Here is a 142779-nt window from a genome sequence, read left to right as displayed (position 1 = left end):
ATTTATTTCTTATGGTGGATTCATGAACACTGACCTTAACTGAGACAAGTGAGGCCTGCAGTTCTTTGGATGTTGTTGTGGGGTGTCTGAATGGCTGAAGAAGAACAAAAGGAAGACTTTGGAGTGGCCTAGTCAAAGTCCTGACCTGAATCCTATTGAGATGCTGTGGCATGACCTTAATAAGGCAGTTCATGCTCGAAATGTGGCTGCATTACAACAATTCTGCAAAGATGAGTGGGCCAAAATTCCTCCACAGCGCTGTAAAAGACTCTTTGCAAGTTATCGCAAACGCTTGATTGCAGTTGTTGCTGCTAAGGGTGGCCCAACCAGTTATTAGGTTTAGGGGGCAATCACTTTTTCACACAGGGCCATGTAGGTTTGGATTTTGTTTTCCTTAATAATAACAACCTTCTTTTAAAAACTGCATTTTGTGTTTACTTGTGTTATCTTTGACTAATATTTAAATTAGTTTGATGATCTGAAACATTTAAGTGTGACAAACATGCAAAAAAATATGAAATCAGGAAGGGGGCAAACACTTTTTCACACCACTGTATGTCCGGATTGCCCCCCCGATACCGATCCTTATATTTGGCTTGGGATATATCCAATAGAGAGGTGGATAGATACTTTATTTATCCCTGGAGGGAATTTGCATGTCACAGCAGCAGTACACGAACAAACCACTCAGTACAAAGAATAGTGCAAAACAAATGTCAAACACAAGTAACATCAAAGTAAAAAAGCATGCCCTTTTTAAGCATGTGCATGCCTACAAGTGTGCAAATTGCAGTACGGTGTGCAAAATGAATGTAATTATAAGTTAAAAGTTACAAAGATGTGTATTGCACTGTGCCAGAAGTTATGGAAAATGTAATTGTAAGTCCAGTTAGCGAGTCCAGTAAAACCTCAGCAGCCTCCCAGTTCACTGATGTCCACTCTGAGACAGAGCAGGGCTGAGTTGAACAGTTTGATGGCCACCGGCAGGAATGATCTCCTGTGCCGCTCGATGGAACACCTTGGGGGTTTAAGTCTTTGGCTGAAGACGCTCCTCTTCTCAACCAGAATGTCGTGGAGGGGGTGGGAGACGACGTTCAGACTGCTAACCAACTTGGACAGTATCCTCTTCTCCGTCACCGCCTCCAGAGAGTCCAGCTCAACTCTTCCTCCAATCACTGATAGCGTCTCTCACCCTCATGCTCTGGCCTCAGCACATGGCAGCATAGAAGATAGCACTGGTCCCAATGAAACAAATTACACAGCACTCCCGATATGCCCTCTGACTCCTCACCAGGGCCATCTTATTAGCCAGAGCTCTCATATCCCCAATGACTAGAGCAGTGGCCGTTCAGGGGGCGTACCCTTGGAAGTGCGGCTTGCAGCGTTGTCAAGAACCGCGGTATGGCTGCTCATCCGATCGACTTGACACTCGACACCGCACTCCCTTGGGTCTTCAGCAGTATACCCGCCAAGCATGAAGTCAATCGGATGAACGGTTCTTGAGATATGCAAAGGACCGTCATACACACACACATACATACATACAAACAGACAGACAGAGATTCCTTCCTTTATAGTTAGATGATGCTACTACAGCACTACCTATTGGCCAAATGGCCTCATATTTGTTATGGTCACTCAGACATCATATCTATACATGTCCACCAAATGCAGTTGCAATAGCATAAAACGTTCAGGAGATAAGACATTTTTTGTAATATATCCCGCCCACCGCATTTAAGCAAACTTTGAGGGCCAGCTATAGCACACCTGTATATGGAATATCAAAAATCCAAATAAGTAACTTTTTCCGGCTTGGTCCAGAATGTACCAAATTTGGAATCAGGCCAAAACATAAAGGTCATTGTTTTAGCGCCACCATCTAGCTAAATTGCACCAAATTCGACTGCACTCCATTAGGTCCTCAGGGATACACCCACCAAGTGTGAAGTCAATCACATGAACGGTTTGTCGAGAAAACACAGACAGACAGACAGACAGAGATTCCTTCCTTTTATAGTTAGATGATGGAAGGGAGGTACGGCGATATCTCCTACTCAAATGTTCACATTTAGTCCTTTATCACTATAAGAACTGTAACCTGTTTTTCCCATTACTTGAACTTTTAAGAACTTGTGAGGCTTTGATACTAGGTGGTTCTTGCATTTCCACTGTATTTCACAAACTGGGCCATTTAATGGCACTGTCCACCACTTTGATGCAGACTAAAATATTTCAACAATTATTAGATTGATTGATTGCCATGAAATTTTGTACAGACATCCCCTGACTTTTCATCTAGTGCCACCATCAGGACAAAATTCCAGCTGGTCCAGTACTTTGGTTTATGACCAAATACCTGCAGAACTAATGACATTTCCATCAGCCTCAGCTGTACTTTATGTTTACTGCAAAACATTATACATAACGTATACATAACATCAACTCATACTCAGCTTTATTTACAGTGGAAAGTATTCAGACCCCTTTAAATTTTATTTCTTTGTTTCATTGCAGCCATTTGTTAAAATCAAAAAGTTCATTTTATTTCTCATTAATGTGCATTCAGCACCCCATCTTGACAGAAAAAAAACAGAAATGTAGACATTTATGCAAATTTATTAAAAAAGAAAAACTGAAATATCACATGGTCATAAGTATTCAGACCCTGTATACCCACTGTATATAGTTTATGGGCATTAGAACAGGAGGCAATTTCACCAGTACTTTCATAGGACACATAAGGAACATTTAAAAGAAAAGCGGTGGAGAACCTTAGTGATCTGGCATGGAACATAAAATGAGAGAGAGTCTCTGATGTAGCAAGCTCATTTAAAGCTTTATAAAAAAGTAAAAGAACTTTAAAATCAATTCTAAAAGATACAGGTAGCCAGTGCAGTGTCTTAAATACTGGTGCGATGTGATCCATTGTCTTTGTTTTGAAGTTATAGACTCCAGTAAAAAGTGAATTACAGTAATCTGAACTAGCTGTAAAAAGATTTTCTTATAGACTTTGATGAAAAAGAATGTTTAATGACCTTGTTAAAATGAGAAAGTAAATCAGGATCTAAAATCACTCCCAGGTTTGTGATGTTAGATTTAACCTGTTTGTTTAGGCCACCAAGCACTGAGTGCAGTTTTTCCTGTGCTGCTTTTGGTCCTATTAATAGAATCTCAGTTTTTTTCCTCATTTAGCTTTAAAAAGTTTTTACCCATCCAAACAATGTCAGAGAGACTGGCAATGAGAGCATGCAGTGCATTGGGGTCATTTGGAGAGACCAAGATGTACAATTGTGTCACCAGCATAAAAATGATAATTGACATGGCAATGGTTAATAATGTTCCCAAGTGGGAGCATATATAATGAAAACAAAACTGGGCCGAGAATGCTTCCTTGAGGAATGCCATAATCAATACTTTGAGTCTCTGATACATGAGCTCCCAGGCTGACAAAAAACTATCAGTTAAATATGACTGAAACTAAGCTAAAACACTGTCTAAAACTCTGTCAATTAACATTTTGTGGTCGATGGAGTCGAATGCTGCACTGAGGTCTAAGACAACAAGGACAGCGACATCATTTGCATCCACAATAGTTCTCAGGTCATTTACAGTTTTCAGTAGTGCTGTCTCTGTGCTGTGGATCGCTCGATGACCAGATTGGAGTTTTTCTAAAATGCCGTTGTTGTTTTAGAAGAATAATTTTCTCAAAAGGTTTGCCAAGGAAAGGTAGATTAGAAATAGGTCTATAATTGCTTAGCTCTGAGTGATCTAGGTTGGATTTCTAGAGGAGAGGTTGTACCATTGATGTCTTGAAAGCTGTGGGGAAGATGCCTAAATTAAGAGAGGAGTTTATTATACTTGTTTCTTGGGAGAGGCTATGGGAGCAGGATTTAAACAGCTTTGTTGGGATGGGGTCTAGGACACACAGGGAAGACGTCATACTGCTAATTACTTCACTGATGGAGTCTTCTGACATCATATCAAAGTATGACATCATAGAAGGGGGACCACGAGCAGGGAGATCCCAGGTGTGTCTCTTTACAATGCCAGCTCTAATAGAGACTATTTTTTCTTTAATAAATGAAGCAAATTCTTTGCATCGAAGAGTTGATGAGTTGTTTTAAAGACTGAGAGCAGGCGATGGATTTAGAAGACTGTCAATTGTGGGGAAAAAGCACCCTGTGATTATTTTGGTTTTCTGAGATATTTGAGAAATGGGCTTTTCTTTCTTTCCTGACTCCATTATTGTAAATTATAACTTTAAAAATATCTATGTGAACATGTAGTTTGCGTTTCCTCCACGGTCTCTCTGCTTTTTGACAATTTCTCTTCAGCTGACCAATTTTAGCAGTTTGCCACGGTGATTTGCGAATGAATTGCCTTGTTTTTGTTTGTGCAGGAGCAACTGTATCTAATGAGAATCTTAGTTTATCATTAAAATTGTCCACAAGGTCATCAACTGAGCCAGTGGTGGATGGAGGAAAGGTGTTCACCAGATTTGAAAATTTGTCAATAACTTCATTGTTAATGTTACACCATGCAGCATATCTCAACATCAACGGATGCAGCCAGGATGATTTTACAGTCAGTTGAACCTCTCTGCATATTTTCGTAAACTGGTAACAATCATCAGACTGCTCACCTTCACTTAAAATTATGGATCCAAAGTGGATCCAAAGGCAGACTTTAGTCTTGTGGTTACATATTTGAACAAGATAGTAGATTTCTGACTAAATCTAATATTTAAGCAATGTCCAATTCAAGTAAAGAAATAAAGCCCGAGTTAAAAAGATTGAGGCTAGGTGGAAATACCTGTACTAATAGCTCAGTATAATGTCCATTTCCACAGCACTAATCCTATCACTACGACAGAGCCATGTCATACTCATCACTCTGCTTAGAACACTTTCTCTTTTCAGCAGATATACTGTTCCCATTCATTAATTAATACTGACCACTTCTACTTTGTCTGTCATTCATTTATGTATTAAATTTGTATTCATTGTTCAGTGTTAGGGTTAATGAAACCAACACTTCCTGCCAATGTTTCAAATTAAAAGCCAAGCAGGGAAAAGGAATCCCTTTGAGTTGCTAGAGGGTTTTTCATGTAAAACATTAGCAGTAAGTGTTGGCTATTGTTGACATTATCTTAACACGGAACCAAAAAAAAAAATAGTAGAACCGACTGGAATTGATTAGTGAGTGAGAACAGTATTTCAGTCAAAAATAAACTGAGTGCAGCAGAGTGATGAGTATGTTTTGATGTTATGATGAGGTAAGATAACAGGTAAACAGAGAGGAAGTGTTAAGCAGATCAGAAAAGAGGGAGACATCTTAAAATATGAAAAAAATATACTTACTAGAAACAAGTAGTATTAGGACTTACAGCATGTATCTTATAGAAGCCTTGTTTCAAATAAAGAAATGGTTATCTCAGCAGTTGGAAGTAAATGAAGGCCCTGGCCACTATTTAAGAGTTTATGGAAACTCCACAGCCTAAAGTTTAAGTAAATTGTTGATAGACCTTACGGTATACTCTTTATGTGTCTGTCTTGTTCCCACAGGGTTAAATATTGCCTATCTGAACCCAGCGGCAGTTGGAGCCCATAAGAGCTCCAGCTTAGCAGACCGGCAGAGAGAGTACCTGTTGGACATGATCCCACCTCGATCCATATCGCAGTCCATCACCGGACAGAAATGAGCACCACCCAGCCCTCCTGCCCCTCTGAGGCCACCCCCATCCTGCCCTCCTACCCCATACTGAAGCACTCCCAGATCAACCAACATCCCCACCCCACCCTCCCATCGCATGCAGTGCCTGTCCGTGTGCCTACCTTAAACCAACCCATGAAAACCCACCAAGTCGGACAAAGACACTAAACTGTCAGTGCATCTCAAATGTTCTTATTATAGTAAAAATCTTCTTCGTCAGCGTTGTTTAACAATTATAATTCCCATTATTATCGCTGTTGGTAGCAATATTATTATACCTGCAACTACCATTTTTGCTTCAGTTACTATTAGTCATTATGCTTTTTTCTTTTATAAATGTTTTTTGTTCATTTTTTGTTTCTCTGCTGTCTCTCCTTTTACTTAGGGGAGTGACAGTGAATCATTGTTGGGCCACTTTAGGCCACAATCACATAAGATTTTTTTCTCCACTCAATTAAAAAGCTTAATGTGACTATTGCTAGTAACAGAAGATCAACAGGGTGCATTCTGGTTGCTATGCAACATAAAGTTTAACAATTTTGAAGCTTTGTAAAAAGTGTTAGCTCGCTAACTTGAAGTAACAAAGTGGAAAATACTGATAGGAACAAAGACAGAATATTAAGTTAGTAACTGCTCTGCTTGCGCTTGAAAAGAGGATGAAGAACCATTCTGAAAATGGAGAACGTGTGGGAAGGCATGAAATTGAGAGCAGAGCACCCACACTTGTATCATCTCGTCAAAAGGGCCAGTTTCAAGAGCTGTTTTCACACTGATACGCAGCTAAAGTTCCGACATGTTCAACATGGAGTTCAGGACAGAGACCCCCAAATCTTGAGGAGACCCCCTGATACCATCAGAGCTCATTAACTGGAAATGACTGACAAAAGATGCAAATGTGTACAAAAGAGAATCCTATATGACAAGAGTTTGGAAAACCTTTTCCTTTGCTAGTGGGCTCCCACCATTCCCTATCAAAAGGTCATCATCAGTTTCTTCATTTCAGATGTCAGCCCTCCCCGGTTACAGATTTTAACAGTTACCAGACGGATGTACGTGGGACATACTGTAGTTGTACTAATCAGGACTGACAGATGCAGCAACGTCCCGACTGCACCTTCAGCGGACCACCAGTCGCTGCAGACTCTAGCGAGGAGGGAGCTGATAAGCCGGAGGATGTCATCTACAAACTCACCTAGTATTCACGGGGGGGGGGGGTGATGGTCTCCACTCAGAAAGAAACAAGTTGATTTTCCCTCCTGCTTCCATCCCATCTCATTACCTCCCACTTACCCCTTAATGTCGTCTCTCCCCCCCATTACGTTTGGTTATCCAGTATGCACAGACTGAACCGTTTACCCAGCAGCTCCTCTTGGAATCACATGTTCTTTGAGAAAGTGAAAAGAACATGAAGGTGAAAGCACATTTTGTGCATCCAAACTGCATTTAAAAATATAGAAATCTGTGTTCCTTTCCTTATTATATTTGGGTTTTTCGTTGTTTTGATTGTTGCCCCCCCCTTTTTTTTTTTTGGTTTGTTTATTTGTTTGTTTTTTTGCGGCGTCTCCTAATGAAATGGTGGCGTACCTGAGAGGTATTAGCCCCCGGGGACGATAATCAACATAGCTTAAAAACAGAAACTATTAAAATATCTGTATGGATTATGTAGATACCTAGCTTCAGAGGAAAAAAGGATGTGGATTATATCTTTTATGGGAGAGACATGGATCAATCATCGTGTGCATGCTCTGCACACAAGATGCCTCACTCCAGAGGAGCACTTTGCATATTTCCAATTGGAAAAACATTTTTTTTAAAGAGGAAAAGAATGTTACAATTGAGAGTGGCTAAGGTCTGGATGCTAGCCGATGGCCGACCAGAGAGTCAGGGGAGATGTCCTGAGTATTGTGGATTGCATCAAGGTGTGTTTTAATGAATGATGAATGGTTTAATCATAATTTACTTTGCCAGTGTTGATCTCTGTAAATGTTGGACCTCAAGTGTCAGTTTCCAAATCCCTGGTGCCCAGTGTGCAGGTGTGAGACCCAGCCTGTATATAAGCTGCTGCTGGCCTGAATAGATGTACCAGCATTAGTACAGGGTCCCATTGACTCACTGTCTGGAAAACCCAGCAATAAGTTATTCTCCTTTTCAATGCAGTGTCACCAAAGCAATCCCACTTCATATTCCTAAAGGTCTGAAATAGAGGTCTTTGGACCCAATCCAAGACAAATCCATCATCAGAGCTGATAGGGAATCTGCTTGGATCTACTCTGGTACTGCCATACTGACAGACAGTATATAAAATACTTAACTTCACTGTGTCAGACCCACCCTGACCAAAACAAATGAAGGCTTAGTGTTTCCTGTGATAGATGATCTAGTTCTGTTGAAGACATTCTTATAAAGAGTTCGGTCTAGACCTGCTCTATAGGAAAAGTGCAATGAGATAACTTCTGTTATGAATTGGCACTATATAACTAAAATTGAATTGAATTGAAGGCAGCAGAAACTGACACTGTGCACACATCAGCAGGAATAATGGAAAGAAGAGACAGGCAGTTTAGACACAGAAATGCACCTTAACTACAATCTAAAGAATTTCATTGGAATGGGTTTTAATGAGTGTACTTTCACACAACCCTAACAAGAAGGAAATGTTCAGGTCAAGTCTAAGTCTGTCATTTTTGGCTGTAAATCACCCACATTAGCATAACCCTAATGTAAAGTGTACTAACAGCACTTCACTGGTTTCCTCAGGAGTCGTGGGCTCCCAGTTTGCAGTAGCTCAGGCATTTCAAGCAGTGTTCAGTAAATGTGCAGTATTATTCATGGAACATGGTGAGTCCTCACAGGACACAGAGGCTGTGAAGTCATTTTGGGTTTGAGATGGGAGAACCAGGCGGTTCACACAGGGCTCTGAGGTGACCATCCAACACATTTCAGTCCGATTAGTCAAATAATTGACAAAGAGGCGAAAGCCTCAGTTTACCAAGAAGTCTCAAATTATCAATTGCCACTACTTAACCTATGAAGTCTTCTGTCTGATTTGGAAATGTGCAAAATACCATGCAAAGACTGTTTTAGTGACTTATTTTAGGGCGCCTATGGAAGGTTCAATCCATGTCACACAGGTGCACATAAACTGTTCATAGAGAACATCCACATTGTAATGCTGTGAAACAACATGGCATAGGTTCATCATTGACATGAGACCGACATTGTTGCAGAGGGTTACAAGTGGCCTAACACGCCTTCTGGCAGCCATGTTGGATTCCTTCAGTTCCTGGGCAACAGCTGATGTGTGTCTGACAAAATGTTTATCTCTCAGTTTCTGTGCAGTTAATGTGTGTGAATGGAACAGTCACTGATTACTTTTGTGTTTGGATAATCTAACCATATGTCTGGTTACATTACACTCAACTCATTCTAGACTCACACTCAATTTTTAATCCTCTGTACAACTTTGTGCAGACACTCAGCGTTCCAACATTTCACTTTGTCAGGTACTTTGGTTTATGACCAAATACCTGCAAAACTAGTGACATTCTCATTAGCTTCAGCTGTACTTTGTGTTTAGTGATAATTGGAAAATGTTAGCATTCTAACATGCTAAACTCAGATGGTGAACATGGTAAACAGTATACCTGCTACTTACCTTGTTAACATTGTCATTGTGAGCATGTTAGCATCCTGGCATTGGCATTTAGCTCAATGCACTGCTATGCGAAAGTAAAGCCACACAGCTAGCGTGGCGGTAGACTATTCTTGTTAAAGCTTTTTCTGCTGAGTGGCAAGCGATGCAAAAATGTAGGATGAAGCTAAAGAGCAAGAGAACCTAAGGTGGCAGTTAAAACCCCTTTTTTAAAAATATACATTTTTAACATTTTAAACAACAAATAAGTTTTAGCTTCTTGCTAAGAATAAAATGGGAAAATAAACTAAAGCACTTCATATCTAAGAGTGTGTGTGTCTGGAACGGGTCAGTCTTGCCAACGCCTTTGATTGAAACATAACTACTGTCTGTACAGTAGTAGAAGCTAGCAGTAGTAGTGTTCCTTTTTTTATGAATTAGCCCACCAGCTAGTTAGCTAACAAAGCCACACTTCTGGGTTCACCTCTGTTCCACTCATGGAGGGCTTCTGTCTTCATTGCTGTCTGAAAAGCTAAAGTGTGATACTGGGGTTTTATGTCCATGTTCTAAACTAAATTTTATCAGCTCTTCCAATTACTAGTAAAATCTAAACACTCTACGCTTTAACTGGGAAATTGTGAATGAAGTGCTCAGTTTTTTCTAGCTAATGCAGTAGCAGAATGTGTTGTGGGGATGTGGGGAAAATCACATTGTCTGGCCAAGGCTAGTGGAGCACAGGCTTGCTTAAAAAGGGCAAGGACTTCAGTTCTCTCATGATCACCTGTTCTCAAGCCAAGACAATAGTATCACAGTAATATATAGTTTGCAAGAAATATCTGCCTTTTCAAACTGCTCACTTTTGCTATAATGTTATTAAATTGATCGTAAGCCACACTCCGACAGTCTTTTCAGGTGTCTCTGGTTCTGTAGCCTCGACTACATTTCATAGCTAACTAGTTCTCCAATGGATGTCCTTGATGGAGCTCCACACGGTTGAGAGGTTTTGTGGTGTAAATGCACAGCCTCTGCACATCTCCACATCGTCATGTGTATTCATTTATGTGAATCTGTGTCACCGTTACACTTACCCTCTGCATCGCTACAGTTCCACTGTCCATATATGCACAGTGGTTGGTGGTGTCTTTTCCAGCCCGACTGTCAGATGGATGTGTTCTGGTTCATCACGTTATGATGCAAGGAAAGTCTGTTTGAGGAATCCAGACCTGCCCGTCACTGCAGCAGAATGATCTGATGATAAAACAACCCAGTGAAATGGAAGACTTAGGCCAAGACTATTAAACTACCTAGGATTTCGATTCAGAGATGTAAACTGAAGTTTACACTTGGAAAACATCATTTTTGTTTATTATATAAAAAAAGTGATTTTCCCGTTGGTGGAACAGTTGAAATTGGATGCAGAAATATATTTTCATGTGTTTTTAATGTCTGGGGTAAATTTTTACTGCCACTCACTCACAATTTGATTTTAGCAATGTTTTTGTCATGCATCTCCTTTTGCCAAGCTGAAGCTTGAAGAAAAAAGCTCCTGTCTCTTGCTCTTTTGCAGATGCATCCACACACCTTTGTGTTTGGACTGCAGATTCTTTTCCAATTTCAATTTTTAGATTTCAAAAGTCATTCTTTTTCTGAGGTCTCAATTGAGTTCTGTTTTCTTTCTATTGCAGTTTAAAAAAAAAAAAAAGAAACAAATGTATTGACTATGAAATAAATGACACGATATTTGCTAGGTTTGAAGTAATAATGACTTATTGTACATAAGCATTTTTCCTCCCTTGTACTGAAAAAAGAAATTAAATGGTTGTATATTGTGTAGAAAAGCAAACAAAAAGCCATGAATATTGTGAAGCTTGTCATTTCGTTTTGTGATCACTGTGTATTATTGTGTAACAAATGTGCAAAATGTTTGGGATTTCCCCGCTTCTTGAAGCGGTCTCCCTGAATGCATTTGCTTTGGTTGTGGACTAGTTAGAGTTTGCAGGAAAGTGCTCATTGGTTCAGACAGACGGGGTCTGCAGTCTGGTACACATTACACATCTGATCATTTCTTTTCTTTTCCTCTTGGGGCATTGGAACTTGAAATAACTTTGTCTCTTACATAATAGTTTCCTGAACTTGCTCTAGATAAAAGCACTTTGAATGTTTCACTGTGTGTGTGTTGGATTAGATGGACAGAATTGAGGGACCCTCCTGAACTAATGGTTTGATCCAGAGTCAGACTGATGTATCGGTTTGCTGATACTGCAGACTGGCATTGAAAGATGACATTTAAAAAGTCAGCAGTAACAAATCTTTCCAAAATCCATGGTTTCCAGTGTCCCTGTTGCTCTGAAGAATCCACAAACCACACTGGAAACAGTTCTCATACGGACTATTTCTTAGATAGAAAAAAGTTCCAGCTGTTCACAGTGACTAAGGTTAACAGGGACATTGATTTTGAAAAGAGATGTTGCTCATTTTTCAAGTACATTATCCATATGCCTATGAACTAGTAGGGGTAAGTAAGACAATGTCCTCTAGAAGGTATTTCTGGAGGACAAGTGTGGCACTAAATATTCCATCCATGCATAATCTCTTTCATCAGTGGTTAGGCGGTGGTCTGACCTTATACAATGTTTTTTTGTTAAATGGCCACCGCTGCTGCTTGACCTGAGAAGAGCTGACCCTGAATCAGTGATCACTTTTCCTGCCAACACCAGCATACAACATGTATGGTCCTCTACTGTTTGGTTTTATCTTCTATTAGTTGTTGTTGCTAATGCAGGGAAACATTTAATTGCAAAATCAGTTTTATCAATTTTCAATTTACCTGTAGAAGAGTTTCTTTTTGCATAATGTTGACAATGTTGAAATAAACAGGAAGCAGAAACAGATGATGAAATCGACCTGAGGCTAATTAAAGTCCGTTTTGTTTTGCTTACATCAATCCTGACCTTTTGCACATACTTGATATTTAACGGTCTTCAAAAAAGTAAAAGAAAATAATGCTGTTTGAATACTGCCAGTTGATTGACAATTATGCATTGATTGAAAAAATAAGCTAATTTTGGAGGAAATAACTTTGTAATATTTATCTCTTGCAAGCTATGTTTAATAAAGGTTGAAACAATTTGCTTCCAAGTGTGACTTCATTAACCTTTTTGTGATAGGACAGGAAGACAGACTGTTCTGTCAGGAACACTGGACAGTGTTTCAGACTGTTGTGCGTCTCATTACACTGTCAAGTATTCTCAATCAGCTATTTATCTTGTAATGTCACTTATTTAACTCTTCACCCAAATTTTCTAAACAAATCTACCTTTCAGTCTGCTTAACTCAGCTGTCATTGACATGAATGGGTGGACTAAATATTAGAAACGCCTCTCAGTGCAGCACAAACTACAGCCTCCAAAATGGCTATTAAGTTGGATCACCCCTCTAAAATGGTTTGAACACAAACTGAACGCTAGAACCTTCATGAAGGGAGACTGTAATGCTGGCCATTTGGATTGGACTGCATTAGTTTGAGATAAGTGAACCAAAAATGCTGACAACTGAGTCACTACATACATTTTCCTGTAAATAATGCAGATTTTATGTGGTATGGCTTTATTTCATTTTAACTTTTGGTGGAGCTGCACTAGTCTAGCGGTTTCCCCCTAAAAGTGCATAAACCTGAAATGATTCTCATCCTTATTAAAGGGACACTCCACTGCAGTCTCAGCCTGTGAAAGCAGTTGTAGAATGTCTTCTGTGGCTTTGGAGGAGTTTTGTCAATCCTGTTTATATCAGATTGGGCTTGAGACCTTGAAAAAAAATAGAAAAGCTGAGTTACAAACTGGGGGTTGTGTTTGAAAGAACTGGGCATTGAGGAGGCAGTGGGTTCTAATGAAGGATGCTATTTGTTGCATTGTGGGAAATGTAGGATCTAGTGTTTTTGGAGCTCGACCCATACTAAAAGTCAGTATATCTTCACCTCTGCTGCACAGATATAGAACATTCTTTTTGTCTCTTGTGAGTCCCCCAACTTTATGAAAGTACAAGTGAGTACACTCCCAAGCTGTAAGTAGTTTCTAGACAGACTCGGGTTCCACATTTATTTTCAGTGTGCTGAAAAAGGTGAACCATCCAGGACCATCCAAAAGCAACCACTAGGTGGCAGGATTAAGCAACAAAGCGTCTTGTGGTTTCCTCTCACTGAGTTTCCATCTGGGTTTGACTCACAGCTTTCTGAAGGTGTGAAGGAACATAACATGAGACACTGAAACCTCCAGTGGAACCAGGTTTAACCAAACTGATTAAGATTTGGTGCAGGGCAACCAGTTTTCTTTTTTCTATTTTTACATAGACCAAGCGAAAGGGTTAAAAGCCCCCTACCCCCCTGATCTGGAAATGACTGCTATAAATAGCACAATTGTGACCTCTTGTTTTAATATATTAGATCTTATATGTTTGTTATTTTCAATTTGTCAATTGGATTACAACACTATATACTGGATATATGTATTGTATATTGTGAATTCTGCTTTACATATTTCCGTGATCTCATTTTTTGACTTTTCAGATGCACCACTTGTATTTTGAGTACAGTCTGATCATAAATACAACGCAGTGTGCACTAAATAGCCAGCTTTATTTATACACCCTTATGGCCATAGGTTTGAATGAATGAGCTTCAAGTGCATGTGCTTTTGGGTAAGGTATAGGCAAACTATAGGCAACCAACTGGGGCCCTGCACACACAGTTTTTGGAGCCAGCTTGGTGGTGTTTCCAAAGCTGCATCCAACTGGACACAGAATCTAGTTCAGCATCTGTCCCCAGCATGTCAACCCCACATACTGCAGAGAAAAGCAGACACACTACAATAAACAGACCATAGACCCTACCATTGTTTTGTCATTATTGTTGAAGTAGAGAATGTTAATTATGAAAAATGACAAACATTGATTTTTGTTACAATGTTTCATAGTCTTTCCTCTTTTGGAGAGTTAGAAACGAAAACCTTTAAAGAGAATCAGCATCAGTAAATAGCTTTATATATCTGGAAAAGTTTGTTCATAGTAAATGTAGTTTTAAGACAAAAACAGACAGATAGATGAGGGTAGCAAAGTGTTTCTGTCTTAGATGTAAAATGGATTCTGTTAAAGTGTCCAAAAACTATTGACTTTGTTTTCATCTGAGTTGAGTTTCACAGTTCATGACCTTGGAAACAGCAGCTGACAAAACAATTTCAACTCAAGGTCCACTCACTCAGCTTTTGACTGTGTCACACATGTTCATCAGCAGATTGAGTTTGCTGAGTTGCCATGGGATTTTACATGTTAAAACTTTCAATGATTCTGAGCACCTCATCTGAGTGGTATCTGATTCCTCTTTAATCAGATACCACTCAGATGAGGTGCTTATCGTTCAGGTGTTTGCTCCCATGATTTTTCAAGTTCATCCATCCCTCCATTATCTATACATCTATAGCAACTCATGCTGCTCATGGTTATGGAGCCTCTCAGCACTCACTGGGTGAGAGCCAGGGTACAACTTTACAGGTCACCAGTTTATCATAGGGCTGAGGGCTGACACATATGGACCGACAACCATTCACGCCCTCAAGTGAGTCTCCAATTCACCTAACCTGCAGGTCTTAGGGAGGAAACCCACACAGACTCAAAGAGACTCCACACAGAAAGGCCCAGCCGACCAGTAGGTTCCAACCTTCTTGCTTTGAGGCGAACAGAACTAAACCCTGCACTACTGTGCTGCAATTTGAATTTAGTAAATGTCATTGCTGCCTCAGCAACCCTCAAGTCTCTCATAGAAATCGGTTTGACAGCTGTCCTATGCTACATGTCTGGTTCTTCCAATTGAAACTGTACAGTACACATCCAAGGTAATTTATTTATCATTTTACAACACAAGGTTGTACAACGAAATGAGTTTGTAGTCCCTTCATGCTACACACATAGAACATAACAGATAATTAAATTCATATTAGAATAGGGTAACAAATAAAATAAAACAATATATACAGTTATTTATATACATAGCCTACACATATTGCACCCAGGAAATAATTCTGCAGCGCATTTTTTGAATTTGCGTCTGATGGAATGTAAACAGCAGATAGAGACAGTGATGATAATATGATTTCCATCTTCACATAAAAAGCTCAGCATTTGTGAGACAGTCCGCATGTCGAGTGCTTGATCCGGGATGTTGATGGAGCAGGTCTCTGTAAAGATGTGGGCACAACAGTCTCTGATTCCCGTTGCTTGGCCAGTCTGAGTCCCATTTCGTCCGGACCGGACATTAGCCAGGAGCAGTAGTAACCAAGCTGGGCCAGCATGGCTCCTCTCCTGGCTGTCTTCCCTCTCCTCCTCGGTGATCACAGCAGCCCCTGTGGTGTCTGCCTGGTCCGGTTGATCTGGCTCAAGGTCCGCTGCTCTTTAATCCAAACCCTGGCTTCCTTTTTTGATGACAACGATGATCTATTATTGTCACAGGTAATACGTGTTTCAGCAATAAAGCCGAAAAATGACACACAGAAAATAACATGAAAAACAATAATGCAGCTAGTGGAGTTTGAAGGACAGCCGCAATATTTGCACACGCAGCCGTTGCCATAGTCAAAATCTCCTGATCCAGTCGATTTGAACAATTTTGGCTTAGCCCTTTAAATCAACTCCGGTCAGACATCATTCAAAGATGTTTCAGCAATAAAGCTGAAAAACAAAACAGATTAAAATAAAAATGCAGCGAAGTTTGAAGGAGCTACCGGCCACTGCATCTACATGCGTAGCCGTTGCCATAGCATATATTGTTTATCATATTAATCTGAAGTTGATACAACAGAGAAAGTTATTTTCTGGTTTTACATCTGCCAAAAAAACAATTTTAAAATTCTAGATTTCCTGATTATCTGAATGCAATCACTTTGGATAAATAATCTACTGAACATTGAGTGTTGTTCAGTCTCGTTCAGTCTCATCCATTTACAGTCTTTTACAGTAATGGCAATACCAGGCCTGGTATATAATATACTTGTGATCTGCTTTTTTGTTTGACTGTACTTTCCCAGTGGTCTTCTGTTTTTTACAGACCTCTTGAAATTATAATGTTTGTACTGTCTGTTGCTCCTCAAATCACAAAAAAAACAAAGTGGCTCCTGTTTATTGGATCTAAAGTCTCAAATTGTGATAATGCAGAGTTATTTTTGAATATGTGTGACACAGGAAAGGTTCTTCAAAGTTTTACAGAATGGTTGTGTATGGGAAAGAAGTCTTTCTGGGCCACAGTGTGTCATGTCATGTAACCAGTAATTACAACTGTGACCACTGTGTCAGATCAGCTCCCAGCCCAGAGCTGATCCTCTATGGAGGCCTTTACTGAACATACAAAGATGGTCTCATCTGATTCTGAGTACTATTTGTGATTTTCAAAATGTCAGACTGTTCCCTTAACAATTCATTTCTGTGTCATTTCATTACCCCTGCATATTTAGAAAAGACTATTGGACTATTCCAAACAATGTACAGTGTACAGATCTAGATAGTGTCAGACATGCACGCAGTTTAAATTATATTTCCAGGTGGAATACATAGTGCCCATTAAACAGGTTGACATTAAAATAAAGTTCTGTCTTATTATCCTGCTTGTTTTGCACTTTGATATAATGGCTCTTAATGTATTTCTTTCCTCATGTTGAGCTGCATGTGATATTTATTAGTACTGTGTTTCCAGTTAAACATGTTGATAAAGTCTTCAGGCTCTGAACACTTTGTAGACATGCAGAAACACAAACAGCTGCACCTCTGTCTCTCTGTGTGTGCAGGAGGAAAACACATTTCACAATACAAAGGCTGTCATGTGACCTGTGAAGTGTGGATGTAAACAGCATGTGTGAGAACGGCAGTGTTACTATGGTACAATATGTGACAGTGGGTGGGGCCTGTACTCTGTGGAACACTGTTGAACGTGTGGAACGTGAAGTCCTTTGATTGTTTACCCAAAGGGTCTGCCTCAAGGACAACCACACAGCAGCTGTAAGACATCACACATTTAGAAAGGTGCATGCAAAACAAAATGGAAATAAAATTACATTTATGCTGCAGATGACGACAGACTGCAGGAGATTCATCTGCTGAAAAGCTTTAGACTCAAACATGAGATTGTTTGAAGCAGTAGTTGTTGTTGCATGATATAACTCCAGTGTGACCTTTCAAAAGCCTTTCAAGGAACACAACTTCCCTGAAATAAAATTTCACAACAGCATTGTGTAAATGAGGCTGCAGCCGTCACTACTGACCCCACAGCCAATAACCACACACTAAACATCTTGGACTGAACCTGTGTGTACTCTGTAATAGTTCTATTTCATACGTGCTTTGCCCTTTTACCCCATCAGAGCTCTGCCTCTGCACCCTGAGACAGATATTTGCACCCTCTGCCCAATCAGGTGGTAACATACATGCCCTATAAAACAGCAGCGCACCTATCGCCTCCCTTTTTCACTCAGCCACCTTGAGTACAGACACAGCACTCAGTGAAACCTTCGTCACTCTCCAGTTTCGCTGAGATTTCCCTCTAAGCAAGTCCTGTTGAAGTTCCTCATTACCCATTTCAGCCTTCTCCATCCCTCTGCTTTGCATGGCACTGGGGAGGGAGGTAGCAGTGGCTATGTAGCCGTGGTGCCAGTACCACAAGGAAGATGACCAACTCATCTGTTTCAACAACATATCGCACACTTCTGCTAACTGCTAAGCTAGTGCTGCTCAGGCTGTGTCACTAGCTACACTAGCTGCCTAGCTCTAGCTACACCATGACTTGCTAGCATTGCTAATCTGGTTTAGCACTAGCTAGCAAGCTTCCCTCAATGGCTCACTTGACTCATCTGGTTTTTCTCCACAAGCTATGCCAATCTCCCATTTCTTTCTGCTCATGCATGCAATCTCTCCACTGACAGCGCAACAGAAAGTGTTTGTGCCCTCATCTTTCCAGCATTTTACATACTTCACTCTCCAGCTCCACTGGGACAGTGGCATTGGAGAAGGAAATGAGGAAAGGAGCCATCTCTAGGTTCCTCATATGGAGGCACAGGGGACTTTATTCCACTGATTTTCTGGTTCACAAGAAGTCAGGAGACATGCAGTGAATAGTGGATCTGCCCATGCTTTTGGACTGCTACATATATCATATCTCAGGGATATGAGGTCTGGGTGTATGTCTCAATCATCATTATCACCATCACAAAATGGCTTTTCGCATGGGGTAATATCTGTTGATGCATCAAACATGCAACTGGATGATTGCCATAGTTGTGACATATCTCCACATTTCCATACTGCTTGCCACAGAAAAGGCTAAGTTTTTTTCAAAGAGATTTCCAGCACTGTTGCCTCCTTTTTTGGCTATTCTCTGGCCCATGCATGTTTTACCAAGTGTGTGGAAACTGCGCCAAACCCTCTCAGAGATAGAGGTGAGATTTCTAAACTATGTAGACGATGTTTCTGGTGATTCGATGTCACGTGTCTGGGTCTCACTGCCATCATCACTGAGAGGGTTTTCTAGCCAAGCCAGTGAATTCTGTCTTGTGCTCTGCCTAGAATAATGCATGATGATGTTTGTCAGAGGAATGCATAGCGGCTCTACTGCACCAGCTACAGTGAGAGGAGACAGAGACAGACACGACAGAGATGGCCACCCCAATTTTGTCCAATGTTTCAGTATGCTTTCTTGACTGACTGGGGCAGGACGCTCTGTCTGCTCAGCATAGGGGAAGTGCCCAGTAGTCTCATCACTTCAACCTTGAGTCACTACAGTACAGAAAGTTCTGCTCCATTTCCACCTCAGTTAAATTTATTTATAATTTATTTATACAGTGCCATTTCATAACAGAAGTTATCTCATTGCACTTTTTCTATAGAGCAGGTCTAGACCGTACTGTTTATAATATTATTTACCCAACAAATCCCACCATGAGCAAGTACAGTAACAGTGGCAAGGAAAAACTTGCTTTAGGAGGCAGAAACCTCGGGCAGAACCAAACTCAGGGGGGGGCTGCTGGTTGGGTTGAGAGAGGGGGGAGGCGGAAGAGAGAGAGGGGGGGAGGGGAAGCATAATGCAAATTCCACCTAGAATTTTAAAATAATGATAATTAGTGGTAATATTAATATTAATACAATTTTAAAAATAATAATAATGGGAATGATAGTGATACAAATAATAATGATAATAATAGTAATAAGACAAATAATAACAATTGTAGTAGCAGTTGTCGAACATTAACACAGGGGCAGCAGGTGGCCCACAATCACAGATCCAGACTCTGCAGCTCCGGAGGCAGAAATGCCTGCTGAAAGCGACAGAAGGAGAGAGGAGAGAGACGAGAAAGTACAAAACTACAGCAGAGAAAAGGTGTTGAATTAGTAACGTGGGATAAAAATGCATACAGATGGAGAGGGAGAGGAGGAGAGAGGAAAGAGGTGCATCATGGGAAGTCTCCTGGCAGTCTAGGCCTATAGCAGCATAACTAAGGGATGGTTCAGGGCTCATCCAAGCCAGCCCTAACTATAAGCTTTATCAAAGAGGAAAGTCTTAAGCCTACTCTTAAATGTGGAAATGATGTCTGCCTCCCAAACCCAAATTGAGATCTGATTCCACGGGAGAGAAGCTTGATAACTGAAGGCTCTGGCTCCCATTCTACTTCTGGAGACTCTAGGAACTACAAGTAACCCTGCATTCTGGGAGCGCAGTGTTCTAATGGGGTAATAAGGTATTATGAGCTCTTTAAGATACGATGGTGCCTGACCATTAAGACCTTTGTAGGTGAGGAGAAGGATTTTAAATTCTATTCTGGATTTCACAGGGAGCCAGTGCAGAGAAGCTAATATTGGAGAAATATGATCTCTTTTCCTAGTTCAGTACATGTGCCGCAGCATTCTGGATTAAGGTGTTAAGGTATTTATTTGGGCAGCTTGATAATAAGGAATTGCAATAGTCCAACCTAGAAGTAACAAATGCATGGACTAGTGTTTTGGCATCATTTTGTGACAGGATGTGCCTGATTTTTGCAATATTACGTAGGTGAAAGAAGGCAGTCCTTGAAGTTTGTTTTATGTGGTAGTTAAAGGATAATTACTGATCAAAGATAACTCAGTGGTTCCTTACAGTGGTGCTTGAGGCCAGGGCAATGCCATGTAGCGCAACTATGTCTTTTGATGTGTTTAGGCTAAGTACAATAACTTCGGTTTTGCATCAGAAAATTGCAGGTCATCCAGGTCTTGAAGTTTAGCTAACTGATTAGTTTCATCTGGCTTGACTGATAGATATAATTGGGTATCATCATAACAATGAAAGTTTATGAAGTGTTTCCTAATAATATTGCCTAAAGGAAGCACATATAAGGTGAATAACATCGGTCCAAGCACTGAACCTTGTGGAACTCCGTGACTAACTTTGGCGCACACAAAGGACTCACCGTTAAAATGTTCAAACTGAAATCGATCTGATAGATAGGATTTAAACCAGCATAGTTCCTTTAATGCCAATTAAATGTTCCAGTTTCTGTAATAGAATGTGATGGTTAATGGTGTTGAATACAACACTAAGATCTAACAAGACAAGACAGAGACAAGCCCATTGTCTGATGCAAATAAAAGGTCATTTGTAATTTTCACCAGTGCTGTCTCTGTGCTTTGATGCACTCTAAATCCTGACTGAAAATCCTCAAATAAACTATTGTTATTTAGAAAGTCACACAACTGCTTTCTCAAGGATCTTAGAGAGAAAGGGAAGGTTAGATATAGGTCTATAGTTGGCTAAAACCCATGGATCAAGAGTGGGCTTTTTAAGAAAAGGTTTAATTACAGTTATTTTAAACAACTGTGGGACATAGCCTGTTAATAAAGACAAATTGATCATATCTAGTAAAGAAGTGCTAAGGGTAAAAGTTCTTTAAGCAGCCTAGTTGAAATGGGGGTCTAAGAGACAGGTTGATGGCTTAGATGAATTAATCATTGAAGTTAGTTGAAGAAGGTTGACAGGAGAAAAGCAGTCTAAATCAAGTTAGAATCAAGTGTCATTCGCAGTGAGCCTGCAGCACTATCAACAAGATGGTCAATCTGGGATTGGCTGAAATTAGCAAAGGAGTCCTCTGTTATATTGAGACATAGCATTGAATATAATGCATGATGATAGAATCGCTTCCTTAAATTTAGCTACAGCACTATCAGATAGGCATCTAGAGTAGGAGCTTTTGCCTAATGGCATGTGGTCCAGTAATAGGAGTTCAAAATTATTAAATAATGGTCTGATAAAGAAGGATTCTGTGGAAAGACTATTAAATGTTCGATTTGTTGGATGGGTGTGAAAGGCTTTCAAATGAGTTATAATTTAGTTTACGTTTAGGGTTGATTAACATGCTTGAGTCAAAGATGGCTCCACCTCCTCGACTGGTGCCTCGAGGAATGTGAGTATTAATATGACTGGGCGGAGTGGATTCATTTAGGCTAACATATTCTTCATGACCCAGCCAGGTTTCAGTAAGACAAAATAAGTCAATATGATATTCTGTTATTAATTCATTCACTAGTACAGCTTTAGATGACATCTGATGTTTAAGAGTCCACATGTAATTTCTCCTATTTTGTTGTGCTATTTCAAAGTTTTGTTTAGGTTTTTATTTATAACTCCTCTTCTGTTAACTTTAGATTTTATTAATTTAAGTGGTCGGGGCCATTGTCTTTGCATATGTACACACTGACTCAACATTAACTTTAGTGACCTCCAATTGGCGTAATCGGGAGTCGTTACCGCCAACGTGAATAACAATCTTACTGTATTTACACTTATCCTTAGCCAGCAGTTTTAAATAGAATTCAGTGTCGCCCGCTCTGGCCCCAGGAATACATTTGACTATGGTCGCTGGTGTCACTAACTTCATGTTTCTCAAAATGGAGCTACCAATAATGAGAGTTGGTTTCTCAGCGGGTGTGTTGCTGAGTTGGGAGAAATTGTTAGAAACGTGAACAGGAACTTGAACCGTGGGTTTCTGCTTAGGGCTATGCTTCCTTCGGACAGGCACCCAGCCTCCCGGGAGACGGCTAACAGGAGCTACCTCTGATTGGTCTGCACCAGCTACTGGGGGCTGGCTAACTACAGCAGCTAGTTGAGTTCCCACAGTGCGGAACCGTGTTTCCAATTCACTAAGCCTCACATCCAACCGACAAGTATGCTTTGTTGAAATATAGGTGATAGGTTTGGGAATGTGGGGTTTGAACAGTTTATCTACCAGTATTCTTTCATTTGAAAAGGAGCTGACAGACTTTTTTAATTATGATTAAATTATTTCATTGTTCAAGACCAAGCCCTGCCCTCTGTGATGCTGTGGTATGTAGCTTACATTGCTCCTATAGTTTGCTGACACATGTAAGTCATACTAATGTACTTTTTGTATAAATTGTTCTTTTTGATGGTAGCAGTAATTTTTGAAATGGGACCTGCTGGTACAGCCTGTTGTGTTCTTAGCTAAGGGATTGTGAATGTAATGACTGCCTATAAATGAAGCAGAACTTTGTTAATGTCACACTTTGCTGTATTGTTGGATACATGATGCGTGGCACAATGTCAGTTTGTTTGTTTTTGCTATGTAGTGGCATTGTGCAAATAACTTCTGAAAATCTGATGTGATGTAGTCGCATGTTCAATGCTGCAGATGTTCAGTGAGTAGGCCATTGCAGTCGCCACAGCTCCAGGTTTGACATTGCTTTTATGCAACAGTTGTGCTATAATGTTATTGGGGAAAATAAATAATTCTGGCTACGCTATTGCCAGTATGGCCCCTTAGTCTGCTCCACATGTTCCTGCCTCGGATGCTGATGATGCAATTGCTCCTCAGAATCAAGACAGAGCGCCTGCCAGTCAGAGTGGTGGCATCAGAGGGCCCTGGCGTCAGGTGGTACCAAGGCCTGATCCAAGACCTGCCCATGGCACTGATTCAAGCAGGGGTTTCTCTGTCATCTTGCCCAGTCCTGGAACACCGCCTCATGGTTTGGCAGCTGAGAGGGAGAAGCTGAGCAGCTTAGGTCTCCCAACTGCAATGGTTCCACTGAAATGCAAATAGCATAGGGCATATGGGACGCTTTGGGTGTGTGTTTCACAGGTCACTTGCAAGGGTTAGGGTTATCGACCCATGTCCTTGCCTCCTGCAGGATGTGTTGCATCTCTGCAGGTCTGCTTGGCAAGAGTTGAGCCTTAGGGGTGTTTGTGGCAGTGATAACAGCTAGCTCTGGCGGCTTCACAACTAGGAGACATCCACTTGTGATCTTGATTGTGTGGTGCGATTTGCACAGGTTATGAGGCAATGGGTTGCACTCCCTGGGTGGGACCAGGAGCTTTGCCTCATCAACAGACCTCTACAGGGGTGTGTCGTTGGAATTACAGCCATTACTATGCACTTCTAGAGGCATTCACCTGCCTTTATCAGCAGACAGCCTATAAAATAGGTGCTCTTACATAAATGAAATGCTAATCTTTGCTAATAAACAGTGGAGGGGTTGGTTGGAGGGAGGAGCAGGGAGGTTGAGGTCAGGTGGAGGTCCTCCTGTCCTCATGGTGAAACTTGTTTTGCAGTTGTTTTGTTGAAGGTGCAGCCAGACATTCCACACTCCCTCAGTCTCTCACTCATTCTTACAGGCCCTTACACACACGCGTGTGTGTGTGTGTGTGTGAAAAACAACACTTCTGTGATGCATGTTCCATCTTGTATGCTGTGTTTGGCTGTGTTGGTGTGTGTGCAGATGGAGAAGCTGTGTGTGCAGGTGGAGAAACTGTGGGATGCGGGTGAAGAAGTTGTGTATGTAGGTGGAGAAGCTGAATGAAGCTGTGTGTGCAGGTTAAAAAGCTGTGTGTGCGGGTGGAGAAGCATTGTGTGCGGGTGGAGAAGCTGTGTGTGCGGGTGGAGAAGCTGTGTGTGCGGATGGATAAGCTGTGTGTGTGGGTGGAGAAACTGAATGAAGCTGTGTGTGCAGGTTGAAAAGCTGTGTGCGGGTGGAGAAGCATTGTGTGCGGGTGGAGAAGCTGTGTGTGTGGGTGGAGAAACTGAATGAAACTGTATATGAGGGTGAAGAAGCTGCATGTGTGCGTGGAGAAGCTGTGTGCATGGGTGGAGTGCAGCTGGTGGGGCTTGTCTCTGAGCTGTTGATCCAGTTGGCGGCTGGATGGGTGTTTTCAGTCTGGCCATGCTCAGACTGTTCTCCAAACAGCAGACTGTTGATGTTTTTGACTTGAGAGAAAACTGCCTTCAGGCTAAAGATAACAACAAGCTTTAAATACACTCATACTGATGATCACATACTATGACTCTTTATGGTTCACACCAAGAAAAACCAGTTTATGGTGAAATGTGTTTGTTAATACTGTATATACTGAAGGTCAATGTGGCACCTTCATCATAACATCTTGTGGCCCTGTCTTGTAGAGGGGTCCTGTGTCTAATCTTTATTTCAGCATATATTGTGCTTACATGGTGCATTTTTCAAGATGAGTTACCGCAAACTAATGACTAATTATTAACAAATATATGCAGTGCACAGAGAATGGGGAGCTTATTTTTGCCTTGGGCCCCCTAGTGAGATAATCTGTAATAATGTTTTTACCATCAGTTTTGACTTTCAAAGATGCAGAAACAGGTGTAGACCAGAAATCACTCAACAGGCTCCAACTAGAACAGAATGTGGCTGCTAGACTTTGAACTAAAACAAGGAAAAGATATCATATTAATCTATGTGATATGATCTCAGATTTTATTACTTTATTATTTTTGATTTAATTACTTTTAAAGGTATAACATGTAACTTTTCTGCATTAAAATGTCTAAAAAATTACTAGACCTATGTTATAAGTTTTGTTGAATTGTGTACTTACATCATCCCAAATGTTTCCAATGGTCCGTTTCATTTGGTCGCCTGTCAATGGCGTCATATCCCCTTTGCGCTTGCATCAGCGTTGTGGTTGTCTGCCAGAGAGTCATAAATTGACTCTTTATCCAGTTTAAAGCCACATTTTTACGATAGATCTTGGTTTATTTTTAACTATATATTTTAACCGGATGAAGGATTTTATTCATCGGACATCTGGAGCTGAAGTTATCAGAGAAACAAGCTGAACAAATGTTAGTGGCAGCTCAGCTCGCAGCCCCTACAGGACGTCTTTTGTCTGCGGAACAGCGTTGGAGAAACCGCTTTATTCAGTGTTTTTACCGGTTTTAATCACCTGATCCGTTTGTTTTGGAGAGGAGGAGTCCTGAATGATGAACACTGAAGGAATCCTAACCGGGAGAGCTGACTGCAATGAAGGCAATGGTGGTGAAGACAACAAATCCCATGATCCCATGCTACTTCATGATGTCATCAAATTACGTCTTTTGTTATTGTTTTAATGTGATAGACCCCTAGCGGCAGAAATTACAGACTGTGCATTTAAGGCTCTTCATGGCTCCAGATATTTCAGAATTGCTCTCCCCTTACCACCGTGCACACAGCCTGAGGTCCTCAGACAAGAACCTGATAACTGTTCCCACACTAGGTTCATGATTAAATATCAACCATTCAATATGATTAAATATCAACCATTCATCATCAACCACAGTTGGTGATGAATGGTTGATATTTTTGAGTGGTCATTTGATGACTGGGGGCTCTTTGACAAATGATTGAGTTTAAAGGGGATGGTATGAAACACTGTGCTGTTGACACTTACTTTCTCATGGTAAAAGTAACTTTACTGAGTATGCAAAGAAATAGATTTAAGAAATAGATAGATAGATTTCATTCTGTAGAGACAGATGTGTAGCTGACACACAGGACATACAGGTGACCTGCCTTTTGCAGAAATCACGCCGAAATTCCAAAAGTGAAAGTAGCCTCAGCAGCAGTGAGCAGAAAGTCCCTCCGGTCTGAAGCCAACTCAGCAGCACTATAAAAAACAGACTTCCTCCAAAGGATGCTGACACGCCCTGCCTGCATGCCCTATGCATGAACAAGGACTTCAGCCAATCACAGAACGCATGGCAGCAGACTTCAGCCAATTGGTGCTCTGCTGGACATTGTAATGAAGAGGGGAGTTTGGGTTCTTTTGGATGGATGTAACAGTGGAGAGAAGGAAGTGGGGAAACCTGTTTGAAATGGTAGAAATCTGAGTTATGGATCTGGCAGAACCTGTAACTCGATAGTCTCTTGGTGAAGCATAGCATGACGATAAGGCAGTGTAAAGTAAGATAGACAGGAGTTGTAATAATAATGGCCAGCTTGGGTCAGCTGGGAGCTATGGGTATTACAGAAAGAAAACAGACAATGACATTAATATTAATTCATCATCATTATAGATCTAACAATACTGAGCTATTTTAGCCTAAAATCAAAGCACTTGGATTTTACATTTGATGAGATTAGCCATAGTGAGGGCTACTCAGCCAGCTGAGTCATCACATGATATCATCAGGGTTATCTCAGCTTGGACAGGCAGCCTCTGTTAAAAACTGGAGGTGTAGAGTTTGAGAGACGGGGTGTATGATACAGATGGATGCTGTTATGAACAATAATAATAGTAAGCATTAGTCTCTCTACCTGGCTTATGACAGAGTACAAGACATTATTGTTATTCTCCTTGAGTGCTTCCTCATGTGTGTGCTTTGTGTCATAGTTAACCTCAGGCTCATGACCAGACTTGCTGTGTAAGCACAATGAACTATCTGTGGTGAATCACTGAGGGAACAAACAGAGGGAGGATGAGGAAATAGATGCCTGGAGGAAACCAGCAGAGGTGTGTGTGTGTGTGTGTGTGTGTGTGTGTGTCTGTGAACATGCAGCTCTCGAATGCTAACCCTCGTGAACAACTGCTTCAGCCAAAGAGGAAGCGAGTGCTCCGCTGCCTCAGCCAATCACAGGATGCAACATGCTGGTATCATGACATGATGGCAATGATGTTGTTGCCCCACACACACACACACACACACACACACACTCCTTAAACATGAGAGCATGTTGTGTCTTGTTTGTTTAAAGAGCTCAGAAAGATACCCAGAAATTAGTCATAAAGAAAGTACAAGGTGTATATACACAGAATACACACATACCTGTGAATAGTTGCTTTACCTAGTGAAAATATACTGTAGCTGTTACCATGTATTCATTTGAAGCACACACGCACATGAGCCCACATTTTCACTTTGATTTGATGTTCAGTAGTCATTTTAAATATGCAGTAGGATGCCCTTGTAACTGGGTGGTCCAAGATGGCTGTAGCCATGACAACCTTGGTTCTGATCACCCAGCAACCTTCACTGCAAGTCATCCAAAAGTTTTCAGTCACTTTCTACTGTCAAACTATCCAATAAATGTCAAGGAAATTCTCTTTAAAAACAAACAAAATACAGGAACCTCTTCTAATCAAACCAATCTGTACTCTGCTGTATCTTCAACTGTATTCTACCTATTTTCAACAATGATGCTTCAGTGAAAGCCAGGTAGTCTTTAGACCTGACTCTACGGCTCAGTTAAAGAAAGTCTCAGTAATTTCCTAAAACAGCTGGCCACTGTTTTTAACAAATCTTACTGAAAGAGGAGGAAACAGTGCATTTGTCGGGGACTATTTTCAGCTGCGGATGAATCCACATGTGGTGCTGTAGTGAATATCTGGGGCAGCAGGATGGTGTGTGTGGGACTGAGGCAGAATAAACTACAGTGTGTGTGTTTATGGTGATAAAGGAACATGTCACCCAGTGCAAAACACTTCCATTGCTTTTTTCCCTGTAGTTAGTCAACCATCTGTAGGTTAGAACAAGACTGTCTGATTTTTAGAAATCCTCCTTCAATAATCAGACAAGTCTGTGGAAAGATTGACGTCCATGTTTATAGAATATGTTCAGTAGTTCGGTTTTTGACTGGGGTTTACTCTAAGACAAATGAGAAGCTAAGAGAAAAGAATCTGTTAGAACTGTCTCAGTAAGGCTTAAAGCAGAAGCCTATACAAGGTTTAACCTCTAATACATATCCACTCACATCATTTTTAATAATTAACATTTCATGTTGTGTCAGTTATGTCATGTTGTTTTGCACTAATAAAAAAACAATGCATCAAAGGTAATGGAAACTGAAGAGGAGAATGAGAGGATCAGTTTCTCTTCCATGTTAGTTTTTCTTGGAAAGCAGATGGACAGTGGACATGTGTGCAGTATTTTCCATGCAGTCAGTCGACAGACACGGGGCGTTCCATTTGTTGCCACTTCTCTACATGTCCCTGAACCCTCCCCCTCATCCACCCACCCACACACTGATGGCACCATAATTGGAAACTTTCGACACCTTCACATGTTGCTAAAGCCCTTCACCAAATTTCTACACCTGTTTGTTTAAATATGTATATTCCATGTTCTGTATATATGTATCTGCTTTGCTGTGACAACTTCAAATGGACACAAAAGGGGAAACATGACATTTAGCTGCCGGTGGACATTCACATTTGAGAAGGCATGTTTGTTCTACATGGCCATAGTAACTGCTGCTGAAAGTGTCACAAATTGTGATCCTCCCCCACCCCATCCCCACACAGTGTTTAGCAACAGGGACAAGATCTCTCACTGGCATCACTGGCAATAGTATTAAGACACACAAGAAGGCCATGAAGTACCATTAATAATATTAATAACAACTTTATTCATATAGCACCTTTCAAAACAAAACATATAAGTTTCATTACATATAAATGAAAAGCAAATAAGATCTAGAACTTAAGACAGTGTAGTCTACCTCATTCGGTCCAGGAGTGTTCCATCAGACTCCACCCAGAGAAGATGTTGGTCAGTCGGGAATCGAACCACGATCTCATTCAGGAGCAGCCGCTCTGCCACCGTGCACCCATATACAGTTTTAAAATCATAAAATAAAAGCAAATAAGATCGAACTTCAGCTCCCTCATTTGAGAATGACTTCAGTCGGATGGGAGCTGAAACGTTTCGTCTTGATTCTGAAAACAGTGTCCAGATGACTACAACCGAAACCTTTTCTACGATCTAGAACTTAAGATATAAACATGATCAATTAATTTAAATAATTACAACAAATACCATCAGATTAAGAAAAAGCCATACGATAAAAGTGAGTCTTAAGAGGAGATTTAAAGGAGGATATACTGTAGTGTTTGCCTTCCTGAGATTCATGAGGCAGGGTGTTCCACAGCTGAGGGGCCCGGACCGCAAAAGCCCGGTCACCTTTAGTGACAAGTCAAGATTTAGGAACCATTAGTAGGGCCCTGCCGGAGGATCTCAAGCAGTGATCAGGCTCATAGGGATTTAGCAGATCACAGATACAGGCAGGAGCCTGACCATTCAAGACAGTAAAATCTTTAAAACAAAGCTTCTCAGGTGACCAGTAGGGCAGCAACGATGTTAAAAGCTGCAGCAGCATTTTGCATCAGCTGCAATCTTTGGATGTTTTGCCTGATACCAGAGTAAAGTGAATTGCAAAAGTCAAGTCTGAAGGAGACAAAAGCATGGATGACCTTTTCTAAGTCTGCAGAGGAAAGGAATGACCTGATCTTGATTAACTATCTCAGTCGTGCAAAGCAGGAATGCACCACTTTAGTCACCTGAGCATTGAAGGACAATTCACAATTAAAAATGACACCTAGATTGTGGGCCTCTTTTAGGCACCCAGACTAGAGGAGAGATTATTAATGCTGCTAGTACTGGGGCCACAGGGGGTAGTTATAATTACATCTGATTTAGAATCATTCAATTTCAGAAAATTTGTGGATATCCAATTTTTAATCTTGGTGAGGCAGGACATAATACAGGATGCATCCGTGGTACCAGGCTTTATCGGGACATACAACTGGGTGTCATCTGCGTAGCAATGGAAGTCAGTTTCATGACTACGCATGATTTGACCCAGGGGTAACACGGGTATATGATAAACAGGAGGGGACCCACAATAGATCCTTGGGGGACCCCACAAAATAGAGGAGCACGAGAGGGGAGGCATCTCTAAGCACTACAGAGAAGGACCTGTTTGACTGATAGGAGATAAACCAATCCAGAGCCACATCACTGATACCAACATAGGTCTTCAGACGGCTGATTAAGATATCATGTGTCATCACTGTGTCAAAGGCTAAGCTGAGGTCAAGGAGAATTACAATGGAGTGCAGGTCAGTGTCGGCTGCAAGCAGTAGGTCATTGGTGACCTTGACCAGAGCAGACCTGGGTGCTGTGTTGGGAGCAGAAACCAGAAAGATTAGAAAGATTAGATTAGATCAGTGTTACAATGCATCTCAGTGAAGCCTGCCTGAAAAACAGGTGCTCCTTGCTTCTCTGATTTTATACTGATAAGTGGACATTAGGTTTTTTAGAAGGGACGCACTGTGTTTATCCTTTTTGCACTTTTGTTCTGCCTTCCTGCATTGTCTCTTTAAGTTCATTAATTCTTCATTTAACCATGGCAGAGAAGAAGGTTTCAGCTTTTTACATCTGACTGGAGCTACAGAATCTAAAATGTTTGAGCTGTTAAAAACACTGACAAGCTCCTCTACGGAGAGGCCATGTTATTCACTGGTTTTAAAAGGTGTATTTGAGGCAGTAAATGCTTGACAGAAATGAGGAACAGAGAGTGAATCAGTGCGGTGGGTTTGGGGTTTGGGAGATAGCCGTGGAACCAGGAAGAGCACTGTGTTGTGATCAGAGATGGCAAAATCAATCAAGTTCACATCGTCCACACAGAAACCTTGGGAGAGCACAAGGTGAAGCATGGGCCCTTTGTCATAGCTGGGCTGCTTCACATATTGAGTCAAATATAAAGAATCTAAAAGTTTGATAAAATCAGAAGTAAATGAGGAGGAAGAAGGGCAACAAACATGGATATTAAAATCATCAAGAATAAGAACTCTGTCATATTGTAGCATAATGACCTGACCTTAAATGATCTGAAAAATCCTGATTAAATCCGAAGGTGAATTTAGGGGGTCGTTAGATTAAAACACATAAAATGGGCAGTTTGTTAAAATAAAAGTAAGACTCTCAAAGGGAGGGAAGCTCAGCCACAGGAGAGAAAAAGTTTGAGTTTGATGTCAGCACCACCAATACCAGACGAGTCGAAGAGGGGAAGAGAGAGTCTTTTTCGACTCCTAACTACAGACGCCCAGGAAGGGGGATGAGGTGAAGTCAGGACAGGGACATCAGCAGGAGTAACGTTAGCCACTTCAGCCGAGGCAAGCAATAAAGAATTGTGCATGTGCCTGCATTGTGGGTGTAGTATTTTAGGTACAAAGCAGATTATAGTATTTTGGTAAACCATGTCATGAGAAGCCAAGTAAGCAGGGCAGAATATGGGATGGAGGAGAAACATGCCAGTATGAACTCCACAAAAGGAGAGAATGCATAAAACTAAATAGGTGTGTGTTTAAAATATTTTCATATCCAACAAGTTTACTCTGTTTAATATGTTTTGCTTCTTCTGGATAAAACAAGGTTAGAGCCTGTAATAGTTATTGCACCCAACTGTAACTGTACAGAAAGTGGTGATGAAACAAACAACATACTGACAATTTAGTATTCTTAGAACCTTAGTAGTATGTAAATGTAGATTTTGTCCTTGGGTTCATCCTCTGAGGACCATTAATATCCATATTAACTTTTCTCATGGCTGTGAAGCAGTAGATACAGCCCCTACTCCACAGATAAACAGTTTCCTTATCTGTTGCTCTCAGCAGTTGCCAGACGTCAGCAGCACAGAGCAGAGAACATACTTTGAAAGGGGGAAAAATCATGCACAGGCCTCTGGCTGCCCACCCATATTTCATGATAATAATCTTCACTTGGGCAGGCAATCAATTTCATTCCCTCAGTGAAGTAGTTACTACTATGGTGTGCTTGCTCTCTGTGACATCTGTGGGCCTCCGAGCATTCCAAGGCACCCAGAAATGCACTTATGGTGTACCATGGAATATATCTCCTCATGTACTCCTCATGTACTCCTCCTCAAACTTACATGTACAGATGTGTATTTCACACAGCTCTGTGTACACCAGTACACTCCATCTTGTTAAAGACCTCCTCTAACTCCCGAAAATGAAAAAGCTGTCTGACATTTAATTTTCAAAGTCGTACCCCGCTGTACAGTGGACAATATTCAAATGTTAATTGTAAAAAGTAAAAGAAAATGCAATATAAACAACCTGATTTTCCATTTATGCAGGGAATATTTAAGTCAAAATGAAAATGCAATTTTCTAACAATTTGAAAATTAAAATGGCATTTGATATTTCATTTTCAAAGACTTAACCTGCTGTACAGTGGGCAATATTCAAATCCAATAAACAAAACAGCACCCCCAATTTACATGTCACCACGCTCTTTTGGGGTCAACGTGAAAATGAAAATGAAATCTGAGGCTAGGTGAATCCTAAACCATCCCTTAGTTATGTTGTTATAGGCCTAGACTGCCGAGAGACTTCCCATGGTGCACCTCTCTCCTCTTCTCCCTCTCCATCTGTACCAAGCAGCAACCTCCAAAGCTGAAAAGTGAAGCCTAGCTAAAACCTGCATTCTTTCTAATGACCAGCAGGGGGCGACTCCACTGGTTGCAAAAAGAAGTCAGATTGTATAGAAGTCTATGAGAAAATGACCCTACTTCTCACTTGATTTATTACCTAGGTGAATGGTTTGCTAATGAGTTTATGGTCTCAGTCGCTAGTTTCATGTCTTCTTCAATACAGCATGATGTTCATTCTGTAAATTATGGTCCCGATGGTTCCATAAAACAAGATGGCGACGGCCAAAATGCCAATCTCGAGGCTTCAAAACGGTAGTCCACAAACCAATGGGTGACGTCACGGTGACTACGTCCACTTCTTTTATACAGTCTATGATCAGTACACATTCTTATCCCATTACTGCATGTTAATAATTCAACTTCTCTCTCCCGTAGTTCTGTGCTTTCTCATCTCTCTCCTCTCTCATTCTGTTGCTTTCAGCAGGTATTTCTACCACCAGATCTATGAATGCAAGGAACCTTCTTGCTACTACAGTTATTATTAGTCTTAGTACTACTATTATTATTACTGTTATTTTATTAATATTAATATTATTACCACTACCATTACCATTACTCTCATTTTAAATCTCAATGTGAAGTTTGCATTGCTCAACTGTAAGTTTTCTTTTCTTCTGCTCTCTCACTCTCTCCTGCTCTCTCTCATTCCCAGCAGATGGTCGCCCACCTTGAGCCTGGTTCTGTTAAAGGTTTCTGCCTGTTAAAGGAAGTTTTTCCTTGTAACTTACACCAAGTGCTTGCTCGTGGTGGGAATTTTTGGTGTTGTTTACACCGCTAGCACAGGAGCTTTGGACCGCCGGGAGGAGGAGCTTTTTCAGGCCCGACAGGGAATACAGTACAGAGGTGTTTTACAGCAGCTCCGATCAGGACTCTGACTCTGGGGACAACAAAGACACAGCTGGGACAGGAGAGGCTTGAAGTGGGAGAGGAGCGAGAGGGAGGTCAGCGCCCACCTCCGGAGGCCTGAGTGGGGGTTACGGCAGGGTCATCCCCAGGGTGCCAGGAGCCAAACCCAGCAAGAAAACCACCTCTAGGCTAGAACCAACTCATGAATGACTACCCTCACTAAAATGAAATGTCAAATGCAACTTTCCTTTTCAAATTGTTAGAAAATTGCCTTTTCATTTGGACTTAAATATTGCTTGCATAAATGGAAAATCAGGTTATATTATTTATATTGCGTTTTCATTTTCAAATTTGAATTAACATTTGAATATTGTCCACTGTACATCGGGATACTACTGAAAATAAAATGTCAAACAGCTTTTCCATTTTAATTTTAATATGGTCATAGAACGCCAATACGAAAGCCAGTATGTGAAAATGAAAATGAAAATTGGATTATTTCATTTCCATTGAAATTTTTACAACATACATATGTGGAAAATGATAATGCTATTGTGGAATTATATTTTCATTTCCAAGTTTACAATATAATTTTAATATAGTCCCCTATGCGCTTCCATAGGATCAATTGTTCTAGCGATCTAGTTGTTTTCTGCTGCTTGTCTGGCCTGGGGTAGGGGTGGCACCTGGCAAGGCAGCGCAGGCGTCCTTCTCACCAGTCACATCCTCCAGATCTCCTCAGGAATCCAATACATTCCCAAGCTAGGTGGGACATGTAATCCCTCCAGCATGTTCTGGATCTCCTGACAGTTGGACAGTTGAATCGGAAAATGTAATTTGGAGATTGCACTCCTTTGATGTTTGGCATTTCCAGATCTGCATGTTAACAACTAATATTCTGCACTGAATAGAGATTTCAGCAATGGACCAGGTAATTCAATCCAAAGTCCTGCTGTGGCAATGCGACAGGTCACACCAGCATAATATTCCAGCTTGTGACTCTATGGCCGTCAGCAAGGTAAAAACACTGATTAAGGCCACGATATAATAATGATTCCCACAATGAAGGTACTATCGACAGGCTCCTGGTGGTGCTGAAGACTGCCTGCCTGTTCGATACACTTTGCCAGTCCTTATGAGGAAGTCTGAGCCAGAACTATGATTAACAGACCAGAACTTGATAGCTGAGATCTGAAACCAGAGTTACAAAAGAAAAAGCAGACACACTGGACATTTTACAACATTTCTTTAATAAAAAAAACTAACCCATAGGGTTTCATACAAAAAAACAATACTTGTTATAAGTATCAAGGATGCATTGCAAACATACTTTCTCACAAATCAGTCTTCAGTGATTTTCTTTGTGCCCTGAAAGAACAGAAATTGTGAAACCACCACAGTGGAGATCTCACAGTGAAATGTTGTCTAGGACAACTGCAGATCAGACACAATGATTATCCTCACCTAAAGTTGTGTTCTATGATATCGGAACACGTTGTTGTATGTTGTGTGGGTCATGTTTGGCACTTGCAGTGTCGAGAAATTACAGCCAATCACCAAGCTGGGATTTAGAAATCAAATGTGGGGTTCAAACAAGTTTAGAGTGTTTTACCTACAGAAAATTCACTCTCACATCACAAACATTGTTCAAACAAAACAGAAACAGAAACTCAATGTATCAATCAAAAAGTGCAGTAAAATACAGGAATAAACCACATTTATTCAAACACTGGTACACAAGAAAATGGATGCTGCATGAGGTTCTATTAGCATCGAAGGAAGATTATTCTACATGCTGTAATTCTCAAATTGAACAATATCCCTTACAAATTCTTTACAGCAACACAAACTGACTGGATTAAACCAAAAGGATGGTTCCTCTAGTGAAATCCCTTAAAAATACAGGGTTTGACTGGAATGACAAAGCATCATGAGGAAAAGACAAACCCCAAAAAAGCAAAGATGTCACAACAGGCTGGGGGCTGACTTATACAAAACTTGGCCCCAACAACAAAGTCATAAGTGGCTGTGAATGGACAGTGAGACCCTGACAGTTTGAGTCTCTGGAAGGGACAGCTTATTCAGAAACGTAGCGTGCCACAGACTCTGTGACTCGGCCCCCAGGTCCTTGACCTGAAGAGCACCAGGCGGAAGACTCAGCATAGGTGATGAAGCACAGTGAAGACATCTGACAGAACAGGCAAGCATCATTCTGTCCATCTCCACGGCCTTGGCTTTACTTCTCCATCCCACGTCTCCTCTGGAGTTTGGACCTTCTGCTCCTTTTCAAGTGCCTTAGAAGAACGGTCTCTGAGAGCTGGACCACAGTTCTAGAACCCCTGATGGACTTCAGCAGACTGGCAGCATGCGAGCATTGCCATTGTACTCTTCCTCAGCCTGGGAAAAAAATTATGGTTTTATTAGACAGACTATCTGCAAAGATAATATATTATTAGTTTGACAGAGAGCGTTAAGGTCACTTATTGGGGGAACGTGGTTGAGACACCTACCTCAGAGTATGCCGGAGGAGGTGGGAACTGGAAGGCTGGGGCATTCATGAAGATGGGGCTGTCGTCACCGTCGAAGTCGTCCAGGAGCGGCGTGAGGGGCTGGTCCAGGCGGCAGTCACGGGTGATGTCACAGTAACTGGGAGGCTCAGAGGGCATCCTGAGGGACACCCAGCTCTGGGAGGCGTTGCTGACCGAACCCTCCTGGCTGCTCACGCTGTTGCTGCGGCTGCCCAGACCGGCGGTCCCAATGACCAGAGGCAGCTCCAGGATCAGCTTCTCACTACCAGGGATGTGGACGTAAATCTGGCAGGATCATGAACACATACATTAACACTTATCTTCACTTCTCAAAGAGGTTACAACCAAAAATCTCTGGCTACATGCAGCAACTGAAGGCTTACCATTAGAGCGTACTCCACACGGATGATGTTGCAACCCAGCATGGATGGTTTGATCTTTGGCACCCTGATGGTCTTTCCCTGCCAGGCGTCACACATGCCAGAGATGATGTGGTTTCCACGCACCGAGGACAGCTTCTGGCGGAAGACCTTGGTGCGGCCGTTGGCCTGGTAGGTGTGTTTGGCGATGATGGCAGCCTTAGGCACCACAATGCGGGAGCAGGTATTCTCAAACTTTGCGTTGATGCAGATGTCTTCGCCTTCGCAGAAACCACGGCGGTCAATTTTTGCATTCAGTGACACCTGGCCATCAGGGATGAACATGCAGGTGACTTTCTTCTCCTTCATGCCACCTGTGGGAGACTGAGGAGACGCAGGAAGGTAAGACTCAACTCCTTGTCAGACTCAAGCAGCATTATTCCATAACTATATAACAAGCGGACACAAAAGCGCTCAATATGTTTGGGCTGTCTGAGCCAGAACATGCAAAGCTGAAAAATGCCCATATAAATATCCATTTTGTTGTTCAGTGTCTGTGAACTTACCAGTAGGTCAGGGGTGTTGACATCCAGAGGCTCCTCCACCTCAAAGGGTTTCTTGCACTCGAGGGTGGGCTGTTGTGGCCTCTCCATCAGGGCCTTCACAAAGTACTGGACATAGCCAAACTTCCCCTTGTATGATGACACCAGCTGCCTGTGAGAACACGAGAAGCTAAATTAAAACCTAAAGTATTCTATGATATACAATCAACGAAGAGCCATACATCCAAAGATGATGTAATATTATTTGAATTAGGAGACGCTGCCTTACCCTTGCTGGGGGAGCTCAAATCCGAAGATGTACTCATATTTGTTGCCAGGCCTCAAGACGACTGATCCATCAGAGTCTGGAAAGAGAAAATTAAAGCTAAGTCTTTGCCATGGCATACATGCTTATTTGCCTAATTTAGTAACAGTAAGTAACAATGTTGCCTTGACTACTGTCTTTTGTGTGACTGGATGACACTGACAGCTGTTTGATTCAACATGGGAAACACCAGTGGAATAATTATCCAAGTCTTGGGTGCACCCACTGCCAGCCAGCCATTTCTCAACGTCAATGAAATGATTCACAGTGGTAAAGAAAACAAGGCGCAACAGGCTAAAACAACTGAAAAGATCTTTCATTACAACCCCAAAGTAAGTGTTACGATTGACTAGCAATTCATTCAAGTTACACTGACAAATGTATCAAAGCCGTGCTAATTTGTTCCAAGAGATTACAAAGTTGACTGTGGCGATATCTGACTGCAGAGGGTGATAACGGGACAAAGTACATGTCCGTACCTGTGGGCTGGTCGTCCAGCCGCAGTACCTCTTCATATCTGAGGTACTCGGCCTCCTGACGGCAGCGCTGCTTGCCTTTAGCGTACTCCACCTTGGCGCTGCCCAGACCCAGAACCTTCACTGCGGACACACGCGTCATCTCGTTCACTTCCACTTCTATCCGGCCAGACACCTTGTCCCCGCCGCAGTAAAAGGTCTTGCTGGGATCCGTAAAGATAATTTGGAAGGTTTTCACTCTTCTCGTCATAGCCACCATGACTGCTTATTTAGGATATCCAACACAAAGATAAAAACGGAACGTGCCTTGTAGCTGTTCGACTAAACCGCTGAGAAGCGATTGATGGTTGGGGAAGCACCAGCTTCCACTGTACTCTGCCGTAAACAAAGACAACACTGCTGCTTTTATATGACGAGCCTCAGCGGGACATGAGGAGCCAGAATGAACAGCATGGCTCAGCGCGTGCACACCGCTCCCATTGGTGGAAAACCTTTGTTTGTGTCAGCTCTAGCCAATCAGCGCCCGAAACCGACGCGTGGACACCGCGTGGCTGGGAGAATGTAGAGCGTGCTCAGCAGATGTGAGCACAGGAAGTTGAAGGTGGACACAGAGAGCAGTACATTTGTAGTAAGTAAACAGTGAAACCAAGGAAAGGAGTCTGGATATGAGTGTTTCATTATCACACACACACACTGATCCTGAAAACCCCCAGTCTATCATTAGCATCACCAGGGTTGGGCTGGAAATATGTTAGAACATATTAATATATAGAAAAGTATGTAAGTGTAGTTGGTAAAGTTTTCAGTATGAATATAATACGCTAACTTATAATGAGTATAATAAATATTTGGTATCTGGTAATATGTAATAAAGTGCAATGAGATAACTTCTGTTATGAATTGGCGCTATATAAATAAAATTGAATTGAATATGTATTACTTTATTAGAGGTTTGACAGGAATTGAGGAGGGAGAGAGATGGGGAAGGACATTGCGGTTCATGGCCGACACCCTAACCTGTAGCCACTGCGCGTCCCAAAGCATGTTCATTTCTGATTCTGCATGCTGTATTTTGCGGCTCTGAGATGATTTATGGTTTATGATTTTTAGACACACTGGACAGGACCTCCAAGACAATGTGTACGTTATTACATTAATTGACTGTTTATCCAACTCTGTCTCACAATTAACATTATTAGCCAAACTTATCCCCTAAGGAGTATTGTTCATATACATCCATATTGCATTAGTAAGATACATTTGGTGGGAAATGCCCAGATTACATGTTTATACTGGATTGTTCGTGGAAATCATTAACTGTCAACATTTTTCATGCGGGTACTCCCAGTATCCACACAAGACATCTAATGTGTACTATGCAGTATGTAAGTATGGTTCATTTTAAGCAACCATGTCTGTTTGGTTAAGAATAGTGAAGGTCATGGTTAAATGAGAAAGTGTCAGGCTTGGCAGTTGATTCCTGACCTTGGAAACAGCAGTTGACAAAACAATCTTAACACAAGCATCACTTACTGGCATGTAGCACGCAGTCCACATTAGCAGATTGAACCTTTCCGTGATTCTGAGCACCTCGTGGACTTCACATCCATGTTGACCTCAAAGTTGAGTTTGACTAGTATTATATGGAAAGAGCTGTTGGTGGCAAATGCAAAGATAGAAATGCCATCCACCCTGTTCCATATGACCACCACACTTGTATTGCGAAGCTGGCCGAGGCAGGAATCTGAACTCCGGGAGCCCGGTAAGATCCAGGCTCGCTGTGTGTTAACTGTTTGTGCTAATTTAAATGAAAATTGATCTGGGAATATGCACCACTGAAGCACAATATTTGCTGACATGATAAGGGCCTTGAGGTGGATCCTGCTTTATTATCTGAGCTTTCACACAGCTCATCCGGGCCCAGGCATAGAAAAACTGTACACACTGCACAGTGCAGGAATGAGGTGTTAATAAGGGCCCAGATTTTTGCCCTGGGTCCCAAGTCAGAAATAAAAAATGGATGAAAAACTGATTGCAATAAAATATTTGAATTCAAATAGAAGGGAACTAGAAATAGAAAGTACAAAAGGCAGAGTAAAAAAGATAAAATATTCATGTATATACAGCCATGTACAAAGTAGCAATAATTTAAGATGACTAGCTTTTTGTGTATATGTTGTATATGCGTGCGTTAATCATTTTAAGTTTTGCAAAATGTAGACTATGTAGCTATTTCTGTTATTTTGTCCACCCCTCGTATATGAAGATATATGAGGATTGAGGGATTGCAGCACGTTTGCAAGCACAACATTTTGGATGCAATGTTCCAACATGGAGCCTCATTCATTTCCAGAGGAAGTTCTTGGTCCAGAAGACATGAACATCAGTCCATCTCCATTTCACAACTGTTTCCTTTTAATGTGTGTGTATGGTGTCATGTGACCTGCACAGCCCACTGTTGTTGCTTGGACTAGAAGCTGTTTTGGATCTGATGATATTGCATGGTTCCCCTCTGTAAACTTTCACCCATTTTTTTTTAGCCATTGCCATTATACCATCAGGAGAATTTTCCACCATAAAAACTTTAAAGGAATACTCCACCCAAATCCTCAGTCTTTGAGGATGGAGCTGAGCTGAGTCTAAGGAGCTGATTGTGGATCTACGGAGGGCCAAGGCACCAACGACCCCGGTTTCCATCCAGGGGGTCAGTGTGGACATTGTAAAGGATTACAAGTACCTGGGAGTACACTTGGATAACAAACTGGACTGGGCCAAGAACACTCAGGCTGTTTACAGGAAGGGCCAGAGCCGCCTCTATTTTCTGAGGAGGCTGAGGTCCTTCAACATCTGCCGGACAATGCTGAAGATGTTTTATGAGTCTGTGGTGGCCAGTGCTATCCTGTATGCTGTTGCATGCTGGGGCAGCAGGCTGAGGGTAGTGGACGCTAACAGGCTCAACAAACTGATCCGTAAGGCCAGTGGCATTGTGGGGGTGGAGCTGGACTCTCTGGCGGTGGTGTCAGAGAGGAGGATGCTGGCCAAACTACACGCCATCTTGGACAGTGTCTCCCACCCGCTCCATGACGTGCTGGTCAAACAAAGGAGCACCTTCAGCGAAACTCATCCCCCCAAAAAGCACCACAGGAAGTCATTCCTGCCTGTGGCCATCAAACTCTTTAACTCCTCCCTCTAAGTGTCAGTCTGTATGACCCGAAGTCACTAAACTGGACACTGATCATTACATCTCTGCAATACCTGACATAATTGTGCAATATTCTGTGTCAATACTCCTGTGCAATATTTATTTTCCCATGTTAGTTTTTCCTATTTATTGATATTGATATTATATACCTCCATTACTGCTGTGCAATATCTTAATAATCTCAATAAGCTACTCTTAGTACATGCACCACTACTTATAACTTATATTATTACAGTGTATTATTATACTGTATTATCATCATCAACCGGTAAACCCACCTGGTACTTTATTTATTTTCTGACCTGTTTTTATAGTGTTTTATAGTGTATTGTATTAGATTTTTTGCTAGTACTTTCTCCTGTGTGCACTGACGTAAAGGCGAGCTGCTGTAACAAAGAGTTTCCAATAAAGGGATCAATAAAGTATTTCTGATTCTGATGGTTGCATTTCTGAACAAGCATGCCGAGCATGGGCCCCTGGGCCAGAGCCTATGTATGAAGTGCCAGTTAATTTCTTGTTGGAAAGTCAATCAAACAACTACAAAGACATACAAAATGACGCAAAACAATGATAAAGATACCAAAAGACCACAAAGAGACACAAAACAACCACAAAAGAGACCACACAGACACAAAACTACAAAGAGACATAAAACAACCACAGAGATGCAAAACAACCACATAATGACACGTAGGGGGGCGGGGAACCTTTTACCTGTCTGTGCCCAGGGGCCCACTGTCTCATAAGGAAAGGGAGATGTGAAAGTTGGCAGCTTCACTGGGGAAAGGAGGCAGTTATTCAGCTCAGAAGGTGAATTGTGCTGTCCTAACGCACCAGCTTGCCTGATGCTGCACTGCCTACAATTAAAACAGCACGTATGATGAGTGTACTGTCACATTTACTTTCGATAAAGAGAGGCTTGTGTAATCAGGTGGTAATAACTAGCTGCCTTATGTTTAGTGCTTTGTTTATAGAGGAAAGAACCGCTGGATGTGCTTCAGAGTCAGACCAGTGAATCAGATGGGTGCTGTAACGTGCACACACCAACACATGCACCTGTTGTGAGCTCCACAAAGACCATCCTTTAACATTCAATTCATAACAGAAGTTATCTCATTGCACTTTTCCTATAGAGCAGGTCTAGACCGAACTCTTTATATTAATTACAGACCCAACAAATCCCACCATGAGCAAGCACTTGGGTGACAGTGGCAAGAGAAAAAAAAAAAAAAAAACCTTCCTTTAACAGGCAGAAACCTTGGACAGAACCAGACTCAATGGTGGGCGGCCATCCGCCGCTGCCGCGTTGGGCTTTGAGAGAGAAGTTTCCTTTAAAGGACATAATGAAAGCTGAACTCGGACACAGGGCCAGTCATTCTGCTCGTGTACATATACCGTTCTCTAGTGGAGGAACTGCGCTGTTACAATTGTAACCTTTGATCTGATGTTCCAGCACTCGGGGTCTGAGTGCGGTCTTCAGGCAGAGGAAACAGGACATGTGGTGCATCATATTTTAGATTATTCAAAAGCCATTTATATCAGCTTTTTCCTGCCTGCAGCAGGAAACGGTATAAACTAAGTGGTAAGTGGACTGTATCTATACAGCGCCACTCAAAGCGCGTCACACACACACACAGATGGCAGATGATGGTCCAGTGTCTTGCCCAAGGACGCTTCCACATGTGGGTCAGGGGAAGCCGGCATCGAACCGCCGACCTGATTGGTGGACGACCCGCTCTATGCCAAGCCACCGTCGCCCCTTAACTGTAAGCTAGGCCTACACATCCTTTCCACATGCGATTAAGAAACTTGTTCATAGATATTAGGAGACTAAAACACAAGTGAGGAGAGTTATGGAGTTACTGATATTTTATTTGTAATGAAAAAGAAATGAAAATAAAAAAGGTGACAAAAGTGACAATTTTATTCCAAAGCCAGTGAGAGCGGATCAAAGTGCTGACAGCGCTGTTCTCAGCTGCTCACCGATGGCTCTGCATCCATCTGAAAACAGAGGAAGCAGAGGTTCAGTGGTCACTCAGCAGTAGTTAAATGCAAGGTGTGTCTACTAATTCATCACTTCCATTTGACAATGGTACAGACTACCAAACATGATGTTTACAGATGGCACCAGGAAAGTGGCACACAAGCAAAGGCAGGGCATGTTCCCAACAGGTCTTCCCAGCAGGATGCTGCAGAAGCCTGCTGGGATGGTTTTTGTTTTCTGGTCAACTCCACAGCAAGTCAGGAACAGAGAGTCCTGAAAGCCTTGGTATATGACCAAACCCGAACAACAAATAGACATTACTTACAGTGAAAGGCTGCCCAAACTCCTCATTTAAAAAGGTCTCCAGGATGGTTTCAGGATTCTGAAAGAAGGAGTTTATCAAAATATTCAAGAGCTCAAATCCCTCATTTTATCTCAATGTAGCCATTCATTGTTTATATTCATTCCCATTTCCTAAATGTTTTCTCCACCTCATTAAGATTTGTGCAATTAGTGTAATAACAAGGAAGCAGAATAAGTGCATATCTTCATCAGAAAGATTCCTTTTATATAAACACATGGACTTGGATCAGGCCTTAAACAAAAGACAGCCTAAACAAGGACGGGAGCTGCACATTAGCTTCAGCTACAAACATACATTTGATCCCTGTTAAATTAACCAAGTAAGGGCTGATGTACAGCGAGCCCGTCATGACTGCGAAATAAACCCCGACAGGGTGATTCTAGTTATTACACAGGGATACTAAAGACATGAATAATTTGACACCAAATATTGATTAAAAAATGATTTGAAAATGTTTTCTTCTTTCTGCAGACTGATGATTGGACTCCAGTCTACGATCAGAACTCCACTGCAACAGTCCGTTACTCAGTAATAAGACGCAGAATGCCGTAATTGCTCCGAATCGAGTATTCAACAAAGCCGTGTAATAAAAGGAAAACAATAACCCACTGCCCTGTTGATAACATGATATACAGTTTTAACATGTTCAATCTGTGATGGTTAATTTATACAAAACAAAATGTGCCACTGTTTGCAATGTACAGATGTGGAAGTGATGTTTCATGGCCAGTTTCCTGTGTAGAAATTACACAGTTTGGACTGAGTTCTAAAAATGGAACCAATTCTTGATTCACTTCTTTGGTTATCATTTTTCTTTAAAAAAAAAATGATAGTGAAACTGTCAAGATACGGTCACTTCACTGCTCATCATGTGTTCTGCAGTAATATCCCACAAGGCTCATGGCAGTGAACATGTGGGTAAAGCAAGACTACAGATTTGCTGTCTGAGGCATTTCCAACGACACGGCCCTACAGTTAAAAGGTCTGTCGGGATAGACCTCAGCTTTCAATCACCTCTAACTACGGTCAGTTCAACGCTCACCTTTGTTGTTGAATCCCTGCTGAAGCCTGGGATAAGGAGGCTCTCTCTTGCTGCAGCACAAACCTGGAGGAAATACGGCCAGACAGAAGCACATGTAGTTACTGGTGTGGGGACGCTTTAATGTGCACACCAAACCTCACTAATCACCAGTAGAGAGAGAATAAATAAATATATACACACACACACACACACACACACACACACACTTGTTTTGATGTTGCAGCTGGTAAAAAAGGTGGAGCTCATTTTAATTCATTTATATTACTTTACATACTGCTGATAGCTTGTGAATTTCCCCTGGGGACCAATAATGCCTTACTGTTATAATATTAATTGATTATATTTTGTATGTTATCTGAATCTGCAAAGTCACTAGTAACTGAAGCTGTCAGTTAAATGTAGAGGAGTGAATATTTGCCTCAGATGTAGCGGAGTAGAAGTAGAAAGTAGCAGGAAACAGAAAGCCTCAGGTAAAGTACAGTACTTGAGTAAATGTTACTTTCCACTGGTAACTGAGTTGAGATTTGCCACTAAGTTAGCTAATGCTAGCTAGTTTATCTAGCAATACATATCAGGAAGGTGGCTTCAAACAGTCAGCAATGTTGTTTACGTTGCGTTGTTCTGTAAGGCAGCGGCCGCCGTTACCGGCACTCAGGCTGCAGGTAATCAAACTTGACTCACGGTAAACTCGTATCTCAAATACCAAAACTGACAATCAAATAAGGTTGATGCTAACCTGGATCGGCGGGAATGATGAGGTCATAGCAAAGACAGATAACGCGCCATCACAGTCAACCCACCCCACTTTTTAAAAAAACTCTTCGGAGCTACACGATTCCTGTGACTGACCCGGTTGACACTAAAAAACAGTGATTGTCTTTTTGCAGGTATGCATAAAGAATAATCCCAAGCAGACAGATTTGAGAAAACAAACTGTAGGTTTAGGTATTAGAATCAGCACTGGGAGAAAGAGGGATCTGAGTATCCATTTTTTCTTAGAGTCACATTCTTCACACCTGCATGTTTACCCAGCACACCCTCAGTTTTCAAGTCAACACTACAAAACAGTCCTGGTTCAAAGCTGGATGACATGGCTCCTTGGTGTGGTCATTTAGTATTCCAGTATGTTGACAAGTACAGATGCAGTGTGTTTCAACAAATATACCAGGACCCCAAGCACAGGCAGCATGGAGACCAACGATGCCAGATGTTGAGTTTGTCTAGCACTGACTTTTGAACAAACCAGATGATGAACCAACTGGCTGCAGATACCATACAGTGCTGTCATTGTGTGCTAGTCTGTCACATTTTGTTGTTGTCCTGTACGTCGTACAGATCACTGGATTCTGGTATCACATCTGTCCATGTATAGCAGCCACCTGTTTTGTTTGTTTTGCCACTCAGTGGTGGTGGTCAGTGCACACCCTCTGTACTTACATCATGTGGTTGCATCAGTGCTGAAGGCCAGGAACCCTGCAGGCGGCAGATGCAGGATGAAGGTGAGAGTGTGTTTCCAGAACCATCAGCATATTCACTATCAGTGCAGCATGTTGTTCAGAGAGGCAGCTGTCACTCACACTTCAGAGCAGTTGAACATATTTAGCCAATCATCATAACATTTGGTCAACAGTAGATGTACTGTGATAAAACTTACCCAGCTGGGCTGAGGTATTCTCCAGCACCTGCCACAGACAACGGTTTAAATTCACTGCCATTAAAACACTAACTTAGCACATTTAAGAGCTGTCAGTTCCCATTAGTAACACTGCTGTAGAGTAACAGCAGTGGGTTGCAAGGGAAGTAATTGCTCTCTGCACTGTATGAGCTCTACGGCCCACCTGATAGGACCAGAGCTCATACTGTGCTAACAAGGACGGTATTTAGCCCTCTTCCGCCTAATGAAATGTAAGTGTATCCATTGTCAGGGTTCTGCTGTGTTTCCACTGTTCTCTGCAGCCTTTGTGGACAAGATCCAGGTTCTTACAACTTAAAGTTATCACAAGTCCCAGATTACTCAGTGCCTGCAGTGGAAAAGGAGTAGTAGACTAACTAGGTGTTCTTACAGGTTCTGAGGTCTATCTGAAATGGCAGACGGGACACAAAAGACTTAACATGATATTCAAGTCATTTTGATTGAAAACCTTTTTAGCTGAATAATAACTGAACTGGAATGACAAGCTATGAGTAGTCAAAAATCCAAACACACCCACAGCACTGACAGTGGCTTCACCTCCAAATACTATGTGCAATGATACAAATGTATTCCCATCAACTATGTACAGGGAGAGATCTGGCAATTTGTCCATATTTACTCAGGAGAACCATGTCCTGCTGCATGTATCAAGTTGCCAGCCACTCCAGTCTTGGCTCAAGTTCACATTGGCTCTCAGAATTGTCTAAACAACGTTCAGTGATTAGAAGGTTGATTGTTTCTTTTGTTTGGCTACACTCAAACGTTAAAAAAACAAAAACAAATACTAACCTTGTGTCCCAGAGGGGCAGCACAAACTGTAGGATTACTTCTCCCCATCACATTCAGCAATAAGGTCAAGCCTGCAAACGAGAGCTTGGATTTTAATATGTTCAAGTTTCAATCTTGATATGCCTCTAAAGCACCTTGTAACCTACTTATGAGCTATACAGTTTCACGTTATTTCATACATCTTTAAACCAGCACAGAGGGGTGAATGTGCCAGGCCTCATTGTCACCGTTCAGCAACCAACAGTGCAGAGGTGAAAGCAAAACCTGACGTTCTATATAGCCACTGTTGTCCTGGGATCAGCCCACTACACAGGACAATCCCACTAGTCTAAACTGTGGCATAGGACGAAGTGGCTAGCAGGGACGCACTGATCCCGATATCTGGACAGGACTGACGAGCATTTTGATTTCTAACCGTTACAGGTGGCTCATTTGAGACCTTGCAGATGCCCCTTTTATTATTCATTGCTTGCGTTTAGAGCATGTTTACCCATTATTCTGAAAGAAATTAAGCTTATTTTGTAATGTGCCATTTAAGGCAAACTTTGCCGATTTTAACACATTTAAGTGTGTTTCCAAGTGTTGTGCAGAAGGATTCACAAATTTATTTCAGGATTTATATATAAAATGAGAGAGAGAAAAATATTTAGTTGTATATAAATGTGAAACTCCACAAAAATGTATTTTATAGTTTTTATATATATGCAAAAAAATATATATATATATATATATATATATATATATATATATATATATATATATATATATATATCTATAGATATAGATATATATCTATCTAAAAATAAATAAATAACATACTTTGATGTTGTTACATTTATACACAAAATGCTTGCCATGTGTGGACTTCACTGCATTTGCGTGTGGGTTTTTTGAGACTCCCCTGTGTGGCTCCATTCACAAATGCATTTTTTTTTTTGTCCAACAGGGAAGTATCTGTAGCCAATCACACGGCTCCTTCCGCTTCAGCCAATAGAGAGTCGGGAAAACAGACTATCCGACATTCACTCACTTCACTTTGAGGCATTCGAGTCTTCCAGGAGAGACTGTCTGAAAATGTGCGCCGTTGTCAGTTTCTGTCGGCCACTGCTAACAGGTTATTATCGGTTCGCTTTAAAAATCAGGCCTGAAAGTCCGCATTGGTGCATCTCTAAAATTTGACTGAAATTTAGAATAATACCTGCTTACTCGTCCGACTGCCATCGATATTCAAACAACTACTTAATTCCAAACTTGCTAATCAAGGCAAAAGCTCATTTGTTGAAACAATTACGAGAAGTAGGCCTCCTAATTTTGATTAGGCAATAATATGGAGGCAATTATGTTGCTAGTAGACAGAACGTGTACATGTTTCCAGGATTGGTTGGAGATGGTTCATCTTCCCGCTCTGTTTGACGGTAACGTTACCTAAAGTACGCATTTTTCACGGCAGACATTTTGACTCATGGCAGGAAAAGAGCAGGTTAAACATTTCGTTAGGATGACTCAGTTTCATTAACGTTAAATAACTTTCGGCCATGTCAGCGAGCCAGCATGCACACCACCAGGACCCTGGAACTAGCTCACCTAAATAGAATGCAGTCGGTTTTAATGTTATTAATTACACCTCTGCTTTTCCTGCTGTGAACAAAGGTCTGGAGTGTTGTGTGGGTAGTTAACCGGTCAGGCTCAGTTCCCCTATCCTAACCCCATGTGCGTTCTCCCTTGCCTTAGCCTGAACCTAACCTTGCCCATAACCCCATGCTAGCCAGTCCTTTTCTTCAGTCAGCTCTGCCTCACAGTAATCTAAAGCCCTAACGTTAAACACTATTCGAGGAGGGACTCAAAACCTGCAACAACTGCAGTAAACTTGACTAATTTACAATCGACTCAAGTCTCATCATAAACTAATGAACTCAAGACTGCCCATATTTTATTAAATATTTAATGATACCGCTAGCCACTTTAGCGTCCAACTAGCTGGTATGCAGCGTTAATATGCTTAATGGGGGCAGCGTGGTGCCCAAAATGTAAGGACGTCACGCTTCAAATGTCACATAAAATCACGCCGTGTGTATAGCTCAGTGCCGTGAGTCCGGTGAATAACTATTATGTATAGTTACCCATTGCGCGTGCTGCTCCCTCGCGGACCCCACAGGCCAGATAACAGTAACAAGAGGAGGCTGAACAGCGCCGCAAAATCATTTATAGGGTGCGTTACGTCAGTTGAAACCGCTTTTCGGCAACCACTTCTGTGTTCAAGGCAACTCGGAAATCCTAACAGAGTGACGCCGAGATCGAAAAGTGGCTGATGGTATGCCACTAGTGAGTCAGCGGCTTATGCCCGTCCCTACAGCGGTATGCATACCGTTTCCTAACCGCAGGTGCCGCTTGAAAGTGGTAGGCCACTGTCACACCAAATCAAATCAAGTTGTGCCGTAAATGTGTATTTTTTCTGTCTTTATTGACAATGTATATACAGTATGTATATATGGACCAGGAGTGGTATGCCGGTAGAAAACGGCTTATGCCAGGATGATAGCAACCGGTTACTCGTTCAAAGTATTTATGGTGAATAATAAATAATATGCCATACCTATGCCCGCGACATGGAGTTTTATATGACGTAAATGTTCTACTAATACACTAAACATGCCAAAATAATCCAGGTATTATTTGGTTAGTTGGCTCTAAATTTCTGTTATGGATTAGTCAGACTGGCTATGGTGGCTAGGCTGGCTAGGCTAACAATAGCTATGTTAGCTAATGCTAGCTCTAATATTAGCATTAGTAATCTAAAATTACTTTAAAGTAATTTCATATATTCTTGCCGATGTACCCAAAGCTAAATATTAGAGCTACCCTTAGCTAACATAGCAATTGTTAGCATAGCCACCATAGCCATCAGACATCGACCCATGGATATAATAAAAACTAACTTCCTTTTCTGCCTCCAGCCAGAGTACTACCCCAGTGTTTGTTTAAAAAGTTTTCCTATGCTGGAATATTACATGGCCCTAGATTTGCTGTGTGGCAATTTGATTAAACACAAATGAATTTACAAATATGGACCATGTAAGCATATCAGCTGAAATAGCAAAGATCTTTGAAAAAGAAACAGGCCTAAAGAAAAAGCAGCACCCACCATGTTTTGCTATCACTGTAGTTTGTGGGGTGCAGTCTTGCATTTGATGTTGACATTTAATAATAATAAACTTTATTTATATAGCACTTTAAAAACAAAGTTACAAAGTGCTTTCCATGGTTAAACCAGGATTAAAACACTTGAGCACTGCAATGAGGCAAATGAAATCAGACTATTAAAAATGATACAAAAATAAAACCTATCTCCTATGTACTCATCATTGAAGTACCTACTTTAAAAAGGTTACACAGATTACTTGTTCACCCCTTTATCATCATTCACTCAGCAGATATCTGTAACAGTACTAGCAGTTGTAACTATATAAGGAACATCATGTAAGGAACCCAAACCTCCACGTGATTCAACAAAAAACAAATGGAGGTGACTTGATTTTGTTCTAAACTAGTCTCTGGAACCCCACATTTGACTGATGGTTTCAATCTTTATTATTAGTTATTTTAGGCGCTCAGTCAGTGACACACACAGACCGTCTGAATTCCAGCCAAAGCCGGAGTGGAATTCTGCACTTGCAGCAAGCCTTATCATCTGCCTCACCTGACTTGCGGACTTGAATCAGCGGGGGGAGATGGTCAAGGTGACTTCTGCTGGCACTGATTCCCAACCTGGGGGCCAGGATTCTCCAAGTTGCATGGAATTTTAAATCAAGATAAGAAAGCAGATTTATGCTACAAGTTAAAAAACCTTTACAGGCCTCTAAAATGATTTTTAATACAACAGCAGAAAAAAACAACTAAAATCACTCTTCACCCATCTGCAACTGATGATGAGGATGGGTCACAAGTAGCCATTGTGTGGTTTTAAGGAGTCAGTAATGTTGGGAATCATGTCTCATTTTCACCCCAAATTGAAGCCATCTTCTCTCTCTCTCTCTCTTTTTTGATTTTGCCATTACTGGCTTATTTAAATCATTCACTCTGAGATACACAACATTTCAACTCACTTCATTTCATCTGTGGTCAACATTTTACTCAAGGGCGTTTCAAATTCATACAACTGACACAATTAGGGAAGTTTGAACTTAAACCTCTTGTACTTGCTTCAGGTAATGTCATACAAATGCGCTCAAGTATGAGTTAAGAATGCTAGCACTCCACTGAAGAATGCTGACAGATGGAAGATATAGTGGAACACTTCAGAGTACTACATCTTTTAAATACAAAACAAAGACAAATGGATACTTGGCTTAAAGACTCTGCTTACATTATTTAACAAAAAGTCCCCAAGACTGGATTAATCCCCAAAGGTCTGAGCACACCAACGCTAAAATCTAATTCAAAATAAAAGTAAAAAAAAAAAAAACGAAGGTGTAATTCAAAATTGGTTTCAACAGAAGGTTAACACAACATCCACTGGGTCATTGAGCAGTTCTAAGCCATTACAGACATGTCCCAATTTTTTAAAAAGTGTTTCTCATATATAAAACAAAATCATTAAAAAACCCAAAACAAAACCCATAGAAGTCTACAGACAGCAGGGTTCGTTAATGTTTAAAAGGTCCCTTCACACAGTTACTCCAGAATTAAAAGGTTTTGCAGGCGCAGGTTGATGCAGAATTGAGAAGTGGTTGAAGCACATTCAGGTGACACCGTGAGTCCTGGACTGTCACCACTCTCATCTTAATTATTAACAATAATTTCTCAGCACATCAATCTGGTGTAAAATGCACAACACTGTGTGCGAGTTCAGCTGTTCAGTTCTGCAGTGACTCCACGTGTGCTTCTGCTTCAGAGTCCGTCAGCGTCACTCCATGCTGTCCGGGTCTGCCTGGGCCATGTAGGCGTCCAGTTCAGCATCCAGGTGACCTTTGGTCTTTGACATGTAGGCGTCCAGCTGGTTGTCCAGTTGTTCACGGGTCACAGTTGGTCGGCCAACACCTCGGCCCCGCCCACGGCCGCGACCACCTCGACCGGCAAAACCACCACGCCCGCGCAGTCCACCACGGCCTGTCCACCAACACAAACAGCAATGGTGACTGGATAGCACTGATCAAGAGTCAACGCTTCAACTCAGTAGGTTTGAGTTAAGGTGAAAAGCACAATCTTTTTTCACGCTTAAATAATAGAGAAAATTATGGTGGACCTGAGAGCTCACCGCATGGCAACTTAATAAAACACATGCAAATAGACAAAACAAGAAAACATCATCAACTTGACAACACATTTGCAGCATTTACAATTTAGCTCATTTTCCCCAACACCACTTCAATAACTAATAAAAGTCAAACCATGGCAACAACAAGCGTGTCCCAGCCATGTGCATCACTGTTTAGCGTCCCCTGGAAACAGTTTCTGTCATCATCAGTGCTACATGCAGCGCTTCTGTATTTGGTTGTGTTTGGTTCATTTGCACGTGTGTCCTTTAATTGCAGCGTGTTGAGCTCTCAGGGCCACATTAGAAGACAAAACTCTGGCACCCCCTGACCTCTGGCTACTCCCCCTCGTGTGGCTCCTCGGGACAGAGCTCCCCCTCTGCCAGCCGCTCCTCCACGGTGGCGACCGCCTCTACGCATCGTCAGACGGCCAGCGGAGCCACGGCCTCGCATGGGTCCACCTGTAGACACTCGCTTCCCTGAGCGACACAAAGTAACATCCTCACTCGATGCAAACTCAGGACAAACAGTAAAGTTGAAGAAAAATCTACAGCCACGAGACTGGGGCCCTGGTCCAGCTTGAGCACGCAACTGGAATCAGAGCCATATTCACCGGTGAGATCTTGTGTGAGGTCGTGGATACACACCTCTCAGGGACAGAGCTCCCCTCATTGCTCCTCCTCTGGCTCGTCCTCGGAGGCCTCCCCTGGTCATCCCCCGCATTCCTCCTCTGCCTCCAGCAGCTCCTCCACGCATCAGAGCCCCGACAGGCCGACCCAGCCTGGCCTGGATGTTGCTCTTCCCCAGACGCTGCTTCAGGCTCTGACACAAGTTATTCACCGATGCAATTATGACAAAATGAAATCAGACAAATAAGGTGTGCAATTCTGAGGAAAAGTCATCCTACAGGTGGTGGTTACAGGCGCTCAATTCAATTTATATAGCGCCAATTCACAACAGAAGTGACCTCATTGCACTTTTCCAATAGAGCAGGTCTAGACCGAACTCTTTATGGATCAATGATGGCCTAAGGCTGCCTTCAGACGACAGTAGCCCTACAAAACAAAACAAAACAAAACAAGACGCAGCCCAACTCAAGGCTCTGGCAAAACAACTCATCATCATCCACCAAAAAAGTCGAACCAGGCTCAACTTTTACTGCAACACAACGTCAGCCGGCCAAGCACTGCGTTGACCAATCACACGCATGCAAGAGCACATTCCTGGTGGATTACTTTGTAATGTGAACCATATTTCTACTGTTTACCTTGTGATCGTTGGACTGTAACACCTCTCGGGGCAAACGTGTTTCAGCCATATTGTAAAGCTATGAAGTTAATAGAAGAAAAACATAAAAATGCAGAGAGGCTCCACCATATCCCCGGATTCAAAAGTTGTACTTTCGACCTGACAAATTTAATCTTAAAGGGCAGTTCACCAATTTCACCTGTCAAGGTCAATTTACCATTCATGTATAGTATTACTCAGCCTGTGAAAAACAGAGACAGAGCCTACTGAAAGACGCTACCAAGTTGCATTATGGGAAGTGGTTTTGGAGCTGACCAATACAAGGACTAATAATCAGGATCTTTCTAGGCCTGTCGCCATAATTATGTTATCGACTTATCGTACGATATATGGACACGACCTCGAGCATGTTATGTTTACATAAGAATGTCACCGACATGAACAGCGGGCTTTTCCCTGCCATTATAAGACTTGGGCCGCAGCGCTATTTTTCACAGCGGCTGAGCCGAATGAACAGAAACAACTATGCTGAGACGGGTTTTGTCGTCACTTCTGGTCACGCTGCTTCTGTCCTCTCGTCATCTGCTGTGTTGCCAACTTGGTGACTTTCTTGCTAGATTTAGCAACTTTTCAGACCCTCTTACTGAAGTTATTTCTAAAAAGTGACTAGTGACAAATTTAGCAATCTATTCAGACGACCAGGGAAAAGGCAAGAAATATATTCATATATTGTAATTGATTTCCCGGCACGCTGCTCAGAGTCATCGCAGTCCTCGGCCTCAGTAGGTGCAGTGTGTGGGGCAGCAGGTTTGAGCTTCTCTCACTCTCTCTCCGGATGTCTGGATCACAGTGTTCCTATAGCTTGTAAATATGTAAATAGTTTGTTGGATCTTCTCCCTCCCTTTGTATTATTTTTTTTTTTTTTTTACTTCAAATATACAAATGTCCCTGTAGTGAGTTTGTGATTATTTGGCTAAAGAGCTCTCCCTTGCTGCAACTGACACAACCCCTATGCTTTATGCAAATGAATGTGATGAGATGAGATGCAAATGCCCTTAATATGACAATAATATTGTTAATTGCAATAATTGCTGGGACAATATATCGTCCAACAAAAGTAGTTATCGTGACAGGCCTAAATATGTCAGCCCCTTCAGATTCTCCCCCCCAAACATCCCCCAACTTTATGGAAATGCAACACTAAAATCCCTCAAGCACTTTAAACTTTTCAAAAATGACCTGGGTCTTTGGCTGCTAGATGTTACTCTATGCTCACCACCTTCTGGTGCAGGGTAGGTTTGTGGGTTTATGGGAGCTTTTTTTACTTAAACGGCTGCCTACAGAGGATTGATGAGAGCTATTACGAACAGAAATGTGGGTCATAAAACCAAAATAATGAGCTAAAAAGAGGCTAAAAGAGTTGGGTGACAGTAGGATGTGATATTGGCACTATGATTAATCCCTTTCACATTAGGTCTTCATAATTCATCACATTATGTGATTTCATTGTCAATATCAAAAATATTGATTCATGCAGGGTGTAGTAGCTACAGTTCACTCACGAAGTATACACCTTTTCTTTCTTACTTCAGAAGACTTCACATATTGCCCGGTGTGTGTATGCTTCTCCCTGGTCCAGGTTAATAACATATGCTCATATGAAGACAAAGAAGACGGACTTCAGAGATCAATTTGGTCTGAAGTTTCAATCAGGTAATCAGGTTACATAATGATATCAAACCTAATTTTCTTCCCTAATCTTAGCATTACTGAGAAGCCTTGCCTTAGACAATCAAGTAGAAAGCCCATGTTATAGACGCCCCTCTGCCATTACCCCTTTACACAAATACAGCATTGGTGCACATCAGTCTACAGTTTACAACATGGCTCCGCTCGGTAAAAAGCTTGTCTGATCTTTGTCCTCACCTGCTTGTGATTCAGAGCAGCTTGCACTGAAGGCCGGTTCTCCATCTGCTGGGCCAGCCGGCGATTACGGGCACTGGCCAAATGCTGCTGTTGCATGGTGGCTCGAATGCTTACCGCAGTGGGCTGCTTGTTCTTCAGCATGTTAGTGAAGCTTTAGGGGTGGGAGGGAAAAAGAGGGAGGAAGTAAAAGAAGGGGACAGGGGATATACAGGAGGAGGAGGAGGAGGAGGAAGCAGGGTTCCACATCAAGTCATTTCTCATATTATGGATGCAGCCACACAGACTGTGGTGGCTCTTCTGTCATTTAAGACTTATGTTCCACTTGTTGGCACTCATTTTCTCTCTCAATCATATGACAATCCAGAATGATTTCTAATTGAATTCAGCATGTGTTTTCAAACAAGCACAAGAAAGGCAAACTAAGATAAAGAAAAGAAACTCAGAGAGCAAAGACAGACTGAAGGACAGAAGCAGAGAAAAGGTGCCAGAAGAGCAGCACAATTTGCCACTTACAGGCCTCCAGCTGACTGGCTGGGGTGTCATCATGCTGCAGCAGCAGAGGCCCTGGACGTGAGGAGTGCTTGGCCACCCAGCCACTGACAGCATGGACCGTGACTTGTGGTTAAACCACTGAGTGATAGAGCAGGGAAGGAGAGATGGGAGGGGGAAGGGGAGCTCTTTGTCACGTCCAAGCTAGGACTGAGAGTACCTGGTCTTCTATAGACTTGGAGCAGAGAGGAGAAAGACAATGATAGAAGGAGGATAAAGGAGCATGTGCTTCACTTCCACTAGTATGAGAGAGAAAAGTTTGAGAGAGGCAGAAAGGATTAAGAGGTGCCCCATCTCCCTGGTTTAGCTTAAGCCTTCCTCTCCCCTTCAAAAGGCGTATACCTGATGTATACTGTGCTGTGTAAGTAACAGGGAGCAAGAGTGCCATGGCATTTGTAGAACAGTGGTCTGGTCCTGCATAGGTTTACCAAGTATGACCACTACCCTCTCCCCTTGTCTACATGTGTGCACTGCTCACACAAGATATTTGGCCCGGGCAAGCCCCCTCTGCTCCATGTTACAACCACATTTAACTCTGCATGCAGCAACAAATGTCAACAAGACCAACAAAGTTGAGTGAGCAGTGCACACACTGGGGACAGTCAGAATAGCATCCATGTCGGGTCCGGTCCCCAACAGTAGCCTTCCATAGGGAGCACTAGAACCTTCACAAGCCAAGGCTGGCCCTTGGATCTGGTGTTTAACTGCTGACAGGGTGCGTGGCGCCTCACCGCTCATTTAGGGACACTTTGGTGGTGCTTTTCAGGACAACCTTTTGGGAGGAGGCTGCGCTCATTTTGACAGACTTCGCTTGCAGGCTCCTGGAAACAGGCAGGACAGAAAACAAAACAAGGTCAACTGGTAGTCATAAGAAGGGAAGTAAGCAAAATTTAGCAAGTAAAATTACAACGACATATGGTATCAGAGTGGACATTTGACTCAACATTACATTACATTAAGTGTATAACAGATATTTTTATTGTTGGTATTTCTATTCTAAGCTCAACACCCTTTTTACCTGATGAAATGACAAATGTTGCGGGTGGCAGAGTTACAATAGCTGTAGCTTAATGTATATTTCAGAACCAAGGCCAACATTTTTAAAATCAGACACCACATTAACCATCTCCATCCATCAATCAACCAACCAACCAAAACGTTTACCAAACATGTAGTTAATGTGAACCTAATCACAAGATGGTGGCGTCTGTGCAATATAAGCAATATGCCATTAATAAGGCCATCGGGTAGGTCAGGTGAAATGTTAAACATCTGCCTGGCCATATATCATTAGTGGCACTAGCTAGCTAGTGTGGCATCTTCATTTAGTGAAATCGTTTTGAGTCAATATATTTTTCAAACGTCCTTCTTGATCCTTATAAACTAGCTAAACCTGGCTAACAGAGAAGTTAGCTGGCGGAGGTAGACTTTAAATAGGCTCTAACGTCACATCAGCGACCCAATTGGTCCATTCTAGATGCAATTATTTGTGTTTAATTATTTCATCAGCTCAACTTCAAATGTATATACTAATCATTTTCAGCAATTTTTACTTACAAAGAACGTTGCGTCGGTCGAGAAAAGCCTTAGCCAGCTAGGGTTAGCTTTAGTAACGTTAACGTTAGTAACCAACACGATGTGGTCGTGTGCGGTGTCCTTATATTCTTCTGTTTAAATATAACCTATAATACTCTAGCTTCGTAACTAAGCGCTGTAAAAAACAAAAAGGTAGACCAAACTCTACTTGAATGCGGCTCTCTTTCAGAATAATTATAAAATGCCTGAGACAGCGTTTCACGATGCGTCTCCCTAAAATGGTGCTGCTAGCTAAACTGACTATCCTCGGGAAGAAAATGGAGACGTTCTTATGACTCCGATGTCAACGTCAGAGGACGTAGCTTCCTGTCTGGCTGTGTTGCTGGTTTACCGAAATGGCTGCAGCGGCTTTAGTAGAGACTTCTTCAGGTAAAGATGCGATTGCCGAGGGTTTGCTCGACCTCCTGAGACCAGCTATCCAGCAGCTCGACTTGCATGTACACTCAGTCAGGTAAATTTGGTTCCTTTTTGAATCCTTTATTGACATTGAATCGTCACCTGCATCACACAGTGCTGCTGTCATCCGTGCTAGCTAGCTGCTTCTGGTAATCCCTTGACTGTCTCGTGACTGCAGAATATGTCGACCTGGTGGTGTTTATTATCTCATAAGTCACAACCGAGATGTTACTATTTATACATATCAGCCAACACTCCCACAGGCTTCATTACACTAAATGTGTTTTAAGCATTGAAATGTGCCGTGTCCCGTCATGTTTTCAGCTGCTGTGTGTGATGTGGGTTTTGTTTTAGCCTGGAAGACTAACGTTACCTTTGTCATTTTGATGAATGTTTGTTGTTCTGTTTTTAGATAATCAATAAGCACTGAATCTTGCTAACTGTATTGCACTGAACTGATATTGTGCTGCGTTCGTTATTTTGTATTAAACCTCTGGATTAATATGATTGTTTTATTCTTTGCAGAGAAAGCCAGGTAGAATTAAGAGAACATCTAGACAATCTGGCCACAGGTAACTCACTGTATAATGTGTGTTAAATCCCTGACTCAGGTGTTTTGAATTTTTTTTTATTAAGTTGCCTATATCTTAAACACAATATTAATTTTCTTTTAATAAATTAAGGAAATACATGTACAAAATACGTGTTTGCTAACCATTGTTGTCTTGTGTGTCTTGTAATGTACATTCTTTGCAGAGTTATGCAGGATAAATGAACATCAGAAGGTGGCTCTAGACCTGGACCCTTATGTAAAGAAGCTGCTGAATGCAAGACGCAGAGTAGTGCTAGTAAACAACATACTGCAGAATGCCCAGGTCAGTGGCAAGCCTTTGGTGTGAAACTTCTTTTCAGAGTTCTTAAAGGTTCTTTATACGAGATTCTGAACATTAATATAGCAGCAAACAACAATTTGCTATGTAAAGATATAGTGGAGTAATGTCCTGAGCAGAGGATGACGTCACACTCCCTGTGTGTGTGCTGTCACCCGAGCTTCTTAGCCCTTTGTTTTGGTGGCCGGCCCGGCCGTGCGTGCATGTTCGTGCATGTGTGAGTCCCTCCCTGTGAAACTGTTGGCTGTGAGAAGAGCGATATAACAGCTGTTTCTTTTCTCATCTAAGGCAGTGAATAAAGGATTCATTTCGGTGAATTTTGGTGAATGTTATTTTAATATCATATTTAGGTGTACTTGTGGAAACTGCTCAATTCGTGCATTATGACGTGTGTTACATAATGAAGTAGATACGTTACGGAAGTAAAGGCTGGACTACAATCGAGCTGTTTTTAAGCTCTATGGGTTGAAATTGTATGTAGTGTGTAGATTGTGTTTCATAGACGATTTGGCAACTTGGCTGACGTCAGATAAACATCCAAAACTTGGAAGGTTGTATAATAAAGTTTGAGGGCCATGCAAATTACGGGAGAAACAACAAAACGGGAGGGCGTGGGGAGATGGCCTTGAAGTACGGGAGAACCCGGGAAAAACAGGAGTGTTGGCAGGTATGCAGTGTTAACAATGTTACTTGTAACATTCTTTCTCAGCCCTGGAACTCAAACCATTAACTGATGCCCCCAACTAGTTGACTAGGAAAAGTCTTAGTCCTAACACGGCAGCGGCAGATGGCCGCCCACCATTGAGTCTGGTTCTGTCCAAGGTTTCTGCCTCTTAAAGGAAGTTTTTCCTTGCCACTGTCGCCAAGTGCTTGCTCATGGTGGGATTTGTTGGGTCTCTGTAAATAATATTATAAAGAGTACAGTCTAGACCTGCTCTATAGGAAAAGTGCAATGAGATCACTTCTTGAATTGGCGCTATATAAATAAAATTGAATTGAATTTAGTCAGGGTAGGGATCCTTTCCATACTGTTGTCAGACACTTAGAATAACGCTGGGATTCCACGGCACGGCTCTATTACGTCACGTTTGCAACCCAGTTTTTTTCCGTCCTCCAAGCCTTCAAACCCCACCAGGAGCGTTTCAGAAGCAGAGCATTTGCCTGCCCGATGTTGTTGACTTGTTCATTTTGTGCTTCTACCATGGCTACATAGATAAATGGTTTCTATTTTTGTCTGTTTTAGTTGTGACCGTGAGTCTGCACAGGGAGTTTTATTTTAAAAATTGGCCGGATTCTCTATGCCGTTTCTGTGTCTGACTTCCAGCCTGGTTCCTCTGCTCTGTGCAGCTTGACGCTGCTTTCGCTGTGTATTCACCGCGGAGCAGAGCGGGGAGCTCTGGATTACACTGTGAAAAGGCAGCCCGTTTCGCAGCAGCTAACTCTGTGGATTCAGGGTTTATTTCGACCAAACCAGAGTTGGTGATTGTTGGAACAGTGGAATAGGGCTGAACGATTTGGAAAAAAATATCGAATTGCGATTATTGTGACTTATAATGCAATTGCAATATGATTCATGATATTGGAGGGAATGATCATTTTTGCATCATTCTCATTTTCATTGAAAAATATATTAAAATGTGATTTTTGCGAGGATCTGTACCCAACAAAGATTTTTTTCTTAAGTTTGTAGAATACGACGTGTAGGCCAGGACACCTCTGCAGCATCACAATACTTAATTCAGAATGGTATTTTACACACATTTTGCCTTTACAAATAATGTGCCTCCCGCGATTTGGATATTGCACTAGTCCATATTGTGATTTTGATTAACAGACTATTTGGGTGAGTTTTATTTTGTTTCTGTCCAGTGGAGTCTGGTGGGCTGTAGTGCCCATTGATTTTGGTCTGAGAGGCTGATGATCTAATGCCACATTTAGTGGCAGTTAATGTCGCATACAGCTCATTTTTTAAAGCTGCATTAATCATCAATCAATATGTTCAACAATGACAATAACAATGACTCTGTGTCATGTGGAAGGTATCGTGCATAGTGACAAACCCACAAAGAATTATCACCAATTTCACCCTGCTGTTTTGGTTTTCTGGTCTCTCATTCCCCAGGTTTCCAGCAGCAGGCAGCTGTTTTCAGAGAAAAAGCTTTGATAAACCCACTGTACACTACCTGCTCAGCAGCAAATAGCAGACAGGCACAGTTAAGAGGCCAGCTGGTGAACATAGTGGAGCATTTAGCAGCTAAAAAGCCAGATATTTGGAGTTGGTAAAGACCAAAAACAGAGCTAAAACAGAGTGAATATTGGACTTACATTCATCAGGTGGACACAAACACAACATCAAATGTTCGCCTGGCCTGTTCTGCTGCCCTCTAGTGGCAAAAACAAAATCAGTTAATGCAGCTTTAAATATTCTGTACAGCTAGTGCTGCTGCTAACACTGCCACTGCCAATGCTACCAGTGCTATCACTATTGCCTCATTTCCACTGCATGGTACAGCACGGTTTGACTTGAGACTCGACTTACTTGGAACCGTTCTTTTTTGGTTTTCCAGTGAAAAGAATTGTGGATAGTACATGGTACTTTTTTTGGTATCACCTCAGTCGATGTTCCAAGCGGGCTAAGCCAATACTAAAAGCAGGAGTTAAAACACACAGACCACTGATTGGTCAGAGAGAATCGTCACTAGAATCATGGCTTGTCATATGGAACATCCTGCACAAACCCACCATCAATAGCGACCGCAGTTGTTTTTGTTTTTTTTATTCACTTGACCCAGATTTTAAAAAATAGCAGCCCGCAAAACCACGCCGTGGTCAGTCGACAAAATGCAGACATTAATCTGTTTGGTTGCCGATGAAAGGATCCAGCGAGTGTGTCGCGTTGAAGATGATGTCACGGCAGTTTAACACGACGTCGCTATGACGATCAGCTAAGAATTCTGCCTATATTGAGGGAGTACTATCTGCAGTGGAAAACGAAATCGAGAAAAGTACCTGGTAGCAAAGGTCAGTCGAGCCGAGCCGTACTGTGCGTTGGAAATGAGGCTGTTACTACTTTTACTGCTATTAGTTCAAAACCTAATACCTGTAGCCCTATTATTTGTACTAAAACTGCTACTACTATGATCACTAATACTACTGCTATTATTATTATTATTACTACTGACATTACTACCACTACAAGTACTCAAGTACTACTACTATATTACCATTACTACAACTTCCACCCCAAATACCACTATACTGCTACAACTACTGCTAACTAACTACTAGTATCACCACCACAATTACCAAACCAGTTTAAAGTTTAAAACCAGGAAAAGGCATACAAGCTACCAAACAGTAAAACAATATACAAGCAACAACATAATCTAAAAACTCTGTCCCCAGGAACGTCTGAGGCGACTCAACCATAACGTGGCCAAGGAGACAGCACGAAGAAAGACCATGCTGGAGGCTTCAGGAGTGTTCACCTCCCGCTCCCCCAGTAAACCCTGAGCCGCCTCCTCCTGCTCTGCACAGCAAATACTGTGAACTGTCCTGACCAGGAGGGACACATCAATACAGGAAACTGTGACACGAGGAGGACAAGTCTCCCTTTGACATTTTGTTAGCTGCTTGTGTAATGACATGCTGATGTCCTGCTTTGTCTGATGTTGTCATAACAAAAGTCCAGACTGCTATCTGCTTAGAGTTAGGCAGCTGCAAATAGCTTATTGTCTAATCCTCTAGCAAAATACGACAGAATCAGCTTTCATCAGTGTCACCAGATCATACGTTCTACATTACACACATGTAGCCACAAAAGGTAATGACCATCCACATTTATCTGGAGTGTCTGTCTTCTGATCAAATGAATGAGTGTTCCTGCTTTCTGAGGGATAGTTATTTAATAATACATTGATTCTGCAGATAAAATACTTCTACCCGTGAGCAAAATGTTAAAAAAAGACTGCAACTGTGACGTCACTCAGCATGCAGGATAGATGACGACACTTGGCCTGAGTAATCTTGTGGACCACAAAAACAGACCCTTGTTTCACTGCTGGAAGCATTGTCCTAATGCACTGTTTTAAAATGTCAGTCTGTCCTCGTGCCTTCTTCTGCTCTCTGGCTTTGGGAGATGGTTGTTCACAAACTTGAACTGAATTGCTCTCTATGAAGTGGAAGTTAAAGGGGCTGTTACTCTGTCACTTAGCATCTGACTAGCTTAGCTGCGGTTTGGAACGGGTCCAGCTACACCGGAACTTGCAGGGTTTTAAAGCATAGCTGCGTGCTAAACTGGACTTGATTGCTGCGTCAAAATGAACACAACAACCTCAACATCATGCAGCACACATGAGTGTGGAGCTTTAATACATCCATGATATGTTATCATTTTATCTGTGTTGCTGCACTGGCACATTGTGTTTCCACTGTTGCTCACACAGGTCATATGTGCACAATTACTGAGATTCTCACCCTTGACAGTAATTTGATGACCCAATGGAAGATTGAATTCACTTGCCCCAGTGAATCACATCAAGTGAGAAACTGGCTCCCTGCTGGGGTTTTTCCCAATCTGAAAACCTTATCTTGACAGAACATGACTACTTGTGCTTGTGATAGTATTATTAAACATTATTAAATAATATTGAACTGAATATTTCAATCAAATGTACATCATATTGGAGCACATTTGCCCCTTTGAATCTACTGTAGTATCAGCAATCAGTTTGCACTAAAACTGCGGTGGGGATTGGTCTGATAATATATGTATGATTATTTGATTCTGTTTCGTCTCTACATTACTGGACCATATGTCCAGCTTGCAGGCGCTGGACTCGTGATAGTGCATTTTTGAACAACTGGTTATAATCTTTGTCAGATAATCAGTGACCCTGTTTCTGGCATCAAAAATGAATTGAGGAAAAAGTGACACCATTAATTGTAATTACACAGTTATATAAGTCTGCCACTTGATTATATTGTGGCTTTCAAAAAAACACGCATGGCAAAAGATTTGAAATTTTAGAAATTAATCAAATAATCTGAGCTGCTTAATTTAAACCGCCGGGTAATCCCGGGTCGGCGGCAGGTTCAAGTTAAACCTCGGACACGGAGACCTCTACAGGAGTTTAGGTCATTTCTACAGGACACAGCAGCTGGTTCAGACAAAACCACAGGTGCAGTTTAAACTGCATCGTCTGAGGACACAAACCGTTGTTTGAGTTGGGTTTAAGTGACAGAGCAACAGCCCCAAAGAGTTTAGCTGGCTCTTATTTTCCAAGTCATTAAAAGTACCGACATGTTCCACTCCTCAGTGTTTCCAAGCTTTTTTATGGGTGCCACTGCATTCCCCGTAAAGCTCTACTGACATAAATGTGCCGTAGCAAATCTACACAAATCATAATATTAAATTGGTTTAACATTTGATGATGAAAATTAAACTTACTGTGTAGAATGTTGTCTCTATGATTATGCAACATAATAATGCCTACATAATGCTTGTGATTTTCAGTTTTTGTATGATATTCATTGCTTCTTTATGAATGTTTATAAAATATACATTAACGTCATGTTCATATCTTTTTGAGCTTATGCAAACATTGTTTCTAAATTACTCATTTGTCAAAATGCTGATGAAAATCCTGCAATGTTTATTGCACCCCACAACATGAAGGCGTCGGACAGAATGTAAAACATACTGATGATTTACTAAAGCAACGGGGTGCAGAGGGGGCGGTCGAGGAAAGGCCATGCGACCATTAAAACAGAAAGGGATCATCCCGATGGGAGCATGAACTCCTCCTCAAATTTCACCGCAATCTGGCCGGTGACGCTATTCATTTTCCAAGTGTTAGGCAGTTAGTTTAGTCAGTTGTGTTGAGTTTAAAAGTAGTTGATTTCCAGGAGTTTAAGAAAAGCTTCATTTAATCAGAATCAGAATCAGAAATACTTTATTGATCCCTGAAGGGAAACTCTTTTAAACCCAATTAATTAGTCAATATTCATTTATTTTTGGACTTGTTGAATTGTATGCTTGCCTGCAGACAAAAGATAACCTGCTGTGACCTGACAAATACTTTAGGTTACTTCAGTTTAGCAATTAATTGGCATTGATGTACCAATGGAACACTGTCTCTGTGTTACCTATAATTACTACCAAATGACAGTTATGTCCAGGAAGAAATGATTAGGAAATAACAGACCTGCAAAATAAAGCGCTACCATCTGGCCATTATATTATGAGAGATACCTTGTCTGCAAAGTTTTGACAATTTGGAAATGGTCACCAAAATCTTTACCCTGGAGACCACGAATGTCCACATTTCATGGAGAACCATTAGCCTTTAAAATATATGTCCTGGTCCAAATGTTTGCTCAAAGGAAATGTTTACTGACAGCTGCACTAGAGGAAAGGGCTCACCAAAATCAGAGGAATCATCCTGAGGGCCATAAGCATACATACTATATTTTATTACAGTCTTGTGGGCTCAGGACCGGGACCCCACGTGTCTTTTGTTAAGCAGATGCGGTCCTGGAAAATTTCTAAAATATATTTATTGATTTTTGATCAAATTAAATATTTATCAAATACTGGCATATCGTATTTCCAATCAATGTGGAGCTTCCTCCATTCTCTTAAAAATAAAATTGAGACCGAAAGACATGATTACAGAACCTGATGAGGCCACAGTGCAAACGCCTCGTTTGTCACAGTAAATTACGTAAGATTAAACTAATACATTTACTCCATTAACACTTTAATTGAGGATGAGGGGTCACAGCCAAGAGAAACTGTGTTCTAGTAGGTAAAACACAGATTCAGTAATAGTTTTATTAAGCATGCAAACTTTTACCATGGAAGAGCCGAATGTTGCTCTAATAACAGTTGCAGTTCCTGTGTGTGTGTGTGTGCGTGAATGTGTTGGGGGGGGGGCGCTAATCTCAGCGGCGCCACCTTAAAAAAACAGTCTCGCGGACCTGTCAATCTAGACGAACCAGACAGACCCTGGCTCGCGGCCCTGCTGTGAGAACCGCTACATGATTGGGCGAGAGCAGGAGGCCCTGTGAGACCTGACCGTCTATTGGCTGCAACATGTCGAGACACTGACGCGCACTACGTCTCTCTTCTATTGTTATTGTGGCGTGCGCGAGAGGAACGGACAGGATGCACGAGGAGACAGTGGGGCTGATAAAAGGATAAAACAACTGAGAAACATCAAGCTAGCGCAGTATAACATTTTAAAAATAAACATATTTTAACATTAAAGGAATTCACAAAAACATTACCCCTGTAAACAGAGCAACACACAGGTCTAATACAAAGGGGTATAACACAAATACCAGCTCTGGTCAACACATAGCCCACAACACGTAGAGCTATCCCACTAGGTACAACACTTCAGGCAATTGTCGGATAGCTCAGCGATCTTTCTGTCCAAGTTCTTCTCTCCACTCCGGCTGATGTGTAAGTAGAAACAATTTATCTCAATCTTTTGTTTCTCCTGCTCTCGCCAGTATTGCAACCAGACCAAATAACCGAGAATATGACGGGGAAGACAGGCAGATTGTCTTGCTAAATTGTTGCTTACTGTAACCTGCTTTTAGCCGTAGCAAATGCTGTTCCTCTGTCTCAGTCTTTCAGTGCTACTGTTAATACTGGCCGATATTGTACTCATATTTCTTATTTCCTTCCATTCGTTAAACTTCAAGCAGTCAGATAAATTCCCCCGCGCGTTATGTATTTCGTTATTAGATGAGCTGGCTCTTGAACATGTTGAGACAGCGGACTTCGTGACGCACGTTAACCACTATGGGGTGTCAGTGAAGTCAATGTATGGCCTGGAAGCTGCCCAGGGTCTGTTAGGCAGATACTGTAGCTAACAGTCAATGTGGCTTTGTTTTCCTGACAAATCCCATTGACGGCAGTTTTCATTTGAAGTGTGTCCTCCGGGTTTCAAATTGGTTTTAGACGTTGTGGCCTTTATGATTAACAGTAGGCTATGTTTAAGAGGAGGCATGGACGGAAGGTGTGGTGTGTGTGTGTGTGTGTGTGTGTGGTTAGGAGGGGATTTATGTAGCAACAGTTACCTGTGACTGTCAGCATATGGCTGCCTATATCGTGCAATAATAAATGGCCATGTTGCAGGACAGCTTACTTGAGATTTAGCTTCATTCAAAGTGACCATTTGCTGATCTCACTCACAGTATGTTTGGTTGTAAATGTAAATTTCAGGCTGTAATCTCCAAGAACTCGACTTGAGTATTTTCATTGTATGCTAAATTATACTTGAGCTCTACTACATTTCAGATCATAATATTGTATCAATCACACCACCAATATTTTCTTTGATATATCTTTAAAATGTAAATAGTAAAACAATGCCCATCACAAGTTCCCAGAGCCCAAGCTGACGTCTTCAAATTGCTTATTTTGTCCAACCAACAGTCCAAAACCAGAAGATATTGTGTTAACTGTCATAGAAAACTAAGAAGACCAGTAATTATTCATGTCTGACAAGCTGAAATCAATACATTTTTGGCATTTTTGCTTATAAATTACTTTAAATTAGCTCTAGTTAGTTACTTGTTGCAGATGCTACGCGAGTTTGTTGTTTCAAACACTTGTCTCTGAGTCCACCCCAAAGTAAATGCAGAAAGTAGCACCCTGGAATGACCATGTTGGATACCTGCATAGGGGTCTACATGTGGGGCTAACATCAACAGGTCCCACTCTTTGCAGCAAAAGCTGTCAGCAGTGAGCACAGGAACCCTACCAATTTCCTGACGTAAGGTGTCTTTCTGCCTCCATTCTTCAGTGTCTCCTCTTCCATTTGATTTAACTCCTCATCTCTGTATTCCAGTTCAAATAAATACAGTCAGCCATCAAAGTGAAATGACTTGCGATTGTCTTAATAGTCCATGACAAGTTTCCCCAGATGTAGATCCCTATGCATGTTGTTTTGCATTAATCCTCGTGTCCCTGAATCTCTACCACGTTATCATGACCCACAGAATCACAATAGCCACATTTATGGGAAATAATCCAGGTTGAAATATATGAGAATTGTCTTTTAAAATGCTGCTTACACATAAAGGCGTGACAAACATCCTGTACTGTAATATCTATAATAAGATAAAACACTTAAAGGGGCCTTTCAGCATAACAAGTACCATTTGATGGTTTCAAGTCGATTTTGCTGGTAATACTAATGTACATTTAGTTAAAGGGAGAACCCACCAATTTTACTCAAAACGTTCAGTTTACTCGTCATGGGGGGTGCTACTCAGCCTGTGAAAACAATTGTATTATATATTCTGTATGTCTGGAGGACCCTTCCAATGTCTGAGAAACACCTCAGTGATGTCATCAAGTTTGGGCTTGGAGAATACAAATTTATAACAGAAAGCATGGGTGTGTGAAGTTTGAAAGACATGGATGTTTACCTGGCAGGGAGCATCCAACGAAAGACGCTGAGTCAGTGTTTTTGGTGCTTGACCTGCACTAGGGACTAAAAGTCAGCTGCTTTGATTCTGACCATTCTCTTTTTTAAAGGTGTCTCTCAAAAGTACAATACTAAATTGCTGGAGTTAACATTTTGCATGACAGACTTTTACTTTAGCAAAGCATCTAATACTTCTTCTACCACTGATAATCTCTTGGATTTGCACACTTAACTGGCATCCACTAATTCCTGGTCTCTTCGCTCTAATAGGGACTGATTCAGAGCTGGGCCATCATGATGCCAGTGAACTTTCTGGTCATTCATTGGCTGACCAACTCAATACCAGGTAAGTAAGACAGCAAACATGTATGACAGCAATACCAAGTGTTTTGGCTCTCATTGACTGCAATACCTTCATTCAAATGACCAAAACTAATAGCAAGGTGCCTTATATACCAACACAGTGAGCTTTGGACTGAATGGGTGAATCTACTTTAGCTGTCCTGGCTCCACAACCCAGCTCCCAACCAGGGTTTAACATGGGTGTGACACTGTTTGGCTGTGGTTTGAAACTGTGAACATGGGTTTCTGTAATAATTATAGTGTTTATTAAAGAATTATTATATTATATAATTGATATTGCTGTGGACTTGTAGGCCCCTTAATCAGCTCACATCCGCTGACGGTCTGTGTCAATGAAACTGACATAAAATATTCACCAAAATATAAGAGCGGGAAGCAGATATTATGTTGCCAGATAGATAGATGGATGGACGGACGGACATGCTATGAACAGTCTCATCCCATACCATGATCTTCCTCAGCAGATGGAGTTGACCAGTTGTCATGGAATTATAGATGTTAATATTTCCATTCTTCTGAGCATTTTAAGGACCTCTGGACTGTGTTGGCTTAAAGATTGAGATTGAAAGTTCATGTGACTTTTCATTTTTAAATTGGCAGTGAATGTGTAATCTGAATGTGAAAATGAAATTGAAAGTTTTTCCTTGCCACTGTCGCCAAATGCTTGCTCATGGTGGGATTTGTTGGGTCTCTGTAATTAATAATATAAAGAGTTCAGTCTAGACCTGCTCTATAGGTAAAGTGCAATGAGATCACTTCTGTTATGAATTGGCACTATATAAATAATATTGAAGTGAATTGAAAGCTGGACTAAATTTAAATGTGTACTGAGTGAGATCTGATTGGCTGAATTGCACTTACCAGAGGGTACCAGTCTGCTGCTCTGGTTTCTGGCCAAGATTGCCATGACTGACTGGTATAATCAAATATGGACTTGTTTTTCTAGGGAGTTGCTTTAAAATAAAGGTACAATAGCAGGCTTTTTCCTGACTCAGAATGGGCCTTTGGGGGGTGACTACACACAACAGTAAGCATGATCGGTCTGCGTACAGTAAAGGTAATGAGTCTGTGTTACCTTATTTGACAGAAATCTATGCATTTTCCTGTTTTTTCTGACATTTTTGATAAACAAAAATGTAGGGCTGTACCGAATGTCATATTTTTTTACATTCAAAGAATGAATGAATCTTTGAAAGTCTGTTGTCATATTTTATGATATCATCACCCTAAAATTAAATGAGTTAGTCTTTAAAAGCAGAATGAGGAGGATTTGTCGGATGAGGTTTGTAAACACATGATTCAAAGAGAGATGCAGAGAGAGAGAGAGCTAGAGAGTGAATGAAGAGAGGGAGCGGCATTACGAGAACAAAGCAGCAAATCACAGGAATAAAATGTTTTTTTTTTTGTTTCACACCGGTTACATTATAAAGCATAAATAAACACGGCCACACCTCCACAACCTTGCAAGCAGGAGCCACATTGTCGTGATTTTGTGTGAATGCAGCCGAAGCAATGCTTCATCCTGTCTGCTGTGTCTGCTCTGCGTGTGTGTGTGTGTGTGTGTGTGTGTGTGTGTGTGTGTGTGTTTATCTCAGCCCCGCCCTTGTTCAAACAGACACAGACCTGCAGCTCTTTATACATCCATGACACAGGCAGGGAGCAGAGGAGAGAGAAGGAGACAGCGATGTAACCTGGTTGCTACGTTTTTATAGTCCCTGCTTTTATTTTATGAGAAATCAATTCAGTTCAATTCAATTTTATTTATATAGCGCCAAATCATAACAGAAGTTATCTCATTGCACTTTTCCTATAGAGCAGGTCTAGACTGTATTCTTTATAATATTATTTACACAGACCCAACAAATCCTTCCATGAGCAAGCACTTGCCAAAACAGTGGCAAGGAAAAACTTCCTTTTAAGAGGCAGAAACCTTGAGCAGAACCAGACTCAATGGTAGTGGTAATATTAATATTAATAAAGTAATAATAATAGGAATGATAGTGATAGGAATGATACTAATAAGACTAATAATAACAACTGTAGTAGCAGTTGTCGAGCAGGAACACGGGGGCAGCAGGTGGCCCACAACCACAGATCCAGACTCTGCAGCTCCCGAGGCAGAAATACCTGCTGAAAGCAACAGAAGGAGAGAGGAGAGAGAGACGAGAAACCACAGAACTACGGGAGAGAGAAGATGTCGAGTTAGTAACATGCAGTAATGGGATAAAAATGCATACAGACAGAGAGGGAGAGGAGGAGAGAGAGGAGAGAGGTGCATCCTGGGAAGTCTCCCTTCAGTCTAGACCTATAGCAACATAACTAAGGAATGGTTCAGGACTCACCCAAGCCAGCCCTAACTATAAGCTTTATCAAAGAGGAAAGTCTTAAGCCTACTCTTAAATGTGGAGATGGTGTCTGCCTCCCGAACCCAAACTGGGACCTGATTCCACAGGAGAGGAGCTTGATAACTGAAGGCTCTGGCTCCCATTCTACTTTTGGAGACTCTAGGAACCACAACCCTGCATTCTGGGAGCGCAGTGTTCTAATGAGGTAATACAGTATTATGAGATCTTTAAGATACGATGGTGCCTGACCATTAAGAGCTTTGTAGGTGAGGAGATGGATTTGAAATTCTATTCTGGATTTTACAGGGAGCCAGTGCAGTGAAGCTAATATTGGAGAGATATGATCTTGTCAGTACACGTACCGCAGCATTCTGGATCAACTGGAGAGTCTTAAGGGACTTGTTGGGGCAGCCTGACAATAAGGAATTGCAATAATCCAGCCTAGAAGTAACAAATGCATCATTTTGGGCATCAGACACAGGATGTGCCTGATTTTTATAATGTTGCCTAGGTGAAAGAAGGCAGTTCTTGAAGTTTGTTTCATGTGGGAGTTAAAGGATAAATCCTGATCAAATATAAATTTGAGGTTCCTTACGGTGGGGCTGGAGACCAGGGCGATGCCATCTTGAGTAATTAAGTCTTTAGATAATGTGTCTTGTAGGTGTTTGGGGCCAAGTACAATAACTTTTGTCAGAGTTTAACATCTGAAAATTGCAGGTCATCCAGGTTTTTATGTCTTTAAGGCATGCTTGAAGTTTAGCTAACTGATTAGTTTAATCTGGCTTGATTGATAGATATTATTGGGTATCATCCGCATAACAATGAAATCACAGGAAGTCGCTCCCATTAGCGCTAGCTTCAAAGCGGAGCGTTTAGGCCCAGTCAAAACAAAGCAGCTTAACTGGCTTCCAGCACCAGCCACATGTGTAAAATATAGGATGAGAAGGGAGTTGACAGCTGGAGGTCAAAGACGCCATATTTATGTTTATTTGCTTTTCAACAGTTGTTCATAAATTGGTATTAAATACATTCGGAGAGGATTTTAATTGCTATTTTTATTCTTAATTTTTAACATTTTGATACTGGTTTTCCTTTGGCACTGGCTAAAACCTCTTTGGAGGGCGCCAAAAATTCCTCTATGCAGGAAAAACTCTGCAATAATCTGGTTGCATGTTTGGCTTGTTTTCTACCTGCCCCAATGCACAGGAACACCACATATGAAATATTAAATGTCTTTCATCCCCATTTACCATCCAGTTCACTGTATAAAAGCATAATCTCAAGGGCTTTGTTTGAATGCTGGTTTGCTTCATTGTCTTATGGCAACTGGCATCCTTGTAAGAAGGTCAGAAGTGCAGTACGGCCAAGTAAAACCTCCACATGGAATAAATCAGCGTCCTGCTTGACTGTATTATCCTCCATGCCATCAGATTTACTGTGGCTTTTGTGCCCGTTTTTCAGGCGCAGATGTGACGCTTTCTGCCCCAAACTCAAGTGTTGAATTTATCCTACAGACACTGGAGTTGCAGTTTGTGTGTCATTTATACGAGTGTTTGCAGGGTGTGTCTCTCTCCTTATTGCATTGAGGAGACTTGTTAACAGAGGATGATTATGTATTCCACTGGATTTACTAAGGTCAAGCAATTTGCGACTGTCAGTTTTGTGGAACAATTCTCTGCCTATGAAGACCAGGTGTAAACAAAGCACAAATGGGATTTACAAGAGCCGCAAGAAAGGTTGTGGCAATGAAAAGTAAAAAAAACTATATTAAAAAAATGATTATTAGAAAGAGAAATGAAGAAATTGGTCTATTATTATTCAATATGTGATCTCTGTAGCTAACGCAAATAAATAGTGAACAAGGAGGTTTGGTTTGTGTTCAAACTCGACCATCAATGAACTGTGAAATGACTACATGATGTAACTAAACTCTTCTTTGTTTTGTTAAGACCTTTAAGTGTGTGTTTGACTGCATTTACCTCAGTATTAACACCCAGCACCGCTCTGAACTGCTGGACCTGTTGCTCTCTCTCTGTGAGAAAAGAGGTGAGAAAGATAGGAGCATAGGACGGCTGCCATGTTGTGAGCTCCTCAACTTTGCTTTTCTAGTTTTATTTTTTATTTATATTTTGTCTTTTTCACAACATGCACATCGCCCATGCGAACCATATCATATGATAGGAAAAAAAACTTTTGCACATCAAATTGTTGGCAGACACGCTTTTTCCACAACGGACAATAAGGAATATCCATGGCTTGGATTACCTTTTGCAGTACCTGGGAAACGGAGGCAATGAAGGAAACAAGGGTCATGGTCAGGCTGAGGAAACGTGCAAACCGGCCTCCTCTACTGAGTATTCTTCTAGTGAGTGTCCAGTCACTGGAGAATAAGCTGGACGAACTCAGGAGCAGGATGGCTTTTCAACATGACACTAAGAACTGTAACATGGTTTTCAGAGACTTAGCTTGACCCTTCAATCCCGGACTCAGCCATTGTTCCAGAGTAGGGGTGGACAATATGGCCTAAAAATCGTATCATGGTATTTTTAGGCTGAATGGCGATAGATCATGTATGATATAGATCGATATATCTATCTCTATATTTTCTAGTCCAAAGTGGGCAAAATGTTCAGTTGTAAATCAAAGCCACATGTGAGACGTCACAAGCACTTTTATTAAAACAAAACAGGCTGTGATCAAAATAAAATGAAAAAAACAACAAAAAACAGGGTTTCCCTCCCTCTTTGAACATATACAGCTGCACAATATAACAAATTAAAGATTATTTAAAATAATCAATATTAAATAAAATATTAGACCTATCTCAAATGCTCCTTCAGTTGTTCTAAAAAAAAAAAAAAAAACCCAAGAAAAAAACACACACTAACAGACTGATTAAACTAGATGTAACAAATAGAATAGGCTTTCTTCTTGTGCCTAAAAAAATACACAGCTGTGCAAATAACAATAATTATGTAAACAGAACAAAAATAAAGTAAATAAAGTATTTCCTTGTAGTCTTGTACATATCTTGTGCCAGGATAACTAGCTTATCAACAGTATCAGGCTTCAGGGATGCCCTGTGGCAGGTTACAATGTTACCACTGCAATTCAGTTTTATTTATATAGCGCCAATTCATAACAGAAGTTCTCATTGCACTTTTCCTATAGAGCAGGTCTAGACCGAACTCTTGATATTATTAAACAACTGAACTGAAAACACTTTCGGAAGGGGAACGCAAAGATATTTCTTTGTCAGGTGGCTCAGTGCTGGAAAGACAATTTCAGGTCCCTCCACCATTTGAGAGGATCTGTATCACTCTGACTGCACATAGCGTCAAAGTTCATTTTTAATTGCCCCTCTGTGTCAGTGCCGTGCTGGTGGCTTTGCTCTGCTTGAAGAAGCTTGCCAGGGCCAGTGGCACTGCTACTTCTTGGTCTACAGGCTTGGGCACAGTGTACACAGCTGCCCTAATCAGCCAGCAGAGACTCCGCCTCCAAGACAGCTTTGTGTTTCAGTGCATCAATCTTTTCACTTGGGATGTATTTGGCCCTAAACCGTGTATCCACAAGTAAGTCCATGTCAAACAGGTCACTAGTGGCTAGGTCGGCATATTTGGCATTGAGGTAATCCACAGTGCAGGTCTTGATCGAGTTGCTCAGCTCGCTATCGCCCTCTTCATGTGCCAGGAGACTTGTGTTGAAAAAGGTGTAGCACATGTCTGACATAAGAGAGGGTGACATACTCCTCACCCGACAGCATCAGTGAAGTCCTTAAGGGGATTCTGAGCCTTCTGAACAGCCTCCACCTCTGTCCTGCCATGTCATTTTTTGTCAGCAGACAGGACTTTTGTGAGCGCTCCCTCCTGCTCCAGGACCCTCTTGATCATTTGCTGACTTGATCCCCAGCGTGTGGCTGATTCTGTGATTAGCTGTTGAGCCGGCAGGCCCAGTTGAATCTGGACTTCAGGACTCTTCCTTCAGCTGAAGAAGAAGCTGCTGACAGTTCTTACACAGAAATGGCCCTGCTGATGCGGTTGTCATCCATGCCATGGCCTGTAATACAAAATTGAATTATTATTTCTTTTTTATTTTAAGAGGCAGATCACCTGTGTTTAATAGGGATGTGCATAATTAATATACTGATTAATTTATTAAAATTTATATAACTACAATAGTGAACGAAATATTCAGAACCTTTACTTAAGAAAAGGTACTCATACCACGCTGTAAAAATATTTTATTATAAGTAAAAGTACTGCATTGAAAATGTTACTCAAGTATGTAAGTATAAGCAGTAAAATGTTCCCTGTGACTGTACTATTTTATCATTAGATTATTATTACTCATGAATTAATGTAAATTAATTTAAATGCAGACTGTTACTGTTGTAGTTAAGGTGCTTATTTTGATTAGATGTAGTGGAGTAGAAGTAGAACATGGCATGAAAATAAAATTCTCAAGTACCTCAAATTTGTACTTAAGTAGGCTACAGTACTTGAGTAAATGTACTTACTTTCCACCACTGTCTTGCTGTACTTTCAGTTTTGTTTAATTTATGTAGCACTTTAAAAAGTGCTTCACAAAGACAGACAAATATGTATACACATACAAGCATAATGGCATATAGCCTGCTGTATGTGCATAACAGATACTTTAAGTGTTTTTTACTGCAAACAATCATTTTACTGAGCATGATAGGCCTGGCATCTGTTTTCTTTGAATCTCTGAATCAATTCCTTAAACTTTGCACTCACCAATGGCCAGATGAAGTCGGTGACCAAAGCACTGCATCCTCCGCCACTTCTTCAGTTGCACCACTTTGACAATGTTGCGCCCATTGTTGGTTGTTATAGCAACCAGTACCTTTTCGTTGAGCTTCCAGTTTGTCTTTTCTTTTCACCATGGCACACCATGTTGCATCAACGAGGAAACCCAGAAGCAGAACACAGACTTGATGGTAAATAGTATAATTAGGAATTTATAGCAGGTAATGGATATGGAGACTGAGTGATGGGATGGGAATGACCTGAGCAGAGCAGGTAATGCCGGCAGAGTGGCAGGCATGCATTGCCAGAGCACAGAGTGGATGGCTGTGTGTGGCTGGCTGAGTCTGATAGAGTGGCAGGCAGACAGTGGGAGAACAGAGTGGATGGAAGATCTGGCTGAGTCAAGTAGACAGGTGGGAGAACAAAGAATTTTAGAAAACACAAGAAAACACAAAGAGACAACAGATACACAAACTAAGCTGGCCGTGAGATCTGATACCAAGCTGGTAGGAACAATGATCTGGCGATGAGTGGATGAATGACCAGGGTTAAAGTACTGCTAGGTTGATGATCTGATGGATGGCAGTGCGTCAGTAATCAGGCGGGAGTGCAGGTAATCAGACGGCCGGGAGAGAGAGTAAGGAGCACCACGTTCAGCAGACACAGACAGCACAACAGGGAACACCAGGGAAGGGGAAAAACACTGGAAACACTAGGAAAGACTCGGGTTATGGTACTAACCATAACAAACTTAAAGAACGGACTGATGCGTACAACTCGGGCGGTTTGGACAAATGCATGAAATCCAGGTACGTGCTCCAGAGAACTATTAGAACACTAAAGCCCTCTGCCTAAACGACTACCGCTCAGTAGCATTCACCTCTACCATCATGAAGTGCTTTGAGCGGTTAGTCAAAACCTCCTCTCCTCGTCAGCTCCTCTCTTCCTGACTCACTGGACCGTCTACAATTTGCGTACAGTCCAAACAGGTCAACTGACGACACCATCACCCTAGCACTCCATACTGCCCTCTCCCACCTGGACCAGAGGAACACACATGTGAGAATGCTGTTCATTGACAGCATTCACCATTGTGCCCTCCAATCTCGTCATCAAGTTCAGAGACCTGGGACTCAACACCACCCTATGTGACTGGATCCTGAACTTCCTGATGGGCAGACGCCAGACAGTGCGAATAGGCACCACCACATCTTCCACCCTGGCTCTCAACACCGGCACCCCTCAGGGCTGCGTGCTCAGCTATGTCCTGTATTCTTTGTTCACGCACGTCTGCCTGGCCACCCACAGCTTCAACATCATCATTAAGTTTGCTGATGACATGACTGTCATTGGCCTGACCACCGACGATGAAGAGGCAGCCTACAGAGAGGAGGTCACAGCCCTGACATCTTGGTGCCAGGTCAACAACCTCCATCTCAATATCAGAAAAACAAAGGAGCTGATTGTGGACTACAGGGAGAAGGACATGCCCCCCTCTCCATCAATGGGACTACAGCGAGAGGACCTGACCTGGACTCACCACACTGGCATCATCAGAAAGACAACAAGACAACGGCTGTTCTTCCTCCGCAGGCTGAGGAGGCTCAACATGGACTCCAGGATACTCTGCAACTTCTACAGGTGCACCATTGAGAGTATCCTGACTGGCTGCATCACCGCCTGCTGATGCATTTGCATCGCCCTCAACCGTAAGGCTCTGCAGAGGGTGGTGAAAACTGCTCAGCACATCATCAGGACAGAGCTGCCATCTATGGAGGACCTCTACACCCAGCGGTGTAGGAAGAAGGCCAACAGGATCATCAAAGACCCCAATCACTGCAGCCACAAACTGTTGAGTACTCAAGCTCATCACTATGACACTCCTGAGATGTAAGCGAGTAACGTATATTTATTACTACAGCATACGTGTGTATATATATATACAATTTTACTACCATTTAGAAGCTGCTCCCATGCTGCATAATTTTATGTCTTTATTTCTTAGCTTCTAATTAGATTTGAACTTTTTTTATTTATTTTATTGTATTTTTTTATTTGTATGAACACTGTTGGAGGGAGCCTGAGAACTAAGAATTTCATCGCCAATGACTGTTTCACTCTAATTGTTGTGCATATGACAATAAAGAACTTTCTCTCTCCACCAGTGGCGGCCCCTTGTAGATATTTGGTAATAGAAAATAGAAAATAGAAAAATAGAAAATAGTAATAGAAAGAAAGAAAGATTGCCAGTATTTTGAGTTGAGCAGTGTGTGTCTCGAGTTTCATTACCAGGATCATTCCAGGAGCTGACTGCATAATGAGCTGCTGTCTTAGTAAATGAGACGCTGAATATGTGCAGACTGCGGCCGCAAACTCAATGAAAACCACGGTGCAGATTTGCTCACTGCCATTTTCTCAGTAAAAACCTGGCTGAGAAATTCCTATTCCTACATATTACAGCTACCACGCTGTCTGACAACTAACATCTACAGGTGAACAAGGTTAGGTGAAAATGTCTGCTAGTTGTTGTTACAGAATGAAGCAAACTAACTTTTGTTCTGGCTTTCATACAGTGAAGTGGACAATAAAAGGGGATGAATTCACTTTTTTAAGTGAAAAGATCTTACCTTATCATTTATAATATCTGACTGGGTATGAATCCCTTTGCTTTACCGCATACAGATGTAAATTGGTTTTCCCCCATTCTTAAGGAGGTTATTCCTGCAAATTTGAGAATGTAAATGCCAGTCCATTTCCCATTTAAATTTTTTTTCTGTATTATTCCAAATGTATAGAGAATGAGCAACAAATGGACCAAAATATAGTGAGTTGACAGACCAGAAAACAATACAATTTCCTTTTCCTTTAGAGTTTTTGCTAAACCAATTTCTGGAGGGTGAAATGAAAGCATAATAATAGTGTTCCAAATTTGGGAAGTTGAGTCAAATTTTCTATCATATATCACATCATAAATGTGTAAGGCAAGATAACTGGACTCAAACTGGGGACATCCCTTCCTTCCTCACCTGCTACTCTAGGCATCGTCTGCATTGCATGCCTGGGATGCACAAATGCATGTTTCCCAGAAAATATTTTCCACCACATTTCCACCAGCAAATGAGATTTACATCCACAAAGGGGTGTTTGTCACTTAGAATGTATCCCTTATACCAGAGTATCTATCAAGGGCCAGTATGATTTGGGCAGAGCATAACAAGCCTTCCTCTTGTGTCCTGTGGCAGCAGCATCATGTCGGTGAACCCTCCAAGCAGCAATGACGCCTGCCTCAGCATCGTCCACAGCCTTATGTGCCACCGGCAGGGCGGAGAGAATGAGGGCTTCGCCAAACGTGCCATCGAGAGTCTGGTGAAGAAGCTGAAGGAGAAGAAGGACGAGCTGGACTCACTCATCACTGCCATCACCACCAATGGTGTCCATCCCAGCAAGTGTGTCACCATCCAGAGGACGCTGGACGGACGGCTGCAGGTCATTCCACCTCCGACATGCAGGGTTACTTTAAACATACAAACACGTATAGTAAATTTGTATCAGTCCGCTCAGCTTTCACTGCTACACTACTTGCACTACTTAAATGTCTACTTTCCACCCTCTGTGCATGATACTGTACATTTGCATGAAGATGTCTCTTGAATATTTTATGACAGTTACTTTCCCCTTCATATTTTATAGTTAAGAATTAGGAATTTATACAGTTTTAGGAATTTTACATTTTGATTTGTATTGTTGTGGTCACTATTCAATTTCAAATTTAATTAAGTATTCATAATCAATTCACAATTCATTGAAACAGCTATAGTTTTGTCTGTGCAGGTGTCTTTTTTGCAAGAATTTAGGCTGACCTTAATACCATTTTGCAGGGTTCATATATTCAGAATATTTGAACATTCATTCTCATATACATAAAACCCCATTGATATTACCTAATAATGCAAGGCATGTTTGTTTTATTTCATAATATATCCAGCAGGTGGCAACATTCTATCAATCATATACAGTATGTAGGCATACAAGGTGATTTTCAGATACAGCTAACAAAAACTTTCAGCCAAAACGCAACCCAAAGCCTGAAGCCATTGTATAACATCTCATTTTCTCCCTCTCCTGCACTGTGGGCATTGATCATATTTTAGGTGCATTCACACCAGGTTTGGTGTGGTTTAAACAACCTCTGGTGCATTTGCTCGTTTGGTTGGGTCTGTTTAGCCTGGTCAAAGCTGTCAATCAAAGTGTGGTGCGGATGAAACACCTTGACCGAGAACACCTGAAAAGGAGGGTCTCGATCTGCTTCCAAGCACATTCATACTAGATATGTGATTTTAGTACCAATTCAAAAGCTGAACCATTATTGAATCCATCAGTGGAACATGAACTGTCAAGACAGTTATCTCCCAATCTGTATGAGTAACAAGATCATAACAGTGGTAACACATATGCACATCAGGAGTGCTGTGATTTTCCCTGCTATATCAGAAAGTGAAAGAGTTCAGAAAAGTTACAATTTTGTCCACAGAGTATTTTCCCAGAAGTCTTGATGATCCTCAAAACTTTTAGGAAAATACTCAAAAGTATTTGAGAAAATACTCAAAACTTTTTGGAAGGTGTGTGACCCATTACATCTGGCGTAAAAGTAACACTGCATTTCAGAAACAGAACATCATACCAACAGTAAAATATGGAGGTGGTAGTGTGATGGTCTGGGGCTGTTTTGCTGCTTCAGGGCATGGAAGACTTGCTGTGATAAATGGAACTATGAATTCTGCTGTCTACCAAAAACTCCTGAAGGAGAATGTCCGGCCTTCTGTTCGTGACCTCAAGCTGAAGCGAACTTGGGTTCTGCAGCAGGATAATGATCCAAAACACACCAGCAAGTCCACCTCTGAATGGCTGAAGAAGAACAAAATGAAGACTTTGGAGTGGCCTAGTCAAAGTCCTGACCTGAATCATATTGAGATGCTGTGGCATGACCTTAAAAAGCAGTTCATGCTCGAAAACCCTCCAATGTGGCTGAATTACAACAATTCTGCAAAGATGAGTGGGCCAAAATTCCTCCACAGCGCTGTAAAGCACATTTGCTCACTGCCATTTTCTCAGTAAAAACCTGGCTGAGAAATTCCTATTCCTACATATTACAGCTACCACACTGTCTGACAACTAACATCTACAGGTGAACAAGGTTAGGTGAAAATGTCTGCTAGTTGTTGTTACAGAATGAAGCAAACTAACTTTTGTTCTGGCTTTCATACAGTGAAGTGGACAATAAAGGGGATGAATTCACTTTTTAAGTGAAAAGATCTTACCTTATCATTTATAATATCTGACTGGGTATGAATCCCTTTGCTTTACCGCATACAGATGTAAATTGGTTTTCCCCATTCTTAAGGAGGTTATTCCTGCAAATTTGAGAATGTAAATGCCAGTCCATTTCCCATTTAAATTTTTTTTTTTCTGTATTATTCCAAATGTATAGAGAATGAGCAACAAATGGACCAAAATATAGTAGAGTTGACAGACCAGAAAACAATACAATTTCCTTTTCCTTTAGAGTTTTGCTAAACCAATTTCTGGAGGGTGAAATGAAAGCATAATAATAGTGTTCCAAATTTGGGAAGTTGAGTCAAATTTTCTATCATATATCACATCATAAATGTGTAAGGCAAGATAACTGGACTCAAACTGGGGACATCCCTTCCTTCCTCACCTGCTACTCTAGGCATCGTCTGCATTGCAAATGCCTGGGATGCACAAATGCATGTTTCCCAGAAAATATTTTCCACCACATTTCCACCAGCAAATGAGATTTACATCCACAAAGGGGTGTTTGTCACTTAGAATATATCCCTTATACCAGAGTATCTATCAAGGGCCAGTATGATTTGGGCAGAGCATAACAAGCCTTCCTCTTGTGTCCTGTGGCAGCAGCATCATGTCGGTGAACCCTCCAAGCAGCAATGACGCCTGCCTCAGCATCGTCCACAGCCTTATGTGCCACCGGCAGGGCGGAGAGAATGAGGGCTTCGCCAAACGTGCCATCGAGAGTCTGGTGAAGAAGCTGAAGGAGAAGAAGGACGAGCTGGACTCACTCATCACTGCCATCACCACCAATGGTGTCCATCCCAGCAAGTGTGTCACCATCCAGAGGACGCTGGACGGACGGCTGCAGGTCATTCCACCTCCGACATGCAGGGTTACTTTAAACATACAAACACGTATAGTAAATTTGTATCAGTCCGCTCAGCTTTCACTGCTACACTACTTGCACTACTTAAATGTCTACTTTCCACCCTCTGTGCATGATACCGTACATTTGCATAAAGATGTCTCTTGAATATTTTATGACAGTTACTTTCCCCTTCATATTTTATAGTTAAGAATTAGGAATTTATACAGTTTTAGGAATTTTACATTTTGATTTGTATTGTTGTGGTCACTATTCAATTTCAAATTTAATTAAGTATTCAAAATCAATTCACAATTCATTGAAACAGCTATAGTTTTGTCTGTGCAGGTGTCTTTTTTGCAAGAATTTAGGCTGACCTTAATACCATTTTGCAGGGTTCATATATTCAGAATATTTGAACATTCATTCTCATATACATAAAACCCCATTGATATTACCTAATAATGCAAGGCATGTTTGTTTTATTTCATAATATATCCAGCAGGTGGCAACATTCTATCAATCATATACAGTATGTAGGCATACAAGGTGATTTTCAGATACAGCTAACAAAAACTTTCAGCCAAAACGCAACCCAAAGCCTGAAGCCATTGTATAACATCTCATTTTCTCCCTCTCCCTGCACTGTGGGCATTGATCATATTTTAGGTGCATTCACACCAGGTTTGGTGTGGTTTAAACAACCTCTGGTGCATTTGCTCGTTTGGTTGGGTCTGTTTAGCCTGGTCAAAGCTGTCAATCAAAGTGTGGTGCGGATGAAACACCTTGACCGAGAACACCTGAAAAGGAGGGTCTCGATCTGCTTCCAAGCACATTCATACTAGATATGTGATTTTAGTACCAATTCAAAAGCTGAACCATTATTGAATCCATCAGTGGAACATGAACTGTCAAGACAGTTATCTCCCAATCTGTATGAGTAACAAGATCATAACAGTGGTAACACATATGCACATCAGGAGTGCTGTGATTTTCCCTGCTATATCAGAAAGTGAAAGAGTTCAGAAAAGTTACAATTTTGTCCACAGAATATTTTCCCAGAAGTCTTGATGATCCTCAAAACTTTTGGGAAAATACTGTGGAGTATTTGAGAAAATACTCAAAACTTTTGGAAGGTGTGTGACCCATTACATCTGGCGAAAAGTAACACTGCATTTCAGAAACAGAACATCATACCAACAGTAAAATATGGAGGTGGTAGTGTGATGGTCTGGGGCTGTTTTGCTGCTTCAGGACATGGAAGACTTGCTGTGATAAATGGAACCATGAATTCTGCTGTCTACCAAAAACTCCTGAAGGAGAATGTCCGGCCTTCTGTTCGTGACCTCAAGCTGAAGCGAACTTGGGTTCTGCAGCAGGATAATGATCCAAAACACACCAGCAAGTCCACCTCTGAATGGCTGAAGAAGAACAAAATGAAGACTTTGGAGTGGCCTAGTCAAAGTCCTGACCTGAATCATATTGAGATGCTGTGGCATGACCTTAAAAAAGCAGTTCATGCTCGAAAACCCTCCAATGTGGCTGAATTACAACAATTCTGCAAAGATGAGTGGGCCAAAATTCCTCCACAGCGCTGTAAAACACTCTTTGCAAGTTATCGCAAACACTTGATTGCAGTTGTTGCTGCTAAGGGTGGAGCAACCAGTTATTAGGTTTAGGGGGCAATCACTTTTTCACACAGGGCCATGTAGGTTTGGATTTTGTTTTCCCTTAATAATAACAACCTTCATTTAAAAACTGCATTTTGTGTTTACTTGTGTTATCCTTGACTAATATTTAAATTTGTTTGATGATCTGAAACATTTAAGTGTGACAAACATGCAAAAAAATATGAAATCAGGAAGGGGGCAAACACCACTGTATGTAGCATATTTTAATGTTTATGTCATTTGACCTGAATTGCACGCCTTTCGCCTTTTAGTTTCATCTTGGTCATATGTGTGCTGTTATCACACTGGGGCAATGTCACTGAGTTGTACTAATTCAAATTTGCTGCCTGACATGTCAGTTGGACCAAAAGTCACTGACAGTATGTAACAGTTTGTGTAACAAAGGAATGACGGAGTGTAACTGAGTGCTGAGGACACAAATGAAGCTAGGATGTGGTGGCTTAAAAAGTGTGACAGTCATAGATTCAGGGAGCGTGACAGAGGGTATAGGAGCTGTTGTAACGACGCTGTGCTTTCTCCTCAGGTGGCAGGGAGGAAAGGTTTTCCTCATGTGATTTATGCACGGCTGTGGCGCTGGCCTGACCTCCACAAAAATGAACTCAAGCATGTCAAGTTCTGCCAGTACGCCTTTGACCTGAAGTATGACAATGTGTGTGTCAACCCCTACCATTATGAGAGGGTGGTGTCACCTGGCATCGGTAGGTCAGCTTCATACTTGAACAACTTGGATTCGGACAGGTTTCACAATCTCTGTGCTAAAACTGTCAAATTAGTTTAACAAACTTTATACATCTCATCATGTTGGAGTGAGCATGTTATTGATGCTTCATTTTCTGTATGATGCCTCTAGTCAAGTTTTCATTTCATGTTCTTTGTGTTTTCTCTGGCAGTTGGTCTCAGCCTTCAAAATACAGGTGAGTTCCACTCTACAGCACCACATTATGATTTAAAGGATACTGCAAACTTAGAGTCTGCAAAAAGACATGTTGACCACCCTGTGCAACAGTTTTTATGAAGTCAATAGTTATAATAATTGTAGCTAGTAGGGCTGCGCCTATACTCATAGAATATGGAGTTACGGTACGTAACTAACGTTCTATTTCGTATAGGCTTTGCCTTCTAAGGCTATCGCTAGTGGGATAAGTGTGAAGAAGGATGTGGTCCAAACACAGCACAAACACACACCCACTTCATGAGAAATCAATAACCAGTCCATACCTCGTCAATGATAAATGGTAAATGGACTGTACTTATATAGCGCACAGAGAGCAGTACAATACCTGATATTCACCATGAGGGATGGTGTAAATAATATTATAAAGAATACAGTCTAGAGATGGTGTAGTCCCTCATTCGGATGGGGTCCAGGAGTGTTCTATACAGTCTAGAGAGGAAAAGGTTTCAGTCGTGAGGGAATGTCATCTGGACACTGTTTTCAGAATCAAGACGACATCCAGCAGATTGAAAGAGCAGGGGAGTTGGCTCCCATCCGAAAGTCATTCTCAATTGTGTAATTCACATTATAGACAAAAATTGGATTTTGGGGAACTGGAAATTTAAGCTACTCTGAGTTACATAAGCCCTGCCCTCAGGAAGGAATCTGCAATCTTCACAGTAAAGTTGTGTAACAATCTGAGTTGAGTGGGCAGGTGGGCTATCATTTTGATAATGAAATCCTGCACAATGAGTAATGCGGGGGAGTCAAATATGGGATACTGTGGACAGCTCTGTCGCAGGATCAGCACCTTGACAGTGCTTGTGACACTTTAAAAAGCTCCAACTATTTAAAATACATTTAACTCTATAATGTGCCTAGTGTTCTAAAGTGGTCTGTTAAATCTCATTTTGCGTTTGAAATGATTTGGTATCCTCACTATGAAAGATGTTCAAATTCGCCTGCTCTGTGCTGTAGGGAAGGGGCCCACTCAGGGTTAGCTGCGTGGGGGCCTCATGTGTTCACCTTGCGTTGCTGCTCGTTACATAAATGTGACAGCAAGTTCACTCTTGTGTGAAGAAGTACTCAGTTCACTTTTATATAAAAGTCTCAACTGCAATCTTACTAGGTCGACCTACTAAGTTCATAAAGATTACAGTAGCAAAAGGTTAAATAGTATCATCCTTTATGCACAAAGAAAGTAACATTAAAAAAAAGTTATTGAGGGAATTCTTCTCATGTCAGAAAAAAAACCCTTTATTCCGTACTAAATACTTTACATACAGCATGTAGGGAAATATGAATTAAATGAGAGTCAACTCAACATCCTTCTATGCTTGTGTATTGTCAGATATTATAAAATAGGCAGCAGAATTGATGAGAATTTCTTAAAGGATTCACTGTGAAAAGAGGGGGGAAGAGTTCCTTACTCTCTCCATGGTCATTAATTAAGACTTCAATGGCAAAATAAGTTTTAAAATCCATCAGTGATGCAGTCTGTCTGAACAGAACACATTATTTTCCAACTCAGCACTGTTCTCCAGCAGGGGCAGCACCCCCCCTGTGGACCAGGCGACAAATAGCACCAAACATTGTGGCTTTCTGTAATGGTCCTGTCATGTCTGAATAAAGTCATTAGAAACATTTATGTAACAGACACCTATGTCTTTATGACAGGATGCCATCACTGTAACTGATAGATGAAGCAGTAATACATATTACATGTTTGAAAGGGACTGAGCTCAGCAGGAAACTGGAATAGACCACTTCCCTTTATGTGCTGCCAATACTTTCTCTGTCTGACAATAACAGGGTCAAGCCAAGTCAAGTCAATTTTATTTATATAGCCCTATATCACAAATCACAATTTGATGGGCTTTACAATCTGTACAGCATACCACACCCTCTGTCCTTAGAACCTTGATTCGAATGAGAAAAAACTCCCCAAAAACAACCTGTTTCAGGGAAACAGGTAAAATGTTAGAAACCTCAGGAAGAGCAGCAGAGGAGGGATCCCTCTCCCAGGATAGACAGACACGAAATAGATGTTGTGTGTACAGAATAGATTCACAACAGAAAGTCATAGTATTTAAATGGTAAATGGACTGTACTTGTATAGCGCCACTCAAAGCGCTTCACACACTACGTATTTGACTTCGACAACTGATTGTTGTTGACTGTTGATCTTTACCTTTAATACAGTTGATGTGGGCCGTCGTCTGGAGGAAAAACATATGGACACTGTTTTTTTTAGTTTTCAAGCCAACAAGCTATTGCTTCCAGGTGCTTTGTCAATTGGTCTGTAACTGCAATAGCTGTTTTTCCATAAGCATATATGACTGTATCATCCACATACATCTGGAGACCAGCCCCAGGACATGATGCAGGAAGGTCGTTTATGTATAGACTAAAGAGTATCGGGCCTAGCACCGATCCCTCTGAGATTCCTGTTTCACTCTTTAAAAAAGAGGATTTTTTGTTGTTAATGATGACACACTGTTCACGGTTCAGAAGATATGATTCAAACCATGACAGTGTTTTTTCAGAGAAACTGTACTTGGAAAGTCTGGAGATAAGAACGCTATGATTTACGGTATCGAATGCTTTTTTAAGGTCCAGGAAACACTGCCCCCACCAAGTTCCCTTTGTCTATGTATGATTTGATTTTTTCCAAAAGATAGCAGTTTGCACTCTCTGTGGGAAATTGCCTTCTGAACCCAGTTAAATAGTTTTGACAGGATAGGTTCTGCCTACTTCCCTATACAAACAAATGTTTCTAATAATCAGAAATACATACATGTGGTACCGTGAAGTCTCTATTGATATTTTATGAATGTCCACCAATGATATTCAGGGGCTGGCTGTTTGTATTCAAATGCTCTGATGACTTGACTTAGTATGGTTATGTCCCACATTAATATCACTGTCAAGGAGTCTTGCCTTCAGGTACAATACACTGTAGTGATTCTTCCACCTGACCTAACCTTCTTCTGACTCCTGCAGCAGCAGCAGGCGGGCTGATCAAAGAGGAATACATCCATGACTGTATACAGATGGACCTCCCACCTGGCATGCCTCTGTCTGACCACCAAGTGGCCCTGAAGCTGCCTCCTCCGGATCACTATGGCCAGCCCTTGCCTCCTTCACAGCTGTCTTCTGAGCCCCATGGACCCCCACCTGTCACCAGATACACAAACCTGCCTGTCTCACCCAAAGGTCAGCTGTTCATTATCTGATGTCTGTATTCATTATTGAATTGTTAACTAACTCATTATCAGATGTGACCAATGTACATTATTTTGGGCAGGTAGCAGATAAATAACTTGTGTGGGCTGGGAGAAGCTGCTCACGCTTTTATATTGAAGGGTTTATGAAAGCCTTTGTGACTCATACACTGACAAAACAAAATAATAAGCAGAAAGCAGCTGACAGCTGTAGCTACTTTATTTGAATTTGGGCTCTCAAACACAAGTCAGATAGTCAGGCCGATGTGTTCCTCTGCTCTCCTTCCAGTGTCCAGCTCTGGCTCCATGCTACCACTGCAGGGCGGTCACAGTGACGGCCGTCTCCAAAGTGCATCTCCACAGGCTCAAGTCATGACCCCGGCACCACGACCTCCGACCCCAACCCAACCCCCTCAGCAACAGGCTGGCCAGCAACCCTCACAGCCCCCCCACCCACAACAACCCTCCCTACCTCCTTCTCACTCGCATGGACAGAACGGATACAGCAGCAATAAACACTCTCAGAGCCAGGCTGCCTTCCACAGTGAGTTCACACATACACTGCATGCATGCATGTGTATGGTACTCACATATGTACATGGGTATTGTTCAATATCAGTATTTTGTTTTGCTTTCCAGGGGATGGGAACAATTGTCTAATAATGCATAATAATTCATAATTAAAAGCATAGATATGAACACAAATAACAGGATAATCTTCAAACAAGCAACATTTATTGCAGAGCTGCAGTGCTGGACTGCATTCAATTGTACAGGTGTTTCTATTTTTCTAGATTCTAGAAGTTATTCTTTCTCATGCACAAGGAAGATAAATTAATGATATAAACCTTTTTAGTAACTAAATAGTGTAAATGTGTCAAGTTGTAAGAGAGACAAACATATTTAAAGATGATATGGAGTTATTCCCACAGGATGTTCTTTTCTTCCAGCAGCAACATCCAAGAGCTCATAGGTTAATTCAATTTATCTGGAGGCATCTGCATCTTATAGGCAGTGTTAAGGTGTGAAAAAGGATCAGCAACATAAATTACAGTGTAATAAATGTAACATTATAGAAAGTTATTAACTAAACTGAATATATATACCATGTAAAATTTGTCACACCTCACCACACAAGTTTTGAATATGAAATCATTTTCCCTTCATCTGTATTTTTTTTAAATCACTTTTAAATCACATTAAAGTAAGAAGACTTTTTTTGTTTATTTTTTATTAAGTAAATATTATCATCATAAAGTATATACAGATGGGTGACAAATTACAGGAGAAAGCAACATGAAGTGTGGAGTGTGGAGTCCAGCCTCCACGAGCCTCCAAAACAGCTTCAGGGCTGCTGGCCAAGTTTGTGGAGCTCTGCTGGAGGGATGAACACCTCCTCCACAAGATGTTCATTCAGTTATATATACAGCCTTTATTTAATCAGACCGTCCCATTGAGATCAGACAGACCTGAGTACAGCAGGTAGAGAGACACACAAACTAAAGGACATACAGCATCAGAGACAGTCGCAGATGTCACTACACAGATCTGAAGATGAAACTTTATATTATATCATCTGGTCTGATGGAGATGGTGGTGGAGAGCGTTGTCTTACACATTGGTCCAAAACCTTCCATCGGTGTGAAATATATTTAGGGATTTAGGGAAGGAACATTGTAAATTGTTGCACTGTACTTTGATGAACACTGCACATGGTCACACTGATCATTCTTTACTTCCCTGTAATTCAGCAGTTTGGACAGGCAGCAGCACAGCCTCCTACACTCCTATAGGACCCCAGCAGAACGGGCGTGGTCACCAACAACCTACCCTCCATCATTCAAACCACCACTGTAAGATATGCTTCAAAAGCGGTGTCTCTTCTACACAAAGGAAACCACATGAGATTCTCAGACTACAAACAACAGTGTTCACACTACTCCTCCTAGTGTTTTTTATGTTGAAGATCTTATGTGATGTTTTTCATTTTTAGAAAATTGACCTCACTATGTTATTATCAAATAACTTTGATCATGTATACAGTATAATGGCTGTAGAAATGTGTGCTTGCTGTGGTATAAATAGGTACGTTCTATGAGTTGCTCTCAATGAGTTGACTATATTTGTCCCAGGGAATGATTTGGCGAGAAATATGCCAGATTAATTTAGAGCACAAAGCTCTGATCACTTGTTTGTGTAGAAACAAATACCAGTACACAAAGTCCAAGTATAGTACTTGTTGCTCAAGGTAAAGTTAGTATAGTTCTGGAATAATCAGGCAGGTCACGCCATTCATCAATGTACTGTATTGTCAAGAATTGTTTCATTCTACTATATTGTTATTGTCTAGCAGGTTACTTGTCTCAATATCAGTAACCTGTTGGTCAAATGAGTGACAATAACACTGCCCGCACTGGGAGTGGCTGATGCTTTTGGTTGGTTAGCTGCAGTTTAAAGCCACAATGTCTAGGATTTAAACATTTCCACAGTTGGTGCCCCCCACTGGTAGTATCAAAATCGAATTACCAGCAGTGTTTTCAGATTAAATCACTGACTGCTGATGAAGTGTCTGAGTTTAAGGGGTTTTGTATAAGTTTACACTGATTAAAGACAAAAACACATTTGGGGCTATTATTGTAGCAGAACTGTTTACAAATGAGTGAAGAGTTGTGTAACTGTATATACACTGGGTATGGAAAGTATTCAGACCCCTTTAAACTTTTCACTCTGTTTCATTGCAGCCATTTGCTAAAATCAAAAAAGTTCATTTTATTTCTCATTAATGTACACTCAGCACCCCATCTTGACAGAAAAAAACAGAAATGTAGACATTTGTGCAAATTTATTAAAAAAGAAAAACTGAAATATCACATGGTCATAAGTATTCAGACCCTTTGCTCAGTATTGAGTAGAAGCACCCTTTTGAGCTAGTACAGCCATGAGTCTTCTTGGGAATGATGCAGCAAGTTTTTCCACACCTGGATTTGGGGATCCTCTGCCATTCTTCCTTGCAGATCCTTTCCAGTTCCGTCAGGTTGGATGGTGAACGTTGGTGGACATCCATTTTCAGGTCTCTCCAGAGATGCTCAATTGGGTTTAGGTCAGGGCTCTGGCTGGGCCAGTCAAGAATGGTCACAGTTGTTCCGAAGCCACTCCTTTGTTATTTTAGCTCTGTGCTTAGGGTCGTTGTCTGGTTGGAAGGTGAACCTTCGGCCCAATCTGAGGTCCTGAGCACTCTGGAAGAGGTTTTCTTCCAGGATATCTCTGTACTTGGCCACATTCATCTTTCCTTAAATTGCAACCAGTCGTCCTGTCCCTGCAGCTGAAAAACACCCCCAAAGCATGATGCTGCCACCAACATGTTTCACTGTTGGGATTGTATTGGGCAGGTGATGAGCAGTGCCTGGTTTTCTCCACATATACCACTTGGAATTAACGCCAAAAAGTTCAATCTTCGTCTCAGACCAGAGGATCTTATTTCTCATAGTCTGGGAGTCCTTCATGTGTTTTTTGGCAAACTCTATGCAGGCTTTCATATGTCTTGGACTGAGGAGAGGCTTCTGTCGGGCCACTCTGCCATAAAGCCCCAACTGGTGGAGGGCTGCAGTGATAGTTGACTTTCTGGAACTTTCTCCCATCTCCCTACTGCATCTCTGGAGCTCAGCCACAGTGATTTTTGGGTTCTTCTTTACCTCTCTCACCAAGGCATCAGTTACAACTCAGGCGGGCCTCTCTCTTTACATGTGACCTTTGCTACACTCCTGCTGTGACAGAGATCTGTTAATGCGTGTGGAGATTTGTCTGTGTGCTTCAGTGCCTACCATCAGTCGGCGGTAACACCCACCTTGCTGGGCTGGGTAGTGGTTGTGAAAATGCAATCTGCATGGATGTATTATAAGAACTATCATATGTCGTCTTTGGGGGAAAAGCCTACCATTTACCAAGAGAAAATGGAAAGCGCCCTCAAATCAGGATTTTCTAAACAAATTGAAAATTTGTCATTTGACGCCGCTCCCCGCCCACATTCCCTACTCGGTCCCCCCTGTCCCGGGCCTCAGAACACCCTCCTGTCACGGCCTGTGACTTGCCACAGCACCTGCTGCTGTTTATGGCTGTCGGAGCAGAGAAATTCAGGCTTGGCCCGAGGAATGAGACTGTCTTCCTATACTTTCCCAATAACAATTAATAAAAACTGGAGACACTCCAAAGAAGTCACGAGAGAAGATCAGAGTTAAATGCAAATGAGTTTATTCTTTCACAAGAGATAAAACCTGAGTCTTGGTACAGGTAGCGAACTAACTACCAAGCTCTGCACATTGGCAGTTTACCTTGGGGTCATTAGGGTGACTTTAAAGGGGCACCTTTGTGCCGGGGTTGGTTTTACTTTCTCTTGATCACTTTGATGTATACCCACTCTCCTAGACACACCCTCTGCAGATGGTGTGGAATGGCACCTTTCACCTGCTGGAATATAACTTTATGTGTTTGAGTTAAATGCTGCACATAACTCATTAGTTCTCTTTCTGCTCAAGCGGAGGTCTTTCATATGGGCCTCTAAGATATGGCACAGGCATTGGTTTCCCTATGCACATTTCATGCAGTGTTAGGTGTGTTAGTCTGTTAGTCTGTGATCTCATTGACATCAGTGCCAGAGGTACAGCCTCAATCCAATTTAGCTTTAGCTTTTGCTTTCAGGGTACCATTAGCTTGTTCAGTTGTTCCCTAGTATTGAGGAAGATACATACACCCACACTTTTGCTTAATCTCTTGCATCTCCTTAACCCATCTGCTAAATCTATCAACCACAACAAGAATGTATCTTCCCTATTCACTGGATCACGTCGATATACAGTAATCGATCAATAGGTGCCAAACAGGCCGTCCGGCGCGGGATGCGTGCAATAGGAGTTGAAAAAACCTCATGTTATACTGTGCACACACTACATTGTAATGTCCTGTCAACTCTAGCTGCCAAACATGGTGACCACCAGACTGCTTGGAGATGCTTGAGGATCTCCCCCCTTGCGCAATGGTCGGAACCATGCATATTCCTAATAGCAAACTGCATCAATGAAAGAGGCAACACAAAGTGACTATGACAACTTCTCCACAATACTTTTTGTGGACCATCTTGTGTGATCTTAATAGCCCCCGTTTTCACCCATACCGACTTCTCATAAGGATCAGCTCTGTCCTGCGCTTGTATGAGAGAAGACAATGTTGTGAAAGGTTCACAGTCCTCTGCTACCAACAGAGGGCCCATACTATTGCCTACTGCTGCTCATCTGCTAAATTATTCCCTTTGGCTATTCAATTGTCTGTTTTTTGATGTGCTGGAAACTTGATAACCAACCGCTGATGGGAGGTGTATTGCATCTAACAGTGCTGCTTGTCTGTGCGTAGCTGGCCTTAGGAAGCCTCTCTGCTTCCAAATATTTCCATAAACGTGGCACACCCCGTAAGGGAACGCTGAGTATGTATATACATTAAACTTCTGAAACCCACGGGGGCCTATACTGTCCCAAATATCATGTTGTCTTTAGAGCTTCATTATTGCTCAACAGTTTGAGCTAGAGACATGCCATTTTTTTCCTGTTGAACTACAGAAATTAAGCTAAGCCCCTGTTTGTGCATGTGAGTAATTTAATTCATTTCAGTTCAATTTTATTTATAGAGCACCAATTCATAACAGAAGTTTTCTCATTGCACTTTTCCTATAGAGCACGTCTAGACCGTACTCTGAGAGGGAGGCACAATGCAAATACCATCTAGAACCAAGAAGGAACGGTGTCTCCATTCCTTATGTATCTGGACTGTCTGAAAAACTACAAAGGATCTTTAGACAGCACGATGTTCCTGTTTTCTTTAAACCAGGCAACACTTTAAGACAGAAACTCGTTCATCCTAAGGACAAGATGCCCACACAAAAACAGAGCAATGTAGTTTACTCAGTTCAATGCAGTGAGGAAAACTGCAAAGAACAGTACATAGGTGAGACTAAACAGCCACTTCACAAAAGACTTTATCAGCACAGACGACACACTAACTCAGGAATGCAGAGCGCCGTGCATTTGCATCTAAAAGCTACAAACCACACATTTGAAGACAGTGAGGTGAAGATTCTAAGTAGAGAGAAGAGTTGGTTTGAAAGGGGTGTCAAAGAAGCCATTTTTGTGAAAAAAGAAAACCCCTCTTTGAGCAGAAATGGTGGTCTGAGATTCAATCTGCCCAAAGTTTACCACAGTGTATTAGCACCGTGGTCACGCCAATCACATGCTAATCAGGTACTTAACAGTGATGAGGGGGGTGCAGCCAGAAAACAATAGGCCTGATTACTGATTACTGGGCCATCATGGAAACAATTAGGTCAGTTTCAGGTGAAACTAGGCAGAGTAATCAACAGATACTCAGGTAGACTCCTTCCTTGGGGGCAGGGCTTAAAAAACACAGAGTATCTTAAATTTCTGAGTTCCCGGTCCATTTTTCACAATTGAGAATGACTTCTGGATGGGAGCCGAAACGTCTTGATTCTGAAAACAGTGTCCAGATAACTACGACTGAAACCTTTTCTATGATAGAACACTCCTGGAACGAATGAGGGACTACACCGTAATACCACCTAGATTTTTTTTTTTTTAAATAGTAGAATAGTAATTGTAGTGTTAATATTAATAAATTAGTAATAATAGGAATGACAGCTATAGGAAAAATAATGTCATTATTAGTAACAGAGCCAATAACAACAACTGTAGTAGCAGTTGTCGAGCAGGAACACGGGGGCAGCAGGTGGCCCACAACCACAGATCCAGTCTCTGCAGCTCCGGAGGCAGAAATACCTGCTGAAAGCAACAGAAGGAGAGAAACGAAAAGCATAAAATTACAGGAGAGAGAAAATGTTGAGTTAGTAACATACAGTAATAGGATACAAATGCATACAGATGGAGAGGGAGAGAAGGAGAGAGGAAAGAGGTGCATCACGGGAAGTCTCCCGGCAGTCTAGGCCTATAGGAGCATAACTATGGGAGGGTTCAGGGCTCACCCAAGCCAGCCCTAACTATAATCTTTATCAAAGAGGAAAGTCTTAAGCTCGGGAGGCAGACACCATCTCCACTTTTAAAAGTGGAGATGGTGTCTGCCTCCCGAACCCAAACTGGGATCTGGGAGAGGAGCTTGATATCTGAAGGCTCTGGCTCCCATTCTACTTTTGGAGACTCTAGGAACCACAAGTAACCCTGCATTCTGGGAGCGCAGTGTTCTAGTCGGCTAATACGGTATTATGAGATCTTTAAGATACGATGGTGCCAGACCATTAAGAGCTTTGTAGGTTACTTCCACTAGTAAAACTAATATGAAAAGTTATAAATGTGGATAATCTCACCCTCTGCCCAGCGCTAAGCAAAGAGGAAAAGTTTGTACAGAAACAAAGAGATACAGACAGATACAAAGATACAGACATGGCAAAAAAAGACATTTAGTGCAGCTGATGTATTGGAGCATATTTTTCAAGGAGACGTCGAAGAAAGTGACAATGATGACTCTGCGCTGTTTTCAATAAAATAAGCAAAAATTAAAGTTCCGTTTTTTGTTTTATGGGCTGCTATCCCCTGAATAGAAGTGATATAGTATATGAGTGATATATATCATTATCTGAGGTTGTGCTGACTCAGGGAATGTTGAAACTTGATAATACTGTAAAAATGACAATTTTATAAGGCAAAACACAAAGATATGCAAAAACGGAAAGGTCTTAATGTGGGTCTCAGTGGACACTTTCCCCGTGCTAGTTTACATGCGGCTGTTAAAGCTTTGATTTCTGCAAGCTGTGCAGAACATGGTTGAGCAAATTTGGTTGCCTGTATTTCTGCGTAGGTGTTATCTTCATTTATTTGCATAATCTGCATGGTTGCAGCATCTCTAAAGCAGGATCCGTCTGCAAACAGCATGAGATCTGCCGTGATTGGCTGATTATGCATGTCCTCACTTGCTCGCATAAAGTTGTTTGTTTCCTGAACATGTCATATAAATAAAATTGAATTGAAATTGAATTGAATGTGGAACTCCATCTACAGGCAGCACCATCCGGGTTGCCGGATTCACTCTGCTACAACGTTGGATAGAAAGTTCAGGTGCTGAAAGGATAACCTCATAACCTGTCTTTCTAGCTTGGGTTAGATCAAGGGCTTGTGAGCAAGGCATATAATTGATGGGACATATACAAAATTACTGGATGCCCCATAGTCAGTGAAGAAGCTTTTTGAAAAGCAAAACCAGCAAATAGGTGTGAGTCTGGTACACTAAGGAAAGCTGAACATAAGTTAATCACTGTGTACCATCGTGTGTCGGGTGGAATATTGGAGAGCAAAGTGTGTGGGTCTGGCACAACGGCCATCTCAGTATCTACGATGCCCTTAGATCATGCACCAGTCAATAATCATTAGAGTGTGGCTTCTTAATTGGAAAGATAAGGGTGTTGCAGGGGCTCTTTGTTTTTATCAGGACCCCTGCCTTTATCAGGCCCTCTGTTGTGGGTCTAATTCCTTCCAGAGTGTGCTGCTTTAGTGGGTATTGCTTTTGGTATGGTAACCTAGCTCCTGGTTTTAGCTTAATGCATACGGGTTGTGCTGATTTAACTTGTCCTACATCTGTCTTATATTTTGACCACACCTGTTGCGAGCAATCTTGATTTTGGCATCTATTGAAGCCAGTTTACTGAAGGTTGAACTTGGTTAGTAGTTTCCTGTTGTGTCTGTACTGGCATCATTCCTGCCAGTAAGTTTTCAGGAAAGCCTATGTAGATGCCATCTTGTGTGCACATAATATTGGCCTTTAGGGGGCACAAAATCTCTTTTCCTAGTACATGTATGGTGCTTTCTGAATAAGTCAAAGGTGCGACAATAGTTTTTCCTGCAATTAGCATTGGGACCGGCTGTATTAGGGGTATCACTTGTATTTTCCCAGAGAAGCCTATAGCCTGTATAGCCTATATAGACTGATAAACTGGGGAGGGGGAGTTCTGATGCACGAATATGAGGCTCCTCTATCAACCATAAAAGAATATTCTTGATGTTGTATTATCACTGCTATGGTGGGCCCATCTTGTGGGCGTGATGAGACAGCTGGTGTAGTCAATCCCCCCTGAGACTCCTCTGGGCTCCCCTATTGCCATGGATTTGTTTGGCAATCTCTCTGGTGGGGTTGGGTTGAAGCCTGAAGCATCACTGTTGGTTATGTCTAGGCTTGATCTGCTACCACCGGTGGTGTCCTGGATGGTCACAACCCCAACATACTTTTCCCAGCTTGAGCTTGGTTAAGTTGTGGGTTAGACTGAGAGTTACTGTACATGTTGACCTCTCCATCCTCCACAGTGAGGCGGACCACCTCTTTGTCCTCTAGGGCGATAATTACCACCTACACCACCAGACAGATTAACATGGACATGGATTAGTGCCAGCGATGCAGTGGCTGAGTTAACAGGTGCTGTCTGTTCTGGTCCTCGTGGGGCCTATGTCAGGGCCGGCGCCTGGGGTTGGGCTGAAGTCTGAAGCGTCACTGTTGGTTGCGTCTGGGCTTGATCTGCTACCACCACCTGAGTCTTAGCCTTGTCCTTCTTTTGTTTGGTTAGCTCATTCAGCTGCAGTTGGGTCAGTTTGTTGGCTAGATGTTTGTTTGCTTCTTCCTCGTCTGTTTCTCTTTTCTCCAGTTCTCCACATGGTGCTCTATATGTTCAGAGAACAGAGGTCATTCCAATGTTGTCCAGACGTTGTCAGGTTTCTTTTCAGCACTGTAGCCAGGCTGACAGAGGGTCGTTTCTCTATTTAACCATGTATTCCTATAGCCCTCAGTAGTAACAACTTCATGAGTTTCTTTAATAATAAAATTTTAACTATTAGAGAAAAAATTCATCATGTCCTGCCTTCAACCAGTACCGATTTATCTTCAAACACAGGAACCTTAGAAACAGCTGTAAAACCTGATCTATCGACCTTCTTCGACTAACTTTGATGATTAATTCATCTAAGCCATCAACCTTTCTCTTAGACCCCATTCCAACTAGGCTGCTTAAAGACGTTTTACCCTTAGTTAGCACTTCAGACAATGGGCTTGTCTCTGTACTTGTCTTGTTAGAGCTTAGTGCTGCATTCAACACCATTGACCATCACATCCTATTACAGAGAATGGAACATGTAATTGGCATTACAGGAACTGCACTAAGCTGTTTTAAATCCTATCTATCATATCGATCTCAGTTTGTACATGTTAACGGTGAGTCCTCCGTGCACGCCGAAGTTAGTCACGGAGTTACACAAGGTTCTGTGCTTTGACTGATTCTATTCACCTTATATATGCTTCCTTTAGGCAATATTATTAGGAAACACTCCATAAACTTTCATTGTTATGCGGATGATACCCAATATCTATCGGTCAAGCCAGATAAAACTAACCAGTTGGCTAAACTTCAAGTATCTCTTAAGGACATAAAAACCTGGATGACCTGCAATTTTCAGATGTTAAACTCTGACAAAACTGAAGTTATTGTACTTGGCCCCAAACACCTCCGAGACACATTATTTAAAGACATAGTTGCTTTAGATGGCATTGCCCTGGACACCAGCTCCACCGTAAGGAACCTCGGCGTTATCTTTGATCAGGATTTGTCCTTTAACTCCTACATGAAACAAACTTCAAGGACTGCCTTCTTTCACCTACGTAACATTGCAAAAATCAGGCACATCCTGTCTCAAAATGATGCCGAAAAACTAGTGCATGCATTTGTTACTTGTTACTGCTTGGACTATTGCAATTCCTTATTATCAGGCTGCCGAAATAAGACTCTCCAGTTGATCCAGAATGCTGCGGCACGTGTATTGACAAGAACTAGGAAAAGAGATCATATATCTCCAATATTAGCTTCTCTGACCTGGCTCTGTGGTAGTTTAGGTGTTGTCACTTCCTGTTTTATTTTGTAGTGTCTTCCTTCCCTGGTGTATCTTGTGGTTTTTACTTCCTGTCTTTGTTTTCCCTCTAGTTTTGATTGTTGGTCCTTCCTTGATTGTTTGCACCTGTGTCTCGTTGTCTCACCTCCCCTAGGGTATTTAGTCTGGGTCTCTTCTTTGTTCAGTGTTGGATCATCATTGTATACATGGTGTTGGTCCTGCTGAGTGATTCCATGAGTTTTGTTCTTGTCTTGTTAGTGTTCCGGACCTTTGTGGTGCTCCTTTTGTTGTACCTGGTTCCTGTGCCCAGTTCCCCAGCATTCTCACCATGAGTTTATATTGGATTCTTTGTTCTCCCTTGGACCTTGGCTGGATCCTGTGTTCCTGCTTGACAATTGCTACTACAATTGTTGTTATTGGCTCTGTTACTAATACTGTCATTATTATTATTATTATTATTATTATTATTTATTAATGATTATACTAATAATAATAATATTACCTCTCTCTCTCACACTCTCAAAAACTTAACACAGCATCGGTGGATGGCCGCCCACCATTGAGTCTGGTTCTGCTCGAGGTTTCTGCCTCTTAAAGGAAGTTTTTCCTTTCCTTGTTAATGATCCAAGTTACTGAACGAGGAAGTGACGATTAACTATTTCATTTTCACAACCACTACACACCCCAGCCAAGTGGGTGCTACTGCCAACTGATGGTATGTAGGCTATATAGCTACTGAGAAATCTCCACACGCATTAGCAGATCTCTGCCACGGCAGAAGTGTAGCAAAGGTCACGTGCAAAAAGGCCCATATGAGTTGTAACTGATGACTTGTCTATATTTCCAGCTGTTGAAGCAAAATACTTTTTCTACGCATTCACAGATTTATGTACGCATTTACAGATTTGTCTACACATTTTTCAATACACTTGCAAATCTGAATACAGATTTGGTGGGGTGTTTTTGTTTTATTTACCAATCTGATTATGCACACAGATTCTGAAATACATATTTGCAGATTCCTGTACACATTCACAAGTTGAGTATGCATCGGAAATAGATAGTTACAAAACTCTCCACTCACATTTGTAAATAGTTCTGCTGCAATAATGGCCCCATAAACACACATTTCTCTCAGATTTCTCTCTTTGGAAGGGCTCACCACACTCCATTCTGTACACTCAACACTGAAACACATTTATACTTAGTCTATGGTGCCCCTTCTTAACTGACAGCTGTTCTTACAGCCTCATTGATAATTACGAGATACAGATGTGATATAAGAGAAAGATCTCATAATAATGAGATTGTTTTCTTATTTCATGTGCTGTGCTGTCTGCTACAGTGTCTTTTTGATACTATTATGAGGAGTTACCAAAGTCTGAACTTTTCAATGGTAATGTGTTGCATCAAGGTGCTAATGCAAAGATAGGTAAAATGCCTTTTATAAATCTCAAAGCCTATGATTTGAAAACATGCATGCTCACTCCCCCACCTCCCCCAAATGTCCACGTCAGGTTCAGCTTGGAAGAGTTGGGTACATCCCTACAAATATTGCTTAGTGTGTTTTTTTTTTTTGTTTTTGTTTTTTTTTTTTTTTTTTTCTGCTTCAGACTAATTTTCTCATACCTCTGCTTTTCAGGGTCTCAGCATCATGGCTCAACCTCTTTCCCTCCTTCTGTGTCCAATCATCCAGGTTAGAGATGTAACAATTGATCTTAACTATATTGTGCATATCAAGACATTTAACTGATAATGCTGCCACTGATTTCCTACAGTATTTTTGGACAGGCATTGAACAATTGCTTACTATTGTTGTAAGAATGAGTAATCTGAGTTCAACAATGTGGTGCTGCACAGGGCTTAGTGAGTATGAACTCTCATGTATCATCATATTTAACCGTCATCAGTATTTACATCCTGGTTGTCTGCGTTGACAGTAAACCGGTGGCTGACAGTTGGTATAGAAAGAATATTTCTAAAATGGGGATGGTAGAGCTTGTGCACTGTAGGTTGTAAAGTTTGATTAATGTGTATTTAAAAATGATGTATCAGACATTTAACTTAAAGGAAATTCTGGTATTTTTGTTTGCAAAGACTCCAGTTTTTAAAATAACAATTTTATAAGGTCTTACAAATGTCTTTCCTAAAACAATGTGACTAGAGCAGAGACACACGTTGATACTCTGTCAGTTGTTGCCTACGCATACAGTAGTGTGTGTGTGTGTGTGCGCGCCTATTGTCTGCTGTGTAGATATGGCATGGATAGATTCATCATTAAGAGTTGAAGGTGACAGTGTGGTTCCAGAACTTCTGTCATTTGATAACATGTTTTCCTTTTTATGTACCTCCAAGCCAATGTTAACAATTGTTTACCATAAACAACAGAGATAGCCTTACTGGGGTAAATGCAGTCAAACACACACTTAAAGGTCTTAACAAAGGAAAGAAGAGTTTAGTTGCAGCCTGTAGTCAACAGTTCATTGATGGTCGAGTTCAAATTCAACCTCCCCTCCACTGTTTGCTGTTACCGTTATCAGATATTTGTGTTCTTTAATAATGATTTGCTCCATTTCTTTCTAAGAATCAGTTTTTAGTGATGTAGGTCTACATATAACTTTCTTTTCTCCACCACAACTTTGCTTGTGGCTGGGATGAATCCCATCTGCGCTGTTTACGCCTGGTCTTGAGAGGTGGAGAACTTTCTCCACAAAACTGACACTCGCAAATCAGTAAATCTAACAGAATACATAATCATCCTGTTAACGTGTCTCCTCCTATTATTTGTATAACGTTCCCTTAAATTCAAATGTAATGAGGAGAGACACACCCTGCAAGCACTCGCCTAAATGACTCCAGTATCTATTTGATAAATGTACTGCATGTGTTTGGGACAGAATGTCACAGCTGCGTTAGCCCGTCACAGTTTCCTCTGTTTTCATTGAAGGACCAGAGTTTTGGTGCTCTATCTCCTACTTTGAAATGGACGTTCAGGTGGGTGAGATGTTCAAGGTGCCCTCCAGCTGCCCTGTAGTGACTGTGGATGGTTATGTTGACCCTTCAGGAGGCGATCGCTTCTGCCTCGGCCAGCTGAGTAATGTCCACCGCACAGATGCCAGTGAAAGAGCCAGGTGTGTGAATGAAGACAAACACTCGTGTGAGATGGCATGACAATGACTACAGACAACACACCTCTCTACTTCAGTACTGCTTAACTGTAAGGATGTTGTGGATCTATGACCCTGTGTCCTGCCTGTAAATACAGGGGACAAGCAAAATAACAAACACTTGTACACTTTAATGCAATTCAATAGAGTAATGCTGCAATGAGTTTTATTTGAGACTGCGTCTGTACAACAGACTTTTAAGGTCTCGGTATGCTTGTCACGAATTAGGTAGAGATGTGTTGATGTGTGTAAAGTGTTGGTAGCTGGTCTGAAAGGCAACTCCTTAAGTACAGTGAAAATCCTCCTCCTGGCTGCATCTCACTGCCTCCCTCATCTCTCTCCAACAACTGTCTTTTGCTCATTGACACAATGAATAACACAAATGTGGATAACTTTGGGCAGTCTCTCCTTAAAGGCATTCATGTAGGTGAGAAGTAACAGTAGCTGAAGAATGAAAAAAGAGCTGAGACAGAAGTTTAAACTGTTACACCTCTGCAGTCCTGGCCAATCAGTCTGTTTCAGAGGACAATCCAACAAGCACTTGTTGAAGCATACCAAGGCCCTTAGGGAAGAGAAAAATCATATTTGGAGGAAGAATAATAGCATTTTCCCAGAGAAAGGGCATAAGAGAAGTTGTAATATGAGAAATATGCCAGGATAAGATCTGTCAGCAGCTGTCAGAACTGAGATGTGGAGGACCTTAACCTACACTGTAGGTTTCACTAACAAGCACTTTATTATAGATTGTAGGAAATTAAACCAATTACATGATGTATTAGTCACATAACCATGCCTTTTTTAAAGCAGTAGCTAGAGTACAGCAGGGATGTGGTTTCCATGCAGCTGAAATCCCTCTGAAATGTCCCTTTGGGACAAACGAACCAATACATCTAACAATGTAATGTATAATATGGATTACCACTTCGTTAGCACTCAGCAACTACAGCTATGGCACAGCTTCTTGTGTAAAGTACAGTAGTAAATAACAATTGATCTTATACAGTAATATGAATCAAATACGCTGTATCATTTGTATCAGCTTTTGAGTAAAGCCAATGAAAGAAAGCCGTTATGCAAAAGTACTGTACATTACATTCATTTGACCACAATGAGCGACTACAGCGTACACGGGGTAACAATCTCCTCCTCTTCCTAACCCACCTGATCAGCTCATCCCTGTCACCCCCCCATCTGAAAAATCCTGTGCTCATCTCGGCCAAAGATCTTCTCTGAAGTGTCTGACGTCAGGGCAGCAGTCACTGCATGTCTTCCACCGCAGGCTGAAAACCACCTCCACACCCTATGCTAGCACTTACTGTGGTCTCATCTCTTTTCAAAAGACAATAGTCCTCTTTTACAATAAGAGGGGAAGCACAACTAATTGTTTGACCTCTGTTTGTCCCGATGTGTGTTCCAGGTTACACATAGGTAAAGGCGTACAGCTGGAGTGTCGTGGTGAGGGTGATGTGTGGATGCGCTGTATGAGCGACCACGCTGTGTTTGTGCAGAGCTACTACCTCGACAGGGAGGCAGGCCGAGCACCAGGTGATGCTGTGCACAAGATCTACCCCGGAGCCTACATCAAGGTCTGAATCCAGATCATACACATAAATCATATTTTCTTACACACATGTATCTATTCTGTTTTTAAACTATTAAATGTCTTGTTTATATAAGAACACCAGTGAGCAGCATTGAGCTTATAGGTGGCATGACACTGGAATTTAACCAAACAAAGGAGTCACACTTCTATTTGAAATGAGCCGTTGTTAGGTAACTGAACTGTGTGAACTGTTGTAAAGTGGTGTTAAAGAATGAATGGTACCATGCTTCTTCAGATTGCCTGTCCAGCTGTGGTACTGTGCTGTAATGTAAGCTGCTTGTGTCTTGGGCAGGTGTTTGACCTGCGGCAGTGCCACAGACAGATGCAGCAGCAGGCAGCGACGGCTCAGGCTGCGGCTGCTGCACAGGCAGCTGCTGTGGCAGGAAATATCCCCGGTCCAGGCAGCGTCGGAGGCATCGCACCTGCAGTTAGTAAGTGTTGAGACTTTGTTCACTGTACATTTTGCATTTCAAATTGGCTTCCACCATGTATTGTTAATGTCAAATGAAGTGTACAGGGGAGCGACATTGCAAACACATACAATTTTAAAAACAGAAAAAAGTACAAAGACAGTAAAGTGCAAGTGCTGAAGCTTCCTGAGCCATGAAGAGAAACTAGTTACTAATAGAAGAAATGTGTAACATAATCAATAGAAAATGATCATTGAATCAGGGAATAAAAATGGGACTACTTTTTTTCTTTTTTGATACTTCATAATTTTCATTTGACATTTCCCTCTTCCCTCCACTTCTACCCCCTAGGGCCCAATATCTACTGGGGATGGACTCACTTTACAGTTTGAGTTTGATTCATTCACAAAAAGACCATTTAATCACAGCGACCTCTTACTGTCCAACTGCCAAATTCCAGATGGGAGAAGCTCTGAGCTGATCAAAATGTTTAAATGCTCATCTGAGTCTCCTTCAGTTGTCACCATGCGCTCACAGCATTTAAGCTTTACAAGCAGCAGCGGGTGATTTGAAGATTTTGGGCTTTTGTTGTGCCGATATCACGTGAATTTATCAGGTGTGAAATGTCCGTACCTGAATGGTGTTCCACATCTAAACATGTTTGACGTGCATTTTTGTAACGGGTGACCAGGTCGACGTTATCACCCTTATTGTTATTGTTGAAATGATCCGCTGTCAGTCGATGAATTCATTAACATCAGTCAGTGACAGCGGGTGTCCGAAGCAACTTTTCTGTGTGATTTGGCGAGGAATGACTGAACGGCACTGTAAAGGAGCAGTGCTCTGATGGCGAGCACCATTTCTGATTTCACCCTCTTGTTCACTGACAGGTCTGTCTGCAGCAGCGGGGATCGGTGTGGACGACCTGAGGCGACTGTGTATCCTGCGGCTCAGCTTCGTGAAGGGCTGGGGGCCTGACTACCCCCGGCAGAGCATCAAACACACGCCCTGCTGGGTGGAGGTTCACCTGCACCGTGCTCTGCAGCTTCTGGATGAGGTGTTGCACACTATGCCTTTGGCAGACCCAGGGCCTGCCAACTGAGGACCAAGACCGTGTTCAAATTCCAATCTGGATTCTATGAATGTGTGAACACAGACACACGTTTGGATATTTTTGCTTCAGGCCAAATATTATAATTATAATAGTATCTAATTGATACACAAAGCAAATCAATCAAAAACACACAAAACATAAATGACCAACAACACATCATGCTTGTAACAATCAATGCACACATCACTCATGCTGTCTCACACACATGCACACACAGTGTAACCAAAACATTTGTAGCCACACAGACATAAGAGTGCTGATGTCTTTGGGATTTGTCTGTTTTACTCTGTACAATCTAAACTCAAACACAAGGGAGTTGGATCTCTGAAGGTTCAGATTTTGAGTTTGTGTTCTGACCAATTTGTCTCTGTCCTGAAGACATTTGTATGCACTGTAGAAATCCAGGGATGTGTTTCAGAAATCCAGTTTCCCTATATGCAATTTGGATTTCTTCTAATTGTAGGAGCGTTCTGCACATTCATTCATGGAATACACACAGATGTGTAAAGATTCTGCATGATGCAGCTGCAGAGGCAGCTGAACACAAGTTATCCAGGAGTCTAGAAAACTCCAGACAGATAACTGCATACCTCTGGAACATGCTGTCAGTAAATTCACACTGAATACAAACTGCGTTACAGTTGTCTTTACATCTTATCAACAGCAGAACTGATGTAGAAGTATGGATTAAGGAAACCAGTGTTATGTCATCTCTGTGCTTGTACTGTGCTCTTCACTGTATGTCTAAACTCAAACTGTTAGCATTGGTAGCTGCTTAGCTCTGTTATTACGCTCAGCTCAAGCTATATTATTTTTGTACCAAAAGACTAAAAAGTCAAAAACATTTAGCTTGAAAGTAGTGTTGTTGTTCTCTGTAATGAAGCAGTGCTACCCTGTATGTAACCAAATGGTTGGTGTAAATCACCAAAGCCAGAATACCTCATAACTACAGTGCAAAGTCACAGTTTAGTTTTCCGCCTAAACCGCACACACTCTTCATCACTGACAGGCTGAAGTCAGTCTGTAAGGGGTACCAAAACTAACAGCAAGTGCTAACAATGAAGCCCTCTGACAGGATCCTGACTACAACACTCTATTTAGTAAGCTTTGTATTTATTTAGGTTTATAATGTATATTGTGTGTTACTGTGGAACAGTAGTTATTCTACAGGTTTACAGCAGAACTTCTAATGGTCAATGGAAAACTCCAGAAACAGACAGAAACCTGAGTGTTGTACTGTCAGACTCCAACCTGTGCATGTGACACCAGTGCCTTTCTGTTCTCTGGTCGGACCACTTAGGGTGTCATCTCTTACAGTTTATTTGAACTCTGGGCTGTTGTCGTCCAGTACCCCCCAGGGGGCCGTGTGGCAGTGACATGTCTCCTCTAACTTTCTCTGTGGTCACTCATTTTAAAAGACAGCAGAGCTCTTGTCATTAATCTGTATTTATGCTGATTGTGTCACATGACTTTGTCATCATAAAATAGGGATTTGGGACCGTTTTCACAAAGTCTTATCTTACATTAGGAGTAAATGGTTGGAAAGATCCCAAGCGAAAAGTTTCTTCTTATAAGAGCTCTTCACAAAGCTGCTGAGAGACATTTCTACTGATTAGTTTAGATTCGATTGAATTAGACTTGATTTAATAAGGGTGGCACTTCATTTTACGATACACTAATATGACATAATAATCTGTACTTTGTATCAAATTAGACTAAAAAAAAGAAATGTTCTTTATTACACAATAAATGAACACAGTTATACCCAGTTAAGATACCATACACCTAACTTATGCTGTAATGACAAACTGCATATAAAGCCATATTGGACCCAAAATATTTACTAAATACTTAGAGTATAATTTGGTATAATTATATCTAATTAGAAACCAGATAGGAGATCATTATTACGTCTTATTAGTGTACCGTAAAATTAAGTTAACGTTTAATATATTTTAACCAAATCTAAATTTAGAGGCATGATATGAAATGTTGATATAGTAATTATCATTTCATTTAGGTTACTGACAAAGATCGATAACTATATACTATAAAATATACAACAAAATGAAATGGGTGCAAAGAACCACGTTGTTTAGTTTTAGCAGGTGGTTCCTCAGCTTTAAATGAACGTCGTGCAGCTGCAGTAGAAATGTCCTTCTGTAGCCATAGCTTCATGCCAGCCAGTCACGGAAGTGCTTTCTCATGGTCAGCACTCAGCCAATCATATGAGTGCTTCTTCATTTCAAAATAAGAGCTCACCAGAATGCAAGATAACTTCATCCAAGATTACATTAGCTGGATGAGAATGAACTGGATCCTTTTGGCCTGGATTAGTGGCCCAGGATGAACATGTCCAAACATCTCTGTGTAGTTAGCATTTGTGCCACCATAACCTCATAGAGCCAGATGTGATTCTGTCACTTTGTGACAACAACAGATGTCTGGAGACAGCTAGTTGAACATGTGGTTGTGGAGGGGAGAAAAATTAATCTCAAGCTTTCCTTCCAATTCTGTTCAGCTCCCCTTCGTCTGCAAAAAGTTGTTTGGTAATCTCAAAAGCATTGTTCCTGCTCACATTAAAGAATAGTAAAGAAAAAGGTTGGACATTTGTGTGTCAGCTCAGCATTGAAAGCGTTAAGAGTTGCTGTACTCATTCCTCCTGCATGGAGTGAAGTTTCAGAATCCACAGTCCTTGTTGTTTGCATTCAAGAAATTTCAAGTCTGAGTGAGTCAATTAAAAGTTAGTCTTGGGGTTTGAACTAAACTCAACAGCCAGTGCACATTAATAGAAATAGAACCTGAAGTGGAGGCGTTGCTCAGTGCTGTTGCGGCTCAGTGCTGTTGCCTCCCAGTTCCAACCTGCCTTGCTGTGTTCTCCCACAGTTCAGACATGCAGGTTCATTGGTGTCTCTAAATTGCCTGTCGGTGGGACTGTGAGCGTGAACGGTTGTCCGTCTTTCTGCGTCAGCCCTGTGATTGACTGGCGACCTGCGACCCTCCAAAGGATAAGCGAGGTTAGCCGGTGGATGGATGAACATGGATGAGTTTTTGCACAGGAGGAGGACTGTGGGTTTTGTCCACATTTCTTACAGCAGTAAGTATTTGTGTTTGGAAGGAATCATTTCACAGCCGGTATGGAAATGAGGAGTGATTACGACGACCCATAACTCTTTCAACATACATATGGCATATGCGTGTTGTATAGACACATACCCCAGACGTTTATATGACTATATATGTGTACAAGCCTTTAGTTTGCCAGTGATTCACACTGAAGGAGGATACACGGCAGAGTTCAAATAAACTGCAATTAAACTGGCTTGTTGTGAACTTGGTCTTAGATGCTATGAGAGGCTGAGTGTACCATCTGCTCTGCTGTGGCACACACTAGACTTGACTAAAAAGGCTACGGTATAATCAGTGTCAAAGGATAAAATTTTTGGGCAAATGGAACTGTGTTATACTGGGAATGTTGTTTGTTGATCTCGATCCGAATGTGAATAAATGGACCAACGCGACGTGCAGTTTGACTCTGTCAGGAAACTGTGTCATCTAATTCAGCTGCTTTACAAAGATCAGCCATTAACAGATGCATATTTGTGATTTGTGCCTTTTGTTGTCAACAGTAGATGCACCAACACTGGATTGTAAGATGGACACAAGTTTGTCTTTCTACACATGAAGATTCATGTTGCACATTGTGATTTGGTTTTCAGCTGTTCAAAATCTTTTGATGGTATTCTGTGGTTCCCTCAGGTATCTGTGTAGCTCATTGAAGATATCACAATGTGTCAAACTGGTTTATAGAGATAGAAAAACTATTAACAAAGCACTCATCATACCTGAGTAGTATTATTTATTGCCTTAGTCTTTTGTGAGTGTAAAATATGAATGAGTACGGTTGGCACCATTTTAATCTTAGCATGGACAACACAAATAGATGTCATGTTTTCCTCTGCCCATATTCAGGGAAGTACAAGTGTTCGAGTAGGCTTTCTCAGACAATAAGCAAACTCATCATCATCATCATCATCATCATCATCATCATCATCATCAGAGGATTATCCCAATCTCTCTACAATCAAATCACCTCACATCACCTCCATGATGTGTCCAGAAATGCTTTGCAGTTAGCGCCTGTATGTTGCCACTGTCTATTTGTGCATCATCAGCTTTATTTTAAGGATTTTAAGTTTCTTAGAAATTACCGTTTTATTTGGTACTAATTAAAGGGAAAATAGGAATTTATTTGAAAGAAAGGCTTTAGATAAACATTAATTATTCACTGATTATTGGACTCTTTATTCTCCGTATAGGTGCTATGCACTGACTGTATTACACTAGCAATTCATTGGAAGTGTACCAACTGAACACTGTCTCTATTTCCCCATAATTAGAACCAAATTACATAGTTCTTTCCAGGAAACGCCTTGGAAATTATTAAGAAATTGAAGACTTGTTAAATAAAGCATCCCAGTTTTTTCCAGACCCCAGGCCAGTTTCTTCAAGAGTTCAGAACGTTTGATGAAATCGCTGAAACTTGGATACTGTCCCAAAAAAGCATTCTCTGGTCCACCACAAATCTGTGGTCTGACGTTTGCATCTATTGAGTCCACACAAAATGTGAAACCCAGCCACTCCACACATTGGTTGATGAATATGATTGGTTGTCACATCTGTGGTTTGATGGTATGAATACAGCAAACTATGTATCAGTATAAAAAACGGTTGCAATAAAAAAAAAAAGATTCAAAATTATGAAAAATATGGATCAATGCAATCATGTCAGCCTAGCGGTGCAGCTGTTTGTGCTGAAAACACACATGTGGTGAAAGCCTGCATTGTTCTGAGCCTTGTCGAACTGGAGTGTGTGAATGTGCTGCTGCATGATCACATGACAGCTTTTCATGTCTTTTTTTCATGGACCAAAGTAAACCCGGAAGACAGGTGTGTTTTGTGTTTACAACAATACCTCATGTATGTGATGGAGATGGTGTACAGTGGATGTGTCTGATTCCCAAGTGTAAAAACAAAAAACCATTACAGAAAACAAAACCTGGTCCAGACTCAAGAAAGAATTTTAACTCAAGGTAGCGTTTTGGCTTTCAGTCACATCTCATGGTCTGTGGATGGAGTTTGCTCAGGCAGACTATTTTGTGACTGTTTCTAGTAATACTCAGAAACAAGAGTGAGCAGATTCCATTTGCTGAAAAAGATTGTGAGAGGTGGTCGAAAGCTATATAAAAAAAGCTAGTAAGTGGACTTCTGTAGAGTTGAGATTATTATTGTCATATTACCGTTCCCAAGGACAAGAATGAACTTTCATGCTCAAACTCTGAAAGGCGTTTTTGAACAATATGATTGTTTGATTGTAGCCACTGTTTCTTCACCCTTGTATGTGATGTGATAGTAAGTGATACTTAGTGATGTGAGGGGCTGTCCAAGTATTGCACACAGGAAGCTGCTTCTAATCCAGAGAAACAGACAGAGGACTGGATGAAGTCTTTCTTGCAGTTAAAATGCCAGTCAGCGTGTGTTGGAAAATGACAAATCCTATTTTACACATTGAAAAAAATTGAAATGGAACTACAATTTTCAGAACAGGTCAGGGTTGAATATTCAATTTTTTTATATCTCACAGTATAAATTAGCAGAACCATTTCATCCCATACCAAACCACTGATGATCCATTTCTCATTCCAGTCTGTTTTTAATGTGTCCAATTGGTGACATAACAGAATAAACATGTTTAATGTTTTATGAATGGAATGATGTATATGTTTATTCTGACACTTCAACACTACAACAGTATTGAAAATATGTACTAAAGAATAGAAATATTAGAATATTATTTTTATTTTCTAGTTATTTTATTGTAAAGATGTGCGGCTCTTGTAATGTTGACTGTATATTAAAATAAAATAAACAAATGGCACTGTCATATTTATACAAACTTTGTTGGTAATTTAATATCTTTTCAGAGAACTGCCTTGACATGCTTCACTGTCTACATGAAACAAGGACATCAGTTCCACTGGGGAGAGGAGACATGTCCTCCTCACTTTCACAGTCACATTTATGTCTCCTGGCCATGTTTTAATTGTGAGATTGATGTATTTAAATGCACCATTATGTATTTACTGTACATATAAATATAATTATATATCATATTTAAAATCATTCACATAGTGTTGTAAAAACAAAAAACTACAACCCTGACTTCACTGTTTTCCCACATTTGAAACAAAACCTCCAGCCGTGACAGAACATGTCGCTGACTAGGAGAGGAGCACTCTCCCGCTGGATGGAACTTCAGATTAGGACAGACACTTCTAAATCACAAGGACTCAGCACACTTAAGGATTTATCTTTTAACTCCCACATGAAACAAACTACAAGGACTGTCTTCTTTCACCTACATAACATTGCAAAAATCAGGCACATCCTGTCTCAAAATGATGCCCAAAGACTAGTCCATGCATTTGTTACTTCTAGGTTGGACTAATGCAATTCTTTATTATCAGGCTGCCCGAATAAGTCCCTTAAGAGTCTCCAGTTGATCCAGAATGCTGCAGCACATGTACTGACAAGAACCAGGAAAAAAGCTCATATCTCTCCCATATTAGCTTCTCTGCACTGGCTCCCTGTAAAATCCAGAATGGAATTTAAAATCCTTCTCCTCACCTACAAAGTTCTTAATGGTCAGGCACCACCGTATCTTAAAGAGCTCATAATACCGTATTACCCAACTAGAACACTGCGCTCCCAGGATGCAGGATTATTTGTGATTCCTAGAGTCTCCAAAAGTAGAATGGGAGCCAGAGCCTTCAGCTATCAAGCTCCTCTCCTGTGGAATCAGGTCCCAGTTTGGGTTCGGGAGGCAGACACCATCTCCACATTTAAGAGTAGGCTTAAGACTTTCCTCTGTGATAAAGCTTATAGTTAGGGCTGGCTTGGGTGAGCCCTGAACCATTCCTTAGTTATGCTGCTATAGGCCTAGACTGCCGGGAGACTTCCCATGATGCACCTCTTTCCTCTCTCCTCCTATTCCTCTCAATCTGTATGCATTTTTATCCCATTACTGCATGTTACTAACTCGACATCTCCTCTCTCCCGTAGTTCTGTGCAGCTCTGAAGGTAGAAATACCTGCTGAAAGCAACAGAAGGATAGAGGAGAGAGACGAGAAAGCAGAGACTGGATCTGTGGTTGTGGGCCACTTGCTGCCCCCTTGTTCCTGTTCGACAGTTGCTACTACAATTGTTGTTATTGGCTCTGTTATTATTATTGTCATTATTATTCCTATGACTGTCATTCCTATTATTATTAACTTATTAATATTTCCACTACAATTACATTATTACTATGGCCGCCCACCATTGAGTCTGGTTCTGCCCGAGGTTTCTGCCTCTTAAAAGGAAGTTTTTCCTTGCCACTGACGCCAAGTGCTTGCTCATGGTGGGATTTGTTGGGTCTCTGTAATAATATCATAAAGAGTACGGTTTAGACCTGCTTTATAGGAAAAGTACAATGAAATAACTTCTATTATGAATTGGCGCTATATAAATAAATTGAATTGAATTGAATTTACCACAATCCCCTCTGCCATAGCTCACTAATTACACACTATGTATTCTGTATAAATGTATTTATGGTGTATGTTGTTGTATGTAAATGTATCTTTGTTCTGGAGCCACACATAATGTACACTGTGGAAACAAATGTCCCCTTTAGGGATAATAAAATTTAGGTGAGGAGGGAAGAAAAGGTGGAGAGAAAAAATCTGAAAACATGGAGGCCTTAAGGAAGACAGAAATACTTACGATGAGCAGAGTGTTCCACTTACTTTGGGAGGGTTAAAAAGCTGCTTGCTAGAACTGGAATGAGGAGGGAGGACTGAATAAATTATTAGTACTATATAATAAAGTGTTGGAGGAAGGTAGAATACCAGTGAGATGGAAGGAGGTTGTCATTGTTTTTCTTTATCTGAATCGAGGGTCTGAGGACAGAGGGGGTCGTATGCTGTACAGACTGTAAAGGTCCCTGAGGCAAATTTGTGATTTGTTATATTGGACTATACAAATAAAATTGACATGACTTAATGGACCAATTCATAACAGAAGTTATCTCATTGGACTTTTCCTATAGAGCAGGTCTAGACCGTACACTATAATATTATTTACAGAGACCCAACAAATCCCACCATGAGCAAGCACTTGGTGACAGTGGCAAGGAAAAACTTCCTTTAAGAGGCAGAAACCTTGGACAGAACCAGACTCAATGGTGGGGAGAGAGAGAGAGAGAGAAGGGGGGAGAGGGAAGCACAATGGAAATTCCACCTAGAATTTTAAAATAGTAATAATGAAATGGTAGTGGTATTATTAATTAATAATATTAATTGAAGTTTGCTTCATGTGGGAGTTAAAGGATAAATCCTGATCAAAGATAACTCTGACATTCCTTACAGTGGTGCTGGAGGCCAGGGCAATGCCATCTAGAGCAACTATATATTTAGATAATGTGTCTCAGAGGTGTTTGGGACCAAGTACAATAACTTCAGTTTTGTCAGAGTTTAATATCAGAAAGTTGCAGGTCATCCAGGTTTTTATGTCCTTAAGGCAAGTTTAGTTAACTGGTTAGTTTCATCTGGCTTGTTCATCTGCATAGCAATGAAAGTTTATGGAGTGCTTCCTGATAATACTGCCTAGAGGAAGCATATATAAGGTGAATAGAATCGGTCTATGACTATCATTCCTATTATTATTACTTATATTATTAATAACCACAGATCCAGTCGAGTTATTAACATGCAGTAATAGGATAAAAATGCATACAGATGGAGAGGGAGAGTAGGAGAGAGGTGCATCATGGGAAGTCTCCCGGCAGTCTAGACCTATAGCAGCATAACTAAGAGATGGTTCAGGACTCACCCAAGCCAGCCCTAACTATAAGTTTCATCACAGAGGAAAGTCTTAAGCCTGCTCTTAAATGTGGAGATGGTGTCTGCCTCCCGAACCCAAACTGGGACCTGATTCCACAGGAGAGGAGCTTGATAACTGAAGGCTCTGGCTCCCATTCTACTTTTGGAGACTCTAGGAACCACAACCCTGCATTCTGGGAGCGCAGTGTTCTAGTTGGGTAATAAGGTATTATGAGCTCTTTAAGATACGATGGTGCCTGACCATTAAGAACTTTGTAGGTGAGGAGAAGGATTTTAAATTCCATTCTGGATTTTACAGGGAGCCAGTGCAGTGAAGCTAATATTGGAGAGATATGATCTCTTTTCCTAGTTCTTGCAGCAGCATTCTGGATCAACTGGAGAGTCTTAAGGGACTTATTCGGGCAGCCTGATAATAAGGAGTTGCAATAATCCAGCCTAGAAGTAACAAATGCATGCACTAGTTTTTGGGCATCATTTTGAGACAGGATGTGCCTGATTCGTTAAAAGCCTATTAGAGTGTGGAGATAGTGTTCCACGGAGGAAATGGTTATTTAGTTTTTTTAAGGATGACCTGTCTGGAAAGACGACTTTAAAATGAATGTACACTTAGGGAGAATAAAACCTGAAGGTGGCAGTAATGCAACATGGTGGATGCCAACTGCCGTAAAACGTCGAAGAAGAAGTAGTTGGACGGATTCGGAAGCGAGTTAGTAAATAGATGGTTGAGCTCTTCTGTGATTAAAACTTTCAAATACTAGTTTAGAAAGCACTAGACATCACCTTCAGCATAGTAACATCTAGCTAAGTTAGCAGCTCAAGAGTTACTGACGTAAAGACGTAACAGGCTGAAAGCTAGTTAACCGTTTGTTAAATAGCGAGCAGCTGTTAGAGGCCAAGGACAACAAGCCAGTATGGACGCCTGGGTTCGGTTTAACGGCCAGAGCCAAGCCAAGGAGAGAGTTATTAGGTAAGGTTACGAATTTTATTAACAATCACGTTTGAAATCTCACTGTAGCTGCAAATTTGAATAATAACGCAAGGTACTCAAAGTTCGCTAGTTAGCTACAGCTCTGCTAACTTAATGGAAGTAGACAACGAGTGCTGGGTTGGTCTGACTTGGTGTATATATTTGATAAGAAAGATAAATTGTTTCTTAAGTCTTTAAGCTAACTAGATTTCGGTGTTATGGCATTCAGCTGGTGGACTGTGTGTGGGAAACCCTTTCTAAGTGCATTTGAATCATATGTATATGTATGTACCTATATATTTTTAGTTATGACCAAGATGTGGTCATTTTACAGTATAAACATCAACTTGTCAGCGGTCTCTGATGGACAAACTATGTAATGGAGACACTGTTTCTAAATGACCCCAATCAGCCGACGGATTTATCAGTCTTCCTCTACTTTTCCCCAATAAGTCTGCTCTCCTGAGCCTCCTTTATGAAACAGCCTCAGGTCAGCTGCTCACTGTGCTCTGCACTCTCAGGGCTGCTCAGTACGCATGCGCCCTGCTGGGCTACACTCTGCAGAAGGGCGGGGCAGCGGCGGAACTTCACAGAACCGTCAGTCAGCTGGAAGCACACATGAGCCTGACAAGAAAGTGTGAGTGAAGCAGCCACTTGGAGTTCTTTTCCAAACACCAAAGCTGAAGGATTGTGGCTGATGTGTTCGTGTGTCCCACAGTGCTGCGTCTGGGGAACTCTGTGGAGGCGCTGCAGGCTGCCAAGAGGACCATCCACCTCTCTGACAGCGTGCTGAGGCTCTGCCTGACCATCGGCCACCTCAACAGAGCCATGTACTTTGCCTGTGACAACGTCCTGTGGGCTGGAAAAACAGGCCTCATCTCCAAACTGGACACGCACAAATGGAGTCAGAGATCTTTCAGGTGACTGAGTGTCCTTTTTTTCTTTTCCATTTGTACATTTTAATGACATCTCTTGCACAAATAATCAGTAACCCTCTTTGTGGAGTCAAACAAAGGAGGCTGATGTGAAACTTTTTAAATGGAATTACACAATAACAAGTTTTATAGTGTTGTCATACATGCTGAAAAATGTGAATAAAATGATCTTGCCTTACACTGAACTCTGAGTTTAAACTTGAGCTGCAGCAGGTTTAGGTTGAATCTAGATGCAGTGAGCTCTTGTGTCAGGACACAGTAGCTGGGTTTAAGAAACTACGTGATTTAGTTTCAGACAATACAGGTTCAAACCTGACATCTGTAAAACCGCAGCTAAGCTAATGACTGAGCTGCTGGACAAGGAATGCTAACAGACCCTACACACATTGATATTTGTTATGTCGTCGTTTGCGTTCTATTCCCACAATGCTACATTTGACAGGTCTACAGGGGTTAAACCTGCATCATTTTAATTAGTCTCCATTTTTAGATTTCTGTTCATCATACATCTCTATTTCCAGCAGCTATGTTTCCAATAGTTTCTGGGGAAGTGGCAGACTCTTTTTTAATGATTGATTTTTTAATCTGCCTAAATTGCCTGTCAGCATTTGCGTTTGAGTTTGTTGCTCTCAGCAGCAGCAGTGTAAAGGCAGGCTGAGCCAGCTGGGTCTGCTGGTACGATCAGCTCTGACAGGGTTAACGAAGAGCTGGCTGTGACCCACTGACTGTCTGAACAATTCTGGATATTGAAATGCTACATTTGCACTTGAAGTATTGATTTGGAATGAATGTTATGTTCGAGTCATTTTCATGTCAGTGGAATTTCTGGAACACAGATCATTTGTTAATAACTGTGTAGAACTGCTGTGGGGCCAAATTCAGTTAATACCAACTGTGTGGTTGAAATCTGCAGGTACTACCTCTTCGCTCTGATCCTCAACCTGACTCGAGATGTGTACGAGCTCCGCCTCCTCATTGAGTGTGAAGAGCGTTACAGAGCTTCCAAATCCCCACCCTCACCGTACCCCAGCACCACGCTGCCTGCTGACCAATTGTCCTCACCTGCCGCTCCGGCCACCGTCGCCCTGCCCGTCATGTCGGCGAGGCTCCGCAGACAGCTCCACCTGCTGGTGGCGGTGCTGTACAGCAACCCGCCGCTGCTGTTGGACCTGCTGAAGAACAGTTGTGATATCTTCATCCCACTGGACCGCTGGGGATTTACCCCACAGGGCCAGGCTTTGTCGGGGCCTGTGGCCTGGCCTCCTCTGTCCTCTCCATCCTCACCATGGTCCACCCCTGGCTCAAACTCAAGCCATGAACCTAGATACACATTGGAGGGGTCCACAAGGAGGACTGAGTTCAGAATCTACCAGGGTTAACACACTGATGATTTTGTGAAGTCAGCAGTTGCTGGTGTACTGTGGCAGGAGGAGATTCTTTTATTGTGCATCGCATACTGCTTAACACCTCAGCTGATTACTCACCTGTGACCCAGGTCCACACAGTGCTGAAGCGTAGCGATGCTGCACAGAGCCCACTGTTGTCCTCATTGTCTCACACTAGCCAGTGTTAAGTAAATATAAAGCTAGCCCTCATCCACGACTGTCATTCTACATATCAGTCCTGCAGCCATATCTCCCAATACGCGGCTTAAAACTATTCCTCACAGGAAGAATGTTGCAAGTACAAACTCACCAGATGGTAGGCAGTCTTCTTCGTGACCTATAAGGTGGGGAAAAAACAAACTTAATTTACCGTGATATAGAAGGGCCCCTTCCAGTAAAGTCAGTACACTGAGCAAGGATTCCACATACTTTGTATTGTGTCACAGCACAGGTAGCACTGGTAAAGTGATTTGTTGTTAGGTCTAAGGGATTCAATTACCACTAAGCTGTACTAGCTAATAACAGGCCACAACATACACTGACTGCCTTTATTTCCAACAACAAGAAAGGATGCTGGCCTGGCCTGAATCCCGGTGAGCTCGGCTAGCTTTCCACAGTGTCGACTCACTCAACTCGGCGGTTGGGCCAGCCCGGTCCTCTTTCACGTCGCCAACCGTGCACTGAGCTCGGTGTTGGTTTCAGTTCATTTAGGTTAACAAATCACGCAGACAGACACTAAACCAAAATACTTCAGGGATGAGGGTTCAATGTCTATCAATCTTCACAAAAACAGTTACTGGCTATCAGTAGCACGCAACACTCCACTGTCCTTCCTTGGTGTCTTCATTCTGACAGGCTCATATTAGATAAGACCCGCCATCTTGACACCCAATCAAAATGACAACCATGACGTTTGATTTCAAGTCCAAATAAATCAGGGTTTTTGTTAATTTGCACCTGCCTGACAGTGTTTACACCCAGCAAGTTTGTATTTTCAACATTCTTCCAGTATTACATTTTTTTGAGCCACTAAGTGACTGAACTGTCCTGTGAGATAAGAGATGCAGGAACATGATATTGCATTGAAAAAGAAACTCCACACCAAATCTTGTAAGGAGGAAAGCATTGCTGACCTGATCTGTTTTTTTTTTTTTTTTTTTTTTTTAAAGGGCTGTAAGATTCAGGGCTGCTGCACTTGTGACACCACCCGCTGTGACGGAGGGTTGCACTGTAGAAGTTTGCACTATACCCTCTCAGTTTGTCCAGTAAGAGTCAAAGGAATTGTGGAGTGACCTTTAGTCTCCAAACGTTAGCACAGTACAGGGTATGCAGGTTTTCCTTTCTTAAATTACAGTACTAGTACTACTACTAAAAACTTGAAATAAATTCTCCACTGTTATCATGAAGGTGCATACCTAGGCCTGATTGTTACTGACAGGACATACCTTTGTTGAGTCTGAGGCTTGATTGTAATAGTCTTTATTTTTCAAGATGTTCGTTTGCCTCCTGACATCACAGTTCACCCCGATTCATAGTAGCTTATTATCGTTGGGCCACCATATTGACTTGTCAATATCTGCTTTCATTTTGGCACAAATAACAAGACTCAAACTAGCAAAACAAAAGGTTTAATTCAGCATGTTACTGTTACAAAGAGGAAGTAAAAACATAATGACAAATGAGGCCAGTGCCTTTTCTGAACACTTCAGGGGACCAGTGGCTATTGGGTGGAACATTTTTCCCACTGGTGTTTCTGTCCAGGTAACATCGTAAGTACACACCATGGCCCAGCTGAAAGGACTTCTTCAATAAACTTACCAACAATCACTGTGGAAAAAGAGCAGAGCAAGTGTGTTAATGAATGACTCTAGATGGCAAAGTACCACTGTATTGTGGTACAAAATTATCTACATGGCTAAATACCATTGGGGGAAATGGACAAATGTTTTAAGTGAACTGACCCTTTAAAAGAGAATTAAAAAATGAATGTTCATTGTGTGGTTCATCTATGGAAATCGAATATTGAAATTGAGAAACTACACACTGATAATTTGAGAGCAACAGAACAGATTTACCCTGTGTGTTTGAGCCACTGGCCAATCGCAGATACATCAGCATATACCTTATCTGATGTAATAACTTTTTTTAGTATGTGCGGCAGAAGGAAAGGCCTGTGTTAATATATTAATGTCGCTATAAAGTTTATCCAGCAGAATGTGCTGTCACTGCAGTGGGAAGCAGCAACTCTCACAAAGCTACGTCACATGCCACAAAGCTTATGGATACACTGTTAAGGGCATTTTCAGAGAGAAAGCTCACTGACGTAAAGGCGAGCTGCTGTAACAAAAAGTTTCCCTTCGGGGATCAATAAAGTATGATTCTGATTCTGATACTAATGCTTGACAAAAACACACAGACATACATCCACCACTGAGCTATTAAAAAAGTTGATATAATTTAACTTCAAAGAATAAAATATGTGAATTGCTGAACTTCTGTGTTGCAGGCGGTAGATTGTGGACATGCTCCAACCTGAACTCCTCATCACTCCTGGGTCTCCATGCTCTCATCCTCTCCATCTCCTCCCTCCTCCAGAGCTTCATCTTCCTCCTCCTTCCTCTCTGGAGGTTTCTCATATGCCTTCTCTGATGGAGTGACAATCACACCATCCCATGTAGACATCTCTGTTGCCAGGTCTGCAACAAAAGGCACACAACGGTCTGATTAGTATTATTTATTCATTTTATTGTGCATGCAGGCACTATTTGTAGAATCACAGGTCAATATATAACAACAAGGAACTGGATATCTCATGTGGAAACAGAAATACACAGAGAAAAGGCCTGAGGCTGCTGCATATCTGCATATTCATCTATTCTAAAATTCTCACGCACCATCGTATCTTAAAGAGCTCATAATACCTTATTGCCCCATTAGAACACTGCACTCCCAGAATGCAGGGTTGTGGTTCCTAGAGTCTCCAAAAGTAGAATTGGAGCCAGAGCCTTCAGCTATCAAGCTCCTCTCCTGTGGAATCAGGTCCCAGTTTGGGTTCGGGAGGCAGACACCATCTCCACATTTAAGAGTAGGCTTAAGGCTTTCCTCTGTGATAAAGCTTATAGTTAGGGCTGGCTTGGGTGAGTCCTGAACCATCTCTTAGTTATGCTGCTATAGGCCTAGACTGCCTGGGACACTTCCCATGATGCACCTCTTTCCTCTCTCCTCCTATTCTTTCCTCTCCCGTAGTTCTGTGCTTTTTCGTTTCTCTCCTGTCGCTTTCAGCAGGTATTTCTACCTCCAGAGCTGCAGAGTCTGGATCTGTGGTTGTGGGCCACCTGATGCCCCTGTGTTCCTGCTCGACAACTGCTACTATAGCTGTTGTTATTATTGGCTCTGTTTGTTTGTCTCTCTCTCTCGCGGTTCTGTCCAAGGTTTCTGCCCTCTTAAAGGAAGTTTTTCCTTGCCACTGTTGCCAAGTGCTTGCTCATGGTGGGATTTGTTGGGTCTCTGTAATAATATAAAGAGTACGGTCTAGACCTGCTCTGAGATAACTTTAAAAAAAAAAAAAAAAAAAAAAAAGGGAACATCATATTGGACACAAGATTACTGGATGCACAATCGTGTCATGTTTTATGACATACAGTATTTGAATATTCTGGATCTGCGATTTAATTCTACCCACTTGATTTTTGTCAGTCTGCTGAAGTCTGACATTGGCTTCAGCTAAACTTTAGAATGTCCTCCATGTCTTATATTCGAGTTTTACTTGAAAATGATAATTTCACAGCCAGTATCGAGAGAAGCAACGATTACAGTGCAATGTACAAATGGGCACCAGTACTCGAAAAAGAAAAATCGGAACTTATCTTTTACAGTTTAATATACAAAGACGCTAAGTTCTGCAGACTTCTGACTGATTTGCTTAGTTCTACAAAATGAAAATATATGGGACACTTCAGAATGACATCAACGTATTGTCACATAAACAAGTCAAGATGCATTCGCCTTCTTTTCGTCAGACTTATAAAGCTGTGTCCACCTGGTGTGAAGCCTGCGTGAGGTTCTTCTTTTAGAAATAGCCGTGTATGTGTGGGAAATGCAGTATGCATGTATGCAACTCACACAGGTCAGACAGCTCACACTGTTACTGTGTGTTTAATGAACTGTGCCAGCATTTGTCAGACTCTGATCAGTTTGACGTGTGTCGAGTTTCAGTGTATGACTGATGGTTTTGGATAGAAAATGCATCACACTGTTACACTTATTATTCAAGAAATCAAAACCTTTTCATGACAGTGTGTGGCTGATAAATAATACAGAAGACATTGCTTCTTATGCGTGAAGCTTTGCCTGTATACACCACAGTGGAACACATCTGGCATGTATTGAAAGTCTTGTATATTGAGGAAAGAGCAGGATTTTCATACATGCTTACATTACTAATATAATATTCAGAACGAGGGCTTGTGCTGCAGGCCTTTCATGCTAACATTACATTACTACCTGTAGAGCTGGGTTAGTGTTGTTAATGCTACTAGCTGCCCTTTCTCACTGGAATGTGTGTCATATTAGCTAGCCAGAACGGACAGATGTCTATCAATGTGCAGCGTGTGGTTAAAAAAAGTTTTGGGAGGTGCATGGGTGAATGCCACATACACATTCACCTTTAAAAAGCATTTTTTACTAGTTTCCAGAAAGTTGCTTTATTTCTAAATGCTGAAAATGTTCATATATAAAACTATCATGACAATGTAGTGATGAGTTTTTCCACCCCCCTGCTATAAACGCAAAACCTGTCTATACTCCTCATATTGAAGAAAGATTAACTTACAGCTGGCATCTCCCTCAAGGCCCAGGATCTTCCTGTAACCTCCATGCGAGAGCACCCTCACCAGTGTCTGAGCTGTGAAACACACCATGTCCTGCACAAACACACACAAACTGAACATTATCACACTCATCAGGTTCATGCAACACTTCGATTTATAAATTACTTCAGACTTGAAAGCCCTCTAACAGCTAGTGTGATCCATACTGGGTTTTTTGAAGACATAGTTGTCCAGATGTGTGCGACAGCTTTTTTCCAGTGTGCTACTGCCTCCTACATTGTTGCAAACAGATCTGGGGTGTCTCAGGGTGTCCCCAATTCTACCAAAACAGCAGTAATGAGGAGTATAGCTTCTAAAGACCCTGTCCTTCACCTGCAATGAAGGGACGGGACCAGACCTACCTGCTGTTCCAGAGTCATGACTGTGTGCACTCTGAAGTTTCCACTCTCACAGGGGTCAGTGATGCCCACAGAGCCGGGCAGAAAGAGACCAGCAGCCAGCATCTGCAGGCAGCGCCTTCAAAACACGAATCCAGCACAAAGCTTAGAGACAATGTCCCATCTATAGTGACTATCAAAATGAAAACTGGAGGTGAGTGGAAACCAACCTGTAGGCCACGTTCAGGGACAGGGGCTGCCTGGACGGGTTGTTCATCACTGCAGAGTGGCCCTGGAACAGAACGGACACCAACCTCACCGTTATGACCTCATCACTAGTGGCGTACATGTACCAATACACAATACCTACCCAGTATACCGTTCAAGGCTTCAGGTGTATGTGCAATCACAGGTTTGTTTTTAATCTGGCTGTGTTGGCTGGTCAAATGTCAGGACTCGTGGGGTGTGAGGCGGTAGACTTGTGGTCTTACCAGCAGGTCCAGGATCCAGGGGGTGAGGGGTTCAAAACCAGGGAAGCGCAGCCTCAGGTCCTTCAGCAGGCGGATGAGCACTTTGACCCTAAAGATTATAAACATCAAATAATCCAATAAATTCAGGTAAGCCTATTGTTTGGTCATGCCTATGCATAACAGCAGGGGAGTTAAAGGAGACTTCCTCACATTGACTGAGAGGCGTTCTCCTCAAACCAGCGGGCGTGGCGGATGGCAGCAAGGGCACTCTGCAGCACCTTGATGTCCACTGAAGAAACAACAAAAATAAAATTAATCCTAGCATCCCCATCTGGATTCCAACCAGGGACCTGGTATATTTTGTTTTCACAGGCTCAATTATAAATACGATGGAGGTCTACAAATGAAAGCAGTGGAAATTTACAGATAAAAAAAAAAAATTGTACACTACAGTCTCTTGGACTTTCTGGTGATTTTTGACAATATTTTTTGACTTTATATTTTACAAAGTTCTGAGTGCAGTTTTCCTAAACCCTTTGTTTTTTGAGTTATGAGATGCCCACTTAAGGCAGAATGTCCCTAGATTTTGCAGTGAACCTCAGAGCTAGCCTGTCAACACATGCACCAAATTTGGTTACGATAGCTCAAAGCAAACTTGATTCATGTAAAATAGACCCCATCCTCACAAATTTGAATATAAATTGCAGAAACACGTAACGGCTTATCAACTACTGATGCAAGTGAAGTTTGTTTCTCATTTAAATAGAACATAATGGACCATTCTGCCTTTCTCACAGACAGTGGAGAGAGATGACAGTAAATGAGGGAGACAGAATGCAACAAAGGTCCCTGGCTAGACTCTGGGGACGTTGACCTCATGGTTGGTGTGTTAACCCCTAAGCTACGGGGTTGCATCAGAGACATTTGTGTGTGTGTGTGTGTGTGTGTGTTGTCGACACGTGTGTAAGCTCATACAGTGCAGCTCAGGGTCCAGCTTGCGCAGGTTGGGAGGGACGGTGGTGATGAGGATCTTGACGGTAGCATCAGCTGAACTGATCTCAAAGCCTGTCTCATTGGTCAGCATGGACAGCACTGAAAGCAGCAGATACACACAGTCATCTGCCTATCAGACACACATTACATTAGCAGTGTTACATTATCAATTGATTGTGGGCTACAATCAATAGATCACTAAAACCTTGAGAATTACAAAGCACAGGACACCCCACAACTAATTTAGATCACTGAATTAAAACAAGTACATTGTTTGAATCCTGAATTCAATGAAACAAAATAATTCAAAATTGCAGCACCCTTCTTTACTGCTTATAGTCCAACTGAACCTCATTAAACATCTGCTGGATAAACTGGTCACAGTAGGTCTTGGATTCCTCTGTTAAACTTGAAGCATAGATTTATTTATCCCAGCTTTTCTTGAACGCTTCAGGAAGTGAACAACAGTCCCTCAGTGTGCTACCTTCAGTAGGGTCCTGTGTGCGAAGGGTCTCCACTACTTTGTTGCCAAGAGCTGCAACTGCCTCCACTGTAGAAGAAAAAAACCCATCATTCTCCAACATTACACAGATTAAATTACAAAGTGTTCCTTACATTAGAATGAGCAAGAAGAGCCGTGTTTTGTTTTGTCAGCCAGACGTTGGACTGCCGGCATAGAGACAGGTCCACAGAGGGCTTTACTGTGGTAACAGGCACAATTCAACAAGAAAAGGTGTTGCTATTCACAATGATCAAATCAAGACCGTGTCTTTGGCAATGGGGTATTGTATAGGGCTGAAACGATTCCTCAAGTAACTCGATTACTAAAAATCATCAGATACTTTGTCTTCACGAAAACTCTGCACAGTGTTCTTCAGCATCTCAGCAGAAAGCGTAACGGTTCAGTCTCTGCATCCAGTCCACAGAGCGACCCGACACAAGGTTATACACATACATGAAGGCTAGTAAAGACTGTAGTCTATGTTAATTATGACTATATGTAATGGCTAGTTAACAACGTAAAGCAATGTGGTGACGTCTCTAAGTTAGCTAGGTTTTGTTGATGGCACAAAGAAGACAGTGAAGGCTTACGTTATGCCTGAGCTTTAGTTAAGTTTCTGAACTACAAGTTTCAACCTAAGTATATCAATTTTTTAAAAAGCAAAAAGTGTTTGTTTTTGTATTTCAGAACATGTTTTCTTTAAAACCTAGAATGTAATATGACACTTAAATGCACTGAATGGGTTTAGTTTTGACAGATATCATTGTATGTAGTTTAAAAATAGTAGATATTTCTAAAAAGGAAACCAATTAGTTGTTCATTTTAAGAGACCTGTCTTATTTTCTCTTTTGGATATTTATTGCTCTTTAATAAAGCACAAGTATTTCTTATATGATTACTCAATAGAATAATTGGTAGAATACTCTTACTAAAATAATCGATAGCTGCAGTCTTAGTATTGTATTAAACCTAAAAAAAGTTTTTGCTACAGATCAAAATGTGTCTGTTGCACTTAGTATTGCAAACTGTCAAATACTGAAAGCTGGAATCAAATGTCTGGTCAGATTTATAGTCTTGTCCCCAACTGACATCCTAGCTTTTCCAGTTTTAGACTTTTTATTTAGGCAAAGTTGTACAGTTGCTTGTGTTCAGACATTTAAGATCTTTGTCTTCTCTTGTCAAATGGAAAAAAGGGTCTAAAAAAAAAAAAAAAACAACCTGTTCATATGGGAACATGGTATGGGATTGGCATGCCATTATACAGTGTCAAAATGGTCCTATCAAAAACAAAAAAACAAAAAAACAACAACAACAACAGACCCATTGAACGTAAAACTAGACTTCATGATTCAGTGACATAGTGGAGAGCCCTAAGGTCTCAGTTTCTTTGGTTGATAAAAACTGATGCATCCACATCATATGGAAGCATGTAGACCTCTCCAGTCAAACGATACCTGCATTCAATCCTTTCTGTGCCCAGATCTAGAAAAAAATGACTATTTGTATGGTTTTGCTCGCAAAAGTCGCTTGTTGGCAGAAAATGAATATAATATTCACAAGTATGTTTTCATTAGTGTATAATCAGCTGAAAATGGTAAGTGGACTGTACTTATATAGCACCTTTCTAGTCTTTTCCGACTAGCCAAAGCGCTTCAACTACATATCGTGTTCACCCCATTCATTCACAGATGGAAGGTACCATCAGTTCAAAGAAAGTAAATTATTCTCACACACACCGAAGGCACAGCCCTTGGGAGCATTTGGGGTTCAGTGTCTTACCCAAGGACACTTCAAACCCAACACTGGCTCTAAATATAAAGAGTACGGTCTAGACCTGCTCTATAGGAAAAGTGCAATGAGATAACTTTTGTTATGAATTGGCGCTTTATATATAAATAGAATTAAATTGAATTGATAGGGCCATTTGCGTTTTTTGCTAGTTCCGCATCCTTGGCAGGGGAGGGTGAGGCGAGCGGTATTCAAGTGTTTGCAATCTGCAATTTCACTGCTAGATGCCACTAAATCCTACACACTTGACCTTTAATGCGACGGGTGATTGGCCCACTACCATAGCTACAGCTAGCAGCTACATACAGTCTGTGGTGGGGATGTCGAGTGCGGTGTATTTGACGGAGTTGGCAGTTCAACCTCCTGCTCCTCTCGCGGGCTCCGGAGAACAAGTGACTGTAAGAGGAGCAGCAGAAGAGATCGGTGTGTTTACCGGGGAAACTTCAGCTCACATCAGCGAAAGACTCATCCCCCCAAAATGCACCACAGGAAGTCATTCCTGCCTGTGGCCATCAAACTCTTTAACTCCTCCTAAGTGTTAGTCTATATGACCCTAAGTCATTAAACTGGACATTGGATCATTAACATCACTGCAATACTTGAAATATTGTGTAATATTCCCTGTTTATTGATATTTATTAAGACTTATATTACTGCTGTGCAATATCCACCATCTCTCTCTCTAATCTGGTTAATCTGCTACACTTAACTTGACCGTACTCATTATAGCACTATTACTTATTTTATTACATTGTATTATACTTAACTGGTAAATCCACTTTGTACTTCACACTTATTTTAGCTTTTATACTTTATATCCATTTTTGTACTTAACTTAGCTGTATTATAGTGTATCATATTTTGATTTGCACATCTCTAATTTCTTACTAGAAATAATTGTCTCGTTGCGGACTTATTTTGTTGTTGTTGTTGTAATTATTATTCTTCTATTAGTACTTCTATTCCTGTGTGCATTGACGTGATAGTGAGCAGCTGTAACGAAGAGTTTCCCCTCGGGGATCAATAAAGTATTTCTGATTCTGACAACCCGCTGTATCAGCAGCACTGCTGGCTTTGATTTTGTTTTTTTGCAGTTGGTTTGTAAAACACAACTAGAGCTACACAGCCTAATACAACCTCCATGCTTGACTCCAACTGTTAACTCAAGTCCTTCAGAATGAACGTTTCCCATTACTCAACACACTGATAAACAAGGCTGGCTCTCTGTATATAGGCTACACTTATCTCGTGCATTCAAATCGAATTAAAGAACACTTTTAAAATGTATTTGTGTAAAAATCATTTGGATGGGGAGGACTGGTGTAATTTTAACTGAATATGTGCATTCACATGATGGGTATCGATTGAGGTACTCTATTGGTACCACTTTAAGGGTACTGGTATCAAAATTCTGTAAACGATACCCAGCCCTAACTCTGAATCTGAGGGTCTGAACATAACAAGATTGTATTGCAAGACTATGAATAGTCCCATCACCCTGCACGCTTTACCGGCTGCAAACACCTTGATGTGACAACATCTGAGTGACAAGAACCAACACATCTAAAAGCCTCAAAAACTCAGGAATAATATACCAGCAGCTTTCTTTTTTTTTTCTTTCAGTGTTACAGTTTGGATCATTACAATAACAGCCTCTTCAATTTTTAAGCAGATGACATTACTTCCTACTGATCACTCACGTGTAGGGAGGATCTTGAGGATTACAACCAGGTCAGCAACATTGTGTCCTGTTGTCATGGTGCCCTTCTTGTAAGAGCCCACCTGACGCACCTCTTCAATTTGCTATGAAGAGACACAGGTACAACATTATTAACATGTAATGTACTAATATTATTGACTAGCTCATATTATTCACACGCTCCACATTACTGATTTGACCTACTAGAAATGAAACATTTCAAGTTGTTTTTAGTTACTTAGTATGTCACATTCAATATGTTTATTTAAATAATGCTGTATAGTTTTCTAAATATTTAAACATTCCTGATATTGTTTCAGTTCACATTGATACACTGTTAAACTAAAATAAAAATCAATCTTATTTGTCACATACATCATTATACAAGTACAGTATGTGTTGACATGATACATTGCACACACTGATCTGAAGTACAATAATGTGCTCATCACTGAGTCATTTAGATGTTAGATAAATGTGCAGTGAAGGACAAATGACTCACCACTTCAAAGTTTCCAGGTGCAACAATCAGGTTGTCAATGACATTGTTGATCTTTGTGACCAGGGACAAGATGGAGGACTAAATGCAGGAAGAGACCAATAAACAGGGTTTCTTCCAGTGAACGTAAAAAACAAACTGCATGAAGAGAACAAAAAAATTTGGTGAGACAGACAGTTATCTAGATTGGTGTAGGTTTGTGGACTGACCTGCTCTGCAGGTGTGGGGCTCAGGTCATGGTTTCTATTCAGCAGACACTCACTGAAAGCCGTCTCGTCAGGTGCAGGCTTCACTCTGGGGAAGGCCATCTCACACTTGTGATAAACAACAGTCTGCGTCAGTACTCACACTGCTGCTCAGTACATAATCTGCTTTACTACTAGCCTACTCACACTAATATACTACGGTAGTTTTATTAGGGGAATGTGGTCTCCTGAACATAAGTCACACTAACAAAATGTATGTAACTAACTTCATGAAAAAACTTATCACCTTCCAGCAGTGATGTACTGGTGTACACCAGGACCATGTGACGCCCCCCCACCCCCACCAAATGTAGTTTTTACTCACCACATAAAAATCAAATGGGATGTGTGGGACAAATGGACGGTACCTAATGAATGAAGAAAAAATCAACAGTTTGTAGTTTTATAATAATGACTTCAAGCAGTGAACATAAAAGAATTGATAGAGGCAACGGTGCTCAAGGTTCAATATGCTCACAATACTAACAAAGTCTGGCTGAAAATAAATCATGATATAAGGAACTTAATGTCCACTGTTAATTTCCCCTGAGGCCTAAAATAAGAAAAAACAGCAATTTATACTTTGATTTTTGTAATTGTTTTTTCATATGGATTTTAGTACTACATGCAAATTATGGACTAAATAAAAAAACCTTGTTCTACATCTAGATCCTGATCTCTCCGGATGTCCAGACTGTTTTAGTCATAATGCCTTTTGGACGTTAATGAATATAAGCGAATAGCAGCTCGGTGGCTGAACTCACCCCTGGACCAGTCCTCCACGGGACCCGAAGCGGCCTCCCCGGCCCCTGCCGCGGTCCCCTCTGGACACAAACACACTAACATGTCGGTGCTGCTCACCTACATTTGCTCGACAAAGCTAATGTTAGGAGTAATAATGCCGTGGCGTCTCATCTTAGGCACTATTCAATCCCATTGCGAACATTAATACTATCTTGCTAACCTAACATAAGTTACTCAGCTGCTACGCTCCAATACACATCAGTACAGATTCATTATTTCATTTATTCAGCTACTTAGCTAGGTGATGTTATCCCCCTGGATCGTTGATAAATTACTTATGTAAAAGTACAAATTCCTCCGCAGCTCAGAAATGATACCATTAACACATTGCACGGTGACGACACACTTGAAATAATGAATAACGCTAGCGGTTAATGAATTAGCTAACGTTACCTCGCTAACATGTTAGCCAGTAGCAAGCGTTCAAACAATGCACGCCGCTTGCTTAATGTCACGCTAACATAACAGCACTACGAGCTAGGTTTCTAACACAGGAGCTAACGACTTCAATCAACACGTTGCTTGTATAAATTGTAAAACACAACGGAATTGAATGTTAAACGTATTAAAATCGAATTACCTCATTGCGTACGTCGTTTTGATTATTTAATGCGAAAATCCTAAGAGAAGTGTTCAATGGACCGGCTCCCTCTGTGACGGCTGCTTCCTGTTCTTTCGAGTAGGGTATCGTTTCTTCTTCTTATCTTTTCTTCTTCTTCTTCTTCTTCTTCTTCTGTTGTGTTTTATGGCGGTTGGCGTCCCTAATTGCGCACTACCGCCACCTACTGAATTTTAACATCTTCACAGTTTAAACTTTAAACATTGTCCACCCAATGTGATCCCATGCCATAGTCAATTCTATAACCCAGACCCCATTGTCTGAGTTGGTGCAACTCCTTCCCTCAGTGTAACATCCAGATCCTCTCCAGATATGTCCACAACATTCAAGAATCTTCTTGCCGCGTCCAGCACCATCTTAATCCTTTCTGACTTCCCCTTCATTTCAGCCGCACAGTTTATAACCATGGCAATAAATGCCAGAAATCGCTTCTTGTCCATACTGATGTTCTGCTCATCTCCATTTCCTTTCTTCTCCTTTTCCTTTTGAACTACCACCCTTTCACCGTTTCTCTCCATACTCTTAGCAGCTTCCGCATATGACAATCCCTTTTCCGCTCTGATCTTATTCATTTTTATTTCCTTAATTCTTTAGGAGTATTTTGCTGATCCCGTATGGTGGTTTCCCTCGCAGTGCAGGCACTTTGCTTGGTCTTTCTCCACTTTACACTTCTCCACATTACAGTTGTCCTTCCCACATCTCCCACATCTTCTGCCTCCTCTACATCCTGCAGCAACATGTCCATATTCCTGACAGCAGAAACACCTGAGAGGCGCTCTCTCATATGGCCTCGCCCTGTAACACACATAATCTAGATACACTCTCTCTGGTAATTCCCCCTCAAAAGTCAAACACACTGAGTTACTGTCCTCCGTCTACCCATTTCTGAATCTTGTCATCCTTCTTGCCTCACACACACCTTCAACCTCCCGAAATGACTCGGCCTCCACCGACAGTGGCACGCCGCTTACTACCCCCTTCTTCTTTATTTCTGCTCCAAGTGGGAAGCAGTTCACACTGCTATAATCTCCAAATGCATGCATCTTCAGGGCTTTATCTCTCTGACGCTTTGACACACTTTCAATGATAACCATCCCACTTCTTGTTATCCTGACCGATCTGACATCTCCGAGCTTTCCTCCTACAAACTTTCTGACTTCATGTGGATTCTTGAAAATGCCATCTGTTTGTGTCACTGCTATCATCCCAACAAGATACTTTTCCTCTTTCTGACCAAATTCACTTGAGTTACTCTTCTTCCTTTTCTTTTTATTTTCAAATCCTCTCGAATCCTCGCGCTCTGATTCCTCCTCTGACTCCATTTCCGCCTAGCCCATGCTCTCTAGGGTATCGTTTCTTCTTCTTCTTCTTCTTCTTCTTCTTCTTCTTCTTCTTCTTCTTCTTCTTCTTCTTCTTCTTTCTTTAACGGCAGTTGGCATCCAGCTTAATGGTGCATTACCGCCACCTTCTGTTCTGGAGTGTGGATCAGTCAGTAAAATATAATCTACAATTTCCCAGGGATTGAGGGGGGGGGGGGAAAACAAAACAAACAAACAAAAAAAACCCTTACCATTATATCCTATAATAAAGCCTAGTATCCCTTAAAAAAACCCAACAATTCTCTCACCTGTGCTCTGTCATTCATACTTAGTATTGTTTTTAAAGTGAGTTTCTGCACCCCTAGTTCCTTTAGTGTGTTATCCATTATCACGCTCTCCCTCTGATATTTCCTACAATGTAGAATTAGATGTTCCACCGATTCCTCTACCTGACACTCCCTGTCTGATGTTTCCCCACCATTTTTAATGTTTTATTTATTTTGGTAAATTTTTTCCCAGATTATACATTTTACTTCCGCTTTATTGATTCTTATTTGCATTTCTACATTTTCCTTCTTTAATGCCTTCTTTGCGACTAACTAGAGCTGTAGCTGAGTCTGTACATATTGATGATTTTGTCAATTTTCACTTCTTCCACCCAACGTGATGCAACTAAAATTGCAACCATCTCCACTGTACAAACTGCTAAATTATTAGATGTTCTTCTATTGATTTCAGTTCCTCTTGCTGGAACCACCACTCCCACTCCTGTTACCCCTGTTTCAGGGTTCTTAGTGCCATCTGTGTATATTTGAGTATAGTTTTTATATACTTCAGTAATATAATCACTAAACACCCCAACCAGATCAGCACTTTTTTCTTTCCTTTTAATCTCTAATAGATACCAATCTACCCCCGGACATCTCATCTTCCATGGGGCTATGACTGGATGAACTATTGAAGAACTGATTTTCATATCAGATACCTCAAGCTCTTTTGCTGTTTTATTCCCTATATGACCAAAGTTGTCCTTTTTACTTCTCTCTTTCCTCCAGCATTCCTTCAGCACTCCTTTTGTGGGGTGAGAGTCATTATGCCCCTGCAAGTTAACCCAGTAATTTGTTATTTTATGCCGTCTCCTTAGTTCCATTTCTCCAACCTCTACCTGGATAGTTGAGACAGGCGATGTCTTAAAAGCTCCACTACACACTCTCAACGCCTGATCCTGAATCACATCCAATTGTTTTAAATGGGATCTAGCTGCTGATGTATACACTATACTGCCATAGTCCACCGTAGATCTTATCAGGGACACATACATTCTTTTCAGTGCTTGGCAACTTGCCCCCATTCTCTACCAGTCAAGCATCTCATTACGTTTATTACTTTTTTATTTTTTCTACTATTCTTCTAATATGATCTGCCCATGTTAAACGGGAATCATTAAAGCACCCCAAGGAATTTGAATGTTCCTGCTCTCTCTATTTCTTTCCCATACATCCTTATTTTCAATCTTTCATCTATTCTTTTATTAGTAAAGAAAACACTTTGAGTTTTTTCAACTAAGAGAATCTACATCCCCACTCTTTCCCCCACTCCACCACTTTATCTACAGCTCCTTGCACTTTCCCAACTACATAATCCATATTTTTCCCCCTCTTCCACAGAGCCCCATCGTCTGCAAAAAGTGACCTACCTATATCAGCTGGAATCTTTAAAAAGATATCATTAGTCATTATTATGAATAGTAGTGGGCTTACTACACTACCTTGAGGTGTACCATTTTCTACAGTATACTGATTTGACAGTTCTGATCCTATTCTTACTTGGATATTCCTTTCACACAAAAGATCTTTTATCCAATTGAAAACTCTCCCTCCAATCCCCAACTTGTGTAACTTAACTAGAACTCCCTCTTTCCACATCATATCATAAGCTTTTTCTATATCCAAAAACACTGCAATTACTGCCTCTTTATTTTGTGTCGGCGTTTTTCTACGCTACACTGCTGTCCTGGCCACTGCTTTACCTATATGTTTTAACTTGGAAAAAGTTTTCGGTCACTGAACGTATGGATCTTAAGTGATTTTAAGCTGGCTGCAACTTGACGTGATTTACCGGACTGCCTCCACTGCTGCTAGCTAAGTTGGGGTGGTTTGTAGCCCGGCGGCTAGGCTAGCCGGTCGCTTTTACCAAGGATTTTAAGCTTGTAGCACTTTTATGGACGTAACTGTGGACTTTAAGCTTCGAAGCACTCTCACGGACTAAATTATAGCCTGATGGCTGAGTGTGGATCTTGTCACCTTACCGTCTCAAAGCTAAGGAAAAGTATCACCTGTCTGGAAGCTGAGCTCAGAGAAAAAGACAAGCTCATCCTTGAGTTCTCCACTGTCGCCTCAGCCCAGGCAAAACACCTGGCGGTCCTCAGCTCCTCTGGATGCGGCAACCGCAGTGCGACCATCCCATCTCACTCCCCTGACTGCTCCACTTCAGAACTGGACAATGATCCCACTCTTCCGTGGCTCGGCTCCATCATCACTGGCGCCCCGGAACATGAAGCCGTTTCAGCTAAGCCTGAAGATCCGTGGCTCCTCATGGGTGCGAAGCCCAAAGCCATGGCCATTTCTACTCCTTGTCGAGCCCCAGTGGATGCACAGTCCCTCGCCGGTGGGGTGGTGAGAAGGCTCCGGTGAATTCGACTCCACGCCAACCGGAGCACAGACATGGTGCAAAGCACCTGCCTCCTCCACCTTCACATCTGATCGGTTTTGACATTCTGGATGCGCAGGACTTTCCTCCACTGGAGGGATGCTCCCTTTTTCCAGCGGTCAAGTCTTCCTCCTCCTCTCGCCGCAAGTTACTGAAAGAGGCCGTGATCAGGAGAAGCTCTGGAGGTCTCATTCGTCCTGAGATGGCAGAGAACTCCCCTGCTAAGGAGGACGCTGCCCCCTCGCCGCAGCAGTCCCCGGCCACGACTATCCCAGGGACAGCTGATGGAACTTAGCGGTCTCCACAATCATCGACTCTGCCTCCTCTCATCCCCCCAACTATGCTGATCGTTGGAGACTCCATAGTGAGGAATATCCGCTTCGCTAATGCGGCCACACGCTGCTTTCCCGGAGCTCCGATCCCCGACATCCTCGAAAAGCTCCCCGGACTTCTGGCTGCACTCCCGACGACTATCATGAAAATCATAGTCCATGTCCACCAATGACACCGCCCGTCAGCAGTCGGAGCTGACAAAAGCAATGTAATGTATGTCAATGTAAGCTCCCTCTCTAACAAAATGTTTATTTTGAATGATTTTATCTCTTCTACTGATTTAGATTTTATGTTTTTAACTGAATCCTGGTTACGTCCTGGTGATCACAGTCAGCTGGCTGAATTGTGCCCTCCAGATTATGACTGCTTTAGCCACCCTAGGGTCTGTGGTCGAGGTGGGGGCCTTGTGTGACCTCTTAGCTTGCAATGATTTTTCCTCCTTTGAAGTGCTCATGTTTATACTTGGTGGCCCCCTCCTGGTCATATTTGCTATTATTTATTGCCCCCCTAAACCAGCTAGCTCCTTCTTGTTGGAACTCCCTGAGTTTTTATCCAGTCTCGTGTTAAATTATGATAGAATTCTTCTTTGTGGTGATTTTAATATTCATGTTGATGACTCCTCTAATGCCCTTGCTGCTGATTTTTTAAATATCACTAACTCTTTTAACTTTCAACAACATGTGTATGGCCAAACTCATTCCCTTGGACCTGGTCTTTACTTTGGGCCTGAAAACCCCATCTGTGGAAACCAGGGACATGTTTGTATCTGATCACCTATGCATTGTTTTTAACTGTGAATTAGAGGCTGCTAGTACTGTCTTATCCCGCTCTAAGTACACACGCATCCTTAATGAGCACAGTGCCTTAAAATTCTGTACACTGTTCAATTCTCCTGAATTTCTCTTCAACCTTAGATCTCATAGCTCCTCTGAAAAATAGACCAAACTCAAAGACTAGAAAACAGCCATGGTTAAATGACAGTATTCAAAGCTGTAAAAAGAAATGCAGGCAATGCAACCGCAAGGGGGCACAAGCCAGTGTCTTCTTGTGCCAGTCCCAAGTCTGGATAAATGCAGAGGGTTGTGTCAGGAAGGGCATCCGACGTAAAACACATGACAAATTAAAAATGCGAATCGTGAAAATGACTTCCATACTGGATTGGTCGGGGCCTGGGTTAACAACAACCGCCACCGGTGCTGTTGACCTGCAGGGTACCGGTGGAAATTGGACTACTGTTGGTCAAAGACGAAGAAGGAGAGGAGGAAGGTGTGTTCGTAGGCAGAGAGAGAAGAGGAAAGCTAAGAATGTAGGACTGACAGTAGGGACTTTGAATGTTGGGACTATGACAGGGAAGGCTAGAGAGTTGATTGACATGATGCAGAGAAGGAATGTGGACATACTGTGTGTCCAGGAGACCAGGTGGAAAGGTAGCAAGGCTAGAAGCATAGGAGCAGGGTTCAAGTTGTTCTACCATGGATCAGATAGGAAGAGAAATGGAGTAGGAGTTATCCTGAAAGAGGAGTTTGTGAGGAATGTTCTAGAGGTGAAAAGAGTATCAGACAGGTTGACGAGTCTGAAGCTGGAAATTGAAAGGATGATGTTCAATGTTGTGAGTGGTTATGCCCCACAGGTAGGATGTGAGTTAGAAGAGAACGAGAAATTCTGGAGTGAGTTAGATGAAGTGATGCAGAGCATCCCCAGAGGTGAGAGAGTGGTGATTGGTGTAGATTTCAATGGGCATGTAGGTGAAGGAAACAGAGGTGAGAAGGGCGATGGGCAGGTTTGGTCTTCAGGACAGGAGCGCAGAAGGACATATGGTGGTAGACTTTGCAAAGAGGATGGAAATGGCTGTAGTGAACACTTTCTTCCAAAGAGCAGAACAGGAAGCATAGGGTGACATATAAGAGTAAAGTAGTGGTAGGGAGGTAGAAGCACTCAGGTGGACTACATCTTGTGTAGACGTTGTAATCTGAGAAAGAGACCAGTGACTGTAAAGTCAGGAGTGGTAGGGGGAGAGTGTGGAAAGAGGAAAGCAAGGAGACAGACAACACAGGATGAGAGAAAGAGATAGAGATGGGAAGGATGTGCAAAGAGATAGAGATGGGAAGGATGTGCAGCAGGTTAGAGGGTGATTAAATATAAGGATGGAAATGTATTGACAGGTGCCAGGAGTGTGATGGGAAGATGGAAGGAGTACTTTGAAGAGTTGATGAATGAGGAAATGAAAGGGAACGAAGAGTAGAAGAGGTGACTGGTGTGGAGCAGGAAGTAGCAAAGATTAGCAAGAGTGAAGTGAGGAGGACGTTGAAGAGGATGAAGAGTAGAAAGGCAGTTGGTCCTGATGACATACCTGTGGAGGTATGGAAGTGTCAAGGAGAGGTGGCAGTAGAGTTTCTGACTAGTTTGTTTAACAAGATCTTGGATAGTGAGAGGATGCCCGAGGAATGGAGGAGAAGTGTACTGATGCCAATTTTTAAGAACAAGGGAGATGTGCAGAGCTGTGGCATCTACAGGGGAATAAAGCTGATGAGCCATACAATGAAGTTGTGGGAAAGAGTACTGGAAGCTAGGTCAAGGGCAGAGGTGAGCATTTGTGAGCAGCAATATGGTTTCATGCCTAGAAAGAGTACAACAGATGCAGTATTTGCTTTGAGGATGCTGATGGAGAAGTACAGAGAAGAACATAGGGAGTTGCATTGTGTCTTCGTAGATTTAGAGAAAGCGTATGACAGGGTGCTGAGAGAGGAGCTGTGGTATTGTATGAGGAAGTCTGGAGTGGCAGAGAAGTATGTTAGAGTGGTGCAGGACATGTATGAGAGCTGTACAAACCATGGTGAGGTGTGCTGTAGGTGTGACAGAGGAGTTCAAGGTGGAGGTGGGTCTGCATCCAGGATCGGCTCTGAGCCCCTTCTTGTTTGCTCTGGTGATGGACAGGCTGACAGATGAGGTTAGACAGGAATCTCCATGGACTATGATGTTTGCGGATGACATTGTGATTTGTAGTGAGAGCAGGGAGCAGGTGGAGGAAAATCTAGAGAGATGGTCTGCTCTGGAAAACAGAGGAATGAAGCTTAGCCGCAGTAAGACAGAATACATGTGTGTCAATGAGAGGGACCCAGGTGGAACAGTGAGGTTACAGGGAGCAGAGGTGAAGAAGGTGCAGGACTTTAAGTACTTAGGGTCAACGGTTCAGAGCAATGGAGACTGTGGAAAAGAGGTGAAGAGGCGAGTGCAAGCAGGTTGGAACGGGTGGAGAAAAGTGTCAGGTGTGTTGTGTGATAAAAGAGTATCAGCAAGAATGAAAGGAAAGTTGTTCAAGACGGTGGTGAAACCAGCAATGTTGTACAGCTTAGAGACAGTGGTACTGAAGAAAAGACAAGAGGCAGAGCTGGAGGTAGCAGAGCTTAAGATGTTGAGGTTCTCTTTGGGAGTGACGAGGATGGACAGGATCAGGAATGAGTACATCAGAGGAACAGCTCATGTTAGATGTTTTGGAGATAAAGTCAGAGAGGCCAGATTGAGGTGGTTTGGACATGTTCAGAGGAGAGACTGTGAATATATTGGTAGAAGGATGCTGAGGTTGGAGCTGCCAGGCAGAAGGTCTAGAGGAAGACCAAAGAGGAGATTTATGGATGTAGTGAGAGAGAACATGAAGTTAATTGGTGTGAGTGAAGAGGAGGCAGAGGACAGGGTTAGATGGAGGCACATGATTCGCTGTGGCGACCACTGAAAGGGAACAGCCGAAAGGAAAAGAAGAAGAAAAAGAAATGCAGAAGAGCAGAATGCAGATGGAAGAAATCAGGTCTCCAGGTCCACTTTGTGGCCATGAAAGAGTTATTACGCCTTTATAACAGGATGGTAAAGGATGCAAGAACATATCATTTCTCTGCACTTATTTCTGCCCATCAGCACAACCCCAGATTCCAATTTAAGACTGTGGATCAGTTAGTTAACCCTGCCTCTCCTTGTGCCCCTGCTGAGTGTGATGCTGATTGTGAAAAGTTTTTTTGCACTTTGCTGGAAAGGTGGAGTTAATAAGATCTGATATCACCCCCAATCCTGCCTTTTTAGATGTGGATCACCCGCTCAGGGATTCTTTGAGCAATTTTTCTGCTGTTACTCTGCCTGAACTCGCAGACATCATGTCTTTTATGAGAGTGTCCTCCAGCCCTCTGGACAAAATCCCAACTAGGTTTCTATTGGAAGTTATGAATTGTATTGCGGCCCTTTTAGAAATTATTTTTAACAGCTCGCTGTCTACTGGCTGCGTCCCTGATTACTTTAAAACAACTTGTGTCCAGCCAGTCCCAAAAAACCTGGGCTTGATCCCACCCTCCTGGATAACTATTGCCCAATCTCCAAATTGCCTTTTATCTCGAAGATTCTCAAACAACTTGTTTCTAAGCAGCTTCTTGCTGCTGTGGAAAACAATAATACCTTTGAAAAGTTCCAATCTGGCTTTTGTCAACACCACAGCACTGACAGCCCTTCTCAAAGTCACCAATGACCTTTTAATGAATGCAGATGCAGGCATGTGTTCAATTCTTGTGCTGTTGGACTTAAGTGCTGCCTTTGATACAATTGATCATGGCATTCTTTTAGATAGACTGAGGTAGGCAGGGGTCTCCTGTCTGTTCCTGAGTCCAGGATGAAAACTAAGGGGGGCAGAGCTTTTGCTATCAGGGCCCGGAGGCTCTGGAACAACTTGCCCGAAGAAATAGGTTGTCTGAGTCAGTGTCTTCATTTAAGTCTCGTCTCAAAACACATTTTTATCTGAAAGCATATCCTGATTTTACCTGAACTAGTTGTTTATTTTACTGTTTATTTTATTGCTTTTGTGTATTTTATGTAATTTTCTTTATATTTCGTCATTCACTGTGGTATTTTATTTCTCTTGTTGTGAAGCACTTTGTACTTTGTTTTGATAAGTGCTCTATAAATTTTATGTTGTTTTTAAGTTTTATTATTATTATCATTATTTTCCTGGGCTTTCCTTATTTCATTTTCTATCCTATCAACTGCATCCATGGTACTCCTACCTTTCTTAAACCCACTCTGATAATTTGCTATCTTTCCCTTGTTTTCAAGCTCATATGATTGTCATGGTGGGCCGCGTAGCCCCCCTGGTCCTTGTGTGCTTCAGTGTACCTGTCTCTCCTTGTGTTTCCTGGCTGTCCCCTGTCCATCCTTGTGTGTGCATGTGGGTGTGGGTGTGTCTGTGTTCTGGTCTGGCTTCCCGGTCTCCTGTCTGCTGCTGATCACCGGCACACCTGTCTTCAATCATCGCTGATCGACATGATTTATATACCAAGCACCTCCACACTACCACTGCCAGATCGTCCTCCATACTCGCGTACGAGTATTACGTAACTGCTCCCGCTGCACTTAAAGATAAGTGAAGTTTCGGTTTTGTTTCTCGCCTTGGTGGTAACTTCGTTTTGTCTTTGTTACAGACTCTCGCTCCACCGGTGATCACTGCCTCAGTCTGCCCTTCGGATCATCCGGATATCGACTACCACGCCAGTCTCGCCATCCAGCCGATTTCGCCTCCGGAGCCTGCCCGGCTACCCGCACTACACGCCCAGCTTCACTGATCCTCGGCCTGGTCGGCTCAGCCCCCTCCACTACGCTTGCCAGTCCAGAGCCAGGCCACCTTGTCTCCGTCCGGAGCGCCGCCAGTCTCATCTCTGACCCGGCCCGGTCGAATCCTCGGGGAGGCCACGGGTCACGCCGGATTCTTCGTTCACTTACAATTATCTGCACATTAAAACCTGTCCAAATAAACCCACGACAGAATGATCTGGCCAACATGGACCCAGTGGAACCCAGATCGGATGAGTTAAAAGAACTGGTGTTGGACCTGTCGAGTTTGCTGGAAATTTGGGGAACAGCCAGCAACGAGCAGTCCAGGCAGACTGTCAAAGCCTGCCGCGCGCCTGCATGCCCTGGCTGTGGGACTCCCTTCCTGAGTGGGCCAAGATCTTTGTGTCTGCTTCAGTGCTGTCCAGTCGTGATGTTCCAACTTGGCGACGGGGAATCATGACATGGTGCCGGCGACGGAACGGCAGGACATGGTGCTGGCGACGGATCGTCAGGACAGGGAGCCCACGATGGGACGTCTGGACCGGGAGCCCGACAACGGGACGTCAGGACAGGGAGCCGGTGACGGGATGTCTGGACCGGGAGCCGGCTTCGAGGCAGCTGGACCTGGCGCCGGCGTCGGAACATCACAACGGGGCGCTGGCCATGTCCTGCCGTTCCGTCGCTGGCACCATGTCATGATTCCCGTCGCCAAATTCTGATGTCCAGTTGCCGGCTCCATGTCCTGCCGTCTCGTCGCAGCCTCCAGTCCCTGCTGGATTGCAACAGCCTCCTCCAGTCCCTGCTGGATCACAGCAACTCCCCGCCCCCAGACTCCATGTTGGATCGCAGTCGAATCCTTTCCCGGCTGGATCGCAGCAGCTCCTTGCTCCCAGCCCTGAAGTCCCGACGCTGGCTCCCCGTCCTGATGCTCCGGCGACGGTTCCTCGTCCTGATGCCCCGACGCCGGCTCCCTGTCCTGCTATTCAGAAGCCGGCTCCCCGTCCTGCTGTTCCGACGCCGGCGCTCCGTCCCGCTGCCTTGTTGCCGGCTCGAAGTCCGGGGTTCCCGTCGCTGGTCCCCAGTCTTGCAGCTCCGTTGCCTAATCCATGTCATTCTCAGTCCGAACGTCCCTTTACCGGCCCCCTACCCTGCATTACCATCGTGGGTTCCTGAGCTGATTCGCAGACCTCCAGGGGGTCCCCCCGTCATAACCTCACTCCACCTTCTCATCAATCGCTCCTTGCACTTTCCTGATTGCATGCTCCACATTCCTTCCTCTCTTCCACAAGGTCCCTGTAGCCGAATCGTGCTAGCGTGAGTTCCCTTGGCCCTGAGACACACGCTGAGACCACATTTTCAGTTTATATTCTTTCTTTCTTTCTTTCTTTCTTTCTTTCTTTCTTTTTCTCCAAACAATCTTTCTGTCAGCATCCGCCGTTCCTCCGTCAGCCTCTGCTTCTTCCTCCCTTGTGTCCAGTATGCTACTGTATTTAAGGAGAGCATAATTAGTTTACCGGGCTCAGCTGTGCCAATTACCTCTCCCTGATGCTGCTCACCTGAGCAACTCCACCACCTCTCCCTCTGCAGCTGAAAGCTTTCCATACCCACCTCCACAGTCCCATCATCCACAAACAGTGACCTACCTATATCTACTGGTACGTTTGAGAAGACTTTATTGATCATAATGATGAAAAATAGCAGGCTTATCACACTGCCTTGAGGTGTGCCATTTCCAACCGTGTACTGACTTGACAAGTCTGACCCTACGCATACTTTGATTTTTCTTCCAAACAGAAAATACTTTACCCAGTTAAAAACTCTCCCACCAACACCCATCTTGTGCAGCTTCATTACAAACCTTTCTTCCACATCACGTCATAGCTTTTTCTATGTCAATAAACACTGTAATTACTGACTCTTTTTTATTTCAGTCTCTAGCCTCACTGAGTCCATAGTAATCCTTCCTTTCCTAAAACCACTCTGATAACTTGCCAGCATTCCTCTCTTCTCAAGCTTCATGCATAGATTTGATGTTAGTGCCCTAACTATAAGCTTTATCAAAGAGGAAAGTCTTAAGCCTGCTCTTAAATGTGGAGACGGTGTCTGGCTCCTGAACCCAAACTAGGAACTGATTCCACAGGACAGGAGCTTGATAACAGCCTGACGACACTCCTCTGTCCACCATAGTACCAGTTTTCTATTCTTCCTATTTTTACTTCTGGGTTTAGATCCATCTGCTGCCATAATAATTGCTGAGGTTACCTGACTTTTTATTTCTTCTATATCTCCAGAGATGTCAGTCCTTGTCATGGTGTCCTCACTCAACTTATGGAACTTATCCCAATCTGCTTTCCCAAAGACCCACCTTGGGATTCCACCGCCTGGTTTAACTTCAACTCTTTCCCCTAGTCACTTAACTTGACTGTGAACTGTCTTATTAAGGTTATAATGAGATGGAGGATATTGCACAGCAGTAATAGAGGCATGAGTAATATCAATATCAATAAATAGGGAATTTTAAACTAAAATATTGCACAGGAGTATTACACAGAATATTGCACAATTATGTCAAGTATTGCAGAGATGTAATGATCAATGTCCAGTTTAATGACTTAGGGTCATACAGACTACCCTTAGAGGGAGGAGTTAAAGAGTTTG

The 142779-nt window shown here is 41.8% G+C and overlaps 9 protein-coding genes and 3 non-coding genes across 31 annotated transcripts in view; 6 read left to right on the top strand and 6 right to left on the bottom strand.

Moving 5' to 3' along the window:
- The window catches only part of gatad2b (GATA zinc finger domain containing 2B), a 61274-nt gene extending 48801 nt beyond the window's left edge, over positions 1-12473 (top strand). For all 4 annotated transcript variants that reach the window (XM_044170552.1, XM_044170553.1, XM_044170554.1 and 1 more), the window contains one exon: positions 5568-12473. In XM_044170552.1, the coding sequence (XP_044026487.1) occupies positions 5568-5704 (137 nt within the window). In that variant the 3' untranslated portion in view covers positions 5705-12473. The remainder of the gene's footprint in view (positions 1-5567) is intronic.
- A 22542-nt stretch (positions 12474-35015) lies between these two features.
- On the bottom strand, positions 35016-38420 carry txnipa (thioredoxin interacting protein a). 2 transcript variants are annotated; one of them, XM_044170551.1, is made up of 7 exons: positions 38271-38386; positions 38018-38189; positions 37503-37578; positions 37238-37385; positions 36696-37055; positions 36295-36597; positions 35016-36181 (listed from the first exon to the last, which is right to left on the bottom strand). In XM_044170551.1, the coding sequence occupies exons 1-7, from the start codon at positions 38271-38273 to the stop codon at positions 36134-36136; spliced, it is 1110 nt and encodes a 369-aa protein (XP_044026486.1). In that variant the 5' UTR covers positions 38274-38386; the 3' UTR covers positions 35016-36133. The 2 variants fall into 2 exon arrangements, with proteins under 2 accessions (XP_044026486.1, XP_044026485.1); XM_044170550.1 differs by having other exon boundaries at positions 38018-38420.
- Positions 38421-43067: 4647 nt separating this feature from the next.
- Positions 43068-58088, bottom strand: chtopa (chromatin target of PRMT1a). Of its 12 annotated transcripts, none has more exons than XM_044170540.1 (12): positions 57991-58088; positions 56795-56884; positions 55515-55665; positions 52988-53162; positions 52673-52819; positions 49209-52194; positions 47089-47159; positions 46261-46288; positions 46044-46079; positions 44607-44669; positions 43526-43582; positions 43068-43217 (listed from the first exon to the last, which is right to left on the bottom strand). In XM_044170540.1, the coding sequence occupies exons 2-6, from the start codon at positions 56857-56859 to the stop codon at positions 51992-51994; spliced, it is 741 nt and encodes a 246-aa protein (XP_044026475.1). In that variant the 5' UTR covers positions 56860-56884; positions 57991-58088; the 3' UTR covers positions 43068-43217; positions 43526-43582; positions 44607-44669; positions 46044-46079; positions 46261-46288; positions 47089-47159; positions 49209-51991. The 12 variants fall into 12 exon arrangements, with proteins under 12 accessions (XP_044026475.1, XP_044026473.1, XP_044026477.1 ...); XM_044170538.1 differs by lacking the exon at positions 57991-58088 and adding an exon at positions 57621-57908 and having other exon boundaries at positions 46044-46184; positions 46261-46627; XM_044170542.1 differs by lacking the exon at positions 57991-58088 and adding an exon at positions 57621-57908 and having other exon boundaries at positions 46044-46184; positions 46261-46314.
- LOC122865087 lies at positions 44434-44568 on the bottom strand. The gene has a single exon (XR_006375394.1). It is a non-coding gene; the product is annotated as a small nucleolar RNA SNORA18 (small nucleolar RNA).
- Positions 45750-45889, bottom strand: LOC122865081. The gene has a single exon (XR_006375388.1). It is a non-coding gene; the product is annotated as a small nucleolar RNA SNORA8 (small nucleolar RNA).
- Positions 46155-46227, bottom strand: LOC122865078. Its single transcript, XR_006375385.1, has one exon. It is a non-coding gene; the product is annotated as a small nucleolar RNA Z40 (small nucleolar RNA).
- snapin (SNAP associated protein) lies at positions 57978-64518 on the top strand. The gene is made up of 4 exons (XM_044170548.1): positions 57978-58110; positions 58581-58627; positions 58812-58930; positions 62351-64518. Exons 1-4 carry the CDS (start codon positions 57995-57997, stop codon positions 62456-62458), a joined length of 390 nt encoding a protein of 129 aa, XP_044026483.1. The 5' UTR covers positions 57978-57994; the 3' UTR covers positions 62459-64518.
- Positions 64519-65903: 1385 nt separating this feature from the next.
- LOC122863803 (mothers against decapentaplegic homolog 4-like) lies at positions 65904-80665 on the top strand. The gene is made up of 4 exons (XM_044170549.1): positions 65904-66413; positions 68662-68737; positions 79111-79354; positions 80607-80665. Exons 1-4 carry the CDS (start codon positions 66410-66412, stop codon positions 80625-80627), a joined length of 345 nt encoding a protein of 114 aa, XP_044026484.1. The 5' UTR covers positions 65904-66409; the 3' UTR covers positions 80628-80665.
- Positions 80666-81785: 1120 nt separating this feature from the next.
- Positions 81786-105967, top strand: LOC122863799 (mothers against decapentaplegic homolog 4-like). Of its 3 annotated transcripts, none has more exons than XM_044170533.1 (11): positions 81786-82049; positions 84261-84435; positions 84628-84651; positions 87678-87887; positions 88185-88439; positions 89647-89748; positions 100472-100525; positions 101756-101960; positions 103414-103582; positions 103892-104030; positions 104900-105967. In XM_044170533.1, the coding sequence occupies exons 1-11, from the start codon at positions 81813-81815 to the stop codon at positions 105109-105111; spliced, it is 1782 nt and encodes a 593-aa protein (XP_044026468.1). In that variant the 5' UTR covers positions 81786-81812; the 3' UTR covers positions 105112-105967. The 3 variants fall into 3 exon arrangements, with proteins under 3 accessions (XP_044026468.1, XP_044026469.1, XP_044026467.1); XM_044170534.1 differs by having other exon boundaries at positions 87675-87887; positions 101777-101960; XM_044170532.1 differs by having other exon boundaries at positions 87675-87887.
- Positions 105968-114615: 8648 nt separating this feature from the next.
- Positions 114616-119034, top strand: pex11b (peroxisomal biogenesis factor 11 beta). Its single transcript, XM_044170531.1, is given in 5 exon segments — positions 114616-115032; positions 115554-115669; positions 115751-115952; positions 116881-117173; positions 117176-119034. Coding segments are annotated over 5 exon segments (777 nt in total). The 5' UTR covers positions 114616-114976; the 3' UTR covers positions 117286-119034.
- Positions 118965-130286, bottom strand: ilf2 (interleukin enhancer binding factor 2). Of its 3 annotated transcripts, none has more exons than XR_006375088.1 (15): positions 130139-130286; positions 129519-129578; positions 129080-129122; positions 128719-128823; positions 128513-128590; positions 128012-128114; positions 124506-124571; positions 124004-124120; positions 123239-123317; positions 123050-123137; positions 122789-122850; positions 122583-122697; positions 122184-122274; positions 119846-120048; positions 118965-119179 (listed from the first exon to the last, which is right to left on the bottom strand). XR_006375088.1 is itself a non-coding variant. In XM_044170529.1 (15 exons), the coding sequence occupies exons 1-14, from the start codon at positions 130141-130143 to the stop codon at positions 119897-119899; spliced, it is 1164 nt and encodes a 387-aa protein (XP_044026464.1). In that variant the 5' UTR covers positions 130144-130285; the 3' UTR covers positions 118965-119179; positions 119885-119896. The 3 variants fall into 3 exon arrangements, 2 of the variants coding, with proteins under 2 accessions (XP_044026464.1, XP_044026465.1); XM_044170529.1 differs by having other exon boundaries at positions 119885-120048; positions 130139-130285; XM_044170530.1 differs by lacking the exon at positions 129519-129578 and having other exon boundaries at positions 119885-120048; positions 130139-130251.
- Positions 130287-139508: 9222 nt separating this feature from the next.
- On the top strand, positions 139509-140581 carry LOC122864767. The gene is made up of 2 exons (XM_044172392.1): positions 139509-139891; positions 139992-140581. The coding sequence occupies exons 1-2, from the start codon at positions 139834-139836 to the stop codon at positions 140579-140581; spliced, it is 648 nt and encodes a 215-aa protein (XP_044028327.1). The 5' UTR covers positions 139509-139833.
- The last annotated feature ends 2198 nt before the right edge of the window (positions 140582-142779 follow it).

The sequence above is a fragment of the Siniperca chuatsi genome, linkage group LG17, assembly GCF_020085105.1.
Source record: "Siniperca chuatsi isolate FFG_IHB_CAS linkage group LG17, ASM2008510v1, whole genome shotgun sequence".
Taxonomy (NCBI): Eukaryota; Metazoa; Chordata; class Actinopteri; order Centrarchiformes; family Sinipercidae; genus Siniperca; species Siniperca chuatsi.
This window is presented reverse-complemented; position numbering and strand designations above follow the sequence as displayed.

What these genes read in the sequence shown, in the direction of transcription:
- txnipa (XM_044170550.1), bottom strand. Translation starts at nt 38,273, where the DNA reads ATGGTGGCTATGACGAGAAGAGTGAAAACCTTCCAAATTATCTTTACG. An exon ending in TTTGAGCTCCCCCAGCAAGG is followed by an intron (nt 37,386 to 37,502) that starts GTAAGGCAGCGT and finishes GTGTTCTCACAG; the next exon opens with GCAGCTGGTGTCATCATACA. An exon ending in GTGTGGAGTACGCTCTAATG is followed by an intron (nt 36,598 to 36,695) that starts GTAAGCCTTCAG and finishes TGATCCTGCCAG; the next exon opens with ATTTACGTCCACATCCCTGG.
- chtopa (XM_044170540.1), bottom strand. Translation starts at nt 56,859, where the DNA reads ATGAGCGCAGCCTCCTCCCAAAAGGTTGTCCTGAAAAGCACCACCAAA. An exon ending in CTGCTCTGAATCACAAGCAG is followed by an intron (nt 53,163 to 55,514) that starts GTGAGGACAAAG and finishes AACTTGTGTCAG; the next exon opens with AGCCTGAAGCAGCGTCTGGG. An exon ending in GGGAGCTCTGTCCCTGAGAG is followed by an intron (nt 52,820 to 52,987) that starts GTGTGTATCCAC and finishes TGTGTCGCTCAG; the next exon opens with GGAAGCGAGTGTCTACAGGT.
- snapin (XM_044170548.1), top strand. Translation starts at nt 57,995, where the DNA reads ATGGCTGCAGCGGCTTTAGTAGAGACTTCTTCAGGTAAAGATGCGATT. An exon ending in TTGCATGTACACTCAGTCAG is followed by an intron (nt 58,111 to 58,580) that starts GTAAATTTGGTT and finishes TATTCTTTGCAG; the next exon opens with AGAAAGCCAGGTAGAATTAA. An exon ending in ACATACTGCAGAATGCCCAG is followed by an intron (nt 58,931 to 62,350) that starts GTCAGTGGCAAG and finishes CTCTGTCCCCAG; the next exon opens with GAACGTCTGAGGCGACTCAA.
- LOC122863803 (XM_044170549.1), top strand. An exon ending in GCTGACCAACTCAATACCAG is followed by an intron (nt 68,738 to 79,110) that starts GTAAGTAAGACA and finishes GTCCTGTGGCAG; the next exon opens with CAGCATCATGTCGGTGAACC. An exon ending in CGCTGGACGGACGGCTGCAG is followed by an intron (nt 79,355 to 80,606) that starts GTCATTCCACCT and finishes TTGCTGCTTCAG; the next exon opens with GGCATGGAAGACTTGCTGTG.
- LOC122863799 (XM_044170532.1), top strand. Translation starts at nt 81,813, where the DNA reads ATGTCGGTGAACCCTCCAAGCAGCAATGACGCCTGCCTCAGCATCGTC. An exon ending in CCTGCCTGTCTCACCCAAAG is followed by an intron (nt 87,888 to 88,184) that starts GTCAGCTGTTCA and finishes CTCTCCTTCCAG; the next exon opens with TGTCCAGCTCTGGCTCCATG. An exon ending in GAGCCAGGCTGCCTTCCACA is followed by an intron (nt 88,440 to 89,646) that starts GTGAGTTCACAC and finishes CCTGTAATTCAG; the next exon opens with CAGTTTGGACAGGCAGCAGC.
- ilf2 (XM_044170529.1), bottom strand. An exon ending in TCCCATTTGATTTTTATGTG is followed by an intron (nt 128,824 to 129,079) that starts GTGAGTAAAAAC and finishes GTTTATCACAAG; the next exon opens with TGTGAGATGGCCTTCCCCAG. An exon ending in CCTGGATCCTGGACCTGCTG is followed by an intron (nt 122,851 to 123,049) that starts GTAAGACCACAA and finishes GTTCTGTTCCAG; the next exon opens with GGCCACTCTGCAGTGATGAA.
- LOC122864767 (XM_044172392.1), top strand. Translation starts at nt 139,834, where the DNA reads ATGATTTATATACCAAGCACCTCCACACTACCACTGCCAGATCGTCCT. An exon ending in AGATCGTCCTCCATACTCGC is followed by an intron (nt 139,892 to 139,991) that starts GTACGAGTATTA and finishes TCTTTGTTACAG; the next exon opens with ACTCTCGCTCCACCGGTGAT.